The sequence below is a fragment of the Gymnoscopelus braueri genome (genome assembly GCF_963280865.1).
Source record: "Gymnoscopelus braueri genome assembly, chromosome: 11".
NCBI lineage: Eukaryota > Metazoa > Chordata > Actinopteri > Myctophiformes > Myctophidae > Gymnoscopelus > Gymnoscopelus braueri.
Genome location: NC_137613.1, coordinates 27,066,772 through 27,210,950, shown reverse-complemented (window position 1 = coordinate 27,210,950; position 144,179 = coordinate 27,066,772). Strand labels below are relative to the sequence as shown.

General features: G+C 42.3%; 4 protein-coding genes across 5 annotated transcripts in view; 3 read left to right on the top strand and 1 right to left on the bottom strand.

The window, feature by feature from the left end:
* nt5c1aa (5'-nucleotidase, cytosolic IAa) overlaps positions 1-9,943 on the top strand; it is a 22,937-nt gene extending 12,994 nt beyond the window's left edge. For both annotated transcript variants that reach the window (XM_080441824.1, XM_080441823.1), the window contains 4 exons: positions 23-152; positions 4,430-4,552; positions 5,900-6,084; positions 7,443-9,943. In XM_080441824.1, coding sequence (XP_080297950.1) covers positions 23-152; positions 4,430-4,552; positions 5,900-6,084; positions 7,443-7,784 — 780 coding nt within the window. In that variant the 3' untranslated portion in view covers positions 7,785-9,943. The remainder of the gene's footprint in view (positions 1-22; positions 153-4,429; positions 4,553-5,899; positions 6,085-7,442) is intronic.
* Positions 9,944-47,791: 37,848 nt separating this feature from the next.
* Positions 47,792-49,273, top strand: LOC308095560 (protein diaphanous homolog 1-like; the record flags this gene model as incomplete). The annotated part of the gene is made up of 1 exon (XM_080442615.1): positions 47,792-49,273. One exon carries the CDS (start codon positions 47,792-47,794, stop codon positions 49,271-49,273), a length of 1,482 nt encoding a protein of 493 aa, XP_080298741.1.
* Positions 49,274-85,249: 35,976 nt separating this feature from the next.
* LOC308094729 (hippocalcin-like protein 1) lies at positions 85,250-132,567 on the top strand. The gene is made up of 5 exons (XM_080441543.1): positions 85,250-85,604; positions 117,024-117,201; positions 128,722-129,003; positions 131,494-131,599; positions 131,934-132,567. The coding sequence occupies exons 2-5, from the start codon at positions 117,106-117,108 to the stop codon at positions 132,029-132,031; spliced, it is 582 nt and encodes a 193-aa protein (XP_080297669.1). The 5' UTR covers positions 85,250-85,604; positions 117,024-117,105; the 3' UTR covers positions 132,032-132,567.
* A 2,163-nt stretch (positions 132,568-134,730) lies between these two features.
* Positions 134,731-144,179, bottom strand: part of tmem54b (transmembrane protein 54b) — a 13,215-nt gene continuing 3,766 nt past the window's right edge. The window contains exons 3-6 of the mRNA XM_080441541.1: positions 142,598-142,657; positions 141,006-141,197; positions 137,915-138,061; positions 134,731-136,021 (exon numbers count right to left, since the gene is read on the bottom strand). Coding sequence (XP_080297667.1) covers positions 135,788-136,021; positions 137,915-138,061; positions 141,006-141,197; positions 142,598-142,657 — 633 coding nt within the window. The 3' untranslated portion in view covers positions 134,731-135,787. The remainder of the gene's footprint in view (positions 136,022-137,914; positions 138,062-141,005; positions 141,198-142,597; positions 142,658-144,179) is intronic.

Sequence of the window (144,179 nt, the reverse complement as noted above, 5' to 3'; positions counted from 1 at the left end):
CTTCCTTGTTGCCCCCCAACAGGCACTGGAGGCCGTGAATACTCGCCTGAGAGAACTGTACCCAGAGAGCGAAGAGATATTCGATATTATTCTGGTGACCTACAATCACGCGCACGTTGGTATACGACTCATCAACACCATCAACCATCATAGTGAGTCTGGCAAAACATACATGCACATGCACGCAAGCGAGATTATGCTCTCACACACGCAGCCAATAATGTCCCTGTTTGACCAGGTCACGATGGCCCACTTTCCATGTAACCTTAATAAGTCCCATTTACATGATATTCCTGTCTTTCAATATACTGACTCTGGGAGCGAGGAGGCAAAACAAGTTGGAGGTGGTTGATTGATTTATGGGACAGTCTGGGAAATAACGAGTTTACTGTCGTCAAGGTGATTACTGAAAAACACCCAAAATAAGGGGAAACACCAAAGATAACCTAAAATACACTGACATAAGCTCTGTAGCAATACAAACAACAAAGTGTATGAACAGCTGACTGCCAGATCCTTCCCATAAAACTTTCCACAAATGTCATCTTTATCACAGGCTAGCCACTTCCTGATCGGCCCTGGATGGTTTATAATGGTCAAGCAGATCCTCTGGCAGGGTCACAGTGGAGACTTTGTCTTGTGGGACATAAGAATCCTTCAAAAGGCTGGTTGGTTGTTATAAAAAAAGAAACATGTCGTAGAGCGGGAATCAAAGCAACAGAAGTCGCTCCAGATGCTGCTTCTGTGTCTGATCTCTCTAGTGGCTCTCTGTGTGAAACACAAGAATCCCTCCTCGTGCCACTGACCTTTCCTGCAGAACCTAAATAAACAAACACAATGTTATTGGGATAGGAGTCCTGCAGTGAAAGCAAACACTAGATCAACATGGGGGGTATGGTGTATCACACAGACAGAGACGATGACCTGAGATACGTTGAAATCTGCACATGGGCAATGTAAACATCTCTGAGACTCATTCAATGATTTCATGAGAAGGCTGTCTTATCAAGGATACCACGCCCGCATGTGACACTCATCCTATCAGCCTCTGTCTGATAGGATGAGTGTCACATGCGGGCGTGGTGCGAACCCAAATGCAGGACAGCGAGGCAGGCGGAGATCAAACTCCCCAAATTGGGTGTTTTAATACATACAGGTGAAACAAGTAACAAAGGCAAGAACTCAAGAACATACTGTAAACTACACATGCAACACAAGACAATTGACCCAACAAGGACTGACTGGGGAACAACACAGATATACTGTACACATGAGGGGTTATAACAAACCAGATACACCTGGGGAAGACAGGAACATAGAATTAAGATCACTGTAGTCACTCTAGACTAGGGAACATGATAGGCCTACACATAGAAATAGAGTACAAAACAAGTGTAGCAGAGGAGAAATCTAAGGACAGAGATGGAAGGAGCAGCTTATGTAGGCTGTTCATTTGCCAATACAGTATTACGTCCTAAAACACAGAAGTGAGTTATAATGGGTTCCCTCATCAGATTTCCCCGTACTGTAGTTTGTTTCCCCCGATTTATTCATAAAGTGTGTTGATTTGTGAAGCTTGTTAAGATGGTCACTACAGTATATGCGGTAAAATGCGGTCATTTCATGATGCCCTGCCACATGAATGCCAAATGACCTGTATCTGTCTCACTGACTGGCTTTAGTGTATGAATGTTGACCTGAGTTGAACGTGACTTCAGTCAGGTTCAACTCATGTATTGATATAACACTGATGGTTATGGCGTGGCAACATACAGTAGGTTTGGTCTCAGTGAACTGCTTGTATAGCAATCTGCTGCAGGTGTGTGCATAGACTTTGGTCGGAGAGTAACTTAATCTAATAATGCGAGGCTGGAGCAACAGGAGAGCTGGGGTGGAGTATGCCATATACATGCTTGATATTAGGGCATTAGGACATAAGGGTGTGTGTTTGTTTGTTTGTTTGTTTGTTTGATTGATTTGCTTGTAAATGCGTGATAGAGTTGTACAGTCAGCTTCCCTGACTGAACTGACACAGTGCAGGCCAGGCCAGGATGGTGTTACCTCGGCTCACACCCAGAGCAATGGGGCAGTGCTGCAACTGAAGAATACATGTTGCTTTCGAGCAAGAAGCTCCCGTTCTGAAATATGAAGCCAGTGCGGAATGGCTAATGGCTATAGCAGGGGGCGACTTCACTAGTTGTGAAATGAAGCCAAATTGTACGGAAGTCAAAATTTTCCTTAGGAGTTAATTTACTCAATCTCTAGTTTCAAGTCTTCTTCAATAAGGCATGATGTTCATTTAGTAAATTATGGTTCCATTTAGAGTCAAGGCTACATTATGATTGACAGGTTTATACCACGATGATCAGGATAAAGGCCTTAGCAATGCGTAGCTCCAGCTCCACTCTCATCTAAATGCTCCCTCCTGACTGCAAAATACCATTATGGTGACGTCAAATCCAAGAAGGCCATGGTCAAAATGCAGAACTCGAGGCTTCATAAACAAGAATGAGTAAAGGACGTAGTGACCATGATGTCATGGTCACTACGTCACTACTAAGTCCTTCATTACATGACACCGAAAGGGGACCCGTCTTGTCTTTTTTACAGTCTAGATGCTCACAACCAGAGCAATGGGGCAATGGGAATCCATGGAGTCAGTCATTCTTTGATGTGACGTGCACCGTGCTGCGTCTCACTCCGTGTCTACTTCCTGTTGCTGTGCTTCAGATCCTCTATGTAAATAAATAAATAGATCTATAAGCGGATCATGTAATGATAAATGACGAGAAAACATCAGTGGAGGGAAACGATACAGACATCAATGGCGAGAGGGGTCCCACTCCCTAGCCTAGCAAGTCCACTCCCACGCTCCTGCACTCCATTTGAAAGGAAAGGAAAACACTCAAGATCTCAAATGATTAAAATCAAATCAAATCACGTTTATTTATAAAGCACATTTAAAAACAACTTCCGTTGTACCAAAGTGTTGTACAGAACATTTCATCAGCACAACAAAACAAACAATAGTAAACAACATACAGAGGCATAAACAGATCGTTAACAATAACAACATATCAAACAGAAACAATAAGATAAAAGCCAAAACAACATATCAGGGGGATTCGAATGCTTGAGAGTAAAACAGAGTCTTGAGTCTGGATTAGGTACAGTATGCCAGTATTGGGCTTAAGCTAACCAGATGCACAACTAAACTACTTAAAAAACCTCTGTTCCTACAGTATGTATACCATTCTCTCCATTTTCATTTAAATATGTGTTTTAAAATGAAAAGGTAGTGAATGTAGGCTAAGTCGCTCACTATTCTCTCTCACGCTCCGCATTTCCTGTACTGTAGCTACATAAATGGCCCAGCCTCCCGTTTATCTGTTCATCTACCATATTTGTCATGCCTCATTACCTTCTCTGCCAGACACAATTTCTGTCCCATCTCTCCTGGGTGTGTGACTGCCATCCTCGCCTTCCTTTCACGTTGTCACCTCCACCTTCAATTACTTCCTTACTCCCTACCACAATCTCTAATCAACCCCTACTTGGCGCTTTCACAAGTTCTGATGCTTCATTTGTTCAGATTTGTCACCCCCACACACACACACACACACACACACACACACACACACACACACACACACACACACACACACACACACACACACACACACACACACACACACACACACACACACACACACACACACACACACACACACACACACACACACACAACACCACCTCCTATAGCTGAGAGAGGAGATCAAATCCATACCCCTGCAGATAGCAAAATTGTTAAATTGCACTCGGGATCTCACGGTCTAACTGTGTTACCACATATCAGTCTTATCTCCTTTGCATCCTCCCTCACGCCTCCCCTCCTCCTAAGTCCGAACTCATCTGTTAAAAGGCTCAGGACAAAGCGGCACACTGCGACTGAGCCAAAATGCAACTGTACACTCTTCTACCAGTCATATCTTTCACTACCATCAACACCCCTTCCCTCTTGCTTGGCCCCTGTCCTTAACCTCAGCAGATCTCTGAGTTTAACCCGCCCGCTCCCCTCTAATTACCACAAATGTGCACCACAAATGTGCACCACAAATGTGCGCCACAAATGCGGAAAAGTAGCACTGTATGTTACTAAGACATGCTACCCCCCCCCCCCCCCCCCCCAGCTTCCTCGCGTTCTGACGCCGGCAACCCACGACTTTCACAGCCCTAGCAGAGCCCAGTCTGGTGGAGATTTGCGCTCTGCCCTTTTCTACTTTGCCTCAGTTATCCAACTTACATCTGACACAGCCTTGAAGTGGTCTGACTGTCATTGTAGGCTATGTCCCAAAAAACAAAGGCACTTCAAGGAAATTACATGAAGTTTAAAAGGACTAGATAACCCCATTGTGTTGTGTGCTCTCAGACCTGTTCATCGAGAGGTTCTGCATGACTGGAGGAACCAATCCTATTGGCTACCTGAAGGCTTGGCGGACCGACCTCTACCTGTCCGCTGATGCTGAGAAGGTCAGGGAGGCACTGGCAGAAGGTAAGCATGCACTGTTAAGGTTTTTCCTTACACACCAGGAGCATTTAACACTAATATTACGTGGCAGTAAAGCGATGCAAGTAACTTTCGAAACCAGGTCGATTTTTTCAATGTGAATAAAAGCATCAACCTGTACAATCTACAACCTTGTAGATCTGCTATTTTCTGCAAAGGTTTTCCCTCAGAATATGGAACCTGGGGTTTATGTAGTTAACACTGCGTGTACAAATGGAACCATGTGTACACTCTCAGAGTTACATTAACACTCAGGCCTTTACTGTGTAGCAGTTGCGTAAAAATACTAGTAAATAATAGTATTTTTACACGTGTGCAAAACACGCGCGCGCACACACACACACACACACACACACACACACACACACACACACACACACACACACACACACACACACACACACACACACACACACACACACACACACACACACACACACACACACACACACACACACACACACTGCAATACTTCACATCCAGGGGGAAATTCTTTAAATAGTTTATACTGCAGTGTCAGTCAGCCTTGTATTGCTGACATTCAGAAAGTGGTTCCATCCTGTTTGACTAATCAGAGGGAAATGACTGACGTGACGTGTGCCGCAGTGTTACAATTGTCACTTCAAGGGCATGTGTCACATTAGTTGAATGTCATGACTTAACAGGACACGGATGCACACACACACACACACACACACACACACATGCACACGCACACACACGCGCACACACATTATTCATGAGAATCTTTCATTATCCCCTTATTATCAAATGTTTGAAAATTTTGATATGGATGTAGATATGGCATACAAAATGTATTCGAGCATTTGCACAGGATGCAGCAGTATTTCTTTTACCCTACTTTTTGGCAGGAATATTTTCTCATTCTTCTTACACCTGTCTCCTGTACCTGGCACTAATGTCCATGTCAGCATGTGTCATTATGTCTGGCATTCCCCCGCCTTGAACAGGCTGTGTAAAAGCTTTGCATAGTAATGCAGCAGCTAAATGCAAATGTGTCTTCAAGCGATCATAGAGCCGGAGGTAATTCTGTAGCAAGCTCAACTACCTCTCCCTAGGAGGTAATATCTTTACTCCCGCCTGTCCGTTTGTTTGTTTGTCTGTTTGCAGGATATCTCAAGTGCAAGGAAGAACTGCTTATTGTTTAATGTTGATTGGCTAAAAGGGGGCCAATGTTGCCTATGGCCCACGTGGTTGGCCATACAAGCTGCCACCTTGACAGAAGTAATGTTTATAGTCGGTCTTGCTTTTAGCTCTTGCATTGCAGCAATAATTATTTTCCTATGTCTCGCTCTCTCTCTTTGAATTAAGGCATTGCAGCAGCCACCATGTTCATGTCAAATAAATCGACAGAGGTATCAGAGACCCAGCTACGGGTGGCGTTTGATGGTGATGCCGTGCTCTTCTCTGATGAATCAGAACGCATCTTCAAGGCTCATGGCCTGGACAAGTTCTTTGAACATGAGCGGGAAAATGAGGACATCCTACTGGATCATGTATGTACTGTATACTCATTATATAAGAATCGATATTGAACAGTAATGCTTTATACTTAATTATGCGCTGGTGTCGTACACTGAAAATAGACAATCATAAGCTCATAATGTGTTGCAGTGTGATGCATTGTTAGCTTGTTCATCTGCTATGTTCAGTGTCAAGTCTATGACACTATGAGCTTTTTTTTTCACACTATGCCTTTTAGTTCAAATGTTCTCTTAAATGTAATGTGCCAAACAGGTGATGATTGGGACGGAGTTGACGTTGCAACAGACATTTGACACGAGCGTTGTCATTTTAAACGTTTTTAACAGACTCGTCAGCCTATTACTAGTTGGAAGTGAGAACGGCACTTCCACATTAAAGTGTGGGCGGTAGAGATGCGCGGATCGCGTTTTTTTTTTTGGGTCAATCAAATATAATTATTAATTCATATTGGATAAACCGCGGGTGAAATAATGCGGGAATTAAATTAATGATATCAATCTATAGGCCTATAATAGCTTTTAAAAAGCACTAAATTTCACCGTGTGTGCGTTTGTAGTATTTTAATATTACGTCATTTTACACCAGGCAAAAAATAGCCGCTCACGACATGTTGCTTTACAGGCAGCCAGTGTTGCCAGGTTGCGAGAGAAATAAGTAGCCAGGTCTATGAAAACAAGCCCAAAACAAGTGCCAAACAAGCCCAAAAGTCGCAACACAGAGCATTGTTTTTGCTCTGTGTTTTGTTTTCACTTTTTCTTTCTTTTTCTGTAAAGCACTTTGAGCTGCATTTATGTCATGAAAGGTGCTATATAAATAAAGTTTATTATTTTAAAAGTCGCTTATAAAAAGCTTATAAAAAGCCGACATGGCAACAAAGTGGTTGAAAGCGAAAGTAACTTAATGAAGACGTGCGCTTGTTGTTACCATGGTTGTGGATTGTATACAGTCACTGCATCGCGACAGTGGTGAGTAACACTGTTTATAAGAAAACTAACGTCAGGAAAATAACAATTATTTGGTGCGGTTGGTGCGGATCTATAAATAGGATGATATAAGTACCGCGGGTGGATGGCGGATGGATAATGAACTTGTTAACGCGGATTTGGGTGACAAAAAAAGCCATCCGCGCATCTCTAGTGGGCGGGTCTATGGTGGGCGTTTAAAAATGACGCAACAGGGTTCCCGCCGCGTCAGGCGCGTGACGCATGGTCAGATGTTGCCCAAACTCGTCACTACACAGTAGTACCATTTTCAGCCAACCAGAATCATCCTAGTCATCTCACAACAGCTATATTAGCGGAGGTGATGTACTGAAATTAATCTGGCCTTAATTTGCCGTCTCTTGGGCTCTCCTATGCCACCCTTGCAGGGTCCTCTGAAGGGCTTCCTGGAGACACTGGGAAAGCTCCAGAAAAAGTTCTACGCGAAGGGACACCGTCTGGACTGCCCCATACGGACCTTCTTGGTAACGGCCCGCAGTGCAGCCAGCTCTGGGATCCGGGCCCTGAAGACGCTGAGAGCCTGGGGCTTGGAGATTGATGAGGCCCTGTTCCTGGCCGGGGCTCCGAAGGGTCCCATGCTGGAGAAGATCAGACCCCACATCTATTTCGATGACCAGATGTTCCACGTGGAGGGAGCAGCAGAGATGGGCACCATTGCTGCCCATGTGCCCTACGGCATTGCCCAGAAATATCCGCGCAAAAAATTGTAACCAGTAGATGCCAACAAGAGAGACAGAAAGGGGTGGCTGGACAGATCGCAAATAGTAGAATTTGTGGAGTAAGTGGCGGGTGAGAAGATATAAGATATATGACATATTAAACAATAAAAACACAGTTGAAAAAGAAATCAAAATCAAATCAAAATAAATGTTTTGTTTTAGCAGCATCCAGTTGCGTTGGATTATGTGCTCTTTATCAGATATTGTACTGTGAACTAAGCAGTGGTTCCCAAACGGTGTGTCAGGGCATTCTGGTGTGCTGTGAGACAAGTCCAGGTGTGCCTTGGGATTTTGAGACAACCACTTATTACCATTATTATTGTAAACTATACAAAAAGTTAAGATCTATTTGTATTTATTTACTATATCTATACTTAGTGGGCACTCATTTCCCAACACAGATGCAAATGCTATACCCTAAAAACCAATTTAACCAGATTCAACAATTTTGGGCATGTTAAAATACATTTTTGCTTTTTCAATTCCCCCCACAATTAAAAACAAAATGGCAAAATAACAGATCTTCGCACTCAGAACGCAGTATGATGCGATGTGTTGTGAGCTTATAGATTTTTGCAATTTTTTGCAATTTGTAAAAGTATGAAATAGGGCTTAAGTGGTTAAACTTTTTATTAATAAAATAAATTGCCTTGGCATAAAAATAAATGTTTACACAGTGATAAGAGGGATAACACATATATATAGAGGCTATTTTGTACGGTTACGAATACAGGTGTGCCTTGAGATTTTGACGTGGCTATTGGTATCCCGTGGGCACATGTTTGAAAACCACTGCTGTAAAGTATGAGGGAATGTATCATTTCCATAACGTAACAATCCATTTGTTTGCAGTTTTTTTTTTTTTTAATCTTAACATATGTGATCAAGTTAGGAATCAGATGTGGATAAAGGTCAGATGAAGGTCTGGAACCTGAGACGATGTTGATGTTTGATCCTCAGAGTTACGTTATGCGTTCATCCAGTTACAGTTCCCACTGAATTAACTGCTCTATAAAACCCTGCTTTGTATATAAGGGTGTTAATGTCTTATGACCAGGGTTCGATTAGCGGGTGGTAATAGCAGGATCCATGCCTCTGCTTTTGATATCCCCTCCTGGTTCATTTCATTCATTTTTATTGTGGGTGGGGATACGTTTTATCCTTGCTTCTGGTCAGACTGACTTAAATACATGCATTTCCTTTTGGGAAGTGTAGACTTACAGTATAGGTTTGATATTATGTTTGATAAGATCACAATTTAACAATCTAATACAAATGCTGGTTAACCACATTAATCCCTATTTTGGGAAAATGTGTCAAAATGTGTCAAATTTGTATTTTTGTTTTATTCAGAAATAGGGAAAATAGCAGATATTCCAGCTCATAACATGATGTGTTGTGAGAAAATGTCCCCCGTAGTTTTTTTCACCATTCAAACCCTGCTTATGACTTTGCCTTCAGAAGCACAAAATACATTTCTAGATTAACGGTGAATGCTTGTTGCATGAGGAAAGACTGTCCGAAATGACTTGATTGACTCTTGCATCTGAATGGGTACACCATTAACAGAAGCACCCAGAGATTACAGTCAAATTGTAGTTTAGCATTTTCAATCGCATGGCATTTATAGGCTAAAGCCCGATTTAGCTATACTTAGTATACAATGGTGTATAAATAACAGAAGCATAAGTTACATTGGCGGGTCACGTGAATTAAGGGAAACATGTTGTGTAGCCATTCAGTAGGCCTGATATACAGTATCAATCATTTTAAAGAGTGAAACCTCTGAAATATTGGCTGAAAATATTGATAGTGTTTGTTTACTGTTTAGTGTGTTGTATCACTCCAAAGCAATAAGGGAAGCCATGAATTTCATTTGGTGCCTTAGTTCTGATAATTGTATCTAAAGTTTATTTTTATTTTTAGAAAAGTCACTGTGCTTAAAACTTGTTTGTGTTGTGTTTAAAAGTGACTATTGCAATAATAGGTGCTGGACCAGCATTCAATAACGTAATATTCAATAAGCAGAAAATATTATATGTTGTGTTATTGTACATGGCAGCAGTTGAAATAGGCTATTGTTTAGTGACAGTATATGAACATTTTGGTTTCATATGGTTTTGGTTTTCAATAAATATATTTAAACAACATATTATAAAGTGTCGAGTGTCAACCATTTTCCCAAAACAGTATTGTTTCCCCAAATGATGTCAAAAACCTAACACTAAATTAATATTACTGTGACAATTTGAAAGGCATGAGTACAGGAAAGAAAGAAAAGTTCCAATCCAAATGTCAATATAGCAAACAAATGCAGCAAACAAGACCCAAAAAGAGGAAGATAATCTGCAGTTGTTAGTTTGCTCTGTGGTAATTTAAAACAAATTACTCTTAATTATAGTGTATACGGTACATATCCAACACAAGTGCAGTGTGTGTGTGTGTGTGTGTGTGTGTGTGTGTGTGTGTGTGTGTGTGTGTGTGTGTGTGTGTGTGTGTGTGTGTGTGTGTGTGCGCGTGCGTGCGTGCGTGTATACACAACAAATATGTCCAATATTTAACTCTATCAACAGTTGTATCAACAATATTAACTCTACCAACAACAGACTCAACAGCTACAGTGTCAGTCTGTTGCTGCCCTCTGCTGAACACATAGGGTAGTACAAAACTGCACTGACTAAGATGGCTTAGGTATACTTCTTACTTACTTACTTACTGCTCTTTATGCCGGCTGGCATGTACTGTAGGGCAGCAACAACAGAATCTCCACTCCTGTCTGTTCTGGGCCAGTGTCTTTATAGAACCCCAGGTGTGATGCAGGGTCTTCAGCTCTCCCCCTCCACTTTCCTACGCCAGGTGTTCTTGGGTCGTCCTCTTTTACATTTACCGTCTGGTGTCCAGTGAAGGAGAGAAGGGCAGTTCAGGTGATGTTGTCCTGCTCTCTATGGATTACATACCCAATCCAATTCCACCGCCTTCTCATAAGGATGGTAGCGATGTTGTCCTGTTTACACAGGCTGAGAAGATGTTGGTTGGATATGGTTTGGGGCCAGAATATTATAGCAGGGTAGACAGGACTCTGGTACAGTCTCAGCTTGGTGTTGGTGCTGTACTGGGCCGACTTCACCCTTTTTCAACCTATCTTCATATAATTGGTCCTCACTAATGCTCATTATAATGTGGTAGCATTTTTGTCTACTCTGTGTCTCAGAGGAGGGCTGTGGACAGTTCAGAAACCCGCCTGCCAGTGACATCATCGCTGGGGAATCCAACCTAATAGAAACTGCAGGCTTTCTGATGTCACTGGGAGGCAGGTTTCTGAGGTGTCCACAGCCCTCCTATGAGACACAGACCGACTAGAAAAAAGTGGTACCATTTTATGATGAGCATTAGTGAGGACCAATTATATCAAGATAGGTTGGAAAAATCTGTGGGTGAAGTTGTCCTTTAAGCCTCTGTAGTAGAATCCGTTGGCTTGTGACGTCACTGTCTGCCTCCCCAGCGTGGCTGACAACACTGCCTAGGTAGGTGAAATGATGGGTTATGGATAGGTTTATTCTGTCTACTTGGATTGGTGATTGGGTTGGGATGTTCAGCATCATCAGCTCTGTTTTCTTCTGGTTTATACTTGCTTTACAAAGGTGTGCAGATGACAGGTTCTCTTGAATGCTGTGTGTGAGAGACCAAAGCCACGTCATCTGCAAAGTCGAGATCTTCCAATTGTGAGAAGAGAGTCCATCTGATGCCCCTTGGTTTGCCTTTGTGGTTCTTCTCATCACCCAGTAAGTTAAAGAGTAGTGCAGACATAATACAACCTGGCCTCACCCTTGTTTTAACCAAAAAACTGTGTTGACTGCTTCCAATTTGGAATTTGAAGTTGGTATAGAAACTCTTGATGATATGGACAATTTGTTTTGGAATCTTGGATGAGCGTAGTATTCTCCATAAGCTGTCTCTGTGAATACTGTCGAAAGCCTTCTCGAAATCCACAAAGTTGATATACAGTTGCCTCTGCTACTCTGTACACTGCTCTATGATGTTACGTAGGGTGAATATTATGGTCAACACATCCTCTACCTTTTCGGAACATTGTTTGTGCTGGGGATAGACAAAAGGTGATGTCACGCCAGTTGTTGCAGTTGCTGAGGGCACCTTTCTTCCCCTCCCATATGGCTGTTGAATAGTGGTTTTAGTGCTTTAGCTAGGAGCTCTGGGTCTGCCTTGAACAGCTCTGCATTTAAACTGTCCTGCCCAGGAGCATTCCCATCCTTGAGGGATTTGATGGAGGAGATGATTTCCTCCAGCTCTATATGGTTCCATATCAACATCAAGGTCAGCCTCTGCTTCCTGTATGGGGCTTAGGTATATGAATACTTAAAATGTTATTTCAAACTTGACCATTACTCATTACTGAGAATACAGGGCAGAGTGTGAAAATGATCAGTCTGTTGTTGTTGTTGAACCATTTAACTTCAGGAATTAAAATTGAAGTTGTTCAGGTGCAATTTTACAAGCAAACTGGAATGCAGCAAGGCAGGGATTTAATTTAATTTAACTGCTATATTTGCTATAAATAAAAACTCAATACCCATTGACACAAGTTCACAGAAACCTTTTTTTTGTATCATAATCTCTATTGGAAATCTCTGACATGCATTTCTTCAACACGCCATGGGGTGGCAGCATTGTATTAACATGTGGCCTTTGTAACAGCATGCTTTATTATCACATCTCCCATCTAAAATAAACTCAATATGATAGATTCAGCCGGAAATTCCAGACCCATCAACTGGGGCCATTAGTGCTTTGGAATAAGAGAAAAGATGTCTTCATTAGTAATTTGTATCATGGATGTATTGGTAATTACCCACCCATTGACCTCTCAGCTCCACATTTACTGATCTCTGACGGATAGTGCTAATAATATTCACCCAGGTTCACTGGGTCTAGCTGGCGTTTGTGAGTTTAGGGTGTGATAATAATAATAAAGAGCAGAGAGAGTGCCAACAACATCTCATCTTGGCCTCGCTGGCCCCATATTGTGTACAACGCCACAGGGACAGGAAGTGCAGCTAAATGTTGATAGATTGAAGAATTTAGATTTTATGACCTCAGAAACGGCAGGCTGATTCTGTTGGTGTTTAGACAGCATGGAGATGATGCACTGCTCATAAACACACATATACAAGCGCGCACGCACACACACACACACACACACACACACACACACACACACACACACACACACACACACACACACACACACACACACACACACACACACACACACAAGAGGTTGCCAGCTGTACAACAGGCATAACTCCAATCAGTTTGAAAGGAGAACAACAATGTGAGAGAGAGAGAGAGAAGACCCCCGGGGGACTGAAAGAGGACGGAATAATACTCCATCACTTCATACAATCATCAGACGCTACAGTCACTGAAATTCCCTGCAATGTGATCATATACTGTAATTGGTCGGTGAAGCTAAAGGAAACCATGGCTGGGGTTGATCTACTACTGTAGGCTATATGCAGCCAGGAATACTGTAGATTAAGGGATCCATTCTGCACGTGGGAATTGATGAGCAAATGAGAAAGGAGTTACATAAGAGACCATAAGCCAGAGTAAAAGCTGTATTACTGTGACAATAGTGTATTACTGTGTTGGTTGACCAGATGTGCTGCAGGCGAGAGGTTGGGGGTGGGTGTTGAGGGGCTAGGGGGATAGGTACAATGTAGGCTATTAGGCCTCCAGTAGTGCTAGCAAACGGCACAAGCTGTGAGAATGAGAGTCTGACAAGAACATAGCAAGGTGATTAAAGCGAGAGAGGGGAGAGAGAGACAGAGAGAGGGGGGGGGGGGGGGCGGGGGTCAGATGGAGCTCGATTTTTGTTGTTGTCGTCCCAAAAACATAAATGATGTGCACATTAAAAACCGGCATGTTCATTTAGACATTCCGGACTTAACTGTGTGGTAGTGTAGTGTGCTATTGAACTTCTGCACATTATAAAAGTGCCCTTTGAGAGGGAAAAGGTGGTTGAAGGACATTTGGCAAACACAGGGACATGCTGCAATTCCACAATGACAAACCAATCAGTTTCCTAAGATATTGTGCCCTTTATCACCCAATGACTTTCTGCACTTTTTTTTCTTTTGTAAATTTACATTGCTATTCAAAGAAATATAGGCCTAAAAAAAATTCCCCTGTCCCTTTCCGGTTTCATCTGCATTAAGAAAATGCCAATGGAAATGCCACGCTGGCACTGTGATTGCATGACTAATTAGCTTGAACTTCTCATCAGACACTTGTAATGTGCTACATCTGTCTATCACTGCTGTCTCGAGAATGTGTGTGTGTGTGTGTGTGTGCGTGTGCGTGTGCGTGTGCGTGTGTGTGTTTTTGTGTGTGTTTTTGTGTGCGTGTGTGCATTGAGCACTGACTGTTCATTCACACAGCATGGACTGCAACTCATCTCACCGCAACTTACACTGCACTTTAACGTCACGTCAAAGTTTACAAGAGTGTGTGAAATTCTTTAGTGCAAGCTACCTGAATAGTTCCTCAGTTTCTTGTGCAAATAAAGGAGATTTTAAATAGCAGAAGATATGCAATAGGCATACTATGTATGGGAATATATCTAGTCCAGTCATATACTGTACATCAAGAGTAGCCTACCGTAATGGGATCATGTAAGACTGACATCATTCAGCAGTCTGATGGCTTGGCTGTGGAAACTGTGTCCCATAGTCTGTTGGTTCAGCATTTGATACTGCAGTATCGCCTGCGTGGCGGTAGCAGTGTGAACAGTTTGTGGCTGGGTGGTAAGTGTCTTTGATGAGCCGCTTAGCCTGGTGTATATGTCTGGCATATACAGTATGTCCTGGGGGAAGGGAAGCTACTGCTCCAACGATGTGCTGGGCCGTCCGCACCACCCTCTGTAGGGCTCTGTGGTCGAGGGCGGTGCGGTTCCCATACCAGGTAGTGATGCAGCTTGTCAGGATGTCTCGATAGTGCTGCTATATAGCAATAGCATGTCTTGAGGATGTGCTACTCTGCTCTCTTCTTTGCGTCTTGCTGTCGACAATCAGCTTCCTTGGTCTTCTTGACGTTGAAGGCGAAGTTGTTCTAATGACGCCACCATTGTGTGGGTGAGCTGACATCGTCCCTGTAGGCCGTCCTGGTGTCGTTGATGATCAGGCCCATCACCGCTGTGTCGTCAGCATACTTGATGACGTTGGAGCTGTGCATGGCCACCTGGAGATGGCCCGACAGGAATTCCAGTAGCCAGCTGCACGTGGTCGGGTGCAGGCCCAGATCTCTGGGCTTGGTGTCAAGCTTGGCAGGAACTGTAATCCACAAACAGCATTCGTACACAACAACTCCCATGAGAAAGGGTGGTGTGAAGAGCCATGGCAACTGCATTGTCAGTAGATCTATTTTGACAGTATGCAAATTACTGGGTCCAGTGTGGCAGGCAGCATGGAACAAAGTCCCTCAACAACCTCTCAAAGCATTTATCTGACAACTGAGAGGAGGTCTCCAGTCGTTCAGACATGTTACCTTGGGGTGCTTGGGGACAGGCATAACGGTGGACATCTTGAAGCCCGTCGGAACAACAGACTCTGAGAGGGAGAGCTTGGCATTACAGAGACACTCTAATAGCTTGGCTGTGGCAGCCGATAGCTGCCTGCAGTTGACAGCAGGTATAAGTATCAGGATAAGCGGTGTGTGTGTGTGTGTGTGTGTGTGTGTGTGTGTGTGTGTGTGTGTGTGTGTGTGTGTGTGTTCGTGTTTTCTCTGTTCTGGTTTGGGTCACATCACAAAGTAAAAGTGGCACACAGAAAATAAATTATAGTTATGCTACTAATAGTATTCGCAGAAATGTGACACTCATCTCAGAATACATAAAAGTGTTGTGATCACACATAACTCATTGTCTCCTTAAACTTCAATGAAACGATTATCCGCACTTTCTTCAGTTATATTCTTAATTTATTTTAAAAATAGGTTCACAGCAGTAGCAGTCTATCTAGAGAAACAGACGCATTTCGGCACGCCGGCCGTCGGAAGAGCTATTATTGAATTGTTTTTTGTAAATAGTATTATTTGGTTGTGGTGTTTGTGGAAACTTTAAGAAATTGTAAAATACAAATAAAATTTATAATGCTTATTAATATACATTGACAGTATTATGAATTGTAAGTGAATTGTATTCACCAATGAGAATCACCTGTACACTATCGCATAGCTATATATGTCACTTCCCTTTTGATGTATTCTAGTTTCAAACGCTGAGGAAGGCCGACGTGCCGGAATGTGTCCGTTTCTCTAGATAGACTGCTGCTACTGTGAACCTATTTAGAAAATAAATTAGGAATATAACTGAAGAGAGTGCGGATAATCCTTTCATTGTATGTATCCTCAAGAATCTGCACACAGTTAAACTACAAGAGACTATTCCTCAAGACTCCCCTTGAGTAGAGCACGCCTTCTCCTGACGGTATTATCCGGTAGGAGAGTTGCCTTCATCTCCTTAAACTTCATACACAAAATACCTGTAAATCAGCTGCATTGTCATTTTTCACAAGACATAGTGTTGGTATATTGCTCTGTGAAGTCCAGTGGTACAGTGTTCATGAGCGTTCAGCCATTTGGTGTTGGCTTCACATCATCCTACCTCATAGCCTGAGGAAGGCAGCGGGCCTGCCGAAACGTTGGCATGTATTTCATTCTATCTTGTCCGTCAATAAAGTCTGTGGCACTGAAGCTAAGAGTGTGCGGCTACTTTTATATCCTCCTAGTTCTGGTCCCGCAGCCGGCACCTCAAAAGGTTTGGTGTGCGTTGCACTCCACTTAACTTTTTACAACCGTTACCAACATTGCCTGAACAGAAACTTTGGCTTGAAAGTGATGTTTAATAGTAGCACCATTCACAGCCTGATGTGATGTGACCCCCGAGGCTGCATAAGGGGGCTGCGGTCAGAGGCTGTGGCTTTTTCCTGATACAGCCAGAATGCAAACAAATTATATTTGTTTTGTTTTAGAAGCTTGCATGCCTCACGAGGCTCAAGCCCGCTTCTGTCAGCGCACCTGCCTTGTTTTCAATGCCTACATTTTTATTGAATCGACATGGTTCACTATTTGGGGAGTCGGGGGGCAGGTCTAAATAGCCAAATAGCTGCCATGTGACTATTCTGGATACAAAAGGGTACAAAATAGTCACTATAATTTGTATCTGTAATGGTTCGTATTTGTTGCTATACCAGCCTTATAGTCTATACTGTGTAGCCTACATTGTATATTGCATGCTGCATAAAGTTTCTTGTTCATTTTTGCTTTCTTACATAGCATGCGGGCTGCAGCCAGCCAGGGGCTATGGCTATTATGGGGGTCCTTGGCATGGAAAAGGTTTGTAAGCCCTGAGGTAAGTAATACCCACTGTACTTGCTAGTATGTTTAAACTGATGTACCTCATTATTATAGGCCAGTACTAGAAATATCACAGACACCAGGAGAAGTTACTGGAGAGTTTCTTGTAGAAGATCTGGCCAAACCTGCCAGGAGTTTTCTGCCTCCTACAGTAGTAGCCATGACAACAGATTAAGGCTATTCCTTGGAGAGTGATAAGACCAGAGATGAAGGACTATGTGTGTGTGTGCGTGCGTGCGTGCGTGCGTGCGTGCGTGCGTGCGTGCGTGCGTGCGTGCGAGCCTGATGTAGGTAATCCATACAACATTTACACCTTTAGAGTGCTTCCATGGTTAGAGAACTGACAGGAAGGAAGGAAGGAAGCAATTATTTAGTAATGATAATAATAACATTTATTTGTACAAAACCTTTTGAAGTAGGGTTACAAAGCTCTTCACATGGCATTAAATATAAAAACACAATACGGATGCTGGGGTTTAAGTGGCTAAACATCCATCCTCCATTGCAGTCACTGTGCTTACAATATATATATGACCCATATGAGTTCGGGTCCCTGTTTTATTAGCGTCAATTGGGTACCTCGGGTCAGCTTACCTGACCAGACCTTAAGGTGGAGTGACCTTAAAGTGGATCAGCTATTCTCATTTAGTGACAATCTCAGCCTTTTAGGAGGAACTTTCCTGGAGACATGCATTACTCTATCCATTCCTCCACACGTACCGCATACCACTGTCAATTCGCGGCCAACACGCAACACAGTACAGCTTGACAACACTACATTTGACATGGTGTCCAGAAGGACTGTTGCAATTGCACAGCTTGTGAATGTAACTCAGACTCTAACACACAAACTACTCATGTCCACGTCCATCCCAGCATAATCAAAGAACATACATTAAAACGATCTCGATGAAGATATTGTAGTACAAAGTACACACAACAGGCATACAGTGCATTATGAAGCAACCTAAGTTGCATGTGTGTGCAGTGCACCATAAACAGGAGGCTACAGCCAATCGTGCGCAAGCGTACACACACACACACACACACACACACACGTGCAAAATAGAGACAGCATGGAGAGGCTGGCAAGGCATTGGCACAGAGTGTCAGTAGATTTTCAGAGATAGCGGGATGGAAGCATGATGGTCAAACAGCAGGGCAGAAGGGAAGATGAAGGGCTCACAGAGCGATAGTGGGTGGACGGGTGGGTGGCTGGCAAACAGGCACATATTTGGTGATTAGACACTGATCAGAGATTTAGATTTCAAATCCAACCTTAACTCCACATAGAAGTCCAGGAGACCGGTTTATCCCCTGGCTAAGGTCTGAGTCTCTGGATTAGGCTATATCTAATCTTTCCCCAAGCTCACACTACTCGCTAGTGTTTAAGATTTTCCAGGAATTAGCTCATTTTAAATCCCGGGAATTTTCAGACCTTTTCCCCGGGAATTCCTGTTAAAGATAAAAAAGATACAGAACAAGATGTTCCATTCCATATATATCGGGAGATGATTGGGGTAGCCACCTGTGTGACACTGGCACTGCTGCTGGGGTGTTCTGTGTTTCTGACGTGACGTTACGGGACTGTTTGCTCTTGTTTTGAGCATTCTGTTTGAACTAACAAATCCGGGAAAAAAAGCAAATTGCGTGCGCATACAGCACTCTTAACCTTAAACATCTTCCCGCGGCTATGGACCCTGGTCGGCAACGCGGCAAGTAACTTGGCTAATTATAATAGTAATAATTCCTCAAGACCCTGATGTTAGATAGGAGAGTGTGGAGGCAGGGCAGCGATTCAGGAGTCCCGAGTTGGTGTTGGCTGGACCGCACTCTGGCATTGCATCGTATGAAACTCATTCTGAGTTTGTAGATGAGTTCGTAGTGCTATTTCCAGTTTAAATCAGGTGTTACCGTTCAGGGTATGTGAGTGAGCTGTCTCCGAAAAATACCACATACCCTAACCCAATTTACCCCAAATAACAAAGTAAAAACGGTGTACTCACCACCTGGCAATGTCCGCTGACGGCATCTAACTTCCCGGACTAGCGGCAAATGGTGCATGGTGCAAAAATGTAGATCCCTCCAGAGGAAGCCTAATATCATTCTGCGCAATTAATGAAGAGGAACTCCGTAAAACTATATCACAGATGACATCATCATCTTGCTCACTGGATGTAGTACCCACCCCGTTTCTCAAAGAGGTTTTAGACAGTGTTATTGGAGATATCCTAAGAATTGTAAACAGCTCTCTACTTTCAGGCGTCTTTCCAGACTCACTGAAAACGGCTGTAGTCAGGCCGCTACTCAAGAAACACAACCTTGATCCATTGGTGCTGGGTAATTATAGACCAATCTCAAATCTGCCATTTTTGGGCAAGGTCTTAGAAAAAACTATCTTTCATCAACTGGATGTGCTCCTACAGAACAATAAGGTTCATAACAAATTCCAATCTGGTTTCAGGAAAGGTCATAGTACAGAAACAGCACTTGTAAAAGTAATTAATGATCTAAGGGTGTCCGCTGACGACAAAAATGTATCTGTTCTCCTACTTCTTGACTTAACCGCTGCTTTTGATACGATTGATCACACAATTCTACTACAACGTTTGGAGTACTGGATTGGTTTGTCAGGCACAGCCTTGTCTTGGTTTCACTCTTACCTAACAGGCAGAAGCTATTTTGTCAGTCTAGCTAACTTTGACTCAGACAAACACAACATCTGTTCTGGTATTCCACAGGGCTCAATTCTGGGTCCCTTATTGTTCTCCCTGTATATACTACCGCTGGGAGAACTCATCGCCGATCACGGAGTGAACTTCCATTTCTATGCTGATGATACCCAGCTGTATCTTTCAGTAGCTCCAGACGACCCCTGCGCTCTAGACCCATTGTTGACCTGTCTGTCCAGTATAAAATGCTGGATGAGTGAGAACTTTCTTAAGCTAAATGAGGATAAAACAGAAGTTCTCATAATTGGCTCCAGTGAGCAGAGAGAATCAATAACAAGTAGACTTGGTAACCTGGCTGTAGAAAGTAACACCACAGTAAAGAACCTGGGGGTGATTATCGATTCTGAATTGAATTTCAATACACACATTAATCATGTCACCAAGATTGCTTTCTTTCATCTTAGAAATATTGCGCGAATTAGAGACTATCTGTCGTTAGACGATGCAAAGACGCTGATCCACGCTTTTGTTTTCTCTCGGCTTGATTACTGCAACGCACTCTACTCTGGCCTGCCAAAGAAAACAACTGACAGATTACAACTTGTTCAAAATGCGGCAGCCAGAATTTTAACTAAAACCAGGATGAGAGAACATATCACTCCAGTTCTTGCTTCACTACACTGGCTCCCGGTTGTTTTTAGGATTGATTTTAAAATTCTTTTAATAGTTTATAAAGCTCTAAATGGTCTGGCACCTACCTACCTCTCTGACTGCCTAGAGAGATATGTTCCAAACCGGGCCCTCAGGTCTTCAAGTGCTGACCTGCTCGAGGTGCCTACAATGACATATAAAAAATACGGTGAAGCAGCATTCTGCTTTTACGGACCGACAGTGTGGAATAAACTCCCATTACACCTAAGACAGGCAGCCTCTGTCGATAGCTTTAAAGCACAGCTCAAGACCTATTACTTCACTCTTGCTTTTAGCTGATTCTTTGGTTGATTTTTAATTCCTCACTGTATTCCCTATTTTAATGTTGTTTTATGCCTTTGCTTTTGCTTGCTTTTATTTTATTTTATTTTATCTTTGTTTGCTTTATTGTTAAATTGGTTCTAACTGTAATTGTATTATTGCTCTGTAAAGCACTTTGAGCTGCATTTCATGTCATGAAAGGTGCTATACAAATAAAGTTTATTATTATTATTATTATTAACTCAAGTTCATTTGTTCACAAGTGAGTAGCTTCATGTCCCCTTTCACAGCATCATGTGTTTTGGAGCATTAGGAATTCCATGGCCATGTCTTAAATAATGAATAGAGATTTTTACTCTAATGGTACGGGAACTGTTCTGTTGCCCTCAAATGATCTAAAGTGCTCTGAATTTGATAGGCGCTGCACAACAACGATGGTATATGGACAGCATAATAATCACTATCAATAAATCATGTTCGTCCTAATGGCTTTAATGTATCACAAGTCTGTTAGTACATGTGTATTTGTATACGCTCTCTTTATCTATCCATCTGTGTGTACAGTATGTGCACGTGCGTCCGTGTGTGTGTGTGTGTGTGTGTGTGTCAGAGAGAGAATGTTCACCACATTAGACCGTCTCATTCTTCCCAGTAGTAACCTAACAATTATTGAGAAGACTGACAGAATGGATTTCCTGTGTTAGGAATAGGAGGACACCAAGCTTATCAGTAAGCTATACAGTTAAGCCCTGCCACAGTGGAACCCTGTGCCCCACATACACACACACACACATCACACATCACACACACACACACACACAAACACACACACACACACACACACACACACATACACACACACACACACACACACAGTTATGTTGATATACACGTAAAAGCGTGTGGCTCAGGTGTACCAAGATATATAATTTATTTAAAAGAAAGAAAATGTTCAGATTTTGTTGCACGCCTGGAGACAAATGAATGAATCACAAACTTGCTGCAGACAAGCTCTCTTCTTGGCACTTGTTAACATCATTTGGCAACACATCAATAAAGTTTGAGACAGGGACATTAAACGAGGCTGATTTATGGAGAGAAAGTTGGATACTTCTGCTAAGGACAAGAGAGGACACATTCTGATAGGACTGAGTGAGGAGGACAGGAGAGAGAGAGAGAGAGAGAGAGAGAGAGAGAGAGAGAGAGAGAGAGAGAGAGAGAGAGAGAGAGAGAGAGAGAGACAAACACAGCCAGAGAGACAGAGAGACAGAGAAACATAGGCCGCATCTATACAAACCCCTCCATGTCCCCCACCAGGGCTGTAGTAGGCTTTCTCTACTTTGTTGCAAGCTGCCTTCGCCATCAACAAGTTAAAGGGATCAACAGACCCCAGCCCCTGAATCAGATTCCACCTGCCAGATGGCCAGCTTAACAGCCCCATAGCCTACATGGGATTCACCAGTGTTACTTCAGGTCTTCTCCTAAATGTCAGAGAAAAGTTAATGAACTTTCAACTACAGTATGACTGTTTGTAGCTCTCCCCCTACAGTTCTCCACTGGAGACCACCCACCCGTGTCTTTGTACAGAGACGGCCAGATGCCTTTCAGAAGTCTGGACCAAAAAACCCACCTCACCTCGATTACTTCATTCTCCCCAGAGAGTACCGGTGAACCACCTTATTTACTTTGATCAGCTGATTGTCAGCTGTAGTCTGTGCAGTGTGTTTAGAGCAACTTTTATCACCTCGTCTGTCTCCCAACCTGATCTCCCGACATAGTCAGATGTCAGGACAAGTCAGCTTAGTGGGTTGTTAGTCGGGATAGGACCACCTCCCACCTTCACAAAACATGATGCCCCTCTGTACAGTAACCTTGTCCAAGATAAGAAAAAAAAGAGAAAAAAAAAGATTGTAATGATGAAAATGTAGCATGTAACCACTCTTTCAAATGATTTTTCTTAGTCCAAAGATAAAATACATTATTTCCAACACGTCTGTCATTGAGAGACATATCGAACATAATGGAACAGTCCGGCTCACGCGTCAACTGATCTTTGATCACAATTGTTCCATAAAATCTTTTAGCTTATTGGCCAAAACTTTCAAGAGAACTTTATAATCCCTGCAGAGAAGCACAAAAGGCATCCATGCAGTACTTAAACAGAGATAAGAAAGAAGAATAAACAATGAGATAATGAGAGAAATAAAGAAGAATAAATAGAGAGTACAGAGTGTATGTACTGTCTGTATGTATATGTTACAGGGTGAATGGAGAACCAGGGTGATTGAAGAAGGCTCGCTTGTTTTTACCACCCACCCAGCAATTGTGTAGAAGGAACACTAGAGGGAGCCACACGCCAGGCTTGTGCACAAGCATATATGGCCGCGACCACACACACACACACACACACACACAGTCACACACACGCGCGCGCGCGCACGCACACGCGCACGCGCTCATGCTTTCAATGGACTGTTAAGATACTTTTATTGTGTTCTGCTGGCTTTTGTTTTAGTTTCTCTCTGACACACACACACACACACACACACACACACACACACACACACACACACACACACACACACACACACACACACACACACACACACACACACACACACACACACACAGTGATCCATGAAAAGAACTATTCTGTCCCTATCGGTTTACAACTCAAACGGCGCTGAGTCGACAAGTGGAGCATCGGCCGGGTCAGCGCGGGCACTCGCGCCTGGAGGCGCGAGGGCGCGCTTCCTCGGCCTCAAGCTCCACTTGTCGGCGCGCCTCCGTCGTGGACAAGCGTGTGCGTGTGCACGCGTGTTCAGCGTTCCCCTAGCGTAGCTTCCTGGTTGCTATGTGGGGGGGAACAACAAAAGACAGGTCCCCGTCGGCACATCAAAGCCCCGCCTCTCCGCGTTCTCCTTCTCCTCCTCGGAGGAGGAGGACGGTTTATTTCGCGAGGAGGAACTCCTACTCGCGAAATAAACCGTCCTCCTTCTCAGAAGGAGGACGGTTTATTTCGCAAGGAGGAGCTCCTCCTCGCCTCACGTAATAAACCCCCGCCTCGCAGTGCCGCGTCCTCCTTCTCCTCGCGAGCCTCGCTAATAAACCCTGTCTCGAAAAGCCCCGCATCGCCCCGAAGCCCCGTGCCTAAAAACAAGCGCTCTGTCTTCAATCACCCTGGCTCTCCAAACACCCTGTGACATATACGTATGCAGAGGGTTGGCTGTGTGTGTGTGACATTGTGTCTTATGGGTGTCACAGTGAGTGACTCATGACCTGCTCAGTTCTTTAGCGTAGGACAGTGGTTCTCACACTTTTTCATGTTAAGGACCAGCTTAACAACCAGCTCACATGCACTAATCATCTCGCGTGCACTAATAACCAGCTCCCATGCATCAACACTAACCAGCTCACATGCACTAACCAGCTCACATGCACTAACCAGCTCACATGCACTAACACTAACCAGCTCACACGCACCAACACTAACCAGCTCACATGCACTAACACTAATCAACTCGCATACACTAATCAATGAGCTGTCAGCCCTGTTGCCAAGGACACTCAATAGATGCAGCTACAAAGGTGCGCTCAGTGGAGCACCAATAATACTACTTTCTCTCTCGCCCTCTCTCTCCCTCTCTCTGTGTTTCCGGTGTGCGGTCTCTCTGTGTGTCTTTCTCTCTCGGCCTGTGTCCGGCGGTGTGCATGCACGCATAGGTGCGCTCTGGCTCTCTCTCTCTCTCTAATTGTAAAACAGGTGGTGTCAGATCACGCACGCTCTCTCACTAGTAATAGATCCCATACGCTGGACGTACAGCTGGATTTGCACTCCACAGCCTAGTGGACACATATCCTATAGCATGGAGGGGGCGGTGAGATTATGATTTCAATCCAAAATTATGTCAGGGAATTGAGTTCCTTGGTGTGTCGGCAGCTTACCCAATAAATATGAAGCTGATTAGACTAGTAGTTTATGAGATTAGCTGCAGACAAACACACAGTTTGTGAAAACAATCATCTTGGCCCTGCCCTGTCTGGCGGACATGCACCATGCAGTCAGCCTAACCCTACACTCTGCATGGACCCCTTGCTGCAGAGCCAGTCTCCCCATCTCTTGCACTTTACTATACTGGTGCGGTCTCCAATTTCCACTTTGCGTGCCTGTTCTCTCTCATTCTCTCCCTCTCTCTTTGTCAGTCCATTTGACCAGCCTATCTCCTGTCTGTCTTTCTCTTGCTGTCCATATTTCACTCATGAGCATCTTGCCTCATAGTTTCCATCTCGCCTCCCTGTGGACCACCTTGCCGCGAGTATAATCTCCTGAGACCCAGTACGGAGGTTCGATCATGACTGATGGCCTGTCACACACATGACGACACACGAGACAAATGAGAAGATGCATGGTTGCACCCTAAAACACACACACACACACACACACACACACACACACACACACACACACACACACACAAACATGCAAGCAAGCACGCACGCTCCTTTACATTGTTGGGTCAGTGGGCCCTTATCCATTTGCAGGCTGTCATTTTATCAAGGTGGACATGTGCTCCCCCACAGCGCCGCATCCTGGTCTGTATTGATATCTTGCATGGATTGATGAGGAGGTGGCCTCAAGGATTCCACAGAATCCCATAGATCTGTCTGGAATTACTACTATTTTTTATTCTATTGTGTTGATTTATGACTTGAGGTTATTGGCAGGTTGTTAAAAAGAATAAGTCTACGGGGCACGATGGTAGCTGACTGGAGCGTGCGTGTTGAGCATGTATTCGCGATGTCTCAGGTTGGATTCCCTCTTTTTTTGCCCATGATTTCCGTTTGCCTGCGCTCGTGTTGAAGTAGATAAACAACTGAAAGGTAAAGGCTCAGGGATTGAGCACTAGGAGTCGGCATAGCCGGGTGGCAATAAAAGGGAATGAGTTGTTTTAAATAGCTTTTAAGGAATTATATTTTTTGTATCGACAGGACAAAGAGCAAGTGGTTGACATCAACGGAACCATGTCCTCATCCCTCCCGGTGAGCTGCAGGGTTCCTCAAGGCAGCATTCTAGGGCCGTTACTGTTCCTACTATACACTAACGACATGAATGCTGCCTGTAACTGCAAACTGTTCCTGTTCGCTGATGACTCGACACTCCTGATCTCGGGTGAGGACAAGTTGCAAGTTGAGGAAGCTCTCAGCTCCGAACTTTCCAAAATCCGTACCTGGCTTACCGATAACAAACTGTCACTACACCTTGGGAAAACCGAATCCATTCTCTTTGGGACCAAACATTCCCTCAGTAAGATGAAGGTTAATGACTTCAAGGTCAAAGTCGATGACACAATCATCTCTAGCAAAGAAGAGATTACCTATTTGGGTTGTATTCTTGACAAATTCCTGACAGGAGAAAGCATGGCAACAACGGTGGTCAAAAGAGTAAACCAGAGAACCAGATTTATGGGCAGAGTTTCCTCTTTTGTCAACCTTCAGGCCCTCAGGACCCTCTCAGGGGCCCTGATTCAGCCCCTTTTTGACTATGCTTGCTCCTCTTGGTACTCCAACACCTCAGTGTCACTGAAGACTAAGCTTCAAACCTCCCAAAACAAACTGATTCGACTACTTCTCGGACTGGGGCCCATGACCCACCTCTCTCCCACTCACTTTGCCAGCCTAGGCTGGCTCAGGGTGGAAGACAGGGTTAAACAACTAAAAATGGGACTGGTCTTCAAAATGGTAAATGCAGATTTGCCCGAAATGCCCCCTATACCCGCTTATCTGTCTAAATACCTCCAAAAAGTTAGTGAGACCCACAGTCACGAAACTAGAGGGAGCGTAAACAACAATCTGGTACCACCCACCCATAAAACAAACATGGGCAAATTCTCCTTCTATAGCACGGCCAAGGTCTAACCCCATCCCTCAAAAAATGCAGTTCGCTGGGCTCATTTAAAACAGCCCTAAAAAAATCATCTTTCTGGAGGCCATAAGAGGAGGTAGTACCAGTTTCCCGGTAGACAGACGACCCCCCTCCCCTTTTTTTGTATATATATTTTTTTTTTCATGCTTTTTTTTTTTTTGTACATAGTGGTATTTTTTCTCTGTATTTTTATGTTGATTTGAACTGTTTGGTTGCTACTATATATGTCTATGAGATTAATTCAAGGACACCAAACGGAAACAAGTCCGCAAGGACTTTTTTGGTTGGACCTTTTAGACAAAAGTATTATAAATGTAACTGTGTTGTTTTACATTCTTTTGCCTAATAACAATTTCAATCAATCAATCAATCAAGAAGAGAGACCACAAGGTTTGGATAGAGACCAGGTTTCGGCCGTATTGAAACTGAAGATGCTGCGATTGCACAGTCAGCAAAGTAACTGGTTGAGCCAAGTGGGCTGCAGTCCCATGGTACTGCAATATTAAGAGCACAAACCAGATTTTGGAGGCATTTAAAGGCGAGTAAAATAGTCACGCATGCATTTACAGCAAACTTTTGTGCTGACACTCAGATCATTAATGCTTCCCCACCACAGGGTCTAAAACCAATCATTGAATACCTTCTTCATTATGCCCTCCCACGGGGCCCGGTTAGAAAACCGTACCGAAAATCCAGGAATGGGCACGGTTTAACCATTCCGTGCCAAACGTGGAAATAAAATTGGAGCGTTATTAACCACTCCCATAACCGATGATGCCACTAAAAATCCTGATTACTCTCAGACTTAATGATTTGCCTTGCCATGCGAAAACCTCCCTGAACAAACAGGGAGGATGAAACAGTAATCACCTGCAGGGGTTTCCAAGCTTCATGTGGCACGCTCAGAGTATCGACCCCTTTTCCTGATCAGAAGGGAATGAGCCGACTTTGCTCTCTGATCTATTTATATATCTGATCCTGCCTCACGTTCTACCTGGTGGAAGATGCACACCGGACTACAACTTGGTAACCACCAGGGCTCACTTCAATCACGTGCATGGATCGATTAGAAGGGTGTTCAATAAAGTACAATGCTTCTGCGGTACACAGGCCTGTGTTATTACTGGCCACTGTACTACTGGAGAGGGCTTGACAAGATAAGACTTACCGCATGTGTAAAAGAGTTTAAGAATTTCAATATTTTATACAAGAAAGGTAAATCAATACAGAGAAAGAATGGAAGAAGAATGGGAGAATTTTGTGCAGATATTACATTCTTTCTCTTTATAATATTTGTTTTAACCTGCACTCGTTGAAATTGACTTTTGGATGTAGGACGTATAAGCTCAACAATGTGCCGCACTATGACGCGCTTTGAGCTTGTAAACCGGGTTATTTTGTTGAATGTCTGCTTATTTTTGCCAAATGTTTATTATGACATGCCCTGAATAGGGAGGCTGAGGTTCATGCGGTTAAATGCCTTGCTCAAAAGCAATGGTGCATATTGAGGGAGGTGAGTGGAGTGTTGCTCTTTTAAGACAGAGATTCCAAGAGCAACTTGGTATGTCTTCATTTCTTTTCAAGTCATGAAACTCATACCTCAAAGCCCTGGCACTGTGCTTTTCATCCTATTAGAGTGTGTTAGAATGTGTATCTGGGGAGTTTGACTCCGTCTCTTTCTCTCTCTCGTTTTTTTCTTACACACACCATTGCTCTTGCCATGGAAACTGTCAAGCCTGCCGGTTGAAATCTTGATCCTGCTTGTCCATCGACACATGCTTTGGGGCGGTCGTAGCTTAGTCGGTAGAAAGTTAATCATGTCTACATGTCAAAGTGTCCCTGAGCAAGATACTTAACCACTAACGTCCCGTCCCCCAGGCGCCTATCATGACCATCTGAGCAGCCATCAGCTTGGTGAAGCTGAAACTGAATTTCCCCCACGGGATTAACAAAGGTCTCCCCTTCCCCTTCACGCTTCGGTAAAAATCACACACTGGATTAGGAGCAGAGTCAGAGTTGGAATCAGAATCAGATTCTAATACCGATTCAGAAGAGCATGAGTATAGATTTTGGCTTTTGATAGGATCAGGATCAGTACAGTTTGGTTTTCGTAAAACTGCATTTGTTACATGAGTACAATGCCCTGGAAAATGTATTTTCATATTTATTAAAAAAGCCAGTGGTGAAAGAATGGAAATAGACATTTCCTCCCAGATATCATCCAGAACATTAACTGGAGATAATAATGGTAGGAGACAGAGCGACAGACAGACAGATTGAAAAACCTATAGAGAGAGACACCACACTTTTCACAATATGGTGTTACCTTGTATGCCCATTTTGTTTTATGAATTCACCTTAGTAGTAGCTATACTGTACATTATGTTAGACAGAAAGCCAAGAGCACATGAGATGATTACCGCTACCAAAGTCTTGTGGGAAAGGTCAAAGATAAATAAAAAAGAACATAATATCTGAGAACAGTTCCAAAGCATTATTAACATTCTCCTATAGTACATTGCATTTTAATAAGCTCACACAGGAATACATTCGCAATGACATCAATCTTATTTAAGCCTCAGCACACGTAATGTATCCGGTATGACTCAGAGTCAATACAGATATTTTTAGTCTATTAATGGACCTGCGTGCTCCTGCGTGTGGAATCCGTCAATTCTCCACCTTGGCTTTACCTAAACCACAGAGAGGGGAAAACTAGCGTTATTGCAGAGAAATCCAATCATGTGGATCTCAGGATCCACATGGGAACAGCGTGGCTCCAATGTGCATTTCAGGCTTCATGAGGGCAGCGTGTAATTATAAATCATCTATGATTGTCAGTCATCAATTGTCTATGACATATCTAAGATGTATGACTCAAAATCAGGGCAAGGTTTATGCCCGATCAGACCCCGATTGACTTCTATTATAAAATGTATGTTAAATATTTCAAAGTCTACTCTAAACCATTATGTAATGTATAAAATAAAAACATTGTGGAGGTTCTTCTGTAGCCTACTGGCAATGTGCACACTGACACTGATCAGTCCAGCGGTTTGTGAGATTAGTTCCAGACACACACACACACACACTGACTGACCTTCTTATAGATGGCTAGATGGCGTAAGAAATACTACAAGAGGAATTTCCCTAAATCATGGCTCCATTAACTCTTACCCTGCCAGAGTTTTTTCAGAACAGTCTGTAGCCTCTGCCAGGGTTTTGACCGATTTTGGTACCTTTTCGCATAGCCACAAAATATTTTTCTCAAGTATGATTGATCCCCAGAAAATTTCTAATCACAGATGAGATTCAGGTGTGGTTTCACAAATGTCAACGAGGTCAATTTGACCTTGTTGTCATGTGGTGTTTGATGTTTGAAAATAGCTCAAAACCAGTGGTTTCAAACCAAAAAACATTGTGAATTGTTTGTCCGTTTCAATTTTAACATTGAAGTGGATGGAGCAGCAAATCTTTGGAAATTGTTATCTCCTTATTCGTCCGGAATATCGAAAAGGTGTCAATACTAAATAATTAGAGAATCTTTTTTTTTATGACGTTTTTTAACGTCTTTGGCAGGCAACAGCTAATTTCTCAAAGACGTTTATAAACGTCTTTGGCAGTTATAGAGTTAAAACTTATTTTGGCTCATACTGCACTAATGTCAGAAGAAGAATACTGATGAGATGTTAACTGCTGTCTCCTGCTGCTTAATCAATGATGCTAATGTGTCTGGTGTAGGTCCTCCCTGGCGCTATAGCGATATAGTGATGCTATATTTAGGTCTCAGGCCCTGTATACAGTAGCCAAGTCATCACCCCATCCTGTGTGACTGATGAATTGTTTTCAGCCTCCCCTCCAACCGGTACTGCCTGGGGGCTGATGCACCATGTTCAAATGCATCAAGCATGGCATCAAGAATGGCATTAAGTATGGCATCAAGCATGGCATTAAGCATGGCATTAAGCAGGGCATCAAGTATGCCATCAAGTATGCCATCAATCATGGCATGAAATATGGCAATTAGTATGGCCCCTGAGTATGGCATCAAGCATGGCATGTAGCAGACACCCTCCTCCGGTGTGACACACAAAAGTGCATTACATGCACAAAGACCGTGGGTATGTGCACATTCGAAGACACATGCAACTCAAGTCGTACTTGGACGCATACATGCAGGTGTGAACCAAAGCACGTGTGCATACAGAATGCGAGCACGCACACGCACACACACACACACACAGGCAGATAAACTAGCTCACCACTATAAAAAAACATGAGTCGAAGAACTCAATCTGCTCAAATTTAGTTTCCATGGGAACAATCCCCTCCTCTCTCTCCGTTTCTCGGTCCGTTCCTGTCTCCATCACCAATCTATTTTAATTAAAGCTTGCGAGATGCCAAAGGCTAAGCCATCAAGTCTAGTCAATGGCTTCCTGTCTGTGGCCTATCATTATTTGCTTCGACATTCCACCTTCAGCACTCATCCCCCCGCTCTGTCCACTTACCCTTCTTTCTCTAATGGTTAATTTTTTTCTCCGTCGTACAATGGTGTCACTCGCTGAAAATAGCCGGTCAACAAGCTCACAACACGTCATGAGCTTGTAGATCGTCTATTTTCGGCAAATCAGGATTAAATCACCCCTTTTCCACCACTATCACTCTCTCTCTCTCTCTCTGTTTACAAGCCATGTAAGACATCAGCCTTTTAACCCCTCTCCATCACTTTCTCATACAGTTAGCCCTGTTCACTCAGCCATCGTAGGATAAAATCAATGAGATGAAAAACTAAGCCTGACAAGCATAGGAAAAAAAAACGCCCTTAATTGACAACAAAAGCAACAGCGATAAGCTGATTATTACAAGTTGGAGCAAACTGTCGTTTCGCTTCACAAACACCCGCAACCACCCACTCACTGCAGATCCTGAAGGTGGAGATACTGTAGGAGGAATTAGATATCACGTTGCTAATTTCATTCTCCACGCGTGTTAATTCTGGCTAATTAACGTGCAGGGGGAACGAATCTGAAACATTTGACCTCTGGCATAAAAATAAGTCCCACAATCCTCTGGGTCGTCATGTGGTGTGCATTTGGGACATCCCGGTTTCTCAATGCAACGAGATTTGATTGATGCGCGTGTCTGCATACAGCATGTGTGCGCACATGGCATTGCGCGCCGTTAATTGCTGCGGTGCAGAGACTAATTGGGACGGCGCACATTAATTCATTAAAATGTTTCCCCTTCTGGTTTGGTGTTTCAAATCTGGGCCTCCTCTGTGGACGCGTCGGTGTCCTAAAAAGTTCCTGAGATGAATAAAGAGAAATTATTCTCAGGTAATATCCAGAGGGCTGGGAAGGGTGACGTCTGCCTGTGTGTGGGGTGCAAATTATCCACAGCAGCTGTCTCCAACTTCCTCCAGCGCATTTTGCCTTCTGCTTAATTTAACCACTTAAGCCCTAAAAGCTTTGTCACATTTGTTTGAAAATGTTCCCCTGTAATGGCATGCCCAAAATAGGGACACCAGGTTGAAAGTGGTTTTAAGAACGATTAAGAACTAACAAATTGTCGTCGCAAAAGGATGCTTGAATATCGGTTCTTTGTCAGCAAGCGATACTGTCGCGTAATGCAGAATAAATTGAAATTTCCTCTGAAACGGAGTGTCCCCGAATGTCTTCCGTGTCTCGTCTTTATGCTAATGTATCCTTGAAAGTCAATGTCCACATGTCATAGCACCCTTGAGCTTGTGATGTGATCTATCTGTGTGTGTGTGTGTGTGTGTGTGTGTGTGTGTGTGTGTGTGTGTGTGTGTGTGTGTGTGTGTGTGTGTGTGTGTGTGTGTGTGTGTGTGTGTGTGTGTGTGTGTGTGCGTGCGTGCGTGCGTGCGTGCGTGCGTGCGTGCGTGCGTGCGTGCGTGCGCACGCGTGCCTTCATGTACATGGGGCCCACAGGCCCTGCTGCCGGGGCCTGGATTGAGAACGGTTGCCATAGCAAACTGCTTAGTATTGACTTCTGGCAAAGAGCGAGCTCCTATGGTTTTTGACTGGAGAGTAGCTCCAGTCCTACAAACAGATATCAGCCATCTGGCCAAAAGGGGGAGTTAACCTCTGAAGCCTTTTAAAGAGAGGCGGGGCATCGGTGAAAAAGGGGCGGGGTTTGGTAAGGAATGCTCTGTTTGTGGGAAAAAGGGGGCGGGTTTGCTAAAAAAGGGTCCGGAACGCGTCATCATTGGTTGTTTGCCACCGATTGGTTGCTGCAACTTGGATTCATGCAGGGAGACGCCCCCTCTCTGGTCTGACATTTTTTGAACGGCGGCCATTGTTGCCTACAGGCACTGCAGAGATGTAGACAGACTATGGAGGCATCAGAATTTTTTATTAAATTATAGAATGCACCAAAACATTAATAAGTGTCGACTTGAATCTATTTAAGCCACAATTAAGCCCCGATTTTATTTTTGATATGTTTTGGACATATTTAGCATAGTTTCAGGTGATTTTCTGTGATCCTGTGTTCATTTAAGAGCATTGAAATGTCACCTTAAAATTAATTTTCATAAATTACAGAATGTACCTAAAAAAATGTAAGTGTCCAATAAATATAAAGGTAATTTAGATAAAGTTCCGACTCTTTTTGGGGGTTTATTTAACATAGTTTTAGATGATATTCTGTGGTGTCCAACCGAGTTATACTTCTCCAGTACAACGGTGTCTAACCGAGAGTTATACTTCTCCAGTACAACGGTGTCTAACCGAGAGTTATACTTCTCCAGTACAACGGTGTCTAACCGAGAGTTATACTTCTCCAGTACAACGGTGTCTAACCGAGAGTTATACTTCTCCAGTACAACAGTGTCTAACCGAGAGTTATACTTCTCCAGTACAACGGTGTCTAACCGAATAATAGCAGATCTACAAGCTCACAACGCGTCGCTTGTAGATCGGCTATTTTCAAATAGCCTATGTATAAAATAGGGCTAAAGTGGTTAATGTATGTTTCATAATATCATCATTTATATCTGAAAATTAACTAGTAACTAGAGTAACTAGTAACTAGAGAGAGAGAGAGAGAGAGAGGACACACAACTTTGCGTGCAGCTCATTCACACCTCGCGGTTAATTCGCTCATGCGTTAATGTGTCAATAACGCGCTAACTTTGACAGCACTACTTCTGTGTCTTTCCTCCAGGATCCTTCTCAGATCATGAACACAGAAGCCACGTCCTAGCTCTCCAGTCAAAATGACATCTATTGTATGTCATTCGTCCTTGTTGAACGAGAGCGATAGCTCGTCGTTCTAACACGGAGCTTTGTGGAATGAATGGAATGTGGGGCGTGCACTCCTAAAAGGCTATAGAGCATCGCAGTTCCCGCCCACTTCCTGGTTTTTCACGGTGCAGGAAGGAACAACTCAATGCATTTTTCCCATTGACATTTCCAAAAATATTTATATCTATTAATTTAAGCCTCGAATCAAGCCATCATGACATGACATGAATCATGACCATAAAACGTTTGATTCTGTGATTATTATTTTTTTTAAACGGCAAAACAAAGGGTATTTATTAAATATAGTATATCATATAATTAAATATAAAATTAAAAAAAATCACAGAAAAAAACGTTTTATGGTCATGATTCATGTCATGTCATGATGGCTTGATTCGAGGCTTAAATAAATAGATATAAATATTTTTGGAAATGTCAATGGGAAAAATGCATTGAGTTGTTCCTTCCGGCACCACGAAAAACCAGGAAGTGGGCGGGAACTGCGATGCTCTATATAGGTGGGCTATAGACCGCCGAAGTCTGACGTCATTTACACATCCTTTGTTTGTCTACCTGGTTTGCAGTTTTCCACCCCCGTTCTGAATCCCATAGACGTATTGAATATCGCGTCAAATAAGAACTGTGTTCCAAAAGTAAACACATGACCCCGGCGGGTTGACTCTTATGGATATGAAGCATCAACTGACGGTGAGAAAACGCTAATGTTACTTCCGCCGAATTAGTTACATTTTCGCCAGAAACAGACTGTATCAAATATAAGTGACTGACTATCATAAACGATACAGAACCTCCTCCCTGACAATAACGCCGACACGCGGTGTTTATTTTTGGACCACAATTCTTATATGAGACGATTCTAAGATGACCCAATGTTATTCTCCATAGAGAAATTACTTCCGCAAACCTGGGGATGAACGAGTGACGTCAGGACTTCGGTGCTCTATGGTGAAAAGAGGGTGGGGTTTGGTAAAGAACGGCCTGTCTGTGGGAAAAAGGGGGCGGGTTTGCTAAAAAAGGGTCCGGAACGCGTCATCATTGGTTGGCTGTCCACCGATTGGTTGTGATATTGCCCTGACAACCAACAACGCAACCAATCAAACCCATGACTGTCCCTTCGGGCTATAGAATCTAGCTCCACAACATGCTAGTAGCCCCTCCCCCGTGGCAAGATTCTTGTGTGTGTGTGTGTGTGTGTGTGTATGCGCGCGTGTAGCGTACGTTATTGTGTTTGCCAGAGATGTCGTATTTTGGTTTGTCTTACAATGGATACTATTGATCTTACGACGATCGTCTGTCACGACCGTCATGGATGAACTTCAACCTGGTGTTTGCACTTTCTCCATTTATGGCCCTACATCTATAAACGTTCAGATTTCAAATATAAAGTACTTACCTCATGGCCACGGACGTTATAATTATGTACGGTTCATCAACAGTATCCGTTTATTCCGTGTTGTTCAATAAAAAGCATTTTAATCCGATCGACGGCCATTTCTTCATACAGTTACAATGTATCTGAGTGCAATACATCTCCCAACCGCTAGGGTCGCTTAGTTGAAAGCATGGAGAAAATTTGGAGAAAGAGGCCATTGATCGAATTAGAATGTATAGTTATTGTTTTGACAAGGTGTCACCTGAACTACTACAGTACTAGGCTAATGTTAACCTTGCTAGTTATAGTGTTATGTGCACTCTACAGTACGTCTATGTACATTATGTGAAGGCCTGTTATGTGCGCAGTAGGCCTACCTTTTTTTATTTGACAGCTTCAGTTACTAGTTACTTTGTAGATTTTGATTATTATTACAAAACTTACATTAACCACTTCACACCCCATATACATTTCGTCCATTCGAAAATAGCCGATCTACAAGCTCACAGATCTTGTAGATCTGCTATTTTCAAAAGATGTCATACATTTGACAACTTGTGCAATGGGATATTCTGCATAATGAGTAGCCTACTTTCTAGTTTTGGTACTTTAAATACATTTAGATACCAATGTTTTTGCACTTTTACTCAAGTACATTTTTAATTCCGGACATTTACTTCAAACATAGTATTTCTGCATTTTCTACATTGCAGTATTGATACTTTTACTAACGTGAAAAATGGGCATGCTTTTCCCACTGACTGTATGTCCATGTCCAACCACAAGGTTAGTGCCAGGGACCACCATACATTTTGTGATCTAAAAATGTTTGCAAAAACATTCCACGTTTTTCACATTTTGTCAAAAGTTTTTGAAAATAGCAGATCTACAAGCCCACAATGCGTCATACACTCTCTCATTGGATAATATGTTATCCAATTTATTCATTCAGATCCAAACTATGCCATTAATGTATTGAAAGTATTAAACATAAAAATGCGATATTTCACAATAGCAGATCCAAACTATGCTAAGTAGGTAGCTACGCTACCGATCGTCCATACTGCCTGTACAAGTACATGTTGACCATAAATAAATAAACTTCCCTCTATTGCCTACATGACGAAAATGTGCTAATATATTTAGGGCTAAATCACCTGTTGTTGTGGGTTCCTTTTGTGGACCTGTAATGTTCATATAATCATCATAACAATAACTTGATATAACATAGGCTACTTGTGGCCACAATTTTGTAAGAACAAATAAAACATTATCAACCTGTAGATTCATGTTACTTGAATGCTGTGATTGGTAAGCTAGGAAGACATAATAGTCTACTATGTGGTCATTAGCCTAAATTACTATCTTCTAGGCCAGTGATTCTGGCTCTTTAATTTTAAGGACCACCGTTTGATATGTACCAGGGCACAGGCCCCAATTTATTCAGCCAAGGACCCCTTAGCTGACAGAGAGATGAAGCAGGGATACTGATACAAGACCACCAACAGGAGACTCAACCTTTACAGACATATATACATATTCTTTTACAAAGATTTCGTCATTTATTTGAAACCTTGGCAAACATAATTAATCTAAATAAAACATACATGTTTACTTGCTTGCTGTACTAACTTAGTCATTTATCATGGTAGATAAGAAGCTTTGACCCATAGCGTTAGGAGAACTCCTAAACGCGATGCACCAGAGCTGGTAGATTAGCATTAGCATATGGAATGTGGCCAATCAAAACTGTCATAATATGAATAGCCTCATTTACATCGATCAAAACGTATGACAATGTCAACAAATGTTCCTAATGACACTGCTGTGCAATTGATTCTGACGATGGGAAATGACTCAAATCAACGTACAGACACATAGTACCCCCAAAGCTGAGCCACGCACTCTTATTAAATCATGGTCAATATTGCTTAATTTCTGCTCAATGTTGAACTGGAGTGAAGATCTGGTCGTGGTTAACGGCGACAGTAGGCCTATGTGGACTGGAGTGCAGATCACAGGGGCCAGACTTGACGTTGAAGGGTACAGCTCCATCATGGGAATTGTACAATAATAATGAACTTAAGTACATTCCTGTAATTTGTTAGCCCCTTTGTTACTTAGCTCACATAGCTGACAACATGGGTTAAAACACAACACTTAATCTCAAAGTACATTTCTTAGCAAAACAACACAAAGACAGCCTCTTGGTCACTGTGAAATGTTATGCAAAAGGACAACGTGTGAATGAATGAATCACACGCTGTCCCGGTTTTCAACATTCACTACCAAATTGTCCCGTTAAAATAATACTTGTTTTGTGTGCTTATATAGATGATTATCTTGTTCTAATCTAATCTGTTGAAAGGTGCAATCACTAAGTGCTCAAATAATTATAAAGTGGAATTATCCAGGGCCTTCCAGTGCCTGAAGTTTGCGGTTATTATTGTGATTATTATTATGTGTGTATTTCCTGCTTATTTAGGATCTTATACCGGAGTGATAGGCCGAGTTATTATACTAGGGGTTGATACATGCTTATATGAAGGTTAATACTGCTTATTTGTTGTAATCCGAAGGTAAATTGTAATCCGAAGGTACAAATATATACAAATTCTAAAAGCCACAGCACAGCAGTGGACTTTACACATGTCACCTGAGTGTCACATGAGGGCATGTTGATTGATTAGGTCAGATGAGGAGCTGGGGTACAGTGGCTACTGTTTAGAACAGTGCTAAAGCCTGTGTTTCCACATTTAAGACAATACACAAGTCACATGATTTAATCACATGAATTAATCAACAGAAGGTTACACCCACATGGGTAGACCAAACCGATATAAATGGAGTGGATGCTCTCTATCAGGACAAAGTGTTCTACGCATGCACCAGTGTTACTAGTTACCAGAGTGTTATTGCTGCGTTTGTCATTTTCCATTGCGAGTTCCGAGAGACTGACGGTAAGAATTGAGAGTGTGTTTACACAACAATAAATATATATATATTTCTGATATGGTTTATAGTTGTGTGTATATTTCATGTCAGTAATTTGTCGTTGTGCTGTTGTTTGTGTTAACTTTTTTAGGTTTATAACCTGACTCTAATCGAGTGGTTCCTGACGAGCTGGAGCATTTCACCATCATGGAGATATTCCACGCCCAGAGTGCCATGCTGCACGACCACACTGACGAATACATCCTGGAGCTGTTTGAACAGATGCTGGTGGACATGAACTTGAACAAGGAGAAGCAGCAGCCACTGCGAGCTAAAGACATCACCATTAAGCGAGTGATGGTCTCCCAGTACCTGTACACCTCCAAAGCTGGTCAGAACCAGGGCACCAAGTCAGCCATGGTGTACATCCAGGAGTTGAAGTCCAATATCCGAGACAAACAACTGCTGGGCTGTCTGCAGTCGCTACGAGTCTCACTCAATTCCAACCCTGTCAGCTGGGTGCCGAATTTTGGAGATGAGGGCCTTGCCCTGCTGCTCAGCCTGCTGAGAACACTGCAAGAGGAACGAGTTGAGTACCCCGACATTGGAGTAAAGTGTCAACATGAGATCATCCGTTGTCTCAAAGCTTTCATGAATAATAAGTATGGACTGAAATCCATGCTGGATTCGGCTGAGTGGATTCCTCTGCTGGTGCGAGCCATCAATCCCAGGATACCCGTCATGACGTTGGACGCCGTCAAGCTGCTCTCCGCCATCTCCATCTTAGATCACTCAGACAACCTTCACAAACGTGTTCTGGAGGCCATAACAGTGGAGGCAGAGAAACGGGCCATTGAGAGGTTTCAGCCTCTTCTGACTGGTACAGGGACGTGCAGAAGGATTTGGAGAGGCAGGGGCTGGAATTTCAAAAGGGCACCTATTGGACTTTTTTTTACAAACAGGTAGGCCATACCATACTTTTAGGCCCGATAACCCGAAAAATCTAAAAATAAAGTATCATAACATGCTTAATGTCCTCAAAGTCACCTACCCAACAAGCTCGAAACTGAGCAGATTGGACCTTCCGTTCCAGAGATAATGGCCAAAACATATTGAAAACGGCCACTTTTGCCGATTTTCGATCGCCGATTTTCGATTGAGTTTTGGCCATTGTCGCCCGTTTTTCTTTAATAACACGGGCTAGGAAGGTCGGACGGCGACGAACTAGATACCTGAGGAAAGTTCACTTTGAGCTGCATCCAACACGTCCACTGCCATCTCTGTCAGCCTTACCGTTAGGCCGCTAGGGGGAGTTGAAATGTATTTTTTGGTTTAAAAGAAGAAAGAAAATCAGTCTGGAGAGGGCACTTTTTTACCAATGGGTAAAAGGGCAGGGGCTCAAGCCCCCTTTCATGTCTATGTGTGCACTATGTGTACACCAAACCTTGCTCGGTAAATAATGACCCGCTATGAAGCATTTATAAACGTTTATAATGCGCGCGTGTAGCGTGCATTATTGTGTTTGCCAGAGATGTCGTATTTTGGTTTGTCTTACAATGGATATACTATTGATCTTACGACGATCGTCTGTCACGACCGTCATGGATGAACTTCAACCTGGTGTTTGCACTTTCTCCATTTATGGCCCTACATCTATAAACGTTCAGATTTCAAATATAAAGTACTTACCTCATGGCCACGGACTTTATAATTATGTACGGTTCATCAACAGTATCCGTTTATTCCGTGTTGTTCAATAAAAAGCATTTTAATCCGATCGACGGCCATTTCTTCATACAGTTACAATGTATCAGAGTGCAATACATCTCCCAACCGCTAGGGTCGCTTAGTTGAAAGCATGGAGAAAATTCGGAGAAAGAGGCCATTGATCGAATTAGAATGTATAGTTATTGTTTTGACAAGGTGTCACCTGAACTACTACAGTACTAGGCTAATGTTAACCTTGCTAGTTATAGTGTTATGTGCACTCTACAGTACGTCTATGTACATTATGTGAAGGCCTGTTATGTGCGCAGTAGGCCTACCTTTTTTTATTTGACAGCTTCAGTTACTAGTTACTTTGTAGATTTTGATTATTATTACAAAACTTACATTAACCACTTCACACCCCATATACATTTCGTCCATTCGAAAATAGCCGATCTACAAGCTCACAGATCTTGTAGATCTGCTATTTTCAAAAGATGTCATACATTTGACAACTTGTGCAATGGGATATTCTGCATAATGAGTAGCCTACTTTCTAGTTTTGGTACTTTAAATACATTTAGATACCAATGTTTTTGCACTTTTACTCAAGTACATTTTTTATTCCGGACATTTACTTCAAACATAGTATTTCTGCATTTTCTACATTGCAGTATTGATACTTTTACTAACGTGAAAAATGGGCATGCTTTTTCCACTGACTGTATGTCCATGTCCAACCACAAGGTTAGTGCCAGGGACCACCATAACATTTTGTGATCTAAAAATGTTTGCAAAAACATTCCACGTTTTTCACATTTTGTCAAAAGTTTTTGAAAATAGCAGATCTACAAGCCCACAATGCGTCATACACTCTCTCATTGGATAATATGTTATCCAATTTATTAATTCAGATCCAAACTATGCCATTAATGTATTGAAAGTATTAAACGTAAAAATGCGATATTTCACAATAGCAGATCCAAACTATGCTAAGTAGGTAGCTACGCTACCGATCGTCCATACTGCCTGTACAAGTACATGTTGACCATAAATAAATAAACTTCCCTCTATTGCCTACATGACGAAAATGTGCTAATATATTTAGGGCTAAATCACCTGTTGTTGTGGGTTCCTTTTGTGGACCTGTAATGTTCATATAATCATCATAACAATAACTTGATATAACATAGGCTACTTGTGGCCACAATTTTGTAAGAACAAATAAAACATTATCAACCTGTAGATTCATGTTACTTGAATGCTGTGATTGGTAAGCTAGGAAGACATAATAGTCTACTATGTGGTCATTAGCCTAAATTACTATCTTCTAGGCCAGTGATTCTGGCTCTTTAATTTTAAGGACCACCGTTTGATATGTACCAGGGCACAGGCCCCAATTTTTTCAGCCAAGGACCCCTTAGCTGACAGAGAGATGAAGCAGGGATACTGATACAAGACCACCAACAGGAGACTCAACCTTTACAGACATATATACATATTCTTTTACAAAGATTTCGTCATTTATTTGAAACCTTGGCAAACATAATTAATCTAAATAAAACATACATGTTTACTTGCTTGCTGTACTAACTTAGTCATTGATCATGGTAGATAAGAAGCTTTGACCCATAGCGTTAGGAGAACTCCTAAACGCGATGCACCAGAGCTGGTAGATTAGCATTAGCATATGGAATGTGGCCAATCAAAACTGTCATAATATGAATAGCCTCATTTACATCGATCAAAACGTATGACAATGTCAACAAATGTTCCTAATGACACTGCTGTGCAATTGATTCTGACGATGGGAAATGACTCAAATCAACGTACAGACACATAGTACCCCCAAAGCTGAGCCACGCACTCTTATTAAATCATGGTCAATATTGCTTAATTTCTACTCAATGTTGAACTGGAGTGAAGATCTGGTCGTGGTTAACGGCGACAGTAGGCCTATATGTGGACTGGAGTGCAGATCACAGGGGCCAGACTTGACGTTGAAGGGTACAGCTCCATCATGGGAATTGTACAATAATAATGAACTTAAGTACATTCCTGTAATTTGTTAGCCCCTTTGTTACTTAGCTCACATAGCTGACAACATGGGTTAAAACACAACACTTAATCTCAAAGTACATTTATTAGCAAAACAACACAAAGACAGCCTCTTGGTCACTGTGAAATGTTATGCAAAAGGACAACGTGTGAATGAATGAATCACACGCTTTCCCGGTTTTCAACATTCACTACCAAATTGTCCCGTTAAAATAATACTTGTTTTGTGTGCTTATATAGATGATTATCTTGTTCTAATCTAATCTGTTGAAAGGTGCAATCACTAAGTGCTCAAATAATTATAAAGTGGAATTATCCAGGGCCTTCCAGTGCCTGAAGTTTGCGGTTATTATTGTGATTATTATTATGTGTGTATTTCCTGCTTATTTAGGATCTTATACCGGAGTGATAGGCCGAGTTATTATACTAGGGGTTGATACATGCTTATATGAAGGTTAATACTGCTTATTTGTTGTAATCCGAAGGTAAATTGTAATCCGAAGGTACAAATATATACAAATTCTAAAAGCCACAGCACAGCAGTGGACTTTACACATGTCACCTGAGTGTCACATGAGGGCATGTTGATTGATTAGGTCAGATGAGGAGCTGGGGTACAGTGGCTACTGTTTAGAACAGTGCTAAAGCCTGTGTTTCCACATTTAAGACAATACACAAGTCACATGATTTAATCACATGAATTAATCAACAGAAGGTTACACCCACATGGGTAGACCAAACCGATATAAATGGAGTGGATGCTCACTATCAGGACAAAGTGCTCTACGCATGCACCAGTGTTACTAGTTACCAGAGTGTTATTGCTGCGTTTGTCATTTTCCATTGCGAGTTCCGAGAGACTGACGGTAAGAATTGAGAGTGTGTTTACACAACAATAAATATATATATATTTCTGATATGGTTTATAGTTGTGTGTATATTTCATGTCAGTAATTTGTCGTTGTGCTGTTGTTTGTGTTTACTTTTTTAGGTTTATAACCTGACTCTAATTGAGTGGTTCCTGACGAGCTGGAGCATTTCACCATCATGGAGATATTCCACGCCCAGAGTGCCATGCTGCACGACCACACTGACGAATACATCCTGGAGCTGTTTGAACAGATGCTGGTGGACATGAACTTGAACAAGGAGAAGCAGCAGCCACTGCGAGCTAAAGACATCACCATTAAGCGAGTGATGGTCTCCCAGTACCTGTACACCTCCAAAGCTGGTCAGAACCAGGGCACCAAGTCAGCCATGGTGTACATCCAGGAGTTGAAGTCCAATATCCGAGACAAACAACTGCTGGGCTGTCTGGAGTCGCTACGAGTCTCACTCAATTCCAACCCTGTCAGCTGGGTGCGGAATTTTGGAGATGAGGGCCTTGCCCTGCTGCTCAGCCTGCTGAGAACACTGCAAGAGGAACGAGTTGAGTACCCCGACATTGGAGTAAAGTGTCAACATGAGATCATCCGTTGTCTCAAAGCTTTCATGAATAATAAGTATGGACTGAAATCCATGCTGGATTCGGCTGAGTGGATTCCTCTGCTGGTGCGAGCCATCAATCCCAGGATACCCGTCATGACGTTGGACGCCGTCAAGCTGCTCTCCGCCATCTCCATCTTAGATCACTCAGACAACCTTCACAAACGTGTTCTGGAGGCCATAACAGTGGAGGCAGAGAAACGGGCCATTGAGAGGTTTCAGCCTCTTCTGACTGGTACAGGGACGTGCAGAAGGATTTGGAGATGCAGGGGCTGGAATTTCAAAAGGGCACCTATTGGACTTTTTTTTACAAACAGGTAGGCCTACCATACTTTTAGGCCCGAAAACCCGAAAAATCTAAAAATAAAGTATCATAACATGCTTAATGTCCTCAAAGTCACCTACCCAACAAGCTCGGAACTGAGCAGATTGGACCTTCCGTTCCAGAGATAATGGCCAAAACATCTTGAAAACGGCCACTTTTGCCGATTTTCAATTGAGTTTTGGCCATTGTCGCCCGTTTTTCTTTAATAACACGGGCTAGGAAGGTCGGACGGCGACGAACTAGATACCTGAGGAAAGTTCACTTTGAGCTGCATCCAACACGTCCACTGCCATCTCTGTCAGCCTTACCGTTAGGCCGCTAGGGGCAGTTGAAATGTCTTTTTTGGTTTAAAAGAAGAAAACAAAATCAGTCTGGAGAGGGCACTTTTTTACCAATGGGTAAAAGGGCAGGGGCTCAAGCCCCCTTTCATGTCTATGTGTGCACTATGTGTACACCAAACCTTGCTCGGTAGCATTTTACAATAATGACCCGCTATAAAGCATTTATAAACGTTTATAATGCGCGCGTGTAGCGTGCATTATTGTGTTTGCCAGAGATGTCGTATTTTGGTTTGTCTTACAATGGATATACTATTGATCTTACGACGATCGTCTGTCACGACCGTCATGGATGAACTTCAACCTGGTGTTTGCACTTTCTCCATTTATGGCCCTACATCTATAAACGTTCAGATTTCAAATATAAAGTACTTACCTCATGGCCACGGATGTTATAATTATGTACGGTTCATCAACAGTATCCGTTTATTCCGTGTTGTTCAATAAAAAGCATTTTAATCCGATCGACGGCCATTTCTTCATACAGTTACAATGTATCAGAGTGCAATACATCTCCCAACCGCTAGGGTCGCTTAGTTGAAAGCATGGAGAAAATTCGGAGAAAGAGGCCATTGATCGAATTAGAATGTATAGTTATTGTTTTGACAAGGTGTCACCTGAACTACTACAGTACCAGGCTAATGTTAACCTTGCTAGTTATAGTGTTATGTGCACTCTACAGTACGTCTATGTACATTATGTGAAGGCCTGTTATGTGCGCAGTAGGCCTACCTTTTTTTATTTGACAGCTTCAGTTACTAGTTACTTTGTAGATTTTGATTATTATTACAAAACTTACATTAACCACTTCACACCCCATATACATTTCGTCCATTCGAAAATAGCCGATCTACAAGCTCACAGATCTTGTAGATCTGCTATTTTCAAAAGATGTCACACATTTGACAACTTGTGCAATGGGATATTCTGCATAATGAGTAGCCTACTTTCTAGTTTTGGTACTTTAAGTACATTTAGATACCAATGTTTTTGCACTTTTACTCAAGTACATTTTTAATTCCGGACATTTACTTCAAACATAGTATTTCTGCATTTTCTACATTGCAGTATTGATACTTTTACTAACGTGAAAAATGGGCATGCTTTTTCCACTGACTGTATGTCTATGTCCAACCACAAGGTTAGTGCCAGGGACCACCATAACATTTGTGGTCTAAAAATGTTTGCAAAAACATTCCACGTTTTTCACATTTTGTCAAAAGTTTTTGAAAATAGAAGATCTACAAGCCCACAATGCGTCATACACTCTCTCATTGGATAATATGTTATCCAATGTATTCATTCAGATCCAAACTATGCCATTAATGTATTGAAAGTATTAAACGTAAAAATGCGATATTTCACAATAGCAGATCCAAACTATGCTAAGTAGGTAGCTACGCTACCGATCGTCCATACTGCCTGTACAAGTACATGTTGACCATAAATAAATAAACTTCCCTCTATTGCCTACATGACGAAAAAGTGCTAATATATTTAGGGCTAAATCACCTGTTGTCGTGGGTTCCTTTTGTGGACCTGTAATGTTCATATAATCATCATAACAATAACTTGATATAACATAGGCTACTTGTGGCCACAATTTTGTAAGAACAAATAAAACATTATCAACCTGTAGATTCATGTTACTTGAATGCTGTGATTGGTAAGCTAGGAAGACATAATAGTCTACTATGTGGTCATTAGCCTAAATGACTATCTAGGCCAGTGATTCTGGCTCTTTAATTTTAAGGACCACCGTTTGATATGTACCAGGGCACAGGCCCCATTTTTTTCAGCCAAGGACCCCTTAGCTGACAGAGAGATGAAGCAGGGACCCCCACTAATACTGATACAAGACCACCAACAGGAGACTCACCCTTTACAGACATATATACATATTCTTTTACAAAGATTTCGTCATTTATTTGAAACCTTGGCAAACATAATTAATCTAAATAAAACATACATGTTTACTTGCTTGCTGTACTAACTTAGTCATTGATCATGGTAGATAAGAAGCTTTGACCCATAGCGTTAGGAGAACTCCTAAACGCGATGCATCAGAGCTGGTAGATTAGCATTATATAATATGATATGAATCATAATATGAATAGCCTCATTTACATCGATCAAAACGTATGACAATGTCAACAAATGTTCCTAATGACACTGCTGTGCAATTGATTCTGACGATGGGAAATGACTCAAATCAACGTACAGACACATAGTACCCCCAAAGCTGAGCCACGCACTCTTATTAAATCATGGTCAATATTGCTTAATTTCTGCTCAATGTTGAACTGGAGTGAAGATCTGGTCGTGGTTAACGGCGACAGTAGGCCTATGTGGACTGGAGTGCAGATCACAGGGGCCAGACTGGACGTTGAAGGGTACAGCTCCATCATGGGAATTGTACAATAATAATGAACTTAAGTACATTCCTGTAATTTGTTAGCCCCTTTGTTACTTAGCTCACATAGCTGACAACATGGGTTAAAACACAACACTTAATCTCAAAGTACATTTCTTAGCAAAACAACACAAAGACAGCTTCTTGGTCACTGTGAAATGTTATGCAAAAGGACAACGTGTGAATGAAAGAATCACACGCTGTCCCGGTTTTCAACATTCACTACCAAATTGTCCCGTTAAAATAATACTTATTTTGTGTGCTTATATAGATGATTATCTTGTTCTAATCTAATCTGTTGAAAGGTGCAATCACTAAGTGCTCAAATAATTATAAAGTGGAATTATCCAGGGCCTTCCAGTGCCTGAAGTTTGCGGTTATTATTGTGATTATTATTATGTGTGTATTTCCTGCTTATTTAGGATCGTATACCGGAGTGATAGGCCGAGTTATTATACTAGGGGTTGATACATGCTTATATGAAGGTTAATACTGCTTATTTGTTGTAATCCGAAGGTAAATTGTAATCCGAAGGTACAAATATATACAAATTCTAAAAGCCACAGCACAGCAGTGGACTTTACACATGTCACCTGAGTGTCACATGAGGGCATGTTGATTGATTAGGTCAGATGAGGAGCTGGGGTACAGTGGCTACTGTTTAGAACAGTGCTAAAGCCTGTGTTTCCACATTTAAGACAATACACAAGTCACATGATTTAATCACATGAATTAATCAACAGAAGGTTACACCCACATGGGTAGACCAAACCGATATAAATGGAGTGGATGCTCACTATCAGGACAAAGTGTTCTACGCATGCACCAGTGTTACTAGTTACCAGAGTGTTATTGCTGCGTTCGTCATTTTCCATTGCGAGTTCCGAGAGACTGACGGTAAGAATTGAGAGTGTGTTTACACAACAATAAATATATATATATTTCTGATATGGTTTATAGTTGTGTGTATATTTCATGTCAGTAATTTGTCGTTGTGCTGTTGTTTGTGTTTACTTTTTTAGGTTTATAACCTGACTCTAATTGAGTGGTTCCTGACGAGCTGGAGCATTTCACCATCATGGAGATATTCCACGCCCAGAGTGCCATGCTGCACGACCACACTGACGAATACATCCTGGAGCTGTTTGAACAGATGCTGGTGGACATGAACTTGAACAAGGAGAAGCAGCAGCCACTGCGAGCTAAAGACATCACCATTAAGCGAGTGATGGTCTCCCAGTACCTGTACACCTCCAAAGCTGGTCAGAACCAGGGCACCAAGTCAGCCATGGTGTACATCCAGGAGTTGAAGTCCAATATCCGAGACAAACAACTGCTGGGCTGTCTGGAGTCGCTACGAGTCTCACTCAATTCCAACCCTGTCAGCTGGGTGCCGAATTTTGGAGATGAGGGCCTTGCCCTGCTGCTCAGCCTGCTGAGGACACTGCAAGAGGAACGAGTTGAGTACCCCGACATTGGAGTAAAGTGTCAACATGAGATCATCCGTTGTCTCAAAGCTTTCATGAATAATAAGTATGGACTGAAATCCATGCTGGATTCGGCTGAGGGGATTCCTCTGCTGGTGCGAGCCATCAACCCCAGGATACCCGTCATGATGTTGGACGCCGTCAAGATGCTCTCCGCCATCTCCATCTTAGATCACTCAGACAACCTTCACAAACGTGTTCTGGAGGCCATAACAGTGGAGGCAGAGAAACGGGACATTGAGAGGTTTCAGCCTCTTCTGACTGGTATGAATACACCAAACATTGCTCTAAAGGCCGGCTGCATTACTCTCATCAATGCTCTGATCTGTCGAGGAGAGGAGCCAGACTTCAGGATCCACATCCGCTCTGAACTGATGAGACTGGGACTCAAAGACCAGCTGACGGAGGTGAGGATGATCGACAATGACAAACTGAGGGTGCAGCTCAATGTGTTTGATGAGCAGGCAGAGGAGGACTCTGAAGAAATCAAAGCATGCCTGAACGACATACAGTTTGAGATGGACGATGTGAGGGAGGTGTTTGAAGTCCTTGTCAACACAGTGAAGGACTCAGAAGCCAAAGGCTACTTCCTGTCCTTGCTACAGCACCTGCTGCTGATCCGCAATGATTATCTGGCCAGGCCTCAGTACTACAAGTTGGTGGACAAGTGTATTGGTCAGATTGTGCTTCACAGAAATGGTGCCGACCCAGACTTCAAGTGCTGCAAACTCAGCCTGGATATTGAGGGCTTGATAGACAACATGGTGAATCAAACCAAGGTGGAGATCAGCGAGGCCAATGCCAAGGAACTGGAGAAGAAGTTAGAGGCGGAGCTGATGGCCCACCACAAGCAGCAGGTGGAGTGGAAGAAGCTGAAGGGAGACTATGAGCAGCATCTGCTGGAGCTCAGCCAGGAGAAGGAACAGCTGGCCTCTACCAAGCAGGACACAGACAGAGAGAACCAGGGACTGCAGCAACAGCTTAGCACGCTGCATGAGCAGATTAAGAAGCTATCTAAAGCAGTGTTTCCCAACCTTTTTGGTGCTGTGATGGCTGACAGCAGCCACACATAGAGACTATAATGTATGGTAACTCTTCCTTTTGGTTTATATATTTATTTTAAGTTGGACATTATTAACAAGTTGAAATGACATAATTTATTGTTTGTTTTTCTGAGTTTATTTGCATTTGATTTGACTGAGTTTTCTTTGAGTTACCAGTGCTGTGGGAGGTTGCTGACTGACATATATGGACATGATGGGCTGGCCAAAGCAATGGGGATCAGCTGCTCCAGATCAACAGCTAATCTGTAGAAATTGGACTGCACCACAGTCCCTCTGTACCATGGGGTGGGGCAGGGGTTTTGAGTGTGTGTTTCTATGGTAGTCTTTGTCTTTTCCCCCTTTTGTGTTAACAGTGGTCTGACCCGTCCCTATATATGTCCACCTCCTGTGTCATTCTGGTTAGTTAAGTTCAGTTTTCAGTTGTGTTGTTCAGTCTGTTTAGTTATTTAGTTTGATTTGTTTATTTTGAGCACAGTTATTGTTTTTTATCTGTTAAACCATTATTTTGAAGTGAAACACAAAAAGAAAGAGAAATAAATACAAAAAAATTAACTTTATTTTAAACCAACAACCACGTTTCCCTGTGTCTCTCCTTCCGACCAACTCGGTCCCTGACAGGTGCCAAGGCAAACCTGGCATAGCCAAAAGATCCCAGGGCACACCTAGATATAAGGTGTGCATATATATGTGTATTATATATATATATAATATCCATATTTCCATCCATGAACTCTTCTTTCTTTTCACTTGCTAGCATCATTTGCTTCCACGCATTTCACTCGTTTCCATTTCCTATCCAATCATCTGCCCTACCATCATTTGTTCACATTTACATACATTCCCAAACTATGTTATAACTACCAACAGTACCGCGGGAAGTAGGGGTGCTGGGGGTGATGTTGGTCGTTATTTGGGGGGGGGGGGGGGGGTTTAGTGCAATATGTGATATTGCACTAAAATATGATATTGCACTGGAAAATAACCGCAAATGTTGCGCTAGTCACGCACGTGCGCGCATACAGCACCCGTACCCTAAAACATCTTCCCGCGGCTATGACTACCAATGCCAACCACATCAATCACCTACATAGCAGAAATCACACGCATCACACCGACCAACAATCCGTGCCAGAATATGGCCTGCCCTCACAAACCTGCATCCCACAAACATCCAGTCACTGCCAACTCTCGTTCACCATGACATCTACTGTATGTCATTCATTCTTGTTGTCCTATGTGTGTGTGTGTGTGTGTGTGTGTGCCTGCATGCGTGCCTGCGTGTGTGTGTGTGTGTGTGTGTGTGTGTGTGTGCACGTGTACGTGTACGTGTACGTGTACGTGTGCGTGTGCGTGTGTGTGTGTGCGTCCACATGTGTGTGTGTGTGTGTGCGTTTAAGCCGTCAGTCTGAGAAAGGCTTTCGTTACAGTTAAATGAAACAAGCAGATAGCAATCAGCTAAAGGGCACAATGAACGTTGTGCAGAGCCACCGAATACAATAGCACCAGACTGTGACCTCCAGCCACTCTGTGCATGCGTGTGTGTTGTATTACTACTCTTGTGAGGACCAAATGTCCTCACAGGTATAGTAGAATTTGAGAAATAGACATTGTGATAACAATTTTCCTGGAGAAATGTCCAGACAAAGGGTTGTTTTATAGTTATAAAAAGGATTTGGGGAATTAGGCTTACAAATAGGAAAATGTTCAATACTTAGTTGCATGTGCCAGAAATAGCCGATCTACAAGTTCATAATGTTGTTAATACAATGTTGTCTGTAAGCGTGAAACGGGCGTGCACACAGACAAGTAGGGTTGGGTTTAAAAAGGTCAAAAAAGGGTGCTGGCCTAAAATGTTTGTCCTCACAAGTATACAGTAGTAATATTGTGTGTGTGTGTGTGTGCGCGCACACACACACACACACACACACACACACACGCACGCACGCACACGCACGCACGCACGCGCGCGCACGCACGCACGCACGCACGCACGCACGCACGCACGCACGCACGCACGCACGCACGCGCGTCCACCTGAGGCCATATGCCTTCATATGTACAACAAAACATAACCGCTGTTCATTGCCATTGAAAACGACAGGTGTTTCAGCATAACAGTTAGTATCAACGCACTCCCCCGCTGAGCGCTAGCTCCCATTTGGTGAGCCCCGACAAAGACAATAATAATCCCAGCCCAGCGTGCTTCTGTGACAGACGGAACATCGCCGGTGTTCCTCTGAAGAACGCAGAGCCGAGGCCTGAAGGGTGGAAGTGGCTATTAGCTGGAGTGGAGGGAGAGGACGGCAAATCACATTACAGGCTAATCAATGGCTTAATAGAGCATTTGAAAAGGAGTTGAAAAGACACAAATAGGGGAAATATAGACAAATGGAATGTGAGAGAGAAGAGAGAGAGAGAGCAAATGGGAAACCGTCCAAATGAGTGGTTTGTGATGGCGGGAGGAAGAGGACGACAATGAAGGGATGAGACACACCGAGTGGGGGAGAGAGAGAGGGAGGGGGGGAGGGAGTGGTGGAGGTGGAGGTGGTAGCATCAGGGGGTGACAGGGGACAGAGTTGTTGAGTGGCACAGACAAGCACACCCCAAAATAGCATCTCACTCCCCTGCTTGTAATTATTCCTGACAGTCTAAAGAGAGAGAGAGAGAGAGAGGTGCGAATAAGATGGGAGTCGAGATCGAACCAAATAACGGTCGCTTTTCCACAGCCGATACAGTAGGGCAGTAGTCAGTAGTCCTAGTGACATCCAGCCCACATCTAGGAGAGACGTCGGGTCTAGGGACCACCAGGGGGTCCGAATGGACGGTTACAGGTCTATAGCAATGAGAGTGTACTTATGTAATCAAAATAATGTTTCCATGTGTACACTCTCAGAGTTAAATTAACAGGTCTATAGTGTAGATTGGGGTCCCAAAGATTACAAATATTTCCATTTTACTCTCTCAGAGCTATAGACCTGTAAGGGTCCATTTGAACCCCTGGTGAGCCCCGGTCCAGACATTGAGAAACAGTGTGATAAACAATGCTTGAGTTAAAGCCAGAGCTAACGCTAATGTTGTCTGGAGCCAATCTCTATGACGCTAGTGACGATTCTCTCTGACCAATCTGGTAGTCTGCCGTGTTTACAAGTCAAGTTCTGGTATCAGATACCACAAGTACTTTTGCCTAATGGAAAGCCAAAAAAGGCGAGGAGAGTTGATGCGAGGGGACGGTTATGAACAAACAAAGATGCACAGTACCCCCCGCTGCATGGAAGACCCTGTGCAACAAAGCAGTGTGGAGAATGGAGCGTGAAAAATATATTCATGAACAAGTAATGCCTAAGGCTGATCATCAATATTCAAGCTGTGATTCTTTAAATGTTTTGGTCTTTCCACCAAATTCCTCTACGACACAGCGTGAAGCCAGTAGTGCGTCCGTCATCGGCGGATAACTTCGTCAGGAGCATCGACCCAGGAGTCGTCACCAAAACATTCTGGGATCACATTCCCGACAACATTCCCCAGCTCTGCGGGGGGTTGGGACCGGGGTGTGTGTGTTTGTGTGTATGTGGGGTGGCTCTTAAACTTTGGGCTGAGTTACAAGCAGACAGTTGAGGAAGAGCTGAGCAGTAATTAATTGATGTCCCAGTGAGTAGTGCAGATAGAGTGAGTGTTTTTTCATCGCTAATAGTGCCACTCTGTGGCGCAACGAGCTCGGGCGACGGCTGCATTACTGCCCATCCATAATTGATGCATCACAGCACACAGCTCTGGCTCGCAGTCCTGGAGAAAAAAGATACAGTGCACTGTGTATTGGGACGCAAGCGCGCAGACGCATGAGTTCGCTTTTCAAAAATGTTAAAAAATAGCAGAAATTGCAGATCTACAGTATAAGCTCACAACTTATTGTTATGAGCTTTATAGATTGTCTATTTCCGCCATTTTTGCACAACAGGAAAAACACCTGCAACAATATACACACAGACTAGGGTTTGCTCCAATCTTGCACTTTGTAAGTCACTCTGGATACATTTTAAATTGTAATTGTGCATACACTGATAAGCACACACACACGCACACAGGCAGGCACACACTTGCTATCTTTCTTTGCTATTTTGCTATTTTCATTACTATTCTCTGAGTTTTTTTCGAACTATTTGTATTTTATCTAAATTATCCACACGGTTGAGGAAGTTAGAAGTACAAGAATTTCACTGCCTGCAATGTTGGCCAGCAGCTGTATCAGACGTGCATGTGACAGTAAACAGCCTTGAACCTTGGCGCACGCACGCAGGCACGCACACTTAAATAAGCAGTAACAGAATGATGCACTGTTGGTTCTCTATCTGAATCTCATTATGTTTTTCCAGCTAAGAAAAGACTAGTTTTAAAGATATCATCACAATTTGATCACAGGAACTGATCTAGAATAATAAAGATACTGTAATATTTGGCAGAGGAAGGAAGATAAAATATGGCTACCAGCCGCAAATAAACAAGTTTGAGGGTTTCAGCACACGACGCAACATAGAGCACCACGACACAACAGCCTAACATTATTCTGTGTCCTCAAGTGAAACCGTAGCATGGCCTCGATTAAAGACTAGGGACATTTTTAGAGACAAGTCTAAGAAGCAGCAGTGTCTTGCTGCGCCTGTAGGCTGTATTCTATTCAAGTCATAGAGAGGTCATTCAGCTAGATCTCATAATAGCAACTCATTAGCACCATACTGATCACTGTGGACAGATGATCACACATCACACTCTACTGGGGTGTCAGAGTGTGTGTGTGTGCGTGTGCGAGTGCGTGTGCGTGTGCGTGTGCGTGCGTGTGCGTGTGCGTGTGCGTGTGTGCGTGAGCGTGCACCCTCTGAGCGTGCATGTGTACTGTGTATCTGTACTATGTACAGTAGTGTAATATGTCTGGCAAAGCCTGGCTGCTGTGCTGACAGAATGTCCCCCTCTCAACACTGGGGTTTTTGAAGTTTGGGGTAAATAAATCCTCTAACTGCCAACATTCCAGATAGTTTGACAACAGAAAAACAGAAGACTCCTGAACTGCTTTGAGTATAATCGGTGAATACTTGTGTTGTGTTTGTGTGTCATGAAGGGAACTAACGACCCAAGATCTCTTTGGATTTGATGCCCGTTTATGCTCTCTGACATGAATGAAATGAAGACAAAAGACGTCATCCGGGTTAACATCTTTGGTGCTCCAGCTCCTCTATAGACAAAATGAAACAAGGAAAACATTACCGAAGCTCGACGTGGTTCCTTGGGGGCATGCCAAATTGTCCACAGCCCATTATTTTGAAACAGCTTAGGTCAGGCTGAAGGTTAGGGTTAGGATTAAGCCCCTGACAAACTGCAAGCGTTAGATGCACACCTTATCAAATGCACCATTGTTACAAGAGCTGCAGCCGCACAGGAGCCATCTATTGGACGCATCAAAACTCTCAGAGCTCGGTTCTATTTTGGAGTGTCGACACGTGGCACAAACCATCGGAAATGAGTAGAACCTCTTTATTTTCAGATGTCAAAGTTGCAGGACCCATGCTCAGGTGCCAGTCACTGTGTGCCAGTCACTCAAAACGAGAGCCATTACCCACAGAAGCATATTGGGGGGGATTTTGGCAATCGTTTAAGGGGTGCTACCCACACGTTTAGCTGCATTGCCCTTTCCACGATTGCACTTACAAGTTACACCTGGTTGTAAAGGTGACTAATCAACGATAAAAATTATATAAAATACAATACCTATTGGTATTATTGAAGGGGAGAAGAAATAATCGAACTAAGTTAAGTTTTCAAACTTTTTGTGAGGAGTTTATTATACACATTAACCCTCCAATGCACCCCTGCTTGGCACTCAGCATCAAGGGTTGGATTGGGATATGTCCCTGCAACTTAGCATCAGGTCCAGGGGGTGTACTTGTACATCAAGCTGTCTGATAGGCTCCTGACCTATGGGCCAGCCGTTGTTAGATTTTGGCCATAATTACCAGATTTCACTAATATTTAACTCCAAACTCTCAGGTGACAAATCCACCTTAAAATTGTCTGCTTCTCTGGCTGATAATTCTGCCGCTGTTAAGAAGCCACACATATTTGAATTTTGTTCATAAATCAATCTTTTCTCCAAGGAATGAAGCTTTAGTGTAAGTTCAGCTGAGAAGGTCCACCACCCCCGGCCCAAACTGTCACGGCGCCTTTCAATCAACAGGTCATTCCGTCTATCGTGTCTGTGCTCATATGAACTAATGAATGCATTTCCCGTCAATCACGTATCTGTCATTTGTAACTTCATCTGTCACTGTCTTCAGGACACTCTGCCTCCTCCCCATCTCCACTCAGCATCCAGGACCTTCAGTGGCTCAGCACAGTAAGGGATATTTTACATCTAGAACTGTCACGGCCTCTTTCGATCAACAGGTCATTCCGTCTGTTTGTCTGTGCTCATATGAACCAATGAATGCATTTCAATCATTTATCTGTCATTTGTAACTACACATTTGTCACCGTCTTCAGGACATGCCTCCTCCTCCCACCTCCACCAGCATACAGGACCTTCACTGGCTCAGCAGCAGTAGGGGATATTTTACATCTAGTCATTTATATTAAATATACAGTAGAGATATTCTTCATGCACACTGTAAATACAGTATGAAAATAAATGCCCTAGTCAGTGCCAAGGTTTATGACAATCTTGTATGCATCCATCTGTCTGAATAAATTGCATTCAATCCTTCATCTGGTCTCACCTGGCTGAAATTATTTCAAAACAGTCCCAATATTGCAATTGCATTAAAATGCAAATGCTGTGGATATAAAAGTGGTGTGCCAGTGCAAATTATTTGTGATTATGCATGGGGATAAGCAGGGCCGGATTAGCACTATGTGGTGCCCCAGGGCGACCTCAAGTTGAAGTGCCCCCCGCGCGCGGGCACCGAAATTGTGCACTCGCGCGAAAATTTGTGGATTTTTCCTTTCCTTTCGGTTTTTGGTTACTTTATTTCGGTTTTAGGGTTAGGGTTATGTTAAGGTTATGTTATATATATATTTTTTTTTTTTTTGGTGCCCCCATTGGCTGGTGCCCCAGGGCAATCTCCCCCTACGGCCTATGGGTAATCCGGCCCTGGGGATAAGAGTCACAGTCTGGACATTCTATATCTATACTGCCCTTGCAACACGTGCCTATGTGAAGCTAGACAGCTAGTTAACAATCCTGGGATCCTCCAATAAACAAACAAGGCTTGACTTTTCTTGGTAATTTACTGAAGTCTCTGCAGGGTTTTTTGTAAAACTGAAACAGTACAGAAATAGACAGAAATACACATACATATGAATTAGTACGCATATAAGTATACATACATTGTAAGTAATTGCATTTGAACCAGTTACACAATGTTTCAAACACAGAATGCAGCCCTTGCCACAGTAAGCTAACATGGAATGCAGTGCACATGTGCTTACACAACAATCAAACCAAACAATTAACCTAGTCTACACAGGAAAGTTGCAAACATCAAGTCTTACATGAAATGCAATCATTACACCGATTAACTACAACTTAGATGTACTAACAAACGTTTTAAGATTATTCTCAGCAGACCACAAGCACAGCTCACTGTTAACTGGAGAAATTCTGGCTTTACTGAGTGCAGTTTACTTTCGTTTTCGTTTTTATACTTTTTTACCTCCACCACTAGATGGCAGTACAAATACTATGATCTGTTACAAAGAACATCACTTTTTAGCTTAACTTATTGACTTATTAAATGACAGAATTATTTTAACATTTTTAAACTTTGGATCTTAACCAATCTGCCATTTGGAGGCAGCACAATATCACTGTTTCAAAGTCTTATGTCTGGGGATAGAAACGGTCCCTGAGTGTGTTGCATCGATTCCCGATGCTCCGGTGCTGTTAGCCAGATGGTAGCAGGGTGAACAGTTCACTACTGGGGTGACTAGGAATTTTGGACATACAAGGTTTCCACCCGACATCGGCGATTATCTTTGTTTTTCTGATGTTGAGATGGAGGTTGTTATCCTGACAAACCAATGGGCTCTCATTCACATCCAGTGGATTCCTTGAGAATCAATCAATCTCGGTATGCTTCAGGAAATGATCAGGAGTTATGTCAAGTATGCCATGAGTCATAGTCAGTGGGTTGAACATGCCAAAGCTGAGAGCAGCAATAGCTGAATGGGTAGAGAGGCTGTCCGTGTCGAAGTGTGTCGAGAGGTATTGGGAATGTCAGATCTGTATAACAGACGGTAGATAACAGCAATACATATACAGATCAGAAATAGAGATATCAAAGATACAATACTGGAGCTATCAAATATACAACCTTCATACTAGAGATATCAAAGAGTCAGATATAGATATAGTAGAGCTATCAAAGATACAAGCAATCATACCAGAGATATCAAAGATACCAGCTAGATATCAAAGATGTCATCTACTGTAGCTACTATACCAAAATCCATAAATAATAGGGGTGTAACGATACGTTTTAACAACGATTCGATACGTATCACGATACTATGGTATTCGATACGATACATGAACGATACAGGTTAATTTAGAACGATACGATACGCTTCGATTCAGTGATTTAGTCGATACGATACATGAAAATACAGGACAGGTTAATTTAGAACGATACGATTCGATTCAATGATTTAAAATCGATATAGTAACTATTTATTTACCCAAAAATTCTGTGTGAAAAATAAATACCTGGATACTGGATATAAACCCCTCTTTCTATTTTTTCTTCTTAAAAGTACTTAGTATTGATAAAATGTATTATTTGCATTGCAAAACGATTCGATACGATTATTTGCATTGCAAAACGATTCGATACGATACAAAGTCAAACGATACGATATTTTGCTGTTTGCATATCGATATAGTAGATCGTTGAAAATTCAAAACGATTTTCCGATGCAGTTACTATATCGTTACACCTCTAATAAATAACAATGATACCAACTAAATGGCAGAGATATAAAAGATACCAGCTGTGTTCCAGAAATACAAAAGATACCAGCGATAGATCCCAGAAATACAGAACAATAGTTATTCCCGCGTGCTATAGCCCATTTCCTCTCCCCAGGCACCTTACATGCTGTGTACTGTAGTAATAGTCAATTATCTTTCTACACAGCTACAGCAGACAGAACCGGAGCTACAGAGTCAGACTAATGCCACTTACTTACTGTGCATAACAGAAGCGATGCTATGCTCGTTTGTGTTACGATGGAGTGCCATTAACGGGTACAGCCATTAAGTGTTGCGAGTATGGAAGATGGATAATTGGAGCATGGGTATGAATGCGTTTGTGTCTACCCTACTGTGTCAATGTGTGTGTGTGTGTGTGTGTGTGTGTGTGTGTGTGTGTGTGTGTGTGTGTGTGTGTGTGTGTGTATATAATTTCCCTATGCCTACTGTAAGTAATCTATCTCCATTTGGTGAGAACGACTGGAGTTTGTCGTCTGGGCAGCCTTTGGCCTATGAGTTAGTCCATAGAACAGTTACAAGCTCAGCATAATAACTCAATTAATTTACATGCACTTTCTGGAAGCTTGCTGGATTTAACCATGTGTAATTATCTGAGTGCAAATGTGAGTGTTTGTGAGTACAATATATACACACAAAGACACACATTTACATATATTATATGCATGTTTGCAAGCATTCATGCCTGTATACGGCTGTTTCTAAGAGCATAATATACAAAACAAAAAGCACAAAAAAAAAACATCTAAGCGATAAAAAAACAAAACCTTGAGGTGGAACAGCAGAATGTTAGGATGATGATTACCATCACACACAGTGAGCTGAGGAGCTTCCATTCATCATTTCTCCGTTCCTGTTGGTTTCCATGCTGTAGCATAGCCACAGGCAGGCCTCAAACAGTGTGGCATGCTAATGAGGTGGGAATCCAATATTTTGGGATCTATATAGCAGGGGCCTTGGAGGCCTTGGAGGTTACTGCTCATTATGAAATCCAGGGGAAAATTTGCTGAATTAACACTTAATTTATATACTCACAAGCACAATTGGTGTAAAAGCACTGATCTACAAGCTAACAACACATGCGTGTTGTTAGCTTGTAGACCTGTTCTTTTAGACAAGTGACTCTATGGAGTATAAATTAGACCCACCGCAGAGGATCAAATTAATTGCGGTGCATCCGGCTTGGCCGAGCGTCTATACCACTGTATCCCAAACAGTGGGTCGGGACCCATGTGTAAATATCCCAAAGATTTAAAAAAATAAAAAAAATAAAAAACATTTCATCAATTATAAACAATTCCAACATGTTTCAAAAGTATTTCATAAATAATGATAAAAAGAAAACGCAAATGATTTCCATAAAGGTTAAGAAGTAGTGAAAATATCAGATCTACAAGCTCGCAACGTGGTGGTAAGCGACGCGCTGTGAGCTTGTAGATCTGATATTTTCACTAGTTTGGGTCCCGGGCAAATGTCACATTTTTCTTTTGGGTCTTTCTTGAGCTAAAAAGTTTGGGAACCACTGGTCTGTACAAACACAATGGCCATGTTCGGGGATGAAGCCGGGCAGGGACGGCGACCTAAGACCTTTGTCGCTGTGGTATCAACTCCTACAGGCTAGGGCAGTGCCTGTCAGCGGGGAGTGTTGAACGGGAGGAGTGGGATGGAGGCGCTATAAATGTTCTCCCGGTGGGGGCTTCTCATTGACAGGTGAGCCGTTAGGGTACAATAGCAGTGGCAACACAGACATGTGTGTGTTAATTGGCAAAACTACAAAATTGAGGGGAAAAGGTATACAAAAAAATGGCTACTAATTGCTCAGACTTTTCCATGAAGACACAGAGACACATTCTAGAACTATACTACACTTCAATTTGCAGGTAAAATATCCATTCAGTTAAGTAAAGAACCACCCCAAACCTCTGAAGACCAGTGAGCCTACAACCACTAATCTATAATCAATTTGGGATTGATGATGCTGTAATAATTTGTGAGGCTACGGCAATGGCATATTGGTATTCCCCACTGATCTTTAATAGATTTTAACTATCTATTAAACTATTAATTATTTCAACAAGCTCTATACACTTTAAATCTACAACCCCATTATCGAAATGTTATGTTTTAATTATTATTATTATTATTTTTTTCTCCAGATAATTCATTAGACATCATTAAACTGGATGACATCCTACCTTGAGGGAGGAGAACAAGTGGTTGACAATCATCAACGGAACCATGTCCTCGTCCCTCCTAGTGAGCCTATAGTGAGCCTCAAGGAAGCATACTAGGGCCATTACAGTTCCATCTATACATTAACGACATGAATGCTGCCTGTAACTGCAAATTGTTCTTGTTCGCTGATGACTCAGCACTCATGATCTCGGGCGAGGACAAATTGCAGGTAGAGGAAGCTCTTAGCTCTGACCTCACCAAAATCCGTACTTGGCTTACCGATACTGTCACAAAACAGAATCCATTCTTTTAGGGACCACACATTCCCTCAGTAAGATGAATGTAAATGATTTCAAGGTCAAAGTTGATGACACAGTCATCTCTAGCAAATAAGAGATTACCTATTTGGGCTGTGTTCTTGACAAATACCTGACAGGTGATGAAAGCATGGCAACATAGGTGTCAAAAGAGTAAATCAAAGAACCAGATTTGTGGGCAGAATTTCCTCTTTTGTCAACAAAAGTGCTCTCAGGACTCTTTCCGGAGCCCTCATTCAGGCTCTCTTTGACTATGCTTGCACCTACCTGGTACTCAAACATCTCAATATCACTAAAGACTACGCTTCAAACCTCCCAAAACAAACGGATTCGACTACTCCTCGGCCTGGGGCCCATGACCCACCTTTTCCCCACACATTTTGCTAGCATAGGATGGCTCAGGGTAAAAGACAGGTTTAAACAACAAAAAATGGGATTGGTTTTCAAAATAGTCAATGCGACTTTGCATTCAATGCCCTCAATACCCCGCATATCTGACTAAAATAAAGTTTTTTTTTTCTTTACCCCCATACCGCCAGTCTAATAAAATATTCAATCAATATTCAATCAATAAACACCTGTTAGCTTGCTAGCAGAAGTGTGGCCTCGAGTCACACATTTGTCAACTCAACTCAACAAGACAAGATATTTAAAAAGACAACACGACTTGTACTTTAACACAAATGACTCATGACTTGCACTTTTTAACTTTAACCCAAGGATTAAAATGGAGGTTTTTTATAATCTGGGACATTGCGAAATGTCAACATGACATTTACTATAGTTTTGGCATGGATGTCATCATCGCATGACTTCATGGTGATGATGTCAGAAAGGGGAAGGTCACTTGTCAGTCAGGAAGCTCACTGGGAATCGCATGGCAAGGTCGGTGACAGGACACACACACACACACACACACACACACACACACACACACACACACACACACACACACACACACACACACACACACACACACACACACACACACACACACACACACACACACACACACACACACACACACACACACACACACACACAGTATTTTGTAGGTGTTCGTCATGTATGAATGGGGAGTCATTAATTAGTAAGCTAACATATGAAAGTATCCATGACCTATAATTAACCCAATGAAATTTATTACAGAATAGAATGTCACCACAGCGTCAGGAAATGAAAGGGCAACAGAAAGAGTTAGGAGGAGAGATAAGTAAGAAGAAGCAAAAACCAATGGTATGAGACTAGAATGAATTGTGCTACACGACACGTATTAGCTTAGTACAGGTTTTGTCCAGGGCCTGGAATTGTCCAGAAGTCAACCCTTCAGCAAAGAGTCATAGGCACAGTGGACCACATAGCCTTTTATCTCACAAGATCGATACGACCTCACAGAGCTTGTGGAGACACTTGGGGAAAGGGGGTTTCCCCTAAGGATGGTATACCAGAACCTTGCGTTCCTAATTGGGGGAAAAGAAGGATAAAGGTAAACCAAGCAAAAAGCTGGCTATGCCTGGGTTCAGAGGTTCCTGAAGCGGAACCATAACCTGTGAATCAAAAAGCCTGAGAGGGTATTTCATAAATATATATTTTTTCTGTCAATGGCCACTCCAGGGCTCTGTATATTTCTGATTGCAGAGCAAGCGGTTTCCACTTCAACTGCCTGGATAGTTATGAAGTGGTTCAGTGATTATGAAGGTATAATTAACCACTTAGTACCTCTAGTGTTAGTAAAATGGACCTGAGTTACAAACATACTTTGACAGTTATGTTTTTTCTTCTGACTACACCAAAACCTAACCCTGACAAAAATAGGCAATCTACAAGCTCACAACACGTTGGACGTGCTGTGAGCTTGTAGATCGGCTATTTTTTTTGCCAATGTTTCCCCCAGAATAGGTATGCTGGGGTTCAAGTTGTTATGTCCCTGGGCTTAGAAAAAGGGCTGGATTATATTTGGCACTGCGAAGAGACGGGGAACCATGTTTGGAGGTCACTGCAGGTGAGAAGGGAGAGACTATCACCTGCCTTACCAATTGGAATGCTGCCACATTGGTACAGTGATTGTATTCCAGGGCAAACGGCTGACGGAAATGTCTGACAATGGCAGTTGTTTTTTGAGTGGGGAAGGCAATTCATATTGTATGGCCTGTCAAGACTCATATCCACATGATGCCATGTTTGTATACAAACATTTGACAAACATGAAGACAAGAGCAATGATGTCCATTGTTCTGCTTGGTCCCTGGTCAGATTATAAATTTAGCCTCAAAATCGACGATGAACAAAGAACTTCTGTAGTCTGACCTTATTGAATTTTGGAACTTTGTATCTCCTTTTTGATGGTAGCAACTTATATTCCACATTCAAAACATGGCTAGTGTTTGAAGTAATATTTCTTGTCAACCTTAGTATACTGTTATTATATGTAGATGCATAGAGTCTCTGAAGTGGTTGAGCAACAATCTTTGAATAAATGTTCAGTTGTTGCATCAGTTGTGACAGACAAACATCCATACCAGGTACTACACAGAAGTGAAAAACAAAAGAAACATCTGTCTACTTGCACCAACAGATCTTAGACAGTGAAGAAAGTAAATTCCATGCTCTGTTTTCCTACCCACGGATTCAATGTGATCTTTCCATGGCAGCAGATGTTCTACTACTCCTAGGTATGTAGCGGGGTGCTCCTTCCATTCCGACATCTCACTACTCCGACTAGTGGCTTCCGCGTGCGATTTGTTCACCATGAATAGTAATAGGGGAACTGTGTATCTCTGATGGTGCACAGAAAACGATCTCTTCTGTATTATTGAAGCGAGTGGTGCAGTCCAGGGTCACTGGAACTATCTAATAGAAAGATCAAAACTATATCATCAGAGTAGCTACTTTAGAATATATTGGTCTGGTGTGCCAGTGGCTCAGAGCGACAATCAGACAGACATTCCTCAGTACGACAATTGTCAGTTTGAAGAGTGAAAAGTAAAGCTGAGCTTGCACAACCCTGAGGAGCACAAACAACATTAGTAGATAATGGTGAGGAGAGGGTTCCGTTCACTTTCACCCTTTGTACCCTTTGTACTACTTGTGTTAGCGAGAAAAGATGCATACCAATGAATTAAATATAGATTCAGTTCAACTGTACCATCTTTGACACCAAAATATCAGACAGTATTGTATCGAAAGGTGATGAGAAGTCTAAAAAGAGCACTCTTGCGTGATTCCCATTAGACTTGTCCAAGTGTTTTGTAATAATTACGTGGAACAGTGTGACAACCGCAGCCCTTCTTATAGGCAAACTGACAGGGATCAAATTTGTCTTTATACTATAGTCTTATACTAACTAGATCTGGTAACAGTATTCTTTCAAGTGATTTCATAATCACTGAAGCGAGAGCCTATGGGTCTAAAAATCCTTATCTTACTATCTTATCTTACTACTATCTTACTACTATCTTATCTTATCTTATTATCTTATCTTACTATATCTTATCTTATCTCATCTTATCTTACTATCTTATCTTATCTTATCTTACTATCTTACCATCTTATCTTACTACTATATAATTGACAAAAGCTCCGAAAGTTCGTGCGGGGTAAGCAAGCACAGGATCACTCCATTTGCCCCGAAATTTGCCACAGACTGTTGATCAGAGCTATGGCTATGTTTTAGGCATCTTACCTCACCTCGATCAGTGATCGGACTCTCGGTTTGATTGATTCTCTGATTTGCCTATCAGACCCTCAGCCTGAACTGGCAGGTTGCCATAGCAACCAGATACAGGAAGTCTGACCTTTATCACATGACCGAGGTTGGGAGGATGGGACTAGAGGTTAGGGCCGCAAAGCAAAGCGGGGAGGGAGGAGAGGGGGAGGAGAGGGGGGAGGAGAGGGGGGAGGAGAGGGGGGGAGGAGAGGGGGAGGAGAGGGGGAGGAGAGGGGCCGAGAGGAGAGGCCCGAGAGGCCAGACTTCGCATGACGTGAGCGCAGAGCTATAATTAGGCCAGGTCGCCGTCATGGTTCAGAAATATCTCTTACAGAGGAAATTGACTATTTAAAAGGGATAACAGTCGAAATGTTTAGGAACGATGAGGATGTGAATCTGTTACACACACCGCTAAAGCATGAGGAGGATTTTGACTATTTAGAAGGAGGAAATGTTTGGAGAGTTTGACGCGGCCCTGACATCTGATGAGTCTTGGACTCTGTCTGGACCAACCTCGGATCGGGCCTAGATGTGAGGGCCGCGAAGCGGTCCTGACATCTAGTTCTTTTAATTTTAATGTGGAGTTTTAAACCTAACAAAGGATAATTATGTCTACGTCATTGGCCTACCATCATACACCTCTGCAGCAGCCTATTCAAGAGCCTCAAGCATTACTGGATGTTGGAAGGGAGGGCTGTTAGGGAAAAAAGGTCCATTAGAGTGAATAGAGTTGTCGTCACTTTGTCTTTACACCACTCTAGAGTTGACCCTAGTGCTTCTTCATCTGTCAAGCTCCTTTTCCCAATTACCCCTAACCCCTGAAAGAGAGGTCACATCTGAAGATAATATAAAGTCGTATAAAAATAGAGATCATACCAAGTGCTTTAGGGAGATGAGGACCATCTCATCAACCAGAGAACCAGCTGGAGGCTGAGGAAATTATGTAAAATGTGTGTGAGCATAATTATGAGCCTGAAAATACCAGAACAAATGACAGTGATGTGAATTGTACTTAATGTGGAGGCCATTAAAAATGGCAAAAGAGCCATCTAAGTGTGAGGAGCCAGACCTCTCTCTCTCGCTCCACAAAGTGAAAGCTGTATCAAACTTAGAGAAAGGAAACAAATGCGACTGGATTTATAATATATTTGGGATAACAAGTCAAAGGGGGGCAGACCAAAGCCACCAGAGATGATGAAAGGGAGTTCTTATCCTCATTATACACCAGTTATGGGTGGAAGAGTCACACCAATCATTCATTTTATGACAATTGGCTGCCAAATAACAAAATAAAAGGTTAGGCAATGCAAGACATTTGGTTTCTATGAAAAACTGCTGTACATGCTCTACTGTAGGTCCTATTCGTCCTCTAATGTTGCCATCTTAAATGTTTCATGAAATGATTTTCATAAATATGGTCTCATAACCATATGCTGCACATCTCCAATAGTTTGAGTCTGTTGTTTCAGGTCTACACATACAGTATGTAGGACTGCAACAGTTACGGTAATCAATTTAATCCTATTTTGGGCTTGTCATTATAGGCGAAAAGATTTTCTTTCCAAAAAAATTTTTTTAATAGTTAAAATTGACGATCTGCAAGCGCAAGTGGTTGTGGTTGTTCTGTTCTGTTATGGGTTTATATAATTCAAAAACGTGCCTTGAGGAGCATTTGAATTATTTTCCTAGAATTAAACAAGTTACCTCGACAGCCAATGAACAGTGACCTGCCCTGACACCCAGACAAAGCCATACGCCTTGAACATTCTTCTAAGTAGGCTATAAATATGCCTGCAGGAACCCACTGAGTAACGAGCACGAGCACGCACACGGACACAAACACTGGCTTAATAGGCTGCATTAGCCTGTGCTTTTGTTATTTGCAGATATATACTGTATATTTAGTTTTACCACATTTCCGCTTCATAAGACACAACACAATGGAGAGTGATGGGACAGCAGACGCCGCACAAACAAACTTAATGAGCTAAATCCGAAAGCCATCCCATGGCCTTGTAAATGTTCTGTATTCAGCCCCAGCCCTACCCGACTAATATTATTTTCATGAGTGCCATTGTGTCGCTGCAAACGGCGTCTCTGCAGACGGTGAAAACTGGGATTGTGTGTACCAGTGTTTTCTATGATCTTTTCCCCAGGCCTGTCGGTTTCACAGTGAGTCGAATAAACACCACAGCAGATTGATTTCATGACCCACTTATTATCGGTGGTAGAAAATGTTTTAAAAACTGTCTGGGAGGCTAACAAAAGCCTGAGTAGACGATAAAATGACCCAAAATGAGTTTGAAAGTGAAATATCCCTTTAACTATTACCCAGGGCTTTGTCAGTCGAGGGATACAGCCATCGGGACACGAGGAGGTTTGTACCGTTTCGTTTGTACATAATTTGTGTCGCCCGCTATGAGAAGAAGTGAAAGCTCTTTTGGAGGTGCATACAGCATTGGTTCTCAAAGTGGGGTCCGGGGACCCCCAGGGGTCCTTGAGGGAGTTCCAGGGGGTCCCCAGCTAAATGATAGATTAGGCAACAAATGGACCCTTATGGGTCTGTAACTCTGAGAGTGTACAAATGGAACCAAATGGACCCGTTAGGGTTACGTAAGTAAATGTTTTACTTACGTAAAAGTATCAATACTGCAATGTAGAAATACTCTGTAGTAAAAAAGTAAAAGTCCGGAATTAAAAATTTACTTTAGTAAAAGTATAAACGTATTGGTATCAAAATGTACTTAAAGTACCAAAAGTAGAAAGTACTCGTTATGCAGAAGGTCCCATTTCACAAACTTTCAAATGTATAAAACTCCTTGAAAATAGCAGATCTACAAGCTCACAATATCTCGCATTGTGAGCTTGTAGATCGGCTATTTTCAAATAGCCGAAGTATACATAGGGCTGAATTGGTTAATGTATGTTTTGTAATAATAATCTAAATCTACAAAGTAAATAGTAACTAAAGTCTTCAAATAATTGTAGTGGAGTAAAAATGTACAATATTTGCCTCTGAGAAGTAGTGGAGTAGAAGTAAAAGTATTGAAAATTGGAAATACTCCAGTAAAGTAAAAGTACCTCAAAATTGTACTTAAGTACAGTACTTGAGTATATGTACCTAGTTACATTACATCACCGGTATTAACTATGTGTAATATGCATGATTTCAGTTTCATCATTTTGCGCATGCATGACTGATGCACGTCTTGGGTGTTGTGCATGAATGTAGAGGTGGAGGCGGTGTAGCACACTGGTTCTCAAAGTGGAGCCCGAGTACACGTTGAGGGGGTTCCAGGGGGTCCCCAACAAAATGATGAACAGTTAAAAGCTTATGGCCCATTTTATTTTGCAACTATTCAAAAATTGCCAATCAACAAGCTCTCAAGTGAGCTTGCTCAAATGGGGGTTCGCAAACAAATACATATCAATTTGGGGGTCCTTGACATGAAAATGTTTGAGAACCACTGCTGTAGCAGAGGCTGAGCGGGTGGGTGGGCGGGAGTCTGAGTGATGGGTTGGAATGGTTAGGGGCTCACGTTTGCATAAGGAGGCCTCAAACATGCTTGATCATCAGCAATGGAGATTTAGGTATTGATCGCAGTTTGAACGATCACAAACTGTCCCTCAGGGAGTGCTGAAAGAAACATTTGAATACAATGACTTAAAAGGCATCGGTTTCCCCATGAATCAGCAAGGATCCGCACAAATAGGAGGATAAACCGTCCGGGACCACTCTCAAGGCTGTGGAGTTTCACTTCCATCGCCTTATTATGCTGAAATTTAAATCAGGGTGGGATGGGATGGTTGCTGCTGATGAGTAGATGTGCAAATTATTTTATGTTTTTTGTGCAACACTTATCCATATCTAAAAGCACCATGTATCTCTCCGCTATTAGGGGAATGGGGAGGGGGGATGGCAGGTTAAAGCACAGTTAAACAATGGCTTGTAGATCAGCTATTTTCCCTCATAACTATAAAATAAGGATTGCTATAAGCAGTAGGTGATTTGGTGGGGTTGAGGGGGGATGCCACCCACATTGTTAGCAGAATGACCAAAATGCATCCCCCTCGTTAGATAGATAGACCTTTATTGAAGATGGAGGGGGGGGGGGGGGGGGGGTTATTTGTTATTGATGTCCAATCAATAACAAATACATTCCTACAATTTCCAATGTACTAGACAACTACAATAGAGAAAAACAACATGGGTACTAAATGGAACCTGCTATACAGCTCAACTAATTTATGGTTCGGTTCAGCTGCTATTCAGCCAGCTCTTTATGTCCTGTGTTTCTAGCTGCAGTATACCATGACAACCGACTTTCCCTCATGGGATCAATAATGGTCTATCTATTTAACGAGGTGGGTGCATTTTGGTCATTTTGTTAACAAGGGGGATGGCATCCCCCCCAAATCATCCCCCGTTTATAGCAATCCTTAGTTTTACAGTTAATAACCATTATGCCCTATTATTTACTTCAGCCATTCGAAATAGCTGATCCACAAGCTCACGTGTTGCATTGCAATGTGTTAGCTTGTAGATCTGCTATTTTAGTTTTTTGTTTGTATGTTATTTAAGATTTGAGCAAATCTTGAAACATTTTGGATTTATTTTCCCTATTCTGGGCATGTCATACTAGGTGCACATTCGGCAAAGGTAGGTGACCATTTGTGATGTTTTCTCTCCCGACTGGATAAAATTGGTGTTACAGTTCCAATTTTGTTCGCAATCTTTTTGTTTTTATTTTGTTTCCTTACTTCCAATTTCACTTTTTTTTATCCTGTATCCTGTATGAGGTCTCTCTCCTGATTTTTGGTGAAGAGGGGGAAAGTCGGAGACCTATAGACCCCTGGGGGACCCTGGTCAACAAGAGTTCAAGCGGTTGTGGTTTATCATGTCTAACCACTCTGTGATGTGGTTGATCATGCATGGTTGGGTCATGGTGGCAACGCATGTCATTTACAGCAGAGGGTTTCAAGGAGCCCCAGTTTGGTAGATTTGATAGTGTTCCAGTTCCAATTTGGAACACTCTACTAAATATAGCAATGGTTACTAACAGACTATATAAGTGAACTATTTAACACTTATTTTTAGAATAAAAAATAACATTCAGGATTGTATAGTGTATTTACAAACAGGTGGTCAGAACATTGTCATCATAGGTTGTAGTTAAAGAATTGAAGACCTGTAGATTTGTATAACATCGCCTCTTTGTCCCTCCTGCCCTGTATGAGTCATCCCCTCCTGCTCTCCACTCTTCAATATTAAATCACCTGCCTCCTGCTGCTAGCAGCCTCAGACCACATTAATAATTTAAGTTTTATTTTTGTTTTCTTGCACTCTGTTTATCTCGCTGTATGAATCCAAGAGTGTGGAAAAGCACAGATGATTCATTCACCCCCGAGAGGTGTGGGTGATCCCAGCCTTGAAGTAAAGCCGACTGCGTGCTTGGTGTAAATACTAATTATTGGTCATTAAATTAACCACACGAACCCTATCATCCCTATTTTGGGAAAACATTCGGTGGAAATAGCCGAACTACAAGCTCACAACGCATCACGTCGTGGCACAACGCTTTGTAGCACTAGAACGAGAAGACGTTTAAATGAAATCATTGGCTCAACGTTTTATCATAGAAATCACAGCTGCATAGATTATCTCAATCCCAGAGATTCTTCTACAGGCTTGAAGGGAATCTTATTTTGATTAGATTTTTTTATGACATACTGTAATTAAACATATTCTGCAGTCTAATCATGAGAAGCAAAACACTAAATCAATGATATCTTCAATCATCACTTGTTACTGTGTATCCTCCTTGACCACTATATTGATCATGCCATATTGATCGTGTTTGTGATTGGCCTTCTTTTTTGGTATACAGTAGGCACAAAATGATTTATTATCTATTGATCTAACAGGACATATCCTTGGACAGTTGAGAGGTCAGTTGTGCTGGAAAATAACTAAGTACATTTACTTAAGTACTGTACAGTACTTAAGTAAAATCTTTAGGTACTTTCACTTTACATGGGTATTTCCATTTTTCGATACTTTATACTTCTACTCCACTACATCTCAAAGTCAAATATTGTACTTTTTACTCCACTACAGTTATCTGAAAACTTTAGTTACTAGTTACTTAAGATTTAGATTACAAAATCTTCATTAATCAATTAAGCCCTATTTTATACTTAATAGCCAATCTACAAGCTCACAACGCTTCGCTATGCAATGTGTTTGACAATTTCAGTACTTTTACTTTGTACTTTTTACTCAAGTACAAATTTGAATGCAGTCTTTTACTTGCAACAGAGTATTTCTACCTTATGGTAATGTTGTATGTATTAATTAAGTAAGAAATCGGAATACTTCGTCCACCACTGAAGATCAGGAACCTAAGTGACCTAATCAAGGCTGCTCCTTGAGAGCCTGAAAAACACAAGGAACTGTTAAATATTGATATTGTTCACTTTATTCTGTTCATACTGATAGCAGATTGTTTTGCAGTACATGAGTCAGCAGGCTATTTAAAAAACCCACAACGAGCAAAACATGCTTGGTAGATGTCAGAAGTTAATGTTCTTATATTCTTGTGCCAAGTATGTTATCTCTGTGCGTGTGTGTTTGTGTGCATGGCATGCGTGCGTGCATGCGCATGCGTGTGCGTGTGTGTGGCGCACATGTGTGCACGTGTTACATAAGCATAGTGCAGCCCTGGCATAACCCAGTCATTCTACTACATGCCATTACCTAGCCCAGGGCTTTTAGACAAGTATTATCTACTGACGCAGCCAGAGACTCTGTCCTACTTAACCGCTACGCACTGGCATGTGAAATTTGTCCTCTGCATTTAACCCATCCGAACTATTAGAAGAAGAAGGGAAGTGCCATTAATATGGCACTGTGGGGGAACTGTTACGGGTTCAGTGTCTTGCTCAGTGACACTTTGACACATAGACTGGGCGGACCGGGGGAGAAACAAACCTGCAACCTTCCAATCCCCAGATGGCCACACTACCCACTCAGCTACAGCCCGAAATGTAAACAACAATCACAGTGAAAGTATTGTGGTTTGAAAAGAAAATGTATTTCTGTGACTGGGATTGTCTTGCTCCATCACTTGGCTCACACTAATGAACACTCTACTCTACATACACTTTCTGACAGTCGCCTTCATCATCCCAAGGATGCGGTCTTCCTCTCAAACAATCCTCTCCTCCTCTATTTCATTAGTGGAAAGCAAAACAGCGAGTGAGGCTTCTCACCTTGGTCGTGAAGACCTTGGCCAAGCTGCCAATTTCATGATTTGATTATGATCCGGAGAAGTGAGTCACTCTCCAGAGACTCCTCTTGATCATAGAGTCAGAGAGGGAAGAGACTGTCACACTTTAAGAATAATACATCATGCACAATTTCATTCAGTACGCTTAATATGGACATACGAAATGTGACGTCAAAGATTTGTCAATACCACGCTGCCTATATATAGAACCTATGTTTTTTTGGGAGGGGGGAATAGGCTACTAGTCAGCCAGTCAATGACGTCTATGACGTCAGTATAATGTGATGTCAATACACAGAGATTTGGGGGAGCTAATTAATATTATATATATATATATATATATATGAGGGGCATATCTGTCCAGACAGACAGATATTTTGTAATACTAGACTGGTCACCGGCATAGACGGACAGAGATTTAGCACATTTATAGTAGGATACTGAAGATCACCTGGGCATTGGTTGCTGATGCAGCCGTGCCCGAGGGTTGATATGAGGGCAAAGACAAGTCACATACCCATGGCCTTATTTATTCACAAAGACAATGAGAAAACAACATTTGATCAACACTTTATCCCACTCAAGGCTGGGTACGTGATAATGTATTCTATCTTACACCGTTTAAGTTATATAGCGTTGTGAGCTTGTAGATCGGCTATTTTCCAAAAGGTTTGACAAATCTTTTCTTACGGGGGTCCCTGGCACACAATCTTTTCAAAAGGGGGTTTGTGGCCAAATACCTTATCACTTTGTGGGGTCCTTGACATTACAATGTTCGAGAACCATTGATATGGTCGATATGATCAAGCGTGTGAAAGATGGCAATCGATCACCTGTTCAGTCTCAGCTGAAATATATTCATTATAAGTCCCTCTGTGCTGATCGTTGAGGTGAGAACATCCTCTCCTCACAGCCAGAGGAGATTAACGGGAAGCATTGCAACATGCCGTCAAAGTATTAACCTAAGCCCAGATTGTGTGTTAAAACTAGCCTTCTCAGTCTGGCTTGACTGGAGAGTGCAGACCCAGGCTAAACGGATTAGGATATCCCTGGAAATAGGTACTGGCAGAGTGTCGCTAACTGGACTGAATGTTGACTGGATGTGACACGGTGACTGCAGGGCTGTTGTGATGTCGATTTCTGTGTGCTATATATATCTGTTGTATATTTATCAACAAAACTAGTGGAGAAAAAGGGGGGGGTTCCTGCGCCAACTCATAATAACAAAATTATGAAGAGAATAGCCCCCAACCCCCCTTCTTGGAAATAACTACTGTACATAATCCTTCCATTAGAGCAACACAGGTGACATCAGCCATTCTGGGATTATCTGACAGAGAATGGGAAAGGTGTTGCCAAATAATAAAGTTTTAAATGCACATTGCCATGTTTAGAAACATTATGGGGAAAACACTCCCATCAGTTTGCAAACTGATGTTATAATACATACTTCAACAGGTATGCATTGGTTTTGTTAATGAAATTAACGCAACATTTTACAACAAAAATGTATAACAAAAATAAAATAAAAACTGTTGATTAGATGCAAATTAATATTAGATTACATCATATGGCTAGTCCAGATGTATCATTCTGGACTAGCCATAATTCTAATTACAAGGTGGGTGAGAGACTACAGCTTTTCCATGCTGCAGTGCCTGCCATGCTCGACTCTTGGCAATTTGCATAATTCATTGATGCATTCCCTGGCGATAGATGTATCTATGATTAGATGTATTCATTCATATATTCACTGTACATCACATCTCTTTAACCAGGGAGCCGTGGATTTTGTTTGTGTATGCATCCGCCTTCCCACAACAGACCAGTTGACCAATTGCCTCCAAACTTGGCACAAATATTGCTCATGGGTCTGGGCTTTGACCTGGCTATTTTTCACCCTTTCAATTCTCATACAATGTGTCCACTTTTCATAAACAATAAACAAATGTACCCAGATTATGGCCACTAGGGGCCAGACCTACTGTGTGTATGCCCATCTACAGGGAGCTGCACTGCTAAAGTTCTGAAATATACAGTATATAAAAGTATTTTACACCAGAAGGAACTGGTGAACCGTAGTGACTGAGAATGACTTGCTCCACATCTACAGTATGAATGGACCATCTGAAAATGTGTGTGCCATCTCTGCATGAATCTACCTTGACATAATAAGTAGCCACCTGTTACATATCGTTGCTGTCACACAGAAACCTTGAATCTCTATGTCTCAACTTGTTTTTTTATAAATAAATAAAAAATTGTGAATGAATGCCCTACTTTGTCGTACAACAGTGTCACAAAAAAGTAGTGTCTGTTGAAGTCTAGGATTGGTCTGCTCTCTCTCTCTCTCTCTCTCTCTCTCTCTCTCTCTCTCTCTCTCTCTCTCTCTCTCTCTCTCTCTCTCTCTCTCTCTCTCTCTCTCTCTCTCTCTCTCTCTCTCTCTCTCTAATATAGTATTAAAAATATATATATTGTTTTTAAAGCCCTAAATGGCCATAGCTCCGACAATTATACATCTCCGATCTGCTAATCCTCTTTCCTGCCCCTAGATTACTTAGGTCTTCTATTCAACAGCTCCTGTGAGTTCCCCAAACACGCCTCAAAACCAAAAGGTGAGTGGCTTTCTCTGCTGCCCCTCAAATCTGGAATAATCTCCCATCCCACATTAACTCTAGGCCCACCATTGACAATTTGAAATCTAACCTAAAGACCCACCTTTACCTCAATAAAGGCTTATCTTATCTTTTTGTAAAGCCAAAACCCAATAGTTTGATTCTCATATAGCTGTAACAAATACAAATCTTCAGTCTCTTGACTCTCAATTCTTTTTAAATCGTCAGGTAACTCCAAGGATGTTTAACTTTTTCCCACATTAATGTACAGAATTGTTAGGGGAAACTCATTAAGAACTAAGAGATGGTTTGTAGTTAAACCATCTCTGTACTGTTACTGTATGACAAGCTTGTTTTAAAAGCATCAACTGGCAGAGACCTGTGATCTGTATTCTCCACCCTTTTCATGTCAAGGACAAACAAATTAATATGCATTATGCCGCAGACCCCAATCTGAAATGATTTTGTGCCAGGGTACCCCATAAGATAAGATTTGTGTAAAGATGTTTTCTAAATTATTCAGAAATTTTCAATATTTTTCTAAATGATTCCAAAATAGCAGATACACAAGCTCACGGTCATATCGCGAGGTTGTGTGCTTGTAGATGGCTGTTTTCGAATAGCCCAAGTATAAATTAGGGTTAAAGTGGTCAAACAGATTTTGATGCTATATTAACTCATTCCACTGCGGACCGCCTGGAACCCTCTCAAGGACCCCTGGGGGTCCCTGGACCCCACTTTGAGAACCACTGCTGTATGAGCACAACTTGCTCATGGCATCCCACAAGATGTTTCATTCCACACACCTGGTCACCACCATCTGTACCTTTCTGTCCATAAACACACGGTGAACCACATAGATTCATTTCTGCAGGTGTGTCAACATTTTATCCAGCAAGCCAGCAATTTTTCTTGGCAAGCTAAAACTACAGTCACTACAGGGGAGGATTACAGCATCTGAATCACCTCCGCCGTGATGCACAGACCGTCCAGAGGACTGTACGAAGTGGGACCTCACCCAAGTCAGTCTGACATTCACCCAGCGTTTCAGTGGAGACATATTGTCTACCTCGGTTTGGAGAGGTCAGGTCAAGCAGCAGCATGGCTGCACAACGGCTTGCCAAACACTCAGCTGGGGAGGGAAGGGAGAGAGAGAGAGAGAGAGAGAGAGAGAGAGAGACGGACGGACGGACAGATTCCGAAATTAATTTGACCTAGCAGCACATAGTAAGGATCAAAGATCCAGGTATGGGGAGAGAACAAGTACAGAATAAGTAGGGTAACAAGTATTACAATAGGATAACAATATAAGAGACAGTATAAAGACGACTTAACATCCAACCTGGCCCTCTGCGCCTGAGCTAGTCAGGTGGTGTGCATAATGTATAAGCCATCAGTAGATATAAATAGAGGCATAGGTATTGTGTGCATTCTATCAGCAATGAAAACTGCATATTATATGATGATGCAGTGACATGGCGGTGGCTCTCTGCTGCTCATGAAAGCAACCACTTCGACAAATGAGTATTCCATTATTAGGGCCTTTATGGAATACTCATTTGTCGGTGGCAGAGCCCACCTGCGGTGGTATAGTGTCGGCGTATACTATAGGCCAGGCTATCCAGGTGGGGTTCATAGCCACTCTGTTCCTATTGTGCTTCCTGAAAAGGCAAATATCCAATTACCTGTCCAGCTCTATTCATCAATTTTCAGCATGTCACGGTGTATAGGTCAGATGAAGTAGTGGAAAAAAAAGCTTTGACAGCTTCCATCCATTCGTTTTTTATTTGAAGTATCGTCTCCTGTAAGAAGAGTAGCGCTGGAGGAAAAGCTATCGCTCAGCCGAGCAAGGCAGCAGTCAGTTAATAGGCTGGAGTCTGGACAGAGGTTGTTCACTGCACCACTTTTTTTTGCCTGCAGAGTGTCCACAGCAGTGTCCTGGGAAATGAACGGCAGTCCCCAAGCACAGCAGTGCAGAAGTTAGCAAGGTAGCAAAAGTTAGCTCTGATAATGATGCCTGCTGCCGTGCTGTGAAGTCAAGAACTGGACTGCGGTGTCCAATATAAGAACAGCTTGTGACAAAACCACAGGCCCGCTCTGGCTGTGAGCCTTGAGCAGTGGTTTTATTGTTGTGATGTGTCTAGACTAGTGGTTCTCAACCTCCTCTGGATCAGAGCCCACATGAAAATCTCGAAAAGCACTTGTGGCCCACCCATCTGACCAATTGTTAAGTGGTCAGATAGGTGGGCCCTGGATGGGTGGGTTCCTATCCTTTAAATTCCTATTCATCGGTATCACAATTAAAACTAAATTTTCAAGGATTTTAAGATAAAATACCCCGACTTTTTATTTTTATATAATTGTTTTAATTAATGTTATATTATGTGTTTAACCAATTATTTGAGGGCCTACTTGCAATATCCTCATGGCCCACCAGTGGGTCCCCAGCCAACAGGTTGGGAATCTTTGGTCTAGAACTGTCAAGAGTATATTTGGTGGAAGTGAGTGCAACAGAGAGGCAGTTAAACTCATTCACACTGTGAAAATGCCAGCCCTTGGCCTTAGTCAAGGACACCCTTCAGCGTTGTCTCAAAGTGTGGCGCTACTGAGCTTGTAAATGTGGGTTTTAGGACGGCAACATTCTCACCCCGAGTGGAAACTGGAGTTCTTGTTAGTGTGCTAATATGACTGTCATGTCATACAGCTGACTTGCACGTTAACTGCATCACTATACACACTAATACTGATCACTGTTATACTGGTGATGGTGCAGGAAGTCTCACTGAACAGAAACAAGACCATTGTATTTGACCACTTTCAAGCTGGGTGTGTCATTATAGAGTAAGTGAGTGAGTGAGTGAGTGAGTGAGTGAGTGAGTGAATGAGAATATGTGTGTGTGTGTGTGTGTGTGTGTGTGTGTGTGTGTGTGTGTGTGTGTGTGTGTGTGTGTGTGTGTGTGTGTGTGTGTGTGTTCGGGGGCAAACTTTGCAATCTTCTGGACCAATCAGTGTCAGCAGGCCAAGGAACTCACTCCTCAAATATTTTTCAAATCCGTCAAGGACAACTATGTAATTTAATATTTTTGTCAATGCATTACTGCAGACCTACAGTCTCTCCAGACTACACCAGGAAAGAGAGGCCTGTGATGTTCCCCCGTTCATACGGAAGTCCTTCTATTGGCTGACGTCATTGGCTCCACCTTGAGTCTAGAGTTCGCTCCGTGCTTGTTTTTCAACACCAGTTTTACAATTCCCCAGACAGACATATTTACACACACACACACACACACACACACACACACACACACACACACACACACACACACACACACACACACACACACACACACACACACACACACACACACACACACACACACACACACACACACACTGACCGTCACAACACATAGACACAAATAGCGGGTGGTTAACTATGACGTATACAAGCATTTACGCACCCCCCCCCCCCACACACACACACACACAGCAACAACGCAGTACATGCCAAGCGCACGCGCACTTGACCCTCAACAAATAGACAGAGAGACCAAGCACAGAATCAAGTAAGAACACAGTTAAATTACATGCTTGTTTTAAAAGCAACGACTGGCAGAGATCTGTGGTCTGTGTTGAATGTGCAGTCCGACGCGCCGCAGCTAGCATCCTAATGCCTTGTCGTATTTGAGGCGAGGTCAAATCGATCGAGTGACACGTTATCCTTCCTAGAGTACGTGCAAAAGCTTTCCTTCAATAAGGAGGCTGTGTGGGAAGGAAGGAGCGGAGGAACTTCTAGAATATTGAAATGGAGGTCAGCTTTCTGGGCCACCGTTTCCCACGGGCCACAGCGGTGACCACCGGCGCGCCTGGGGAAGAACAGAAGAAGACCAAGAAGATGCAGCGGCGCAGCAACGCGACCGCTGCACAGTTATGCAAGCCCAGAGAAAAGTGCAACACCAGCATTGAATTGAACCCTAAGCTTGGAGGAGCGAGAGTGTCAGCAGTACACAAATGCATGAGAGGGAGGGGGGGGAGAGAGAGAGAGAGAGAGAGAGAGAGAGAGAGAGAGAGAGAGAGTGAGAGAGACAGAGAGAGAGAAGGGGAGAAAATGGAGGGAAAAGGGGGAGGAGGGGGTAATTCAATCACATCAGTGTCCTCGTTCACAGGACACAGAGAGAGTTATAAACAACTAATGAAATAAGCAAAAGCTGAGTCATATATTTGTCCCCATCTCTCTCTCGGTGCAACAACAACAAGAGATAGAGAGAGATACTCAGAGAGAGAGAGAGAGAGAGGGGGGGGGGTAAAGGGGGGAGGGAGTAACCAGTCAAAAAAAATATGTATGCACTGTGTGTGTGTGTGTGTGTGTGTGTGTGTGTGTGTGTGTGTGTGTGTGTGTGTGTGTGTGTGTGTGTGTGTGTGTGTGTGTGTGTGTGGAGTGGACGGGACATGGGTGTGTTGCAGCGAGAATTCCTCCGTTCCCGTGGCTAGGAAGGATCAAAAGGTCACGCTCAAACACAACAGAGAGCAAAACTAAAACCCTCTCCCATGCAACTTCTCACGCGTCCTAATCCCCCCCTAAGCTGAAGACCGCAGCGCACGCATGCTCACGAAAATGCACACTTGCATGCATGTGCACCGAAGCCTCGAGAACATCCTATACAGCAGTGGTTCACAAACAATTTCATGTCACGGCCGGTCTATGACATTTTCTCGTCATGAAACGCGTCAGGACCCCCATTAGAGAATATTTCGTCAACATTTTCCAATCTACAAGCTCACAGTGCGTTGCATTGCAACGCATTGTGAGCTTGAAGACCGGTTATTTAGCCGAAAACTTTAATAGGACTCACGTGTTTAAACTAAAACTAGTCCCTCATTTCCCCGGACCCCACTTTGAGAAGCAGTGCTATACAGCACTAACTTCTCGGCTGTGTTCTTCATCGTCCACAGCACCATACCCGTTCTCCCTCTGGGGATAAGGGTTCTCTCCTCTTTGATCTCGCCTCTTTGCTCGAGTCAAGAGGCAGCAAAACGCCTCCAGCCAACATCATCGGGTCACCAGGCAGATTAGCAATTAGAGAGAGCTGAACTTAACAGAGAACTAGCTTACAGGACCTCCCCGACTCCGTAATAAAACAAGTAGAGGGGTTTCATGCCGCCTTCTAACTGTGAGGCCTCAGGGTTTCATAGTGTATTACTGCACACAGCCAACAGCAATAATTATCTCTCTGTTAACAATGTTGCATAACTTTTACTGTATGTCCTACCCTGGATTTTAACCCAGGTCTATTCAAATGTTTGCCACTCATCCCAGACCCCACTGATCAGGAGGGATATTGGGCTTGTGAGCTTCAGATTCAAGGTTGTGCTTTATTGTTACATCTTGTGTACAGGTACAGGTAGGTTTGGCTTCCTTCAGACAATGCAGCAGCATGGGTAATAATAATAATACATGAAATAATAATAATAATAAAATAGTAAAGAAATAGAGAGATTGAAATAGAGCAAAACTATAGAAAAAGTACTCCTCAGAGCACAGGTCTTCGCCAGGTCTGTTAAGTTGTTGTGGGCCAGCAATGTTAGAAATTCAGTCATTATAGACTAGGGGTTTGTGGAAACTGTAGAAGTTGAGGGATCAATGTTGATTAAGTTTTTGCACGATTTGCGTGATGTTTGTACACAATCTGTAGGAGTAATATAAAAGAAATGGGTTTGCAAAGGTTGGCCTCCTGGTGGTGCTATGAAAGGCTGACGTGAAAAATGCAGGGCAGAGGTTTTTCCTTGGCCTCTAGGGAGTGTGCATGAAAAGTTTCACGCCGATCGGTGCAGTTATAGGTAAAAACGTGAATCGGCATGTTATAGCTCTACCATGATGCTGATTTAAAAAATGTACGATTTCTTCCTTGCCCTAGTGGGAATATATGTGCAAAGTTTCACGGCAATCACTGAAATCATGATTTGGAAGCCAATGTCAGCCAATCCCAATGGAATGTGAAAGATCGGACAGATCCGTCTTCATCACATGACTGTAGAGATGACTACATCGATACACATGACTGTGTATCGATTTGCGTGATGTTTGGACAAAATCTGTAGGCGTAATATCACAAAATGTGTTTTGCAAAGATCGGCCTCCTGGTGGCACTAGAACAGGCCGATCTGAAAAAGTTGGGGCAGAGGTTCTGCTCTGGCATGGAGGGAGTGTGTGTGCACAGTTTGACGTCGATCGGTCCAACGGTGCCGGCGATTAGCTGTTCACAGACGGACACAAGGACACACGGATGGACTGAGGGCAAAACATAGTCTCAGCCACGCCTTCGGCCTGGCGGAGACAAAAAGAGAACATTAGCGTATGTACAAGTGCATATGAGCTTGGTATATTATATACACCAACAGCAATTTTCAGTAACTGACACATTATTTTTATGTAAACAACTTCACAGTATCTTCTATCTACAGCAGTTTATAGGAACAGTTCAAGCATATTAAAGTGCAAGAAAAAGACAGGAGAGGGAGGAGGTGTGAGGGATGGGGGGTTAGCGTTTCCTTTTGTCCCGATTTATTTTTATTCTTGTCAGATCGTGTCTGATTGTACTGGGAAATAAGTACTCAGAGTCAGTGGCTCTGAGACTGTGAAGCCATTTACCATGTGGCATCATCTGAAACAGGTGAGGCAGTATATTTGTCACCGTGAATTTGTCAATAATGACCGGTGACCTGTCAATTATCCCGCTTATTACACGGCTACTAAATAAGTTAATAAATTGACCCAAAAGTAACAACAAAACAAAGTATTTCCTCGCTTACTTCAGTGTTGCGCTGGCCCGGCCGTCCGTCCAGCGCAACATGGTTGCCTCGGAAAACAAGGAAGTGTTGATCAAATAGAATCAATTTTCGGTTACCGCATTGTCTATTTCTCGCTTCAAATATTTTCAAAAACATTATTGAGAGCAATGTTTAGTTGTAAATGACATTGTGTGTTTGTTTACATGGCTTGGATACGGCACAAAATCAAGCAGCGCAGATTGATACGAGCAGGTGCTTTCAGCCTTTGATTTGACAGCGGTCTGTTATAGAGCTCATCGGTCATTATTCAGAAATAACACACCACTGAATTCAGTGATTGACCAATCAGAATCAAGCATTCAACCAAGCTGTGTAATAACAATAACAAATGTATTATGTAACCAATGTGATGGTCTTTTTTTGTTCCATCAGAGAAAAATTACCAATGATGATTTTACTGTGAAGGAAGTGAAAGGTCACAGATCTTGTGTGCATTTTAAATGCCTTTCCATCAAAATGCATCTCAATACGGAAAATGCTCTGCTGCAATGTCACAAATTGCTCCACACTGTACATGTACTTTACACTGACAGCTTGTTTGTATCTGTGGATCTGTGTGTACATTTATGTAAATACATGTAAGCGTGGCTCTATACAATGTATGGATATATGTATATACACATAGTTATGTCTTAAGTGAAGTGTGTATTGTATAGACAGACAATGTAAATTATTTTCCTCTAGAAGGACAATAAAAATCTATCTATCCATCCATCCATCCATCTATACCCTTGCAATGGTGTCTTTACTCACACGTGTCATTACTAAGTCTTTAAAGAGCAGGCCAGGATCGTGCTCCTTATTTACATAGACACAACAATTCCCTATGAGCAAGCACTTGGCAACAGCAGCAAGGGAAAAACTCCCCTTTAACGGGAAGAAACCTAAAACAACACTGGCTCTAGGTGGGCAGCCATCTGCCTCGGCCGGCTGGGTGTCAAGTGTCACGCTGTGGCCAAACAACTACAAAGTAAAAAAAAAAACGACTCCCTGAATTCTTGGAAGGCAGCAGATAGATTTGAACTGTGCTTCACTTCTGTGATATTATCGCTGTTGGGTGGAAACCTTGTATGTCCAAAACCGTTACTTTTCAGGAAATTTAAAAAATACATTGTGTTCCAATGGATCCAATGTAGTTATTATTTAGTCACAAGCTCTTGTTAATACTTTTCATTGGTTCAATATTTATAAAACCCACAGGCAAGACTAAACCACCTTCACTTTAAAGACATTTATAAAATAGAGAAAATAGCAGATTGCGACACGATGTGACATGTTCTGAGCTTGTTCTGATTTTGTGGGACACTCTTCTACGACTAAATACAGCATTCATTTATGAAAGTTGGACATACAAGGTTTCTGCCCGTCAGCAACGATATGGACCCATGCTGTGGTGGCTGGTGGGAATTTTCCTCCCACTTCAGCCGTGGTTCATTAGCATTTCATACTGCATTGTATTCATTCTAACCCTACTGGGAAGCAAACCTCCTTCAATGAACGTTCGACTTGCTGGGGGGAAGAGGCGACAATCCATGCCTCTGCTTTTGAAGCTTTTTGAAAAATCTTGAAAGATTTAGACTATTTCTGACTATTTCTGAAGATATTATCATCCGTTTTTACGTCTGGAGACTCCCGTCCAGGACAGGCTTCAGATACGCCTCCTCAGGAGACTTGGCTCAGATCTGAACCCATTTGATTTGGTGTACTATTTCTGAAGATATAATGACCCAAAAATACAAGTTATGATTAAAATGAGGAAACATCTGTCTGTCTGTCATTCTGTCTATCTGCAATGCATCCATTTTTCTCCTCGGTGCTGACCAATAGATCTGAACTTGCACAGCTCATTTTTAACTTTCCCCAAATTTAAGCAGGGTATTTGCATTTTGTTTGCCACGGGCTCTGTTGTCATGGTTGCGGTCGCCCCAGGCTATAGGATCTGTAGCCGCAGTCGTGGTCCCGTAACCCAGCCGGAGTCCAGCTGCTGGACGGTGGGTGGACCCAGCTTCAGCGCCAGGTCGTAAATGACCGGGTTGTCACACACAGCCAGGATGATCAAATAAGCAGCACGGTTGTGCTCCCAAAGTCTGTATATAGTTTGGGTGCGCACACCCCCGGGTATGGACTAGTGTTTACAATTGTGGAACTCCCTAGAAGCAGACAAGGCCACTGTTGTACGGACAACAGTTGAAACGCATTCACTGATTGGCCCGGTCATTTTCTGATTTCTCATACTCTCTGCCTATGGGCCGAAGTCCAGACTGATGCCGTGGAGGAACGTGTGAGTGAATCCACATCATCAGTGTGATCTAATGGCCACACTGGTCATGACAACCGAGTAATTGTGGCTAGAGTTCTCAAATTCTACCCGAGCCCGACCCCACGTTTTTGGGCCGGACCGAAAATGAATGTTCTTTCTTTTTCCTGTTTTTTTTTCGGGCCTAACATTGAAGTAATTTTCCGGGCCGGGCCCTGTTCAGGCCCAGTTAGGGCCGGGCCAACTCATTCACTGCCTCTGACGTAATTGACGTAATTAACCAATACTGCCACTGACGTAAAAAAAACTAATTTGACCCAAAGACCAAGGAGATATGATTTTTCGAAGATCTAGACTCCCATACTTCCTTGTTAACTTAAAACTTAAAAATTCTGTATCTCGGCTCCTGAGTACTTTTTTTTTTCAATGAAAAATCTCTGGCAGTGGGCAAACGCGGCCAGCAATAATTCTGGCAGTGAATGAGTCAGGCCCGTTGAGAATTGTGGCCTAAATGATCAGAATGATGGGAGACCACATGGTGGGCGACAAATCATTTCCATGTCCTTTCCTAACCCTGGATCCTTTTTTTATTCCCCTTCATGTAAGTAATGGCTATAGGCCTGTCTGTCGATTTGAGGCTATCCAAACTTACTTCCGGTAAGTTTGGACTGGAGAGACCATGTGTGTTGATCGGTGAGTCATCTCTAACCTTTTCAGAACTAATAAGAGCATCCCACAGGACTCCAGGTTCTGTCAGGTGTGACGAACTACCGCCTGACTGACTGGCTGAGTGCGTACATTCATTCATCCAAGCATGTGTGTAAGACTTGTCCCATCCCATCAAAGCCAATTTCCACCAATTCTCTGATGATTGCCTCAGATCCTTTCTTGTGTTCAACAGGGAGGTATACCTTCCATACAAGACTCTCATCCCCCCATTACCACCAACTGAAAAAGGGGATGTGCTGCGGTATATTTCAGAATAAAGAGATAATGGTGCTCATATAGCCTATTTTTTTCCTCTCCCATTATATCTAATGAGAGTGGACATTGCCTTTAGCTGTAGGGAGAGAGAGAGAGAGAGAGAGAGAGAGAGAGAGAGAGAGAGATAGAGAGAGAATAAGGGGAGGAGGCATGGTTGTGTCCCAATAGGCGACGCGCTATCTAGTCCCGGTGACAACGATCACCCCCACCCTCCCCCCTTTAAACCAGTGTTGCCATGTGGCGCTTATTGTAAGCGACTTTGGGCTTCTTTTTCTGTAAAGTTGCTTGTAAAAATTGGTAGTTGCGGGTTGCGGTTTTTAGGGCTTGTTTCTAAAGTGTTGTTTATTTATTATTGTTTGTTTATTTAGGCTTGCTTCAAAAAAAAATATTATATAAACCAGTGGTTCTCAAATATTTTCAGGAAAATGTATTCTGCCCAGGGGAGCATTTGTGTTGTTAAAATGTAAAATGTAAATGTAAAAAAAATATTTAAAAAATCCAAATATCGCAGCGCATTGTGAGCTTGTAGATCGACCATTCACAAAAAGCCGGTCTAAGTCACCTAGTTGCTTCTTTTGGCCTCGTTTTCATAGACCTGGTTGCTTGTTTCTCTCACAACATATGGCAACACTGCCTGTTAAAACACACTCTCTCCTCTCCTCCTCCTCCAGCCCCTGCAGTTCCATTATCTCCTCTCCTCGTTCATTGTATGTGTTCGTGTGCGGGCCGGGACAGACTGCACGGTAGTATCATCATGGTTTTCGGGGCTTTTCAGTAAAACAACAAAAAAGCCCATTTCTTGGCTAGCAAGTCGGACGTACGGGAGTGTCTAAACAAGAACGTATGACATAGATGTCAAGTTGGAGTGGTGACAGTAAAAAAAAAAAAGCCCATTTATAGGCCATCAAGTCGGACGGTCGGACTGTGTCTCCTATAGGCCAACATCGGGGGACGCAACGGAACGCAGGCATCCAGAAGAGAACACACACCGAGCATCTCTCTCTCCCATCTCTCTCTCCTTCTCTCTCTCCCCCCCCAACCCAACACCAACAGCACTGCACATCACATCAGCCCCGGGTGGATCACACCGCAGCGGACCCTCTTTCCCTTGGATCGGGTAAGATTCTAAAAGCAATCTGTCAACAGATACCTTAAATATTTAGCAGAGCAGCGCTGAATTGTTAATAATAGGCTGGAGACGAGCGGATGGCTTTGACAGCGACGCTGCAGTCAGAGCCGGGCTGTGGGGCACAATGTTGCTGCTGCTGCCTGCGGTGTTGCCATGTCCGTTTATTATAAGCGACTTTGGCCTTGTTTTTCCTGTGAAGTTGCTTGTAAATATTGGTAGTTGCGGGTTGCGGTTTTTTGGACTGGCTTTTAAGTGTAGTTTTTTTTTTTTTTAATTATTGATTTAACAGTCCTCAAACATTTGCATGTCAGTATAGACCCCCATCAGAATGTTTTTCCACCAAATATATTCCAAATATTATAAAACTTTTTCATTTCAAGATCAGTTTTAAATGTGAGCTTGTAGATCGGCTATTTTCAAATAGCCAATGTATGTAGCACCTACTGCATTGGGTTTAAAGTGCTCGTGCCTCGTGTAGCCATATAGTCGCTTCTCCTGGGCTTGTTTTCATAGACCATGGCTGCTTATTTCTCTCACAAAATCTGGCAACGGTGGCTGCCTGCTGCTGTAGTGCTATTGTTTATCAGGACACTAGTGTTTCCACGGCAATGTGTGTGTGGGGGGGAGAAGCGACTAAATAGGCTACGCCGGTCAGTATAGAGGTGACACACAACCTGCACCAATTCAGTAGGCAGGTATTAGGCCTATGGCTAGGCTATTATAGCTACCGTTCCGTTAGGACAGTTTGTGTAAATAGTAAATACTAACCATGGCTATCACTTGGTTTGGTGACAGCAATTTGCCCCGTGGACCGTGTCATTTTTTTTTGGGGGGCACAAAATGGACGATAGTCAAAATGCATTGATTATAAAGTAATTAATTTGTCTATCGCAGATAACGCTCTTGTCGGACAGATATACAGTAGGTGTTTTTTTTTTATGAATGAAGCATCATGGTGCGTCTATCTCTATGTGGGACATCATGATGGGGTGACAGATGCGCTTGGTGCGATCGTGCTTCATTCAACTCTGCTGTTCCTTCTTTCCTCACAAATCGATGCTTGAAAGAAATAAAGAGAGAAAGAAAGAAAGCACACAGTCTGTCTGATCATTTGTTATTGTCCGCCAGATAGTAAAGTGAAACGATTTTCCTGTTTCACTACTGTGTAATGACGTGACAGTGTTCAGAGCGCGTCACTGTGCTAGTGCTGCTGCACCAGAAAGATCTGCCCTTGTCCCACAGTCCCTCGTTAATCGTGTCTCTATTTCTCGTGTCATAATGTCAAATCAAATGTGTCATTTATCATTTCATGTTTACCAGTGCTTCTCAAATCTTTTCATGTCAAGGACCCCAAAATGGATATATTTTTGGCCGTGGACACTGGACCCCCATCTGAAAATGTTCTGTGCCAGGGAGCCCCAGAATGTTAAAAACTATGTCAAAATGATTCAAAATTTTCAAAAATAGCAGATGTATAGCGTGTCACAAAGCTTGTATATCTGCAATTTCTTAATAGCCAAAGTATAAAATATGGTTAAAGTGGTTGAAATGATTGTGACACTATATTAACACATTTTGCTGGGGACCCCCTGGTATCCCCCCAAGGACCCCTGGGGGGGTGCCCGGACCCCACTTTGAGAACCTGTATACTACTGAAGATAAAGGCAGTGGAGTACGAGACCCGTTATTTATTGAGCCGGTAGACGGCGGCATACTGTATTTCAGCCGTCCATCAGTGTTTCAAAGGGATCATACCTTGTGGCCACAAGCAGGGGTGCATTGGTCTTGGGACGCGGTAACACGCCATGCAACCCCTTTTTTGAGCACGAGCACGCACATGCACACCTCAACAAAGTTTACAAAGGCTCCCGACTGCCGGGTGTCATAGACCGCCGAAGTCTGACGTCATTTACACATCCTTTGTTTGTCTACCTGGTTTGCAGTTTTCCACCCCCGTTCTGAATCCCATAGACGTATTGAATATCGCGTCAAATAAGAACTGTGTTCCAAAAATAAACACATGACCCCGGCGGGTTGACTCTTATGGGTATGAAGCATCAACTGACGGTGAGAAAACGCTAATGTTACTTCCGCCGAATTAGTTACATTTTCGCCAGAAACAGACTGTATCAAATATAAGTGACTGACTATCATAAACGATACAGAACCTCCTCCCTGACAATAACGCCGACACGCAGTGTTTATTTTTGGACCACAATTCTTATATGAGACGATTCTAAGATGACCCAATGTTATTCTCCATAGAGAAATTACTTCCGCAAACCTGGGGATGAACGAGTGACGTCAGGACTTCGGTGCTCTATACCAGCATGAATTAACATGAGCCTAGATCTCAATATCAATTGTCCATTGTGTGACCTGTAGTGTAGGTGACGTCATTAAAATAGCATCCCACCACTAACAAAATCACCAATTCAACACTGGCCACAAGGGTATGCTATATTAATTATAAGACGCCATTAAGGCCTTAAACAAATGAAGACAGACCTTTGCCTAACTTTCATAGCTTTAAGATAATATTTAAACTATTATGATCCATCAAAATTCAGGTGACTTAGCAGCAACAGCAGTAAGGGTGAAACACATGAGAGCTACTGGTAAGAACAGACATATAAGAATAAAGATTAATTAAATTAAATTATTAAATAAACAGCTTAGTGACTAGACTACCACTAGACATGTACACTTGGTCTGATGAGCTAACATATGTAGCTATATTATATCAGTAAATGTAGAATCTGCATCGATCACCAGTATGAATTGATGATATACTGTATGTACAGATTATCAACAGTGAATATGATTCTGATATAGGTACAGTGTCAATCAGAAGTTAGCAGTGAGTACCTGGATAATGTATGTACAGTCTATCTAGTGAATATGAATACAAATGAGTACATAGTCTATCAACAATGAATACATGAGTGAATATAATTCTCACACCCGTTATCCTTAACAGGCACCAGTCACGGTCCTGTAGTGTACATGTCATCCCGGTAGCTCAGTCACTTCCCATGCGAGTGTTGGCATTAGCCACTGAGACGTATTGATTTAGTAAAATTCTAAAGTCATTTGGGAGCTAAATAGCAGTTATAGGTCTAAAGCCACTATGGTCATTCTCTGATTGTCATTAGTGGCCCCATAATGAACGTAATGATGAGCGTGGCAGTGTCGTGGTCATTATTGGTTCCTTCTGACCTAAGGTTAATGGGATCTTGGTGCCTGAGGAAAGGTGCTACACATTGATTAATATTTCATGCTGATTTTTCTAAGGCAGAAACGCTCTCTGCTTGAGTCGTTTGTGGCATGTGGTCTCGGAATAAGTAGTTTCTGTTAGTTGGTGATGTTTAGTTCCAGTGCCAGTGTTTACTCTTGCTAATGCTACCCAGGTTGTTACGTAAGAAGATAAACGGATGGTGGGGCGGCACCATCACTCTCTAAGTAACTCAGACACAACATACACACACGTGCCTTAATTGTGCATAACACACACACACACACACACACACACACACACACTTTATAAACACGTAGTATTCAGTGTCATATGCCATATGGCATTCAGTTCAGCTAAAGGCTGAGAGAGAGAGAGAGAGAGAGAGAGAGAGAGATTTGAAGACTCTTGATATTTTACAACTAAGCTTTTAATGCCAACAATGCAGTCAGACTCGGCTGTAGCTGTTATGGGGTGACGAGCAACTTGTCAAAGTCCTCTGTTATATAATGACATGACATGAAGGACCTGGACATGACATGAAGTCCCTCCAGGTCAAGTCCACCATTCCTTCCAGTCCTAGGATCTTGACTCAACTTTTAGCAACACTTAACCTCATCTACAAGCTCACACCGCTTGGCGATGCGACGCGTTGTGCTCGCAGATCGGCTAGTTTTGCTATTCGTCCTACTACGAAGTATATAGGGCTTAAGTGGTTAAGTGCACAAAATGAGCTAGAGCAGACGAAAGTGCATGTGAGAGCGCATGCCAACAGACGTACAGCTTGACTCACTCAGGAAAGCGGTTAAGTACAATTTGACCTGTCTGGTTAAAACGACATAAATCCCAACATAGGTCTGTTCATCATTGGTGATTCATAAACAGAAAAAAACAAAACATTAATTTGATATTCTTTTACAACAATCATAGAATGATTTTAAAACCTCCGGGAAGGGCCACAATATAAAAGAAAGACACAATATAAAAAGAGATTTCGATTAACTAAGTTATTAGTTACGGATTTGACTGTGTACTGCAGTATTATGCCTTGCCAACACAGAATGCACATGGCAGTGACCTTTTTCCATTTGATATTCTTTCATAACAATCATAGAAAATTTTTATAACCTCCGAGAAGGGCCTCCGGGTAGACACAATATAAAAAGAGATTTCGATTAACTAAGTTATTAGTTCCGGATTTGACTGTGTACTGCAGTATTATGCCTTTCCAACACAGAATGCACATGGCAGTGACCTTTTTCTGTTGTGATGCTGCTAGATGTCTGTCCTCCTGACTGCATGTATAGACGGAATACATTAGCCATGCAAATGGCCTTCATGTCACTTTGAATTAGGGCTTCTGCACATTAACATGGATGCAGGAGAGCGATAGGTGTGGGAACGTGAATTAGACTTGCAAACACACACGCACACACACACACACACACACACACGCACACGCACACGCACACACACACTTACACAGTGGCTCATCATCATTCAGCTTCTCTAAGTCAAGACACTGGTTCTCTCAGTGGGGTCCGGGAACCCACAGGGGTCCTTCAAATGGTTCCATGGGGTCCCCAGCAAAATGAGGAACAATTTACACACTTAAACCCCACGCTCTATTTTATTTCCCGGCTATTTGAAAATAGTTGATCTACATGCTCATAAAGCATCGCAATGCAATGTGTTGTGAACTTGTAATAATGTTGAAAAGTTTTAATAACACAAATCTTCTCTTATGCGGGTCCCTGGCAGAAAAGCTTTTCAAATGGCGGTCCGCAGCAACATGCACAACCTTGACAGTAAAATGTATGAGAACCACTGCTTCATCATAGACCTCCTCCTAGGGAGACAGGTGTGACCTTTGGGGCCCTTGGTGGGCTGAAGTGACAGGCAAGCAGGGCCACACCGGGGCGGGGATGACGCGCCTCCCTCTACAGCGGTGGCCTGCTGTTTGTAAATCTTTTAATGGCATGATGGATACGGAGGGTCGTTTAAATAAAGGAGGACAAACTCTGAAGAGTTTATGGAAAAAGAGCGAGAAGTCATTAAGCGGACAGCATCCGACACTTGGCTATAAACATTAGCCTGGCTTTTCAATGGCTTTGTGGCTTGGTATAAAAACGGTAATGTAGAGGAAATGGTGCCGGTTATGCTTATCACATTATGGCTTTAGTGTTTTACTGTGCCATTAAAATGATCAGATACAATATTGTCTCTATCGGGCAGAAACCTTGTATCTCCATATTTCAACTTTAAAAATGTTCCCGCAAGTGAATGACCTATTTCGTCACACTGCAGTGTCACGCAAAAGTAGCAAAATTAGCTATGTGTCACGTTGTGACTAGCTTGTAGATCTGCTATTTTCCATTTCCTGAAATATGACATATGAGGTTCCCACCCGACACCGACGATATGCAGCTGCATAGCCATTACCTATCATAATTATCACCATGGTGACGATGGTTCATATTTCATTGTACAACAGATGTTAGATCCGTGTCTAACCTATCCCACTGTATTTCTTAATTGTATTTCACCGTTATGAGATAGGTGGTAATATAAAACACCTGTATAATTCCTAAACAATAGTTTAGGTCAGACCCGATGACGCTGTATGCAAAACGCAGTGTCGGCCTTTAACTTGCACTTGAAGCTGGAATAAAAGTCAGCCTTCTTGCGTGTAGTGAACTCTGTTTTAATTGCTGCTCTGATTTCTCCTGCCATCGCCTTTTACACCATGAAGGAATAAGGGCCCACAGCGCTGTGCAACCAATTTGAGTCTAAAAGTGTGTAGCCTATGCTTTACAGTATGTGATTCCATATGGAAGGTGGGATGTGCTGTGCATATCATATGGAGCGTGGGGTGTGTATTTCTTATTCTACTGGGAGGGACATCTCCTGTTTGTCAGCAAACTTTGTGTATGCACATACATACACAAATAAATACTCTACACAGTACGTGGATAACCCATGTAGACACATATACCTATAGGCATTAATAAACATATATGACCCAGGAAGCTAGTTTTTCTACTTTACATGCACTGATGTAAAGGGCTTCCTAACCGTGTTGTTGTGCTGACCAGTCTGAGGTGCTGCTGTCATGTGGTCAACGATAAGAGTTGGTAAACATCTGAAAACATCTGCTTCTATTGATCAAATATAGCCGATCATAAAATGTTATATAATGGCCGGGCCAATCAGTGACTGCATTTCAACTGCTGTCCGTACAACAGTGAAAAGCAGCCCCTGATTGGCCCGCTCGTTTTCTGATTTCTCATACTCTCTGCCTATGGGCCTAAGTCCAGACTGATACCGTGGAGGAATGTGTGAGTGGATCCACATCATCAGTCTGGCAATGCCAGGCTAGATCAATTAATAGTCATTGGGCTTGTTTGTTTTTGTTTGGCTACGTGGCTGCTGCCCCCTCATGAGGCGGCCGAACGCCAAGATACATTTGCTCGCGGATCATTACAAACTTATCAGACAAAGATTGAGGGAAATGAAAGATAAATTATAAATAAAACCGTCATTGTATGGGAAGTTTCGGTTTAACCACTGTAAACCATGTCATATAGGCAAAAGTTTTCAAGAAATGTCAAGTTTTTCCAAAAAAACAGATCTATAAGCTTGTGGTCCATTGTGAGCGTGTAGATCTGCTATTTTCACTATTTGTCGTATGACAAAGTATATAGGGCTAATGTGGTTGAAAGGCGTGTTCTCTTGTGAGATGGGCAAACATAGAATACTAGTGTGGGTGTCCTCTCTCCTCCCCTCCCCTCTCCTCTCTCCTCCAAGCTGAAAGGGAAGCCAATTACTCTCAGAACCCAGTGAGTTGTTGGGCTAATGAACTCAGGGGAGCAAAGCGTGTGTGTGTGTGTGTGTGTGTGTGTGTGTGTGTGTGTGTGTATACAAGACTTGTTGTTTTAGCATAAAGGCTCAACACCTCTCTACAGACAAGGCGGGGGAGCATGCTCTTTGTGCACTTCACTAATTAGCTCATTGTACATCATATCTCCTGCTTTTCCCCTCTTTTCATCGTGTCCGTCTCGTCTCTCTCTCTCTCTCTATTTTGAAATAGGGCCTCTCTCCTCAGTGCACCCTCCATGGCGACGTTCTCCTTTGCTCCATTACTCTCACGGCCATTAGATCTCCCCGGGCGTCCCTCCTCGATTTGTGCTCCACACACACTTTACCGTACTTCCATCTTTCCTCATGCCATTTTACCCCCACTCCTCTCTCTCTCTCCTTCTTTCCATGCTTCCACCATAAAAGCTGGCTGAAGGAGAGAAGTGGCCATAATAACACACAACACCACCAAGCCCTTCACTCTAATAGTCTTGCATTATAGGCCTACTCTCAAGTCCCTGGGGATTCTCTCAATTTAGGTGCTGTTATCTGTTATTGCGTGAAGAGAATGCGGGGTTTTTCATGGAAGAATGGCCGGCAGCTATATCTATATTTTGGTGATGTAAATGTAGTTTAGCGGTGGAGTACATTTCTTTCTTCTTTTTTCTAAGGATGGCCATGTCAATCACTTGCACTGCTCCATCACCTTCTGTCCCAAACAACATTTCTCTAAAACTATTGGCTGGATTGCTGTGGAATTTGCTGTACACATTGATTCAACTCTAGCCATTTGAGTGACCCCAAGAGAAGAGTGTCCACATGCACACATTTCATTTTAATGTTGCATTCCAGTCGAGCAATCGAAATATTGGTCGCAAAAACCATAGATTTTTTTTATTTTGGTCAGTCATGCACACATACCCCCTAGCGCCTCACTCACCAACTTTTCACACAAGATATCTCAACATCTAATGGGCAGATTGCATGGTGACCTTTACAGCATTTTGTGACCCATGGTCTTTCCTCTAGCATGATACTTTGTAGCTTTTTAATTATGTTGTCTATTTTATTTAACTTTAAAGCTTATGCTGTTGTTTCACTCTTCAGGTGAATATTCAATACACTCCCCAGCTCTGGCACCGATAATCTAAAACGTTTTCCACTTTTAGCCCCACTAGTGAGAGCACAGGGTTAAGTTCAAACCACTCTGGTCCGGTCATTTGTAAGGACCAGCACGGCCTCTAAGGGGTGCTAGCGAGGCTTTTAGACTCTTAGTCTTGTTCTTTTCTTGTCCCTGTCTGAAAGAGAAGAACAGCTGCGAGAACTGCAATGCCCTCAATAGCAGAGGCCCAATCAGAAATAGAAAAGTCGATCTGGTGCTGTGTGGCTCGGGTGCGTTTACAAGCAGCCGTGACAACTGCAGCCCTCGTTTCCCCTGCTGCTGCTGAAATCATACAGCAGCCTCTGGAGCAGCAATACACAATGGTCTTCAATCAAATCTGCCATCTGACTCTCCAGGGAAGGACATGATGTTGGTACGGCGTGAACCGCCACGGGTCTGGTGTGTTCTGTTTGATGCAGACTGTTGCGTTATTAGAGTATACATTTAGATACAGTATGACCCTTCCTTCAGTCCATATTTACCCAGGGAAAAAGTACACTGAACGTAATTTAGATGATCTTTTCAGCAGCATTCTGCTTTTATGCACATTCTCTCTCGGTACTGGCCATTGAGCAGCTAAGCTGGATCATTTGTTGGTGAGGTTCCTTGCTCAAGGGCACACTGAAGGAAGGATGGGGGGGTTCTCATTCATTTTCCCCAGTTACAAACCTTCTCTTCACAAGCTGTAGCAGCCCCAACGATGAAGCTGCTTTAGTAGCATGTATGCTTTCCTCACTGACTAATGCAGCAAACCACACCCCCGATCATAATCACTGGCTACGCTGTCCTACCTTTGGGAAGTGACGTGCGCCCGCATGCATGTTTACCGTATGCTAGCTAGCTCGCCGCCCACAACAACCAACTTGCCAACTCAGACACGGGTCGATGCACAAGGCCATCGGCTGATTGGTGTAGGCAAGGCACTCACTCGCCTAGGGACTCGCTCGGTCTGCAGGCGTGCCCGACGAGCCTCAAGGCCTCGCTGTTGGTGTGCCTGCCTTGTTGTCAAGGGATCACAGTGAAAATCACAGCGATGGGGGCGTGGTTTGCCGCATCTGTCAGTGTTAAAAGCACTGACAGATGCCTGAGTACATTTGCTAAGAGTTTTTACATGGCTCTAGTAGTGTTTTGATTGAAGGCTAGGTGAATGAAGGCGTCATTGCCTCGCCAATCACCAGCGACAGCAAACGCTTTTCTGCTAAATCCATCTGCCATGTGTTACAGCTCAACTACCACTCATGTTTTTTATCTTGCGCATTATGCAATATGAATGACAGAGAAAACAAAAGCAAGACATAACCCAAGAGAGAGGGAGTGAGGAACTGAAGGGAATTGGCGAGGAGGAGCGAGTCAGGAGACACAGAGAGAAAGAAAAGAGAGAGAGGTAGAAAGCGGTTGAGATTGTAGAAAGTAAGACGGAAGCAAAGTGAGTGGGCCGGGGGAAGGTAATGATCAGAGAGGATGTGTGAATCTCGCACCTCTTCACCAGGTTGATGTGTTAACTTTTACATGTGCGCCTGCAGGATGCGAGGGGGAGGATGAGGGGGAGTGGGAGGAAGAAAAGTGAAGAGAAAATCGTCTGAAACGTGTGATGTGATCCAACTTAGCCCCAGAGGTAACCCTACCTACCAGCATGCACCGCACGGGCCGCAGCGTTGCATTGTGGGATTGAATCTCTCCCGACTGGCGGGGCGGGGGGGGTGCGACACGATCTGTATTAGTGAGTGAAGGGGAAATTCTTGCTGAGCTGGCCGCTGGCCTTCCTGACAGAAGTGGGGGTGCGCGTGTATTTTTAGACCCTTCCTCTCCCCTTTCGTCATCGGCACAGGAAATGGGAAAGCGAGACGTCTATAATGTGGCGAGTCGGCATGGCATACTTTTCCAATCATCCCTGTCTTTTTTACCCCCCCGTTTCCTGAGTCTTCAGAGTTAGGCTCATTCCCAAGCTTTTCCCTGCCTCCCACATTGTTGCTGGGTGGATGCCTCTGCCTTATTTGGGAATGTCCCTCACACACACAGGAGTAACCGCTGGACTGATCAGCGCCAAATTTAGTGTGCATGCTGCCAGCACGCCATGGAAGTACCTCCATGCATTTCAACTGTTTTAATACTTTTTGAAATGTTTATCTTCAGTTTTATAATGGATCAATGGCTGTCAGATCAGGCTGAAACCTGGCCCAAATACAGAGTCATACCTCATAGATATGTCATAGGTGACTGACGTCATGGAATGGCCACAGGAAGTCCGAGATCATTGGCAACCTCTTGATCCGGTCTCTCCCTTGAGCCGAATGCAGAGAGAAGTGACCATGACTAGATAAGCTAAATCTGAGTTAGATTATGGTTTTCAGAACACAAAGCAAAGGCACACATCCTTGTTGTGTAATTGCATTTCCATTTGCGAACGGTTTGGTTCGGAGCACTTTAATAACGTACAGTAGGTAGTATTCAATTATTGATTTTAGTCCCTGTGGGAAAGCAACACAAAAGAAAAGAAAATGAATGAATGAATATTTACTACTGCCAGACAGTTGAGGAGAGGCAACAATACATTTCTAAATCCACAACTATAGAAGTCTGCAGTCGCTGTCACCTACAATAGAAACTCAATTGCATGTTATCACATAGTTGATTACAGGCTATTCAGGTAAATAGCTCACCAGACGAATGGTTTGATGTAAAATACAGACGTGAATCGGAACTCAGCAAAGCACCTTCATTCCAATGCAAAACAAGGTATCTGGTCAAGGCATATTTAACAAATGTCTAATGTCATTAGTGATATGCTACTGATTCCAGATATAGTGCAGTGGAAAACACAAATGATAACCGTTCAACCAACTGTGTCATGGATCAGTGCCGTGCAAACTCTTTTGGCCTCCGAACTGTCATCGAAAAGACGTATTACAGAGCATTGTCCTTTGCCTTATATTAATGTGAGGACTTTTCGACAAGGACTCCACTGCATCCACCCCCCATCTCTCTCACACACACACACACACACACACACACACACACACACACACACACACACACACACACACACACACACACACACACACACACACACACACACACACACACACACACACACACACACACACACACACACACACACACACACACACACACACACACACACACACACACAAAACTGCAGTGCAGAATGAACTGCAGTATCTTAACTTATTTATTTTCCTTTTACTCTCACCTTTGCCTCTGTGTTTCTAAGTTGTGCAGAGTTGTCTGCAATGAGACTTGAATTTCCCTCCAGGGATCGATAAAGGTTTATCTTATCTTAGAATCAGAGAAGTACTGAGTTTCAGCATACTTTACAGGAGTGGTTCTCAAACATTTTCATGTGAAGGACCCCAAAATGTATATGTATTAGGACCCCCATTTGAAAAGAGTTTGTGCCAGGCACCCTCATATGAGAAGATTTGCAAAGATCTTTCAAAGTTTTTCAAAAATAGCACATCTAAGCTGTGAGCTTGTAGCTCGGCTACTTTTGAATAGCCGTAATATTATAAAATAGGGCTTTAACTGTTGCTCATTTTGCTGGAACCCTCTAAGGACCCCTGGTGGACCCCAGACACCACTTTGAGAACCAGTGGCATACACAGCACATCATGTACCCACACATTCAGTGCTGTACGGATAACAGGAACTCACATGGAGTGCAAAGAGGCACGCCACCCGAGACATGCTGGGGAAGAGAGATATACTACTCATTATATATCACTACATAGTACACACACTCTCTCAACTTTCAGGATTCTATCGCTATGTCGTCGCTGTCGGGTGGAAACTTCGTATTTACGAAACAGTGGGGCATTCGTTTATGAAGAAACATAAAAAGTTGAGATATGGAAATACAGGGTTTCTGCCTGACGGCGACGATATGCAGTTCACATGCCCATGGCACACTCACGAACACACAAACACACACAATTACGAATGGCATAATCCCCCCTCCACCCCCACACACAAAGTCCTAATTATCATTACTATCATAATCAGTGGTGTAAAAAGTACTCAAATGTTTTACTTAAGTAAAATTACCAAAAGTAGGAAGTACTCATTATGCAGTATGTCCCGTTTCACAAATTTTCAAATGTATAAAAACCTTTTGAAAATAGCCGATCTACAATTTCACAATGCGTCGCATCGCGAAAATAGCCGATGAAAATAGCCGATCTACAATTTCACAATGCGTCGCATCGCGACGCATTGTGAGCTTGTAGATCGGCTATTTTCAAAAGGCCGACATGTATAGGGCTGAAGTGGGTAATGTATGTGTTGTAATGATAATCAAAATCTACAAAGTAACTAGTAACTTAAGTTTTAAAATAATTGTAGTGGAGTAAAAGTACAATATTTGCCTCTGAGATGTAGTGGAGTTGGAAATACTCAAGTAAAGTACAAATACCTCAACATTGTACTCAAGTGCAGTACTTAAGTAAATGTACTTAGTTACTTTCCACCACTGATCATAATCATTACTTCACAATCATCAAAGAGATGTGTGTGTGTGCGCGTGTGATAATACGTGAGGGCGAGAAGGCAGGCGGAACACGGTATCGTCTCCTGCCAGAGCAGGTGGAAAAACAGAAATGGCCGCCGTGAGAGAGGTGGAGATCGACCGTGAAATAGGGGAAAAGCGAAAAAGGAAACGGAGAGGGATGAGAGGTATGAGAGCCAGAGGGGTCGTACTGTAACCTTGTCATGAATGCATGTGCCAGCGAGCAGCTGGAACAGACCAAAGCGCCCTCAGAAGCGCCCACCCCTAACATCTCGCCTCCCGCATCGCCCATCTGCCCTTCAATCCACCACCACCACCACCTCTCCTTCACATGATAAGACCTCTGTCTCTCTCTCTTGCCGTCCGTCCATTGCACCCTGCATTCCTCAAGGTTATAATCATGATAGGAGACTAGATATCCGAGATTTTCGATATTGTGATATGGCATTAATTTAAGCCCAATTTTATACTTTAAAAATGTTTCAATATTTTCAGAAAATAACCGATCTACAGTAGATCAGCTCTTCTATTTCTTTTTTTTACCGTTTGAAAATGTAGAAAATCAAAATACGATATTAACATCACGATATCGATATCGAGGTATTTGGTCAAAATATTGGATTATAACATTTTTTCCATATTGCCAGCACCAATTTCCTCTTTCTGTTTTCGCTCTCGACTGCTCTCTCTCTCTCTCTCTCTCACTCTCTCCATCCATCCCTCTCCCCGATTGGTTTTTGTTTGCTTGGATTTTCTCTCCCCTTTTGTTGCCAGGTCCAATCTCTCTCATCAGTGTTCTGTTCGTTCTGTTCTGTCCTGGCTGTCCGTCCGACATGCTGGTGACGGTGCTTCTGTCTCTGCAACTACTCTCATCTCTCTGCCACTCAAGTTCTCCTTGACCTCAATAACTTCCATCGCCGCTGGCGGTGTGGGAAGGAAGTCGATGCTGTGAGAATAATTGCAAACTTCATCTGGGGAGGGATTTGTGTATGTGTGGGTGTGTGTGTGTGTGTGTGTGTGTGTGTGTGTGTGTGTGTGTGTGTGTGTGTGTGCACGTGCGCCTAACAATGCACACACATGGGTCTTTTAGGTTCTTGCCACTGTGCTAGTGTGGTCCCGATGCTCTGGGACGTGAGCTAAAATAATACGCTCTAATGCCTCGAAAGCCCTTCACCCAAGAGGCCTCTCACAATAAGGGATGTCCCGTTTTTAGAGTCCTCACAGACCTCAGAAAGCGGCACAATAACCCTTTCAGCGCTCCACTCGTGTGCGATCCAGTTCAAAGGCAACCGGATACTGTGGGCCAACTTGAAAGCTGAGAGTTTTTTTGATTCGGTGTCCTGTTTAACTTGTCCTTACACTATTGTTTTACTGACGTGTGCGTTCAAACTGGGGTACGGAATGGAGACACTGAGAAGTGTGAATTCTAAACATGAACTTCCTCGTGGATAACTGGATACCTGCACCAAGTGCATAATGCAAAACTCTTAACAAACAAGAGTGTTAACCACTTACATTATATCCTATACTTAGTTGACCATATTCCTAGAGGCTTTATACTATAGGCCCCCTCCTGTTTTCGCACTCACTCAACACATTGCTCTTAACTGAAATTGTGAGCTTGTAGATCTGCTATTTTCACAGAATGTTAGCCCCAGAATAGAGATGCTAAAAGCCTGCATTCGTGCCAGAACTTGAGCACATCACGGAGACTCAAACACATTTGCACCAAGCAGTAATTGGCTCGTACCTTCAAACGAGAGCACCTGGGATGTTCAAGAGTTGAACCTTGACCTGTCTGCACCGTGGTGACATACTTTCCTTTTATCAAGCGGATCAGACAGGCAGTGAAACCAGGACACCAGGACAGGACTCGCAGTGTCAGGCCAACACAACGTGGGAACCTGAACCCACTTTTGGTAGTGGGTAATGAGGAACAGAGAGTGAGAGAGTCCAGAGGGAGAAAGAGTGAGTGAGAGCTTGGTGGACATCAGTGGTGGACACTGGACAGTAATGAATTTACTTGAGTACTTAAAAGGTAGGGTAAGTGATATTTATTGGTTAAAACAAAAAGTATTTTGTTAAAAGGTTAAAACACTATATTCTGATAGTAATCATTGCTATAGAGTGTTTTTTTTCAGTAACAGATGTCTCCCTGTCTCTCCAGCTCTTTAATAAACAGAAAATACATTTTCCGGTAGGTGTCAAAATCTCAGCCAATCAGGAGAAAGTACAAATTTTTAAGCTTAATTTTTATTGTGTTCCAGTTCCAATTTTGTCTGCTCATTTCTTAGTGTCATCACTTCCAATTTCACTTGTTCAATCTGTATCCTGATTGAGTTCTCTGGCCTGGTTGGATAAAATTGGAAATGAAACTGAAACAAAAATGCATTTTCTGTTTAATAAAGAGCTGGAGAGACAAGGAGACTCCTGTTACTGAACAAACACTCTATAGCAATGAGTACCATCAGAATATAGAGCTATTTTAACCAAAGCAAATCACTTACCCTACCTTTAAGTCCATTTTTGGAGTATCTGTACTTGACTTTCACTCCATTACGTTTTTTGTCGTTGCCCGTTATCCCTTTTTTCTCTCCAATTTAGTCGTTATGCCAATTTATTCCTCCCCACACACATTTATGTGTGTTGTCACTGCTGTTGTATCCAACTGACTCACCTGCCAGTGAGGAGCCCCCACCGGGAAGACGTAGAGCCTCTGTCCTACTCCTCCTGCCCAACACTCCGTGCTAACAGGTGCTGCCCCAGCCCGTAGGAATACATCATCACCCTCCCCGCCCGGCTTCCCTCCCCAGAACACGGGCCAATTGTGTTCTTATAGGCGCTCGACAAAGCAGGATGCACCGCGGTGGATTCGAACCCCCAGACTCCTTGGTCTCCATTACATTTCAGACAAATGCTTTTGACTCCACTACATTTCGTGGAAGGGACCCTTAGACCCAAACGTACGCCAATGATGAATTATGAATTAACCACTTAAGCCCTATTTCACTGTTCCACAAGCTCACAACACACCGCAATGTGAGCTTGTAGATCTGCTATTTTCGAATAACCAAAGTATAAAACAGGGCTTAAGTGGCCAATGTATGTTTTGTAATAATCTAAATCTGCAAAGTAACTAGTAACCACAAGTTTTCACATAATTGGAGTGGAGTCAAAAGTCACAATATTTGATGCTGAGATGTGGAGTAGAAGTAATCTTTTTTTAAGAAAATGGTAATACTCATGTAAAATAAAAGTACCTCAAAATTGCAGTTACTGTAAGTACAGCACTTGAGTAAATGTACTTAGTTACCTTCCACCACTAAGAGAGAGAGAGAGAGTGAATGCAGTGGGAGACAGAGACAGAGAGAGGAGGGAGGCATGGTTGTGTGCCAATCTAATCCCGGTGACGACGATCGAACCCCCCTCCCTTTTTAAACCCGCTCCGCCAGACGAGAGAGAGAAAGAGCTTGCTGGCCAGAGGGCCATTAAACTATACAGGCCAGCGTTGCCAGTGTGTGGGTTGGCAGGTGCCGCGGCAAAGATCTGGAGCAGCGATACCAAGGGAGAGTGGGGCAAAAAAGATGCAGCAGACAGAGCCCACAGCGTTTAGCAAAGATCACAACGGCTGTTTTCACGACAAGCTGACACCGGAGACGAGAGGCCGGGAGGAACAGAAAGTGATGGAAGGAGCAGGAGAGGAGAACAGAGAGGATAGGTTAAGATGGGCATTGCATGTCAGTGGATCGATTGCAGCTAAGGATAGAACAATATCAGGACTCTCCTCCCATCTTAGAATAGCCATGCCCCGACCGGCCCTGGGGAGAGTCTGTGGACAATATGGATTTAAGGGTCACTTTCAATGACATGGATTCAATTCATTGTTGTTTTTGTTTTATACAATGGAGACCTCAATCGAAAAATCATTTTAGTCCAGAAATAGTTGCGTGCCTGTCAAATGTTTCCCGAGAGACTTATCTAGTGAAGAAAATTGAGATTGAGCATATGCTGTGATGTCACCGATTTGCAACAATACTAATGTGAATATGCACCATTTAGATATGCAATTTACAATGCTACTCGTGTCCCTAATCTGGGGCTAACATTCAGCAGAAATCACGTTGCGACATGTTGCAACACATTTATTGTAGACCTAAAACAGGATGGGCCTAGTATAGAGCCCTTGGGAGTATAAGGTTCAAGTGGTTAATATAGGCCCCTTTGTGTACTAACATCTGTGCATGTATCATTTGAGAGAAGTGGTCTAATAATCTGGCTATAAGCTTTACTTTATCTACAGGATTATCTGCTGGCTTTACATTTGCTATAGCATTATGACAGGAAGCTAAATTAATTTACGTATGCATATTAAAGGTCGGATTATGAGTTTGTTTGGGTCAAAGATTGATGTTTCTTTGTAACTACGGTGGGGTATTGATTTATTTATTAATTCCTGTACCAGATATTTTTTTACGATGCTCTCTATTTGCTGAATTATGCAAGTAAATTATCAGTTAAACCACAATGTGATGCAAAACTATTCTGAGGATTGCTTGTGCATATATGATGTCATTTTGTCTGCAAATCTGTCCACCAGAGGGTGTTGAGGCAGCTCAACTATGCACAGCTCTAGCTTGTGTAATAAGTAGTTGTCTCCGCCAGGCCGAAAGGCATGGCGAGAGAGTATGTTTTCGCCCCTGTCCGTCCGTCCGTGTGTCCGTGTGTCCGTGTGTCCGTCCGTGTGTCCTGTCTGTGTGTTAGCAGCTAATCTCTGGCACCGTTGGCCCGGTCGCTCCGAAACTGTGCACACACACTCCCTGGATGCCAATTCAGAACCTCTGCCCCAATTTTTTCACATGGGCCTGTTATAGCGCCACCAGGAGGCCGATTTGTGCAAAACCCATTTTTTCCTATTACTCCTATAGCTTTTAACTAAACGTCATGCAAATCGGTACACAGTATCTCTATAGTCATGCGATCAACCCGGATCTGTTCAATTTCCCATATTCCATCCTCATTGGCTAAGGTTGGCTTCCAAAGTTTGCAGGATTGGTGAGTTTTGAACAAACTGCCTCAAATCATGAACGCAGCTTGCCATTTCTATAAAATTGCACACGCACATTCCCACTAGGCAGAGGAAGAAATGCCACTTAAAACTTTTCAAATCAGCCTCATGGTGGCGCTATAACAGGCCGATTTGCATTTTTAACTATAACTGCACCGATCTGCGTGAAACTTTGCACGCACACTCCCTAGAAGCCAAGGAAAAACATCTGCACTGCATTTTTCACATCTGCTTTTTACAGCGCCACCAGGAGGCCGACTTATGTCAAATACATTTTTGGATATTAATCCTTCAGATTTTATCCAAACATCACGCAAATCGGTACACAGTATCTCTATAGTCATGTGATCAAGACGCATCTGTCCGATATTTCATATTCCATCCTGATTGGCAAAGGTTGGCTTCCAAAGTTTGCAGGATTGGTCCGTTTTGAACAAAATGTCTCAAATCATGAACGCGGCGTGCGATTTCCCTGAAAGTTTGCACGCACATTCCCACTAGGCCGCGGAAGAAATGCCACCCTTTTCACATTGCCCTGTTATAGCGCCACCAGCAGGTCTACTTTAGCAAAACACATGTTTGGAACAAAATGCCTCAAATCATGAATGCATGCACATTCCCACTAGGCCGAGGAAGAAATGCCACCCTTTTCACAATGGCCTATTATAGCGCCACCAGGAGGCCACAATAACCTACCTGACCTGGCGGAGACCTGTGCTCCGAGGAGCACTTTTTCTAGTTGTATATAATACCAGTTATACATAACATCAATATGCACGCAATTAATTTCTTACCATACCACACCAGTCTGCCATGTTTAGCTTATTGACTATGACTCAAAGCATACTTGACATTTAGCTGGCCATTTTCCAAAGCAAAAAGGGGCTTCTCTTTGGTCTTCAGGAAGCCAATGTTTCCCTTTCATTTCAGTATGACATGAACATCAGCTTGCATGACTTGAAACTTGCTTCAAATAGTAAATGGTATAAGAAATATAACTGTGTGACTGTTTACATTATTGTTGTGTTTTAATACATTTTAAAATGTAGATTGATCTGACAAATCTAGCTAAAAATAGTGCCTGGTTTGTAAACAAAATTTAAATGTCTGCACTCTGCAGCATAAATCAGTTCAGAATGTAAACAAACTGATGACAACCGTGACATGAAACAAACTGTAGAACCTCTAACAATTAAACACTTAAAGACAAATGGTCATGTTTATGCACAACATATGGTTGAGCTTGAGTCATATGGTTGAGCTTGAGTCATATGGTTAGCTTGAGTAAACAGTGACGTGTTTAGACTGGTATGGTCCTATAAGGAAATGCTAATAAGAGGAACGTTCCATGTTTCAATTTGACGTCTTCAACGTTTTTTTAACAGACAGCCCTAGTAGCCAATGTCCCATCTGCTCAGGGGATAATAAGCCTCCTGATTGAAGTTTCATGCAAGCGAGGCAGAAGAACGACATCATCTGTTGCAGCGTCGTGACTGTGGGTCGGATGCACTTGAATGCGAAGAAGTGGGAGTAGAAAATGACAGCTCTGGGTAGAAAGGATGTGCAGATTAAAGGAATCTTTGCTCTTCATATGTGTCTCCCTCAGCGTCAGAGGTCAAGTTGCTTCTATGAGACAGAGAAGTTAACTCCCCTCCCGAGGGAAAGCTGGTTGGCTCGCTGCTACCTGGTAATGATAAGCCGTCTGAGTGCGAGGGCCGTGATTTGGCTTGTCAGCAGGCAAGCCCCCTGTCTTAGTGTGCGCTCAGTATGGAGAAAACGGTATGGATTTTCATACATTATGAGCCTCAGAACGGCGCTAGGATTACAGACTCACAAAAGGTCACCGCACTAACAGACAGCAGATACTGGAACTAAATGGATGGAGGGTGGGAGAGAGGGAGAGAGAGGGAGAGAGAGAGGGAGGGGACATTAATTATCCATAACACTGTCCCTTGTTATTTTCTTTCCTTTTGCTTTTCCCGTTGAGCTGATCCACAGGATTCTGTTGGGCTTTCTCTTTCTGCTCCCATGTCCTTTCATCTTTATTTTCTTTGTTCTCTGTGTCCTCATGAAAAAATAAAAACCCTCATCCCTGCATTATACAACACGCTGCGCAACCAACATTTTGAAACAAGCACCTCTCTACCTCAGTGTCTCATACTTTGCAATCAACAAATGGCTCTCCCTTTGATGCTGCAACTGCCAACGCAACAGCACCCCCCCCTCCTTAAAACTATACCTTACCTTCAAACACACACACGCACACGCACATGCACACACACACACACACACACAACACACACACTTGAAGTCTATGCCTCTCCCACTCACCGTTCAACGTGGCCTCAAAACAGAGGACTAAATATGTTTCCTGGGTTCATCGATTGAGTATTATTCTTGGCCTGGCCCCTAATTACATTTTTGAGTTATTATTACTTATATGAGCCTGTGTGCAGCCTGAGGTCCTCAGGCAGGAGCCTGCTGGTTGTTCCTGAGTCGAGGCTGAATGACAAAAGGGTGACTGTGCCTTTGATGTCTGGGCTCCTCGGCTCTGGAACCACCTGCCTGAGGAGCTCAGGCTTGATAGAGCCGTGTCTGCTTTTAAATAACTTCTTAGAATGCACTGATATCGAAAGGCGTTTCCATCATTTAAAAGCTGTACGGTTTTACCTTAATGTTTTCTTTCTCATTGCACTTTATATTTTATACGGTATCATATTTTCTTTAATTCTGTTTCTAATTTTATTTCTTCCGTTTTATGTAAAGCACTTCGTAACCTTGTCTCGATAAGTGCTTTATAATTAACACATTTTAATCTGCTGCCCGTCTAAGCTATTAAACAAAATTAAGCGGAGAGATAGGCAATAAAATCACGATAGCTACAGCAGCATCACGCATACGTATTCTTAAATGCCCCCCCGCCGTCAATTTCTCTCCTTGGTAGATTCTACCCTCAATGTGAAACAATTAGTGTGTATGCAAATGTATGCGTCCTTGCACGTTGGGTGTGTGTGTGTGTGTGTGTGCGCGCGCGCACGCGCGTGTGTTTGTTTGTGTGTGTTCTCACTGCTCAGTCACATGGCCTTGCTAAGTTTCCAATTCAATTGTGCTAAAGTTGTCAGATTGCTGTCCAATCATTTTAAGTGAAAGGAACAGAAGTGGTTCTTGGACAGATCCTAGCTGCCCCTGTCTTTCACTCAGCAGGAACAGGAGCAATGCTTCATTCATATGATAATTAGCATACATTTACATGTATATTAAACGCAAATGTCCAGTGTGATTTTCCACATCAATGCAATTATTGCTCATAACATGCAGAGGGGAAGATCAGCGGGGAAGCGAGCTGCTTGATGAAAAAAGGGTTCCCTGCTAGACATTGAATTTCATATTCCGACTGTGAAGATGAGCAATCCTGTGTAAATATTTCATGAGGTACAGCTCTGAACGCCCTCTACAAGTACGCCTGCCTGAAAACCATGTTCAAAATGAAATGGCATATTTTTCGTCATGGAATTTCACTGTCAAGTACAGTATAAATTTGCCCTCTCTGAAAGGCATATAAAAAATATGCATGCCAGCGCGCGTGTGTGTGTGACCATGATTTTTTTCCCCGATTTAAGTATTTAATAGCAAAAAAGGATTTTGAGGTAAACAAATCTACTTATCTACTCATTTTTCAGTCGAGACAAACTTCTAGGCTGATTTCATAGTAACTTTGAAGGTGTTCAGAATGCTTGGTGGTTTGAGAGATACGATCATGTGCGACCAGATATATTCTAAAGGACATCTTTTTACATTTTTGCCAAGAGAATAAAATTCAGAGGGCTCCATGGCCACTAGGTCCTGACAGTCTTCAGAAATGATAGCACTGCTCAGTGCCAAGAAGGCTATTAGCTGTAACCGCCTACACTGTGTGGTGGTGCATTAGCTTTACCTTACTTCAACTTCAACTTTATTGTCACATCACAAGTTATTGAAATCATTTTCTGCACAATCTCCAATGATTTGGAGTTAGAAAATATAGTCATAAGACTATAAAGAAACAAGGGAAAAGTCAGAGAACAGGACCAAATATATAGGTTATAAGCTGCATGCAAAGAAATGAAGCAGAATGTCACTTGTGCAAGTAAGAGAGGCTCTCTGTTGCATTTTACGTTATGCTGCATGGTAGTGCATTATCATTACCTTCCCTACCTTGCGCTCTGTGGTATCACTGTATTTGGGCTGTAATAGCTTCGTTTAAGTTGGTAATGTTTGTAATGTTTGTAGAAAATCAGACCTATGTTGTGATTTATGATGGGATAAGAACGTTCCAAATAGCATTTGCCATCTACAAATCAAATTATTTCAGATTGTATGTGAATATAACCCTAATTTATGTTGAAAACTATCCCGTATTGGGTCTTTAAAGACAAATCAGTAGGCTACAATTAAGTGACTACAAATGGTGTACTAATACATATACATGACATATCGCTCAACAGACATCGTATGGAATACACTGGGACATGACACTAGACTTAAGTCTATATTGTTGACTGTCAGGTAGGAAGCTATTGGATGCATAATTGTGCTATGTGTATTGGAAGTGTGACCTGTACATGAGTACAGATGTCCAAAGTAGTCATGTAGGCTACTGTACACAGTACCTTCTTCATACTTGGGACTAGGCCTGAACAATTCATCAACAACAAAACAAAGAAGTTGAACTATTACGATATGCAATTCACAGAGGCTGCAATTAATTGTATATGAGCGAGGGCTCTTAAATTAACTTCTAAACCATCAAGTATTCTAGTGCTTTGGATAGCCTATTTCAGGGTTTCTTTAAGTGGGTGCCGTGACACAAGTCCAGGGGTGCCGCAGAATACTTTAATATTTGGAATTGATCAAAATCACTTCAGTTTAACCACTTTAACCATAACCCTCCATACTTGAGATGCTTGGTGCGCTCTTTTTCCATCTACACCAGATCTCTTCACCAAAAATAGCAGATCTACAAGCTCACAGCACTTCACAAAGTGATGCGTTGTGAGCTTGTAGATCGTCTATTTTTGGTGAACGTTACCACAAGATTAGAGGGTTCAAGTGGATATTTTCAATCTGTCCTAATGGAAACTGACATTCTCTCAAGTTGTCCTTGTGATATACTGCATCTTAGGGGGAAAGAATATTTTTTTACGTCCCGTAATATATCATAAATGTAAGGTGCCAATGTCATTCAGGGGTGCCGTGGATGAAAAAAATATATATTTACAGGGGTGCGCTGAGCCAAAAAAGTTTGACAACCACTGGCCTATTTGGTTCATGAATCACTTAGAGTATGGTGAAACCTTTCAGAATACAAAATTGCAATATTCTATAAAACAGTGGTTCCCAAACTTGCCAAGGCCATGCCAAGGACCCCCAAGTAGTCGTTGACTCTGGCTGCAGCCCGCCTGTTGGCTGACCTACAAGTGCCTCTCAACTGCCACGTGCTCACACGCTGCAGCCTGTTGAGTGCTTGTAAGTTGTTGTTTTCTCAAAAATCTATTTGAATAATAAAATAAATAATAGGTCTATTATAATTAATTGTTTTTTTGTTTGTTTCAAGTGCTCCCCTCCTGAATGGAATACAAATAGATTTTTTTGTCATTATTGTTGTTGTTCAGTCCTACTTGAGAACTCATGGCACCTGATGTCAGGCTATAAGACACTGGCAACGTGATGGCATTATGTGACAGCCAGCATCATGGCTTTGATCTTCCAGTCACGCTCACCTAATGATTGCTTTCAGCCTAGGAGGACGATATTCCCCGTCTGCGTGACCCAGATGAGAATAGCATGATGTTCCTAAAATGAGGTCGCTGTTCTGCGACCCTGACCCGCCGTCCTCCTAAATGGAGGGCTTGGCCTGGGTCCTCGTGTGTCCTTGTGTGTGTTCAAGTGTGTGTGTGTGTGTGTGTGTGTGTGTGTGTGTGTGTGTGTACCATTTAATTGGTCCTCGCAAGAGAAATGGTTGTTTTATGGTTAAAGAAAAAAAGATTTGGGGAGTAAGGCTTACAATAAGGAAAAGGTTAATTTAGAGGTTAGGTTTAGGGGTATGCCTGATTTATACTTGCATGCCGGTGCTGTGCAACACGTCACGACACGTTGTGAGCTTGTAGATCTGCTATTTTCAGCTATTTTCACATTCTACAGGTGTGAAAAGTGGGTGACATTAGTTTTTGTGCCATCATTTTTGTTAGAGAATAAAAAAGGGTGCAAGGGAAACATTATGAAATCAGACACTTCAGGTACAGTATGTAGTTTGCATGAGGTACGAGGTGGCGACACATTCAGTAGGTCCACATTAGCAGCAGGTATGTACATGAGATTTAGACATAATGTGCAAAAAGAGTATCAGCTCATTGCCGAGTTTACATAGGATGGTAGGCCACATAGGTTGATAACATTCACAGGTAAAAATCTGCATGGTTGATCCACAAGGAAAAGCTAAAAAAAAGTCCATGGCCACATGGCCAGCCTGGTGACAGGCGGTGGTCTGAACTTTTTAAGCGCCATCCTAAAATGCAAATCTGTCTGCTGGCAGTGGTGCGTGGTCCCGGACATTGTGGCTATTCAATGCACATTAGCCCATTCTCAAATAGCAGATCTACAAGCTCACAAGTTGTTCTTATAGTCCATGAGCCAGAGCCCCAAAATTGAGCAATGATTATCGAAAGAGTGGGCAAAACCAAACCTATATTAAATTGTTTATAGGGTCAATGTAAGTAAATAAATATATGATAACCTTTCCACAGGAGCAGCTTTTTCATATTTATCACACATTTTGTTATTTTCCCCATACGTACATGACAGGTGAAAAAATGACAAAATTAAAAAAATAGTTATCATAATGAAACCCCCAGTTGATTACTTACATGAAGACAATGATTTATCGTATTACAAGTTTTCTGAAATTGTATATTTAAATATGCAAATTGGGCATTTAGTCCATGAGCCAGAGCCCTACATTGAGCCAGATATTGAATATTCCCTCCTTTGACCTTTATTTCATTTAACAAAATGAAATAAGAATGTTGACTCTGGCTTTGCCCAATGTTCCAATGTTGATTCTGGAAAGTTATGCAAATTCAGGCATATTTTCCTAATGCCTAATTTAATATTTAAATATACAATTTCAGAAAACTTGTAATACGATAAATCATTGCTTCATGTAAGTAATCAACTGGGGAAGTTTCATTATGATAACAATCTTTTAAATTTGGTCATTTTTTTCTCCCGTCATGTACGTATGGGGAAAATAACAAAATGTGTGATAAATATGAAAAAGCTGCTCCTGTGGAAAGGTTATCATACATTTATTTACTTATATTGACCCTATAAACAATTAAATATAGGTATGGTTTTGCCCACTCTTTCGATAATGAAATCTTGTCTGGCTCATGGACTATTAGCTTAAGTGGTTAAAAATACATAGTCATGCACACACAAAATAGTACAGGTGTATCCTTTTGCAATTCCCACCCATTGTGACAATCTCTACAATAACTTGTTTTCTCGAATTCATTGTATTATAGTATTTGCTCCATGTCAACAATCTCAACCTCACTTTAGCCAGCCTTACCACACCCCCTCTCTGAGTGAATACCACTAACCGTTTTGAACCTTTGCCTTATGCACTTACAGAATTACACTTCTCTCTTTTATGTTTAATTTAGTTCCTTTCTCGCAACCACAGGCTTAAGGTCTTTGTACAGTGGTTTTCAACTGCTTTTCCACACCATACTGTGGCCAAACTGCTACTTGTGTGCGTGTGGGTGTGTGTGTGTATGTGTATAGAATTTATGCACAGTCACACACACTTGTGTATATACGTGGATACGCACCTGTGTGTGTGTGCGTGCATGCTTGCTTGCGTGCATGCGTGCGTGCGTAAGTCAGCCCTTTTATCAGGTGTGTGCGTAGGTACGAGCTCCAACTATTTCACAACAACTGTGCGTATAGATGCAAGAGCACCCATCCCTTTTTGTTTAGTTTTGTTCTCGTGACAGAGAGCTCAGCTCTATGACGCACTGTGACGCTTCTGGCTCCTGCAGGGGTTGCGGCCACACCAAGGACCAGACCTCATTCTTTATTTTTAAACACTCCTCCACAATCCTTCCTTTCCTACACTATACTGTAAGTCCTTGTCTCCTCCTCTTGCGTGCTACGCCCTCCTCATCAGTCATGCCACCGTCACCGCTACCGTCTCTGTTGCTCCATCACTGTCTCTCTCTCCGATGTCTCTCTCACTGTCTCTCTCCATTCCTCATATCGTGTTTTGCTGGTCAGGAGAAAAGGTCAGTAGGAAAATAGAGAAAGCAGAGGAAGGGTAGAGCAGCCACTCAATGATGGTGGTGGGGCGGCGAGGTAGAGAGACAGCGTCGACAGCTCTCGTTTTGCATAGGTGAAAGGAAAAAAGCTAATTGCTGATCAGTGGTGGACACTGGACAGTAACAAAGTACATTTACTCGAGTACATTTTATGTTCTTTACATGAGTGTGTTTATTTGGATATTTTCACTCCACTACATTTCAAAGACAAATATTGTACTTTTGACTCTAGGATTTCTAGGAAGTTACATCATGAATTCTAGCCACTAAAGCTCTATTCCAAAAATAGTGAAAATGGCAGATCTACAAGCTCACAACACGTCGCATCGCTATGATATCCTGACAAATTTGACAACTTAGCCTAAAATAGGGTCGAGAGGGTTTATGTGGTTAACATAATTTTGTATTAAATTGTTATGACATTATCAATATCAAACATGTAAAAAATGCATGTATTTAAGTCTGTCTGACCAGAAGCAGGGATGCGACTTAGCCCCCCCCTCCACCCCCCGCCATCCCCATGCCCCCCAGCAAATCCAGGAGTGGAGTGGAACAATGACAAACTGCATGGAAGGTGTGTGAGCCGTCGCAGGTGGCCGTCCGTCGCAGATTGCCACTCTTCCGTAAACAGCCGGTTGGGGGGGTAGGAGCACGACGACACTACAGTGAAGAGGCCAAATCAATACCGCCTGTCAGTCGTTTGATCCGTCGCTTTTTCTCGTGGCTTGTTTGATTTCCTGAGTCATGCGGCTCACTAACTGCTCTCTCTTTCGCTCTCTGCTGACCCTTATCGCCAATCCTCCGCCCGCCTTCACGCCCATCCGCCCACCCACTCTCCTCTCTCTCTCGTTAATGAGTGGGCCTTTGTTGGCATGCGAGATGAATGAGGCACTTTCTCTCTTCCATACAGCACATGTAGTCACGATTTAAGGGGAAACGTGGGGTTTGACTCCTGGTTTCCATCCGTGAGTTTCTCTTTAACGCTTTCTACACGGTAGACATCAATGGACCCATAGGGGTTGATTTGGGTTCCTTTCTACACTTACACCAGTTAACCACTTATGGTAAGCCCTATACTACGTAGTACGACAAATTGCTAGTAGATGTGCTATTTATTTGTCCATTTATTTTTTGCTTTTTTACCCCTTTTTCTCCCCAATTAAGTCATTATGCCAATTAATTCCTCCCCACACACATTTCTGTGTGTTGTCACTGCTGTTGTATCCTACTGGCTCACCTGCGTCCGTACAGTGACAAATATCGCCCTCCCCGCCCGGCTTCCCTTCCCCGAACACGGGCCAATTATGTTCGTATAGGCGCTCGACAAAGCCGGATGCACCGCAGTGGATTTGAACCCCCAGTTGGTGGGCAGGCACTTTACCACTGCGCCACCCGAACGCCCTTTTTTGACAATTTATGAAGATTTTCCGCCTATAATGACATGCCCAAAATGCACCGGGGTTAATTAGGTTTTTACTGTGCACCTGACTCAATTATTTCCTCTTTCCTCTGTATCAGTCTCGCTCTCTCTGGCTCTTTGTTGTGATATCATAACGTGTCATTACTGTAGCATCTCTGTAGATCTCAGACCAACGCGGACGCTCCCGTCTCTAAAGAGCTCCGCTCCCGTCCTCCGTCAGCTCGTTACAGTCCCTCGCTCCTCTTGCCCACAGCCTCCTCCAGGCCTTCCTTACGCTATTTTCCTCCACCAGTCGCTCCTCTCATCCTCTCCTGGTCCTCCTCTTGCTGTCATCTCTCCCAGCTTTCATCTTATGTCACTGACTTCTGTCCGTGCCTCCACTGTGGGATGATTAGAAGCCCAGATGTTGGTGGCTACAACAGATGTTCAAAGGGCAGCACATGTTTTGGTAGCTAGAGAGTATGTGTGTGTGTGTGTGTGTGTGTGTGTGTGTGTGTGTGTGTGTGTGTGTGTGTGTGTGTCTCCTTGCACATGAAAGATCTGGACATGAACAAACAACCAGGTTTTCAAAGTGGGGGCCACCAGGGGGGTTTTGAAAGAAATAGAAAAATGAAAAATTGAATTCGTAAGATTAGTTTCCAAGTTTAACTAGTCAACCTGGCATGTCATTATTGTCAAGTTTGCAAACATTCAAAAATAATTATTGAATACAGCCCATCTACAAGCTCATAACGTGCAGGACACACAGAAGCTATGACTATTTGAGGGTCCTTGACATGGAACCCCTGGATTAGCACTACATGTCCAGGGATGGAGAGACAAGCGGCAATGGATAGAATTAAGTAATTTGAAGAGTGGATGTAAAGAAACAAGACAGGGTATAATAACGGCATAGCTTCGCTGTGGATCTCTGACTTCATGTTGATTATGTCATATTGATGTCAGACTTCTCCAAATATGGAGGGATAGTGGATCTGAGATTATGAATGCACAAAATGTGAATAATATTCACACACAAATAATATGGTAAGAATATTCTGGGATTTACTTCTTTAGTCCAGTGGTTTACCAGATTAGCAGCGGATAAATACACACACACACACACACACACACACACACACAGACCCTTTCCTAGATGGCTCGCCCCCTAGGAAGCCGAGACATTTTTCTGTTTGTCAGACTGCTCCAGGGATGAAGTGGAGTGAGCGCTCACAGGTCACCGGCGCGGGCAAATAAAACAGAAAAAAGGAGCGGGGTGAACACAGCGAACGTTCGTTGAAAAGGTCACGCTGTTGGAAGTTGACAAAGTGGGCATTTGTTCTTTGGGTTGAAGCGGGAGAGTATTGTGACCTGGTCGGTTCTGTCCCTGCGCCACTCTGTTGGTATTTTGGGCTCTCAATGTTCGCTGTTGTGTTCCTTTTTTAACAATGGATATTTAGAGATTTTCAACAATAGGCTACTATTGTTGAAAATCAATAAAATCTCATCAATAATAAACAATATTGAACAACAATGACAAATCAATACTGCATCCAAATAACTAAATAATACAAGAAAATATTAATACAGGAAATTTTAATTTAACTTTTGTGTGTGTGTGTGTGTGTGTGTGTGTGTGTGGGGGGGGGGGTGTAGATGCAGATGTGCTGGCAATAAATGCACACAAGCATGCACACACCCACCTTAAGCCAACCCACCCACCTCCAGCACTACAGTACCTGGCAAACACCACACACACACACTTATACTTGTTGACACATTTTCTTCCTCAAGCATGAGAAATGCACAAGTGAACAAACATGCTTTATTTAATCATTGTGCGTGAGAAGAGATTAGAGGTCAGATGGGCCGGCCAACTCTCATCAGGGAACGATCCGGCTGCACCGAAGCTGTAACTCATAACTCTGACAGAAACACACAACACCCAATACTGTGACCGAGAGAATGCCAATTAGTGGTCTTGAGCAAGCTAATTGGACCAAGGGGAAAAACATAGGTTTCTCTTTCTTCCATCCAGCGTATTTTATATAATGTTTTACTTTCAATCTGTTGACTGTCTAAAATCCATTAATGCAGCGGTTCTTAACCTGTGGGCTGTTGGGCCACGTGGGTATTGCAATTATTATTGCAATAACTGGCAGAACACTACGATTTTAATGATAATATATATATATATATATGGGATATATATATATATATATGGGATATATATATATATATATATATATATATATATATATATATATATATATATATATATATATATATATATATATATATATATATATATATATATATATGAGAGATTGATTTTTCTTTCTAGATAGATCTGCTATTTTTGAATAGCTAAAGAAATCTAAAATGACAGATGCGTTGCCAGTTTTAATGGGTTAATGCATTGGATCCCGTCCCTGGCCTTTGAAAATTCAACTTGAGAAACTGCCGCTTTCCCCCAGGCATTGTGTCAATCGTTGTCTTGTTCATTGTGTGTGTTCTCTTGTTTATTGTTTATTTAATTTTTTTACTGAGTGTACAGCACTTTGGTTCAACACTGTTGTTTTTAAACGTGCTCTATAAATAAAGTGGATTGGATTGGATTGGCCTACGACGCCCTGGCCAACACTCCAAACAACCTAGACTCTTCTACCTCCTCCTGGCTCCCAAGCTGTGCAATGACCTCCCGCCCTCAGTCAGGACTGCAGACTCACTCCCCATTTTACACCGCAGTATGTGGAGCACCTTAAGCCAACCCACCCACCTCCGACACTACCTGGCAAACTCCACACACACCTATACTTGTGTTATTATGTTTAATTAAGATTTCATAATTTTATCAAATGTAAGAAAAATACTGAATTAATAGGTGCAGTGTGGGATAAAAAACTTGAAATGAAATAATGACTGTTAAGGGACGGTTGATATAATAAGGTTGCGCACAAAGATTGCAGATCTATTTTCCGTGAACGACACCGGTGCACAACTGAGTGTATTCGGCTTTAAGACCATTAATGTTAAACATTAATTAACATTTTTATTTTTATGTTATACCTTCTTATATAATAAATATATACAATACAGTGTTGTGGGGAGCTGGAGTAGGGTCGTTCATGAAGATTGTTCAAGATATGCTAGTGTCCAATGCTCATAAAAGGTTGAGAAAAACTGGCAGTTAAAGTACTTTGTTCATTGTTTATCTTTGCACTCTATTTACGTGACCATTCACAGTGTTGTTTGTTGACTAGGGTGGCTAAATTGTAAATTGGCTTCTCTCCATCATTGCATCACATACTGTAGGGCGAGTGGAAGAACTTGTGTTTTATCCGTTCGGACAGGTCAGATGAGATGGGAGATTAGGGAATCTGGGCACTTGCAACCAGCCAACCGATCTGAACACAGCTGGCCAGATAAAACCCGTCACAGGGGATCAAACTTGACGTCACAGGGCATGCGTTCGGGATTATTCATGTCTTCAAAAAAAATTGCCGCATGCTACTGGATGTGATGCGACACTTTGGCGACTCGCCATATTGCATAACCCGCCATGTCACTGGGCTTGAACAGAGAGCCGTGACAAGGGTTTTGATTGGATTCTTCAAAAAAAAGGCAGAACATTGTCTTGATGGCCAGGTCAAGATGATGGCGTGTGATTGGCCAGGCGAGATAGGAGAATATTATGGAAAAGTTTGATTTCACTTGTCCTCGGTTCGCTGGGATTTGGTCACGACGTACCGTGCGATTATTATGAAAACCGTGTCATTTCTGACCCTCTCCTCTACTCTAATTGGCAGGTTTGAAAAGCGCCCTGGCTGGTGCCGTCACTGCTGTCGTTGCCGCCGTTGAGGAGACTGAGCCTCCTGTCCTGTTGTCGCCATGGGGAAACAGAACAGCAAGCTGCGGCCAGAGATGCTTCAAGACCTCCGGGAGAACACAGAGTTCTCTGACCACGAGCTGCAGGAGTGGTATAAGGTACAGCATATTCCGTACTCGGTTACCGTTGGCACACACACATATATCATGTTCTTTAGTTGAAAATCTGTTCTTTTTAGCTAGTGACCACATATAAATGAGGCTAGGGGTGTGAAACAGTTGCCAACCTTTTTGGGCACATTATTACTTCGCCGTTTGCCAAGGCTGGCCTGATCCTCTAGTGCTAGACAGTGAAAACCACCATTGCTTTTAAGTCTCATTAAATTAGAATAATAAAAGCACAGAATAAGTCAATAATTTTATAATAAAACCCCCCCCCCCCAAAAAAGAGTCAGTGATTTAATATGAATAACAAAGGTAAGATAAGAGTCTGTGATTTAATATGAATAACAAAGGTAAGATAAATTCTATCTGAGAAGAAAAATCTTATGGACCTCAAACTATAATAAATTATAACTATAATTTTTTATCAGCCCAATCTGATAACCTGGTAACACCCCTGACACCTGGTACCACCCCTGAATTAGGCTTTTCCCCTCAGACACACACACACACACACACACACACACACACACACACACAAAAGATTCTGCACCACCAGCCATCGTCCTCTATTAAAAAAAACGTTTATCGTCCTCACATCAACCCATGACATGGTTATACGACATGTCTTAAATGAGACAGTGTTTATCCCTCTCCAATGCAGCGTTCCGTTCAATCCCAGTCTGTTAATTCTAATGTTGAGACTGACACTGTGCCATATGCTCGTCATCGTTGAATTAACTTGGACACCGGGTTTGTTTTGCTATGGAGACTTTTCTGGACCAAATGTTGCCGTGATGAGGTGGCCCCTGAGCCACTTTCACCCCAACAACGTTATTTTGGGCAAGCGGGTGAAATTTTTTCACTTTTTTCTAGATTTGTCCACAATTTTTGGAAAATAGTCAAAGTATTTGTGATTGGCCAGTCTTCGCTTTGACTGGCAGTTCTGCCTTGGTAAATGCCAGGATGAAACTCTTTGTCTCCCCTATACATAGTAATACAGTCAAGCCCCTAGCAGGGACCCCCCCTGAGTCTATACATTTATGGAAGGATGATTGTTATTGCTTAAACATGTAACTTTATAATTTTGTGGGACATAATATGCTATATAGTTGTTAAAAAGTTACGTAGTGCTTTAACCACATGAACCCTAGCATATCTTTGCTTGGCATGTCATAATAGGAGAGAATTCTGCGAAACTTGGAGAAAATTCAGCGAAAATAGCTGATCTGCAAGCTCACAATGCTTGTGAGCTAGTAAGTAAGTAAGTAGCCTTGGGAAACAACAGTTCCTGAACCATGTGGCCCATAGGTCAAAAGACTATCTTTGTGTTTGTGTACGGTGAGGCAGGTTGAAGTGCACCCCCTATACGTAATGCTAGTGTGTCACAGGGACTTATCCCCAATCCAACCTGTGATGCCGAGTGCCAAGCAGGGAGGCAGTGGGTATACCATAGTATTTGGTATGACCTTCCAGTCCCAGGGTGGAGTCAGACACTCAAACAAACCTGAAGGCCACAGAGCTGGCGTTGTGAGCTTGTAGATCTGCTATTTTTGGCGAATAGATTTGGTGTAGAGGCAAAAAAGGAGGGGACCAAGTATAGACCCCTGGGGAATCGGGTTTAAGTTAATGGCAACATAAACATTTACATTTTGTGTGTGTGTGTGTGTGTGTGTGTGTGTGTGTGTGTGTGTGTGTGTGTGTGTGTGTGTGTGTGTGTGTGTGTGTGTGTGTGTGTGTGTGTGTGCGTGTACTGTATGCCTGTGTGTAGAGTAGGATATGTGCGTGTGTTTATGGATGTACATATCTGTCGGGGTGTGTGTGAGTGTGTGTGTAATGCTTATAGGGCTTAATGAATGGATTAGAGCTATAGAACAGCTGGAGTTGCCGCATGTTGAACCATCACCTCTCTGACCTTTAACACTTCAGCTACTGGGTTTGCAAGGTACAGTTCTGATCACACCGATAGTAATAACAGACCTACTGTAGATATGGATCACATGTTTGTAGACACTGTAGGTTTTCATACAGTACACAGCATAAAAGCATACCTAACTTACGTTGTTCACTTGAATATTTTCTTTTCGGCTCGAACACGCGATACAGTATAAATTAAGCTTTATCCAGAGCGACTTATGAAGCGCAAGGTCAGGGTAAGTGTCATGAACATTCGTCAAAACAACATCTGTTGTCTGAGCGTTCAAGGAATTATAATGCTGGAAAACAAGGATATTCCTCAATGTAACTTTGTATCTCTATGTAACGATAGCAAGTACAATGACTTCCCAGACAGGGTAGACAGACCGTCGTGATTGAGAGACCATTGAATACTGTTCTGGTCCAGGTTCAGAGATGCCGCTAGCCTGGAAGTGAGGTGGAGATGTGGAGTCTGAAGAGATGGGTTAAAGGTGTGCCACAAATGGGTGCTTTGAATTGGTTGCCCACAAAATCAATTTTGGCTTGCCTATAGCATATGTGCAAGAATGAAGGAGTCCCGCGCTATTGAGCTCTCCTCTATGCACCTCAAGTCTTAGTAAACAATGAAGCCTGAAAGGTACTGAAATCAGGTCAAAAAACACATCTGACTCGTACCATCTCTTTTCTCCTCACTTGGCACTTTATCGAAGTCTGGACTGCTTTCAAACGAGCCAGAGGCTAGAACTGCTTTGAACTCAATTTTGTGCCCATGACCAAGTGCATTTTCACTTGGTCATGGGCACATTTTCAAAAATGTCTTCAATCTTCTTGGGTTAAAAAGGCTGTGAGAATTACTGTATGTCATTTATTTATTTTATTTTTAAGTTACATTTCTATATTCCGAGAGAGTAATCATTGTTATTGAGTGTTTGTTCAGTAACAGGGGTCTCCCCATCTCTACATCTCTTTAGTAAACAGACAATGCATTTGTCAGCCCGGGATACCAATTTCATCCAATCAAGACAAGAGAACCCCCCCAAAGATAATTTATCAGCTTCGATTGTATATTGTTCCAATATGTTCTGCTCAGTTTTGTTTGTTGAAATCACTTATAATTTCACCCGTTTTATCTATGAGTTCTCTCTCCTGATTGGATAAAATTGGTATTCCGACCTGAATGTTAATTTTCCATTTACTAAAGAGCTGGAGATACCCCTGTTAATGAACAAACACTCGGAATATAGAGCTATGTAACACTTATTTTAATACAAAAAATATCAGTTACACCTCCGTTAACATTAACTATTTCTACCTAAATGGACTTGCCACATTTTGTCATGGAAATATGCTAAATCCCTCGTCAAGTCAGAGACTTAATTATCCCATCGTCGTAGATGTTGATGCACATTTTCATTCATGAAGCCACCAGTGGGCAACTAGCTATTTAAATTGCCTTTTAATTGGAAATCTAATTTACTATCCCTCGTCCGTCCACATAATTTGGGAGGATGGCTTTTAGTTTTCATGCTCCGTGGTCCTGGAATCGTCTCCAGAAAGACATTAAACTGGAACATTTCATCCCTTGATGATTTTCAAAGTTGACTTCAGATGGTCAAAACTGAAGGACAGCAGCTGTTTTTATAAATCAGTTTGTATCAATGAATTGTGTTATTACTTCGTAGAAAATCCCTGCTTTGCTTTCTCGGGACCCAAAAGAAGAAAAGAAAATAGAAAATATAGTTTTGTTTTACTTTTTACCCCTTTTTCTCCCAAACGTATTCATTATGCCAATTAATTCCTCCCCACACACATTTCTATGTGTTGTAGTACTACTGGCGCACCTGCCAGTGAGGAGCCCCCACCAGGAGGATGTAGAGCATTTGTCCTACTCCCGCCCAACAGGTGCCACCCTAGCCCATAGGAGTACATGCAGTGACAAATATCACCCTCCCCGCCCGGTTTCCCTCCCCACAAACATGGGCCAATTGTGTTCTTATAGACGCTCGACAAAGCCGGATGCACCACGGTGGATTCGAACCCCTAGACTCTGCAGTGGTGGGCAGGTACTTTACCACTGTGCCACCCAAGCGAAGCGCCTAGGTTTTGAGTCTTAATGATTTTGGAAAGGCTTTACCAGGGTCGAGACAAGAACTGCCAACTAAAGTGGACACTTTCTTTTAAATATTTTTATCCCACGATTTTGTAACCCTATTTTTTACACCCAGTGCCAATTGTCTATGTAATCCTGGGCACTACCTTCCCTCCGCCAACCTAGGGAGGCCAGGGCCGAGCTCATGCCTCCTTCAATGCATGAGAGCCAACTGACCTTCTTGTCACCTGACAGGGGAGAGTTTCCCTGGTTGGACGTAGCGCGTGGAAGGAACACGTTATTCCAACCAGTTCCCTTCCCCTCCATCAGGCGCCCCGGCTGGCCAGGGGGAGGCAGTATAGTGACCAGGATTACTGCATGTTTTTGTGAGGGTACCTACCCTAGGAGACACGGGGAGAACATGCAAACTCCACACAGAAAGGCCCTTTCGCCAACCCCACCTAGGGTATGGGCACTGATGACGCGGAGGAGAGAACACGCCCCCAGCGCCCACAGCGTCCCCTGCGGGAATCGAACCCAGGACCTTCTAGCTGTGAGGCGACACAGCTACACTTGGACTTGGACACTTTCAAACAAAATGCTGAGCTGCAGGGTAGAGAGTGGCTTTATTTACTCTCAAAGACTGTTCAGATTACGGAGCATTTTCTGCACAAAAAGACATTTCCTATGGAAGGACACCGTGTCCGCCTTCACTGCAGGCGGGCCGCTAATTTTTCCGCAGTGTTCTTGATGGAAAGAGATATAATAGTTTGTCATCATCAGTGGCTAAACCCTTCACATCATTTGTCACTTTTCAAGAGACAACCAATTAAAATATGTAGGCCTGAACTTGGTAGACAAAGTACACAGCCCCATTACTTGAGTCGAAGTATAGATATAGTCAAATATTTTATTTAGTTTTAAGTACTGGAGTACTTTAACCTCGTAATTCTCTGAAACCACCTAAAGAATGAACTGACTTGCTTGTAGAACCACGAAAGCACACAAAGCCTATATAAATGCCTATAAAAACTTCAGCAAAGAAATCCATTCGAATCAACAACAATCGCTTCTAGCTTTAGATCTGCCCCAACAACACTGCTTTAAGCGTGACAAACTCAATAAAGATGTGTACGAATTCACGAGCAAGTTAAGCCTTCAAACAAGGAATTATTTATTTATTTATTTTCTACCTCTCAGTTTTTAAAGGCAAAAAAGTGCACTTCTGCCCTTAATGTAAACAATTAGTTGGGAATGAATTGTACTGTACTGTCCATCTCAAATGAGGTGAAACTGGTCTCTGATGACAAGTGAGAATTCTGTGGCCAGTTGCATTTTAGGGGGGAAAAACATGAACCTTTACTACCCAAATAGGCTTGCCACGTTTCTTTTGCCTTGGAGACTTTTCTGGACCAAATCTTGGTTAGTAGCTTTCATCTTGGTGTGCGTGTGTGTGTGTGTGTGTGTGTGTGTGTGTGTGTGTGTGTGTGTGTGTGTGTGTGTGTGTGTGGCTTATAGGGCTTTATGAATGGATTAGAGTTATTGGAACAGCTGGAGCTACCACATGTTGAACCAACACCTTTCTCAACTAGGACTTAAGGTATCCCCAAAATTACTTTTTCTTCAATTACTCATTCTGTGAGCTTTGGATAAAAATTATGTCATGGATGAAGAATCCAAAAACAAAGAACAGCTAATTAATGGCTCGATAACAACAGCAAAACTATCATATAAAAAAAACTTAAAGTACTAGTGAGAATAGAAGCAGGGAATGGTGTTTGTGTGTGTGTGTGTGTGTGTGTGTGTGTGTTTAGAAACAGACTTTTGATATAGTTTTGCTGTTGTCAATTATTATGTGGACACCTATTTTCTTCAATTCATCAAGTATTCTCATTGGATTCTTCATTCACCGTGAAGGAATGTGACACAAACAAAACTTCTCCATCAATTCAAGGTTTCACGGGGTGAGTGGCGTAATTGATTGGAAAAAGTCATTTTGGGGTTGAAGTATTCCTTTAAGCATGGATTCCATCGGGCGTGTATCGACGATGCGGTTCTTTTCGGGGGTGGGTGATGATTACTTTTTCACCTCTCCTCCCTCTACCTCAAGTGTTTCTAAATAATAAAGCCTTTAGTGGTACTGACAGTCTTTTCTCCCGAGGCACAATTGCACTTCATCAGCTTCTGGACTGCTTTTAAAAGAGGCAGAGGCTAGAACGTCTTTGAATGTTGTGCCCATGCTCAAGTGCATTTTCAAAAGGTTCTTCAATCTTCTTGGGTTAACATGAATCTTTTCTGACAAAATGGTAGCACATTTTGTCATGGAATTAGAAAATATAGGTTTAGATTCTTAAAGATTTGGAAAATCTTTACTCTCGTCGATTTTAATAAGGTTTCTGCTCTGTAATCAGAGTGAGTTTGCCAATGCTTTTTATCTTCCACCTGAGAGATCGGCAGAGGCCTGGGCCTTCAGCCAAAACGTTGATTGGGGCCACGCATTATGGAAAAGTTATTAACGTTGATATTATTTTGAAAGGTTCAGTCAAAGAAAATTTGTGTTTGTTGTTGAAGGGCTACAGCAGTTCAGCTACGCTGTTCGACAGGAATAAACTAGCAGAATATTTCACCCAGAAAATGCCAGAACAAAATAATAGGGGATTATTAGTGCATCAGAGCATATTTACAGGGGAGACAAGAAACTCCACGCTTTTTCAGACGGATACAAAATGCTGAGCTGCAGGCTAGACAGGCTTATTTACTCTCAAAGGCAGTTCACATTAAAAAGCATTTTCTGCACCAGGAGTGTTTTATAATGAATGAGTGTTTTGTGTTTTATTTAGTTGAGAAAGAAAACGGTTAAAAAGCAACAAAGTGAACAGTTGTAAAAATGCACATTTGAGAGGCCCTACTAGATGGCCATTCAATCTCATTTAGATTAGGATAGGGACCTAAAGTAACTACAGTAATTTACATTATTGGCAGCACACTGTACCCCAAAACTCATTCTGGATCCGATGGGTACCTTGTCAGCTTGTGGTTACATGAGCCAATACATTTTATTCTCAATTAAAATAATCCAATCGATGATTCATTTAGTGCAGTTAAGATGTACCGTTTACTCCAAATGATACACTGTTTGACATGTACAAACATAGCAACAGCTTTATCAGAATATAATACTCCTGCAGTTATGTTATAAAATGCATTGGAGAAGGCGAGCCAAGGATGAACTTGACTGTAGGTGCCAGATCAAAACATCACCGAAACTGTACCGGGGCAGAAGCAGATCTTGCTTTAACAAACATATAGGTGCAAGCTACCAAAATCATAGCCCTGCCAAACCATGACAGTCACAGAAGGTAATATTGTAATCATAAGCACAATGATAGGCTTCTAGGAGTTTGAGCCAACGTCTTGCTCGAGGATGCTTGCCGTAAACCGTTTTTTCGGGGTGCGAAAGGGTTCTTCTGACGGCCTCTCTACACACTCGCCCCATAACCTATAGCATATGCACAAGAATGAAGGAGTCCGCCTCCACACTGCCGTAACTTGGCACATTTCCAGAATGTTAATTAATGTTTCAGTCATAGACCTTCATCAGACATATACAGTACAAAGGTCTGGCCTATACTGTAGCAAACATAGAGAACTAGTGGTTTTTTTCTCTCTCCACCAGACAGCACCAATGTTGACCATCCCACCCTCCCTTGCAAGCTTCTTTGTTAGGATAATCAAAATGCAATTTCAAGCTTCAAAGCTCCCTCTACCTCAAGTGTTTTAAAATAATGAAGGTACTGAAATTAGGTCAAAGACAGATGTGACTTGTTCCTTCTTTTCCCTTTCCTCCTCAGGCACAATGGCACTTTATAAATGTCTCGACTGCTTTTAAAAGAGGCAGAGGCTAGGACTGCTCCGAACTGAAATTGTGCCCATGACTAAGTGCATTCTCAAAAGGTTCTTCAATCTTCTTGGGTTCATATGTTCATTGGTGGTAGATGTATATTCATGCATATATTCACTGGTGATAGATTGCACACTGATAGAATATACATATCATTGCTCAACAGTTACTTTTCAATAAATGGAAAGAATAACCCGAGTTCCAAAGGATTCATTGGATCATCCAATGTAGTTATGCTCCATTGGATCATAACTACATTGGATCCGATCCAATGTAGTTATTTAGTCACAAGCTCTTATACTTTTTCATTGGTTCAAAATTTATATTAAAAGAAAATGTAAAAAAATAGCAGACAATCCTATTCAATGTGTTGCATTGCGACTATTTTTGCTACTTTTGTGTGACACTAGTATGAGGAAGTAGAACATTAAAAAAAGAAAGAAGTGAAAGAAATGAAATATGTAGATACTATTCTTATGTCTCTGCTCTTACCTGTCCTGCACCTATCCTGTGTTTCATGTTGTATGCTACAAGACATGAATTTCCAGATTGGGGATCATTAAAGGTCTATCTTACAGCATCTTAACATTAGCCTTTTCTACCAAAATGGGGTTGCCATGTTTTATCATGGAAAGAGAGGTTTTGATTCTTAATGGTTTGGAAAGGCTTTACTCGAGGTCGATCCTAATAAGGGTTCTGCTCTGGAGTCAGAATCAGTTTGTGAATTTCTTTGTCCCCCGCCCGAGAAGTCGGTGGAGGCCGACAAGGCCTGGGCTTGAGGCCAAAACACTACATGGGGTCCAGAATTGGAATGAAAAATATCATTATTCTTTTCAAATTCAGTCCAAGAAAATGTCACTCTGTCGTTGAAGGGATACAGGAGTGACCCTGTTCAATAGAAAGGAATGAGCTAGCATTAGGGAACATTTCACCCAGAAAGTGCCAGACTAGAAGCCATTATTTCTGATTGAAGGACACAGTGTCACAGTGTTATTCTGCAGCATTCCTGGTGGAAAGAGATGAGAATACATCAGTGGGTCGGCTCTTCACATCATGCATCACTTTTCAAGAGACAACCAATTCCAATATGAAGCCCTGAACTGAACTTTAAAAGAAAATGTAGGAAAAAACCTAAAATTGCAGACAGTCTACGACTACCCTGAGCGTTATTCAGTAATAATTTATAATACGAAGCTTTAACCCATGACCGGGAACGTATCTGTGTAATTTTTTTCTTTTTCTTTGGGCTATTCAAAAATAGCAGATATACAAGCTTGTAGCGTGGCACCGAGTGCCGTGCTATGAGCTTGTAGATCTGCTATTTTTTTTTTATCGTGAAAATGTGTATATATATTTTTTAAAGCGAACATTTATAACTCAAATCTTTACTTCTGAGGGGTCCCTGGAACAAAATATTTTCACATGGGGGTCCGTGGCCAAATACATATCATCTTGACTTGAAAAAGGTTTGAGCACCACTGATAGCAACATATGTTTTTTTCAAAAAACTTAAAATTTAAAAGACATTTGTAGAATCCCCAGAAGCAATGAGATTTGAGTTACAAATGTTCGCTTTAAAAAAATATATAGGGGTCTAAACTAGGGTATCTCCTTTTTCCCTCCTCACCAAATCTCTTAGGTGAAAATAGCAGATCTATTTTCACTGAATACTTTCCCCAGAATAGGAATGCTAGGATTCATGTGGATAAGCGCTTTGCTAAAATGTCCTATACAAATGCACCATTTACAAGCTATTTGGCAAGAAATCAACTACCCTCACATCAGCATGTAATTAATTACTGGGAAAATATCACTTCCTTCGGTGTGAACACGAAAAATTCCCCATATCACCTCAAAATCTATTTCCTATGACAGATACAAATGCTAGAATTGATTGCGGTCTAGCTGACCAGGCAGAATGAGACAGATTATCGGAGACATTTTCTTAAGTGCAATGTCAGCAGCATTGTGCAATAGGTAAACTATTGAAGTTGACAAGTTTCTTTGCCAGAGCTGAGGACTTCAGTCACCTGATTCGGGCTCAAGTCACAATTCTAGTAACTTCCTATCGGACTTCACATATAAATTACTTGGGACTTGGCTTAGACTTGCATGTATTTGACACACACACGCACGCATGAAGCCACGCACACACACACAACTATCAAACAATACTCGAAATATCCTACTCTAATGGGATATATTATGTTACTCAACCCTAACATTAGTTTAGTGTAATGCAAGAGCTAACGTTAATCATGATTCTAAAAATAAAACCTCACAGATACAATATAGGGAGCCTACGCTCTTTGTGCTTGGCCCCCCAATGATCCCCAAAAAAAAAAAAACTGCTGTCTGCAAAACATGTGCAACAAAAATATCAGACATGATTTCTACTAGGGGAGTGAGAGGGAGGGGTGGTCTAGGGCCCACAAACAACAAGATCCGGCCCTAACAGGAAAAGAAACATGGCAGAGTGTTCATAAACGTTCTCTTATTTCACTTAAACATTTGAGGTCAGAAACAGGCAATGCAGTTTCATCATCTCGAGTCATATTTGATCTGCAATGCCAATATTTAACAAATGGAAACGTTACTTTGTTTTCCGGAAATAGCCCTAACCACAGCAATGACCAAGAATAAATGTATCATTCTAATTTAGTTCCATTCACAAGTGGATTAGCTAAATAAAGGCTATGTTAGAATCACCTCACTCGTTCAAAATAGTCTCACAGTATGTTTGCTATCATGGATAGTTATCTCAACATCAGGGATCGTACACGGTCCCTTTTTAGTTTTTGGAAAATGCTTGATTTTAAATGTGCTTTCAGAAATGTGCTTGAATTCTGAATATATTCCTGGAATTGCATCATTGGTGGTGGGGGACACGTGTTTACAATGTGCTTGTTTCAGAGAGTAACTTGTGCAGTACATTCTTGTCATAAGTCAAGGTCTAATAATGGTCTCTTCCCTGTGAATTTCTGACGTCGTATTGATGACACCATTCTTGCCCAAATATGGGCATGCATTTCCATCTTGGCATTGACTTTGCATGTAATTGAGGCACACACCTGTGAACCACTGATCCGACTGGTTCTTGAGATGTGCGGAGGACAGACATATATACTGTAGACACACACAGATGTGTGGGATTTATAGATAGATAGATAAGGACTGATGTAGCAAGGACTGATCTGCAACTATCGATTATTTTCTTAGCGATTATTCTATCAATAACTTGTGTTTTTTAAGTATGTATTTTTTTTTTACATATCAACAAATCGATTAACCACTTAAGCATTTTTTTCTTATTAATGTTGGTCCCTTCCTTTCCTTAAGTAAAGCGACTGTGGATACTTAGAAAAGCGCTATATAAATTTGAGCTATTATTATTATTATTAGTTACACAACAAGCTCACGACATAATGTTGTGAGCTTGTAGATCTGCTATTTTTTTATTTTTGTTTACATATTTTGAATGATAGATTATCAATAATGTTATTATAATCGATTAAATCTTTGATTAATTGTTGATTAATTGTTGAACCCCAGACTGATCTTCATTTTCTGTCCTCCAATATTCCCTCCTCTCCTCTCCTCCTCCCCCCAGGGCTTCCTAAAGGATTGTCCAAGTGGAAACCTTAACGTGGAAGAGTTCAAAAAGATCTATGCCAACTTCTTCCCCTACGGCGATGCTTCCAAGTTCGCAGAGCACGTCTTCCGAACATTCGACACCAACGGCGACGGCACGATAGACTTCCGGGAGTTCATCATCGCCCTGAGTGTGACGTCGCGGGGGAAGTTGGAGCAGAAATTGAAATGGGCCTTCAGCATGTACGACCTGGACGGCAATGGATACATCAGCCGTGACGAGATGCTGGAAATTGTGCAGGTGAGAAGGTGGCTGATGGATAATTAAGGATTAATAATTAACTTCTGTAGGACAATGCCTGTTGGGAACGCGTTCCTCTCTGGTCATGCAGTACCCGTTGTACCTCCTGTCAGAGTACTTGGTGCAGTACCTACTGTATTGGGTCGTCAGCGACACACAGGCCAAGTCTGAAGTCAATCGGTCGGACGGTGCCCGAGTCATGCCCGAGGCAGTCACACATATAGACAGGTTCCTAGATTCTGGACAACCTCTTATCTGACCGACTTGCCACTTGGCAATGCAGGACACTCATACCCAGACACACAGATATTCAGAGCATTAATAAATAGTTGTTGGCCATGTCATTAAAAAATAATAAGACTTTCCAGAAATAGTGAAAATAGCTGATCTACAAGTTTACAATGCATCACATTGCAATAAGTTGTGAGCTTGTGGATCAGCTATTTTTGCTGTTCGCCATACAAAAAGTATATAGAGCTTAAAGGGTTAAGTTTGATAGTGCCCACACTTAAAATGACATATTGTTTGCAAACCCACATGATTGCCTTGCAAATCATAACAAATATCAATTTGTTATGCCACAGGAACACAATCTGCATTGTACACATTTAACATATGCAAACACACACTATACAATATATACCATCCATAATATACATCGTTTTAAGATACAAATTGACAGATAGATACTAGATACAGCAGATATGACAGACAGATAGATATAGTAGAGGCTGGCTTCCTTGTGACAGATTGGATTTCTCTTCATGTTGATTGAATCAAAGCCCAGGTCACAGGCTACAATTTCAAAGGGTTATTTCTAGGAAGTCCAAATGTTTAATTTTGAAAATGGGGATGGGGATTTGTACCATGCCATATGTCCGGGAGATAAAAGACCAAAAGCATAGTGCCAATTTACAGTATGTCCCCAAAAGGCCTATTTCACCAGATTGTATCACTGTTTTCGGCAAACATACAGTAGCTTCACCGCATTTGCACAGATATTAGATTTACAGGTTAAGGTTTGGAAGTCTAAATATGTCATTAACTTAAGGTCAGAGTGCTTGCGGTCATTTGGTTACACAGCGCTGTCGTCATGCTATTTGATTTGCGGAACTAGCCTACTAAAAAACAACTGCAGCTGGACACGGCAAGGCCAGCTAGCCAATCAAAAATGAGAATGTTCCCCATCTAAATTCCAGCATAGGGAAAACATCTGGACATCAGCTCATGATTCATTTTCACTTTATTTCTCTTATCAAGTGATAGATGGGATTATTATTATGTAATAATGTATGGATTACAGATATCTGCATGGAGGCTAAGCTGCTGGCATACAAAGGCATTGACTGGGTTAACACTAACCACAGTGCTGAGTCCATTGTTGAGTATGGGCATGTGAAGGCAACAGAGCACAATGCAAGTCTCTCGCCATAATCAAGCCAGTAATGAAACAAAATGTAAAGATACCCACAGCCTCAGACAAAGTATGTGAATAGATGCAACAGACTCCATGTCTGTGCCTCTGAATGTGTATGTGTGTTCTCTTGGATTAGTGAGTTAAATTTAACCAGAGTTTATCCCTGAGTGTGCAGAATACTGGGATTATCCTCCAGCTCGTTGAGGTTACGCACCGCTGGATGAAAGTAAAGGGAGCTATTGTATTATTGCATAGAGAGAGGGCAAGTGAGAGGGGGGGGGGGATAAGAGAGAGCACAAAAGCAAGGTCTCCAATTTACTTCAATGATATTAGGCTGTGTGCAGACTTGTACGGTAACGAGGGGCACTTTCACATTCACCAATATCCCCACTACCGAGAGCTATTCATTCCGATGAGATGAGAAGCAAATGGCTTTCAAGGGCTGAAAACCATTTGAAATCATTCCGCCTTGGTGTGCAGGCACCCGCTGCCTGTGATTTAGTCATAGCAGCGGAGCGATGGCGCAGAGGGCTCGTTTTATGCGAGCTAAGTTTCCCTCTGAGGAAGATGCTGTGAGAGAGTCCCAGACAATGATCTACAGTCAGCTTCACATCCCTCAACTCCTTCCGGAGAGGATTGAGTGGGCGCATAAGCTGCGCCTAAGACCGGCGAATACTTGGAGCTTCTCCGTTCACTCGCAGAGGTTAATTTAGTACTATCAGGAGACAGAGGGAGGTCTTATCGGTCATAGATAAAGATATACGCGATCAATACGGTAAGCTCTGCTCGTAAACCCCCACCCCCTGCCACTCTGATCTCTGTCTGAGGCCAACTTCTGCTCGGTAGGAATTGTCTCATGTGGTCACTGACACGATTACTTGAAGACTTACCCAGGGAACGGCTCATGGCACAGGGAACACAAATGTCAAATGAACTAGACGAACATGCTAAAATCTGCATCCTAAAAGCATATGTAGCTTGGCTATTTTGTTTTGTTTTTCTGTCATTTGCATGCCACTGCCTGGCCGGAACTCAGCTTTTGTTCTCCCCCATCTATCTGCTCTCTCTCCCAGGCAATCTACAAGATGGTGTCAACTGTGATGAAGATGCCAGAGGATGAGTCCACACCGGAGAAGAGGACGGATAAGATATTCAGACAGATGGACCTCAACAACGATGGTGGGAGGAAGAGGAAATAATTATGTTAAAATGTTCAAGTTAAACTGAAATTCAATGTTGCATGGCTCAAGTTAAACTAAGTCACTGTCTGGCTTTGGGCCCACTTTTGTATACCCATAGGGGGTTTTGCATAGTGTTCCCTGATTTAGTGTAGAATGCTTATTAGCAAAGATAATGGAGCATCTTAAGAACTGAGCCATCAACTGTATTCCATTTGTATAACTGTTGCAATAAATCTATTTATGTGATATTATTTGATATATGTTCCTGACTGAAGTAATTTCCTTAGTAACTTACCTCTCCCTCCGTCTCTCCATCTTTCCCTCTCTTTCAGGTAAATTGTCTCTGGAAGAGTTCATCAAAGGTGCCAAAAGCGACCCTTCCATTGTGCGGCTACTTCAGTGCGACCCAAGCTCCGCCTCCCAGTTCTGAGGCTCTCGACTACCAACCCGCCCCCCTCGGCCCACCCCCTGTTGCTATGGAAAACAGTCACTCAAATCAATGCATGATGGTTCTCGTCTCTCTTATATTATCTTTTTTTTCTGGCGTACAAAAAATTGGAGGCGAAAAAAGAAATTCACACATTGTATACATATAAAATTGTACTTTTTTGAAAGGGACACACGCATACTACGTAAGGTCAACTGAGATACAAACACACACAGTTGCCATGGCGTCCGCTACGTTCCCCCGATACCCGGGTTTCTGTCTCCGTGTGGCTGTCGGGATCCATGCAGCGAGCGCCTTGCTTCACCGGGCCATTTTGACACAAGTCCGGAGTTTTCTTTTTTCTCTCTTTTATTATCATAATTTTTGTGGGACGGGAACGTTTTCATCTTGAAAACCATGCATGGCTCCCGTTAAGTGTTCTGCACAGTCTCGTTCCAGTCTTCTCTTCCAAGGCACAGCTCCTCTTCCACTTTTATATCCATATATTTATGTGTATATATATATATAATGCTTATATATGTATATCATAAGATAAAATAGACAAGTATATATGTTTTCATATACAGATTACACACTCTCTCGCGTTGAAGGCAGTATTATGTAGCGTAGTTCTCTGAGATGGTGTGAATTCAGGATGGGGCACACAGGGCAATCTAGATGAGGTCGTGTGTGTATTGGGGGGGGGGGGGGTCGGGATTTCACAAAGGGAACGAAGGCTGGTGATCCTGTTGGGTTTTTATTGATGTTGATACTTTTAATTTTTCATATTTTTTCTTTTGGTCATTATTTTTTCTTTTGTACATGGTATCGTTTTCCTCTTGATGTTGCTTTATTTATACATTTTTATTTTCTTTCTTTTTTGTTTTAGTTATTAAATATGAACAGTGTGAAAGATACACTATTGAGATGGACCTCACTTGGATTTCAGAGAGTGTCGATATGAGGAGAATCGTCACCTTTCAGTATTGCAGGGGAAATTATTGATGGAGGGTAAATGTGTACCAGGTGAATCCATAATGCATTTGATCAATGACACCAGTAGTACATATCATTTGAGCCACCGTGTGTGTGTGTGTGTGTGTGTGTGTGTGCGCGCGTGTGTGCGTGCGTGCTTGCGCGTGTGTGTGGGTGGGTGCGTGTGTAAAGCAAGGCTGCGTATTTGGTCTGAATGCACAGTAAGTGACAGTTTTGTGTGCATGTGAATATGCTGTGTCTGAGGCTACCTTTTACAGTATTATTATCATGATGTGTTTCTTAATTTGTAAGTATTTTAAAGTTCTCTCATTGAGGAACAGTAAAGGCTTCAAGGCTCTTGTTGTTTTATCTCTCAGTGCGCTGCATGCTCCTGCAAAGACCACATAACCAAACCCAACAAATTAATAATAAATGCGCAGCAGCTGCTGTTCCATTTCGTAGCTCTGCATTTCCTCAGCATTGTACCAGACATACACACTAAAATAATAAAATATTGTCATGCTTTGGGATAGAACTGCCCCCCCCCCCTTTCTCTCCCCCCTCCCTCCCTCCCTCTCTTCTTTCCTCTGGCAGACAGAGAACTCACTAAGGGCTCGTTCATCACTCTCTAGTCAAAATGCTTTTATAACCTCTTCAGTTTGTCTGCTCACCCAGCAGTTAAGATAAGATACATGAGATTTCCTTTAAGAGATGGAGACAAGTTACCACTAGTCAACGATTCCTGATCAGTGGCGTTTTTTTGCTTTCTGGGGAATACTAACCTGGTCAGAGATCAGTGACTTTTAGGCCAACTTCCACCAAACTAATAATGCAGGTAGCTTCCTAACCAGCTGCAACCTCTGCTTTGGGGATCTTATTATAGTGTCACTGCCCTCTGCTGGTAGGATATGGAACAACTGTTGCTACCCCACTGCTGATCTATATATATATAAATCCTTTTCTATTCTCACTGCCTCTGTTGGAACTGGTACCGTGCGTTGTATAAATTACTTCCTTTCTTTCTTCCTAACCTCACTTCCTTCTTTTCTGTTGCATGAAAACCTCGTGTGAGGATGTCATGTTTGTTAAGTTGGACCCGAAATCGATGACAAAAATATACCATTTGTGTTTCAAACGCTGCACGTGTGGTGCCTTTTCTTAAACAACTAGTCACATTATGACCGTTGAAGGATGTGGAATTGGAGACAATGTTTGTTCAGTGTTCACTCAGAAGAACTACCAGTACTTTTGAGGACAAGATTATTGTCTGTGTGTCTTTGGGATGACAGTATCACATTACAGAAAAATACAAGTATTGGTAATGTATCTGGTCATGGTATTCCTCAGCTCTTCATTAAGCCTGATTTATACTACAGTGTCGCTCACAGAAAATAGCCAATCTTCAAGCTCACAATGTATTGCCAGCTAGCTAGTAGATCTGCTATTTTCAATGAGCAAAAACATTGCAAGAGTATAAATTAAGCATTACCAAGAAGGTGGTTGGAAGTGTGTGTGTGAGTAAGAGAGAGAGAGAGAATAAGTCTGAGTCCTATCAGGTCACCGATTGCCAACATCATTGAGTATTAATTAAATTACAGAGTTACATTGATTTCATTATTAATTAATGATTCAATTAAACATTCCAAGTTACACTGATTTGATAATTAATTACCAACTAAAATAAATATTTCAAGTCAATGCAAACACGGGGATAATAAATGTATCATCAATGTGATTTTTATTTAGAAATAAAATAAATATGCTCAAGCCAAGGCCATATCAAAGCACTAGTTCTAACTCAAATTTCTCTTGACCTTTTATCAGAAACAAAACACTCCAACATGATGGCAACCTTCTTTACACACGACTTATTCAAACCAGAAGGAATGACAGACAGGCTGGCTGAACCAGTTGAGATGCACGTACTGTACACAGTCACACACACAATATTTATGTGACTGGAATCCTGTGTGCTTGTTCAAACAACAATCTTGTCATTTAAGCTCCATAAATCACGGATTACCTCAGGTACTAGTTGTGCGAGTTGGCAAAAAAACTACAACAACAAAAAACAAGAACAGACATTTCCATTTGTAACGGTTTAGAGGCTGGGGGTCACAGTTGACATAGAAATGGAAATGGGTATAATGTATGTGGAGCGGGGTTGTAGGTGCGATCCAAGCTCAATATTTACTTCATCGCAAGACAGTGTCACTTGCTGACAAGACCGGCTTTTCAAGCTAACGACACGTCGCATCAGTTCTTGTCGGCAAGAGGCACTACGGAGGATAAATAAGGCTTTACTAATGTATTGTTAGACCATACGTGTACGAGACAGATGTGTGATCTTAAAGGGTTCGTTCACCCCCAAAATGCCATTTTTTCAAGCAATTAGACACCCCATGTTTTTGGTGCATTCCTAAGCCAAACATTTTATGGCAGCGGAGACACAAAGAGTCTCCTTTGTGTCTCCTACCAGAACCGCTGCCTAATGGTCCACTGGTCATCAAAGTATTGGCTTAGGAATGCGACAAAAACAAAATCCATGAATTCAAGTCTCCAAGGGGTGACTAATCGATAGGAAAAAATGTGTATTTTTTTGGGTGAACTATCCCTTTAAAGTCTTTATACATAGTTGTGCGCCAGTGTCGCATGTACAACCATATTTGGATTACAAGTCATGCATCCCTCTTCCTAATGTACGAGACACACACACACACGTGTGATTCTAATGTTATCTACTGTATATCCAGAAGACACATAAATGTGTGATCTTAACGTCATCTATACCCAGAAGCTGGACCTCTCCGTGGTACCTCTCTCCAGTAGTTGGTGATGCTCGGTGATGGTGGGTAAGGGCAAGGTGCTGCTTCCTCTGTGGGGCTGATTGAGAGGCTGCCTCTCAGACCGAGGATGACCATGGAACTGACGCTCCTGATGATGGCCATGCTGCTGCATTGGAGGTGGAGCGTAGCGAGGAACTGCTGTGGTCTCCATCGACGGCTGCACTACGTTTACCTGGAGAGAGAGGGGGGAAAAAACGAGAGACGGGCATTGGAACCAGTTCACGTTTCACGATGTAAATGAAGCCTCAAAGCTACAATGTGAGACTTACTTTAATGAATAAAACCCTTATTTTCATCAATCTGTAGAGTAGAGCATGTTAATACAATGTAACTAATATACATGTGGTTGGAGATGGTCTTCCTACTCTTCCATTGAGCCATTAGACTATGGTGTCAGGTGCGTGCTTATGGATCCCACTGCCTTTCTAGGGAGACCTGCTGTGATTGGCCAGTAGTCGCTGTGATTGACAGTTCTTCCTTCCTAGCGTTTTTGCAACAATGCCTAAACCTAACCTCAGTAAAACTATGCCTAAACCTAACCTTAACCTCAGTAAAACTATGCCTAAACCTAACCTTAAAGGGATAGTTCACCCCCAAAATGACTTTTTTTCTATCGATTAGTCACCCCATGGAGACTTGAATTCATGCATATGTTTTGGTTTTTGTGGCATTCCTAAGCCAATAATTTGATGACCGGCAGTGGTTCCGGTAGGAGACACAAAGAGTCTCTTACCGGAACCGCTGCCTACCGGTTCGATGGTCATCAAATTATTGGCTTAGGAATGCCACAAAAACAAACAAAAAAATCCATGAATTCAAGTCTCCATGGGGTGACTAATCGATAGGAAAAAAAGTACTTTTTTGAGTGAACTATCCCTTTACTCTCGGTAAAACTATGCCTGCCAGGAAGCCTATCAGACACAGGTAAGGCGAGTCTATCCTATAACGCACGTTGGTGGAATCCATAATAACGTGTGTCAGGTATGACACCTACTGGTTGACAATGTCAATAAAGTTATTTGAAGCAGACAGAGCACAGGATTGGACACTAGGTGCACCACCAGCTTTATTGGACTTCAGATAGCTGCAATTGCCTTCCTCTGTCAGGAGAGGAAGACAATGGACATAAACCTTAGGGAGTGTAGCTTCAAAAGGCTGATCCAGGAATTTATTAGGAAACACAGAAATTAGGGGGGTTGTGACCTCCAGGGGGGGGGTCACCAAAATATATTTTGGGGGTCCCCAGATGATTAGCTTAAAGTGCAACATTGTTTTCTCATTCAACAGTAAATGAACCAACATACAGTATAAGTGTATACAGGGGATCTGCACATTTCTAACGTTTCAATTTAATGACCTCAAACTCAAAGACCTTTTTAATACCAAATTGGCTAAATTGTCAAATATTACATAAGAAGGAGGCAAACATTGTGAAAGTAGCCGATCTACAAGCTCACAACGGTTCAAACTACAGTTCAAATATGATTATTTCGGGGGTCGTGCCCTGAAAAGTTAGGGAATCCTTGATCTAGACTCTAGACAGGGTGACAGAGACGGATACATAATATTATTTCACATTGTAACCTAATGATTAAAGATTTTTCTTTTATGTCTGCCGTCTCTCTCTCCCGATGGAGACAAGTAACTACACCACCAGTAGGTGTCCTACTAGTGTTGTCCTGGAGTAGAGAGACCACCTCCAACCACTGCAGATGTACTAGTTATAATGTATCAACATACTCTATCATACAGATTGGTTAAAGTAAAACTGCTGTGAGTCGAGTTTGAAAGGACACAGTACTACTTGTTGTTGCAGTCAGTCCAAAACATTTAGATTATAAATGTTACAGATCTAAAACAAATACCCAGTCTCCAATTTTGCACCTAAACCAAAAATTGTGAATATAGCAGATATACTGTACAAGCTTGCAGATTGTCTATTTGTGTCTATTTGTGAAGAAATTTTAAAAGGTTTTTAAACATTTTCGCCTATTGGCATGTCTAAAATAAAACCACACCAGGGTAAAAGTAGTTGATTACTCTGTGCATACTGGTCAACACTCACCACTGGCCTCCGACCTATGGGCCTCTTGTGGCGACGACAGCAAGGGAGACCCAGGAATGTCAGACAGACAGCGAAGCATCGCATGGAAAACACCAGCTGGACGATGGATGTGACGATCAGAGGCACCCACAGGATCAGGGTGGTACTCTGGAGGTGAAGAGACAGGACCACAGACGTGTGAGCGAGTAGCCCAACCCTACCTGGACTGTGCAGAAATGCCATTACAGGCCAGAACACCCAACAGGCATTGCAGCAACTGGAGACACAGCACATCTGTGCCAGTGTAATGATACTAGAGTTTCAATTTTTGGAGAGTGCCTGTGGAGTGTGAACAAAATGCATGTTTTGAAGCACACAAAAAAACACCTGTGTTTTCATTTCCGCTGGGGAGCAGGCCAATGTCACGGGGAAAATTGAGGAGCAGAAAAAAACATTTAAAGAACCCCCAAAACAATTTCACCAGCAGGCTCTTCGGTTAGAAGATTCCGACTTCATGCAGGCCTCATGTGGAACGAAACATTATTCATGATGAAATACCCCAGGATACCCAGAGGCAATATCTCACGCTGCGTTGCATTTTTATGTACTGAAATATGTTGCTGTGCTGGAAGTCTGTGTTTCTGTGTTGACTGGGCTGTGAAAACAAATCCCCTCTGGGACAATAATGTCTAATACTCACAAGTATATCCTGTATACTGTATATTAGTGTTAATTTCGTCGACTAAAACTATGGCAAAAACTAAGCTATGATGACTGAGTAAATATGTTGACAATTTCTCAACAAATAAAAACTAGACAAAAATGTTAGGGAGGGACTAGTGGAGGGACTAGTGGAGAAGAGACCCAGTCGAACAAAGACAAGTCATTTTATGCTTTGTTGCGCGTGGGTGTCACACTTGGAAACAAGTCCGCAAGGACTTTTATGAACGGACCTGTTAGACAAAGTATTTTAAATGTAACTGTGCTGTTTTACATTTTTTGCCTAATAAAAATATTCAATCAATCAATCAATCAAACACTACGAAAATAGCCGATCTACAAGCTCACAGCGCGACGCATTGGGAGCTTGTAGATCGACAATTTTCGGCATGCAGCTAAATATATGCCTTTATTGACAGGACAGTAGGCTGACTGGGGAGAGAGAGATGGTGAGTGACATGCAGCTTTCAGGCTACACTGAGCCTAGGTCCAAGGCAAAGCAGGCTTGACCGGCCATCTGTAGCCCACCTCTAACACAGTGGTTCCTCAACCTTTTCAGGCTGTGACCCCCCCCCCCAAAAAAAAAAAAATCATGTTTGAACGGGGGACAAACATTTGGAATGTTGGAGTCGAGGTATTACATTTTCTTTGACTCGGTTCTACAGATAAATATTGTGAAAATAGCAGAACGCTCCAAGGTGTTGTGAGCTTGTAGATTGGCTATATTCTAACAATTTGTGCCTCTTTCTTATATTATTTGACAATTTGGCCAATGTTTGACCAGTTTTTATAGTATAGTTTGTTGATTACTTTTGATGCAGTAATGTTTTACGTTTTAGGTATTAAAAAGGTCTAAAGGTCACGTCATCTGGGGACCCCCCCCAAAAAAAAATCACCCCCTGGGGGTCCCGACCCTCAGGTTGAGAACCACTGCTCTAACAGGACATACCCAGAGGTGGGGTCAGCTGTCCTGCTCTCCACCAAGGTGCCTGTAGGACAGTGTTGATTTCGTCGACTAACAATGACGAAAGACGTCTGTTGACTACCTTTTTTCACTTACGAAAACTAAATAAAGAAATAAAATAAAAACTAAGCTATGATGACTAAAACTATGACTAAATATATAGACAATTTTGTCAACAAATAAAAACTAGACTAAAATGTTTGGGAGGGAATAGTGGAGAAGAGATCCAGTAGAACTAAGACAAGTCATCATGGGTGCGAGCGGGAGTCACAGACCGAAAACAGTTGATCTACAAGCTCACAACACGTCGCGCTGTGTTGTGACATTTCGATGCTATCACGGCCCACCAAAAAATAACTTTTAGTCGACTAAATCAACTGTAGATTTAGTCGACAAAAACTAGACTAAAAGTAAACATTTCAGGTGACTAAAATATGACCAAAACTAAACAGAATTTTATTCAAAAGGCTAAAGACTTAAACTAAATCAAAATTTGCTGTCAAAATCAACTCAGTCCAGCAATGAAAGAGAGAGCTGCAAGAGAGAGGTCAGAGGTCAGAGGTCGGAGGAGATATTGTGCTAATGCGCTTCAGGCAGTTCTACTAGTCAACCAGTATGTGTCCTATACCCAAAAACCAGGGTCTACATTTCTCAATGGCAGAGCATGGAGACCACCTCCATCCACTGCAGTAACATATTCTACCATACAGATTGATTAACATAACATTCTATTCATTAATCCATTAATACCGGGGAAAGCATCTGTGTCACTTTAAGATTTCTTTGGCTATTCAAAAATAGAAGATATACAAGCTCATAGCCGCGCTATGAGCTTATAGATCTGCTACTTTTAGATAGATATGCTTTTTTTCCTGAGAAATCTTTGAATATATATATATTTTTAACTTAAATGTTTTGAGATGTGGTCCGCAGCCAAATACATATCATTTTGGGGGACCTTGACATGGAAAAAGTTTGAGCACCATTGATATAGCAACCAAACAACTAAAATGATTTGGCAGCAGACCCCCATCTCAAAATATTGTTCCAGGGACGACCCCAGAAGCAAAGTTTGAGTTACAAATGTTCGCTTCAAAAGAATATATATAATCAAAGATGTTCCAAATGTTTCACAATTTTTCAAAAAAATAGCAGATCTACAAGCTTGTATATCTGCCATTTGTGAATAGACATCCTACCCAGGATTCGAACCTGGTGCTCCCCCCTGCATAAGAGATGTTTACCGCTCATCCAAGAGGCAACCCTGATTGGTCGGGGGAGATATAGCCAATAAACCATTATTTTATAGCCAATAAAATGGATATAGCTAAAATCTAAAATGACAGATGCGTTCCAGGTCTTAATGGCTTAAAGTAAAATTGCAGCTTTAAGCGTCAATGTTATACACATTCACACACACACACTTACATAGATGCGTGTAGGGTCGAACGGGCACTCATTGGTGATGCTGGAATAGCCAATGGCGTCGGGGAAACGACAGAGAGTAAGAAGACTGCGTCCGCCGTGCACGACGGCCCTCACCACGGCAACCATCAGACCAACGGCGGAGGCCGTGGCCAGCAGTCCAGACACCAGGCTGACCAGGAAGAATGACCACGTCTGATCAACAAACAGAAGCGACACATACACATAATTAAATGAGTCACAGACCGGGAAAGCCTATACGTTGTTATACCTTTAAAACCGGGAAAGCATCAGTGTCATTTTAGATGTTGCTTTGTATATAGCAACAGGATTCTTTTCACATTTTTTAAACTTAGGTTAGGATTTAGAAGGCGTCAGGCCTCGGGTCTAAATGGGTTAACAACTTAGTTGACTGGAGTCTCCCAGGACTCTCTACACAGCCTCTTCGCTGAAAATAGCTAATATACAAGCTCACGTGTTTGCAGCACTATTTTCACCGGATGTTCGCCCCAAGAATAGGGAATAGGGAAGCTAAGGTTCAAGTACTTTTAACTTACATGATTAATAAATCGGGAGATTAGATTACCTCGGGAAATCAACTCCTGATTAGAACAGCGTTACTCTAGATAAAAGTATTGTATGCAGCCAAGGGAGTGCGATAACAAAATGTGTCAGGGTTTCAGAAGGTGTGGTTCTCACCACTATAAAAGGTGGGATCAAGTTATTCACTCCCAGTGACGTCTATAAGGTTACAACACTTATTTATTTATGCGAAAGTGCATGCACTTAACCACTTCAGCCCTACATACTTTGTTGTACGACGAACAGTGAAAATAGCAGATCTGCAAGCTCACAACACATCGCACCGCAATACGTTGTGAGCTTAGAGATTGTCTATTTCTGCTATTTTTGCCTACTGAATAATGACATGCCCTAAATAGGGATGCCAGGTTTAAAGTGATTAAACTACTGCGAGTCCATTCAGCCCTGCCTTGGTTCTGTGGTCACAAACAAAAGGCAATGGGAGTGGTGCTCCCAGGTACTGTAAGTAAAGAGAAGCTCCGTGCAGCTCATTGACTCGCCGGTCTCGTCCGAGCAGCCCCGACAGCTGATTAAATAAACAGAGGAGGGCAGTGGTACGTGACCAGAGGCGATAAAACAACAAGGGGAAGATAGAAAGCGTACTCCCAAGCTCAGATGGGACTCAAACTGTGACTGATGTGTTTCGGCGGTGCCCGCAGCCAGAAGTAGGACTTCAAAAAGGCTTCTGTCTAGTTCTGACTGGTGAGGCAGACAGCGGCTGAGAATAACGATCTGTAGTACACACGCGCATGCAACTTTGAGTGCGAGCGGAACACACAACCTGAACAGAATGGGAGTGGAGAGAGATCAAAATAGACGCGAGATGCCACTAGAAATGGCAACGGCGCACACAGTGCTGGTGCCTGTCATTTCATCAAGAGGCTGACATACAGTACAAGGAGAAAAGGAACAAATAAATAAATAACAGTGGGTAAAACCTTGGGGAGGAACTATTTCTGATATCTCTTGCTTTCTCCCCCCAGGACCTTTCATATTAAAAATGCAACACTCACCAGAGCTCTGTTTCGCTTGTTTTTAGACAGGACAATTGCTAGAATTCCAACGACGACACCCTGCAATAACAACACAGAGGACAGCGTGAAATTATCCATAGATATAATAGTATTTTTTCTCTGAGTATGTTAATACTTTATTTATTATCTGGGACAGTGCACATTAATGAACTTTTCAATCAATAAACATGATATCATGTAAATATGCCGGACTTTGCTATAATCTCATTTCCATCCGTAAATACAACATAACTAGCACATCTGCAGTGGTTGGAGGTGATCTCCCTACTCTTCCATTGACAAATGTAGACCCTGGTGTCAGATAGGACACCTACTGGTTGACAATGTCAATAAAGTTATTTGAAGCAGACGGCACAATGGATTGGACACTTCTTTATTGTAGTTCATGCATTGTTTCAATTACCTCTCTCCATCAGACATACAACGTGCAGATTGTAACTTTAAAATATTGCCGTTTTATTTTTATTTTTTATATTGGGTAAAAATATTGCCGTTTTATTTTTAATATTGGGTAAAAATATTGCTGTTTTTAAAACTGGGAATGTTTTTTATATGACAGCAGGACATCAAACAGTAACATAACTAAGGTTTAGGTGATAACATACAGAACAAAAGGCCCATTTATCTAGGAAAAGCAAACACTAGGCCACTTTCGTGAGTTTTCTGCCATCTAATGGTCTAGGTAGAGCTGATGTGAGCTACACAGCTCCAGTTAACAAAATGAATAATGGGTTTTAGATTTAGGTGCGCCGATACGCAAGCATTGACAAGTCAACAGTATTGCTAACACATGCACATTGGTGCACATGGCACACCTAAATCTAACACGTATTATTCATTTTATTGGCTATGTAGCCTACAGCTGTGTTACATCACACTTACATCACTGTGTACCAAGGTCAGCCTAGTAGTGGTTAAAAACGGAAGCTGAGTGCTGGTCTTAGTGTAACACAAACTAGACTAGAACTAGAAAACAAGACATTGTGCCTTTTAACCTTTAACCCATTTAGTCGGGCAGAAACCTTGAATCTCCAAGTTTCAAATGTGTAAGTCTTATTGTAAATTAAAGCCCTACACCATCATACAAGACTGCCTCACGATGCGAGGCGTTGTGCGCTTGTAGATCGGCTGTTTTAACTATTTTAAATTGTTTTTAAAATAATAATAAAAAACTATAATAATTTGACTCAAAAATACGTTTTTCAGAAAACTTAAAGGGTCTACACCATGAAAATCACTTTTTTCTTGTTTTTTTGTATTTTTTGGGGTCCCCAGTGTCTCTTGTACCCCAAAAAATGTTTTTTTTTAAAATTCAGTCATTCCTTCTCATTTCATGGATTTCCAGAATGGGCGTGTCTGAACAGGCGATCTCAGAAATGTTTATGATGTCACAAACATTATTGATGGCAAACCCAATGTTAAATGAAAAGTGCCCGAATCGCTCCGAAACTTTTTCTACCCCCCCTAAGTGGGGGTCTACGAACAAATACATCGGGCTCGGATTTTGGCTCCGCCCCCCGGAAGTGGGTGAAACAGGCACCTCAAACACTTGGTGGAATTG

Coding starts and splice junctions, on each gene's coding strand:
- LOC308094729 (XM_080441543.1), top strand. CDS start 117,106: ATGGGGAAACAGAACAGCAAGCTGCGGCCAGAGATGCTTCAAGACCTC. Junction 117,202..128,721: donor AGCTGCAGGAGTGGTATAAG/GTACAGCATATT, acceptor TCCTCCCCCCAG/GGCTTCCTAAAGGATTGTCC. Junction 129,004..131,493: donor AGATGCTGGAAATTGTGCAG/GTGAGAAGGTGG, acceptor TCTCTCTCCCAG/GCAATCTACAAGATGGTGTC.